General features: G+C 36.2%; 3 protein-coding genes across 7 annotated transcripts; 1 reads left to right on the plus strand and 2 right to left on the minus strand.

Annotated features, from left to right (window-relative positions):
* Positions 1-2,702: 2,702 nt before the first annotated feature.
* LOC107040090 (caltractin) lies at positions 2,703-64,308 on the minus strand (the record flags this gene model as incomplete). Of its 3 annotated transcripts, none has more annotated exon segments than XM_015260028.1 (5): positions 2,703-2,830; positions 17,816-17,959; positions 19,223-19,694; positions 52,322-52,724; positions 64,208-64,308. In XM_015260028.1, coding segments are annotated over 4 exon segments (747 nt in total), but the record flags the coding sequence as incomplete, so codon positions are not given.
* Positions 64,309-64,443: 135 nt separating this feature from the next.
* Positions 64,444-69,707, plus strand: LOC107040095 (troponin I). 3 transcript variants are annotated; one of them, XM_015260037.1, is made up of 9 exons: positions 64,444-64,550; positions 65,074-65,120; positions 66,600-66,617; positions 66,844-66,972; positions 67,052-67,175; positions 67,580-67,680; positions 68,085-68,128; positions 68,467-68,608; positions 69,556-69,707. In XM_015260037.1, the coding sequence occupies exons 2-9, from the start codon at positions 65,103-65,105 to the stop codon at positions 69,607-69,609; spliced, it is 630 nt and encodes a 209-aa protein (XP_015115523.1). In that variant the 5' UTR covers positions 64,444-64,550; positions 65,074-65,102; the 3' UTR covers positions 69,610-69,707. The 3 variants fall into 3 exon arrangements, with proteins under 3 accessions (XP_015115523.1, XP_015115526.1, XP_015115524.1); XM_015260038.1 differs by lacking the exon at positions 69,556-69,707 and adding an exon at positions 68,721-69,091 and having other exon boundaries at positions 64,445-64,550; XM_015260040.1 differs by lacking the exon at positions 66,600-66,617.
* Positions 69,708-83,929: 14,222 nt separating this feature from the next.
* On the minus strand, positions 83,930-112,673 carry LOC107040083 (potassium voltage-gated channel protein Shaker). The gene is made up of 10 exons (XM_015260019.1): positions 112,670-112,673; positions 112,438-112,570; positions 112,250-112,303; positions 93,163-93,286; positions 91,283-91,548; positions 90,295-90,938; positions 89,047-89,176; positions 86,935-87,125; positions 86,299-86,457; positions 83,930-85,480 (listed from the first exon to the last, which is right to left on the minus strand). The coding sequence occupies exons 1-9, from the start codon at positions 112,671-112,673 to the stop codon at positions 86,306-86,308; spliced, it is 1,698 nt and encodes a 565-aa protein (XP_015115505.1). The 3' UTR covers positions 83,930-85,480; positions 86,299-86,305.
* Positions 112,674-118,292: the final 5,619 nt, after the last annotated feature.

Genomic DNA, 118,292 nt, shown 5'->3' on the forward strand with positions numbered 1-118,292 from the left:
AGCGGAAATTTTTTCTCTCTAAAGTCTAATTCTCTTAGAATTTTTTTTTCGAAATTTCACCCTTTTGAGCAGCAGAAAAATGAGAATTCTATTCTATTCTATTTTATTCTCGTCCTGATTCTATCAATTGTAAGGGAATAATTGAAGTGAAATTCACAGTTTTCATTGGTTTCTCCACTAAATTTTGATTTCCCAATTACGAAATTTCCCAAAAAGTGAATTTCCAGTCACGAAAATTCTCAAAAAGTCCACTAGCCAGTTTTGTCCGTTAAATTCCTGTCAGTCTCGCATTGACGTCGATGAAAAATTATTCCCCTGTGACAAAAAAAAACATTCATTCAACACCGATTTCATTAATTTAATCATTCATGTGGTTTCCCCGAACACATCCAGAATTCATTCGTATCTCCATAATTCAGCCAATAAAATATCCCTCAGCGAAATAGAAATATGAAACATAAATTATTCCTTGATCCTCTCCCCACGTTTCCAATGCGTCGCCATCCCCCAGTTTTCTTCACGATCTTCAGATGCCAATTATTCGAATAACGACCTGATTTCATAACTCCGTTATCCCCGATGACGACGAAAATATCAGTAAATTGATGGTGGTAATGAGGGCGATTCCAGGCGACTCGGAAATTAATTGTCATCATCAATACCCAAGCCTGAGCTCCACAATGAAATTAAAAAACTTCCGAATGGCCCACAAATAGTTGAATTCACCGCTCTTGTGGCTCCCTGAATCCCACCCTTCTATTCGGCTTTTAGTATCAAAAACCGGCACTTTATATTCCCATCCCTCAGACTTCGCTTTATCGTTTAATTTGCACAGATTTAATTGTCCTTCCATAACAGATTGGACCCATTAAATCCCGCCTGATGATATTATTTTCCTTACAGCAGTCACGATGCCGGGAAACTCGAGAAAGTACATTGGGCTTAATTAATTTATTTTTAATGGCACAGAGTCTACGTCAAATTGATCTTCTTCACGAGAAGTATTTTTCAGAATTTTAGTTGGTCTTTCATTCAATTTTTCTTGTACTAATGCTACCAAAGCGGATTAACTTCCTGCGCAGCTGATTGTAGGGAAGATGAGGGTGGGTATTTATCTTTAATTATCGAGTACTTAACAATAGTTGTAATTGAAGTTAATTTTTGTGAAATTATTTTTTTTTCGGTTTGAGATATAATGAAAAATAAATGAAGTAAGAAAACACAACTATCTGTTATGGAGTCTAATATCTAATATAATTGTGAATTTATTATAAGGAATTTCAAATAATCAATGTTAAACCTTATAATTGCAGAAGTTTTGTTGCGTTTTAATTAAGGATATCCAAGTATCTTTCACAGTTTGGTACAGACCACAGTATAGATTGAACCATATTATATATTCAGCGTCGATCCAACTACTTGTTGTACAGAATTATGATTTTTTATACATTTGTTGTTTCACTGCTAGAAATTCTTTGATATTTAAGCAATAGTTGCACTTGAGTTTTCAATGACATCTAGAATTTTGAAATTCATTGCGGAAATCGAACATCACATCCACCTGAATTTTCAAAATACATGAAAATTTCGTGTGAATGGGTGATTGTTAAAAATGTCACGATTTTTTACTTGAAATATCAGGAGAAATATTCGTAATTTTCAAAAATTGCAATCTTCCTCCAAAAGTACACTTTATAATTTTTTTCCAGTGATTTATAATATTTTCTAACAGTTCAATATCGAGATTCAAATTCATACCCGCAAAGTTTAAACAATAAAATCATTGTAAAATGTCCGGAAAATTTGCGTCAAATGGAGCTTAAATAAAAGCTCTGAAGTTTGGCTACAAAAATAGAAAAACATTTCACTGGAGAAGAAATAGCCAAAGTACTTGGATATCCTTGAGCAAGTTTGACTGCCTTTTAATTAACAGTGTTGCATTGTTCAATTGAAGACTCACTAATGAATCGTCAAGAAAACTGTCGAGAGATTGATTATTTGCCTTCAACCAACCCCAAGATGATTTTGCGAAACCTCTATTAAGTTCCCTGCATAAATGCTGAGTAAATATTACTATCAATACACTAAATTATGTTTGAAAATTCTTATAAATCATGTAAATTAATTGATTTCAATCTTCTAATTGAATTTCCCCCCTTTCTGTTGCATGTCTCATTGCTAATATATTTCGAAATATTTTTTAGCAATCGTTAAATTAAATTACTAGAATCACCCTTTCTTTGTTTAATTCTTTGACAAGTAGTAGTTCATTCATTCCTAACATTAAAATTAATTACGCTACTGTCTCCCCTCGAAAAAAATCCCAGGATATGTTTCACTTGATTCCATATTTCGTCAAAAATCCCTGAAAAGACAATTCAACGTCTTGTCAAGTGTCACCGAGACTGAAACATCCCTCATATCCACTTTAATTGTCCAGAATAATTCTTTTCGCCACCATGCAAGCTGTCAAGGTTTTCAAAGCTCACCAGCCAGAGCCATTCGCATCAGTCAATGCATAAATCTTCGTTCGCACGCAGTGGACGGCTGTCCCTCATAATTTATAGTCTCAAATCCATCTCTGCGCGTGAGACTAATTGTTCGCTTTGCTCATATTCGTTCGCACTCTTTACAGTGATAAATAGTGAATTTCAGTACCGAAGAGGGGTAATTAAAAAATGTAAATGGGCTTATGCACATACCCGAAATGCATCGCGGAGCTCCTGCTCTTCTTGCTCCTCTTGGCTGAGGTTTGTCTGCTGTGCTGCACTGGCATTTCCAATATTGCTGACGATTTTTACGAATTCCACCAAACTGACGTTTCCATCACCTAGAGAAATTCAATTAAAGTTAGGGGAAGGCAGGTTAATTATTATTGATTATCGATGAAGTATTTGCGTGCACGGAGAAAAATATTCAATAGAAATTACGTATATTTTTCGTAATTCCGGAGCGAAATGAGGTTGTAGGAAATTTAATGAAACTGTCACGGAATTTTTCCAGAGCGTTCCGTAATTTTTATCTGACTCTCCTGTGAAAAATTATGATACCCTGACTTAAATTTTCTGAGTCGATTCCGTAATCGGTGAGTGAATTATGAGTTCCGTAATTTTTACTGAATATTTCTCTCCGTGTGGATTTTTCTTGTTTGTTTTTGGTCAAGAGATTTTTTCCGTGGAACGCTTGACCGAAAGGGTAAATTATCAGCTATGGAATTTATCTTGTAAGGGGTAAAAATTACAGTGGAATTCTGGGGAATTCAGGCGAGTCGTTTATAACTGGGGGATAATTTATGAGGCATTTGTTCATTATATTGCCCATGAATAGAAGAGGAATATTTTAGAGTTATATGTGCATATTCCTTTCATGAACTTCTGAACTTTCTAAAATGTCATATATTTTCAGATTTACGTCATGTGTTTTATGATAGGTTTTCTATATTTCGAAAAATAGAATAATTGCTGAGAATATAAAATACTAATTTTGACGAATTCCTCGAAACTGATATTCCAATTACCCCGAGAAATTCAATTAATTTTATCAAGAAATTAATCAATTTTGGGGGAGGCCAGTTAATTATTATTGATTATGGGTGAACTATTTAGGAGGGTTTTTCGCATTTATTTTTAATCAGGAGGCACATTGTCAGCTATGGAATTTGTCTTCCGGGTGAACAAAAACTCTAGTGGTATTCTGTGGAATTTAGTGGAGTAGTTTATAACGGGCGGATATCTATTCAACAAAGTTTGCAAAGTGTGGAAAATTTGGAGACCCGGGGTAATGGACGTGGGTTTATAAATAGGTGAGAATTCATGAGGCACTTGTTCAATATATTTTGCATACATGAATATGCAAAATTTTGCATAATTGATAGCATTGAAGAGAAATATGTACTAATATAGGGGAGGCTCGGGCAAAATGGGACATGTTGAGATCTTTTCCAGTAGTCAATATTTTCATTTATCAGTAAGATATTGACAACTAGAGAAGATCACGAAACGTCCCATTTTGCCCGACTCTCCCCTATGAATATTTGGTTTATATATTTTGGAAAATGTTCCTGGTCTATAGACATATGAAAATGAAAGAATTTGCGAAAAAATCTAGGCAAAATTGAGGTTTCATAACAAAAAAGCAGAACAGAATCTGTAATAACGTTTATAATTCTCGTTAAAAAAACGGAATAATAGATATGTACATTGCCAAAATTATCCGTAGTATAGTAGTATACACACAGTACGATTTTTCTAATAATGAGTTTCTTTCCGTGAAATGCTTGATCGAAATGGTAAATTGTCAGCTACGGAATTTGCCTTCCTTATTATTATTAACCAATTTATTATCATTAATTATTAAAAATTATAGTGCTAGTCTCTAGAATTTAGTGGTGCAGTTTATAACATGCGGATATCTGTGCAACAAAGTTTGCCAAGTGGGGAAAATTCGGGGACTCGCGGTAATGGATGTGGGTTCATAAATAGGTGAGAATTCATGAGGCACTTGTTTAATATATTTTGCATACATGAATATGCAAAAATCGTATAGTTGATAATATTGAAGAGAAATATGCGTTACTATATGACTATTTAATTTATTGACTTTGGAAAATCTTTCTGGTCTGTAGACACACGAAAATAATCCGATTTGCAAAAAAATCTGGGTGCAATTGAAGTTCCAACCCAAAAATACAGAACAGAATCCGTAGTAATATTTATAATTCTCATCATCAGGTATATTGACTGCAGTGTATGCACCATACGATTTTTCTAAATGCGATTTTCCTACGCTTGATCGAAATAGTAAGCTGTCAGCTATTGAACTTGTCTTCTGGGTGAATAAAAACTATAGTTGTATTGTGTAAAATTTAGTGGAGTAGTTTATATGAGAGTTTATAACATGTGGATATCTGTGATATCTGTGACGCATTTGTTTAGTATATATTGCAAATATGAATATGCAAAAATTGTATAGTTGACAACATTGATGAGAAATATGCGTTGTTATATGACTAGTTAATTTATAGACTTTGGAAAATCTTTCTGGTCTGTAGACACACGAAAATAATCCGATTTGCAAAAAAATCTGGGTGCAATTGAAGTTCCAACCCAAAAATACAGAACAAAATCCGTAATAACGTTTATAATTCTGATCATCAGGCCGAAATAATAGATGCGACGGTATATTGCCAAGATTCCCAGTAGTGTATACACAGCATGATTTTCCTAATTTACTCTCCCGAATGGATAACCCCAGTAACATTGCGAGTTTCATCTCAATGGCAGCTCTCACACTATCAACGAGTTAACTGAGCCGCGTTGAGTACCCAAATATCCTCTACAGTGAACCAAACATGTAATGTGTACATTTAACCTTCTAAATGCAAACCCCACCGAGATAATGTTTATGGAAATTCGTGACATATTCAAAAATCATAACGATCCAATTCTGTTGGCTCAGTGCAACGAACCACCGGTGGTATACGATGCATGGCGAATGAAATTTGATATCAGCACCTCCGTATCTATATTGTCATCCCCCTGAACTCGTCTGGGCGCCTCGCTTGTTCTTATAAAATATATTTGTGACTCGTGGACGTCATTCAAGCACCTCATAGCCGAGCGAATTCACCCCCTGGAATTGCGTTCCACAATTTATCGCCCTATAATCGAGTTCTAGTCTCGTCTCATTGTTTGAAATTTATAAGCTCGGGGGTTATTGAGAGTAGACAGTGCTTCCTTCGGAGGGACACAGGTTTATAGTATGGATCGGGTAGACCAATAACTTCATTTGACTCGACGTATTTGGAGTGAATAAAATTGACATTACACGACGGCGAGATAATACTGTGGAAAATTGCATTTTTGCATAAAATTTTTTCGTTGAAAAAAATATGAGAATTGGATGAAAATGTTGAATATGCATTTTTTTTATTTGAAAAAATCATGAATAAATGAGAATTTATATTGAGATTTTAAGCGATTGTCTGTCATATGACGTGACAATTCTCCAACATGTTTGAATTTTCAATCGGAATATGAATATTTGGTACAAAATTATGTAGAATTTTGTTGACTTCTATGAATTTTTATTCTAGAGAATTCAACTGAAATCATCTGATTCCAAATGAATGCAGTTTTTTATACTTTCTTAATGAAATTGCGAATTTTGCAATTCTGAAATTCCGTGGAGTTTCAGTGAAACCGTCACTTGATAAAAATGTTCAAAAAGTGCGGCTGAAATCTCATGAAAAAAAAACATTTAAAATTGTTGTGCAGATATTTTCAATTGCTTACAACCCATTGATTTTTATTTGCTTATAAAATGAAAAAAAATATATCATTGATATCGATTATTCAATTATCAATTTTGAATTGACTAAATCGTTGCACTTTTATTTTTATGCGTATTGTGTCCACTGCATTGAGAGATTGGTACCTCAGCAATGAAATTATTTCTCGAAATTTATGGTAGCATGAAACAGAGGACGATAAAAACTCTGCTGAACATTTTCCAGTTGTAGAGCACACAAAATGCAGCATGATGGCAGGGGATCAAAAACTGGAAACGAGTAAAGCCGAGAGTCGTCAAGACAAGAGATTATCCAGCAGTCAGAGCGATTTTATCATGTTCTAAATCCCGTTTACACCTACGTTTATCGTGGACTTGAATCCGCTTAGGTCACGAGTGTTTCTGAAGTGACTTCTATATTCCACCGTGGAGCGAAGGAACACGACTAGACACTTTGTACGCCTCTGTGTCTGCTGGATGACGAGTGGAGTTGGGGGAAATATGAGGAGATTTGAGTGCAGAAGGGGCAGTTTTGGGTTTCTCATTGTTATTCCTCTCTTTCGAGAGAGGATGCGGGTGCGGAGAGGTGACAACGCCATTTAGAAGATCAATTCAGTAGTGGTCAATCGGTTTAAGTCGACTTAGTTCCCAGTTGAATTTTTGTTGAATAACTCGGAATTTAAAAAAGATAGCGTAATTTTTGTGAAATCTTTTTCGATAGTCTTCACTTTTCTTCACATAAAAGATTTTCATGAAAATTTTGCTAACTCTTCTAGAATTTGAGATATTCATCGAAAACTGGCGCTAGAATGGAATTGACTTAAATCGTTTGACCACTTCACTACTGAATTATGGACGTTTCATCATCATTAATTTCTATTAATAATCAAAAATTAAATTTTTGTCTGAGAGAACTCCATAGGTTTATACCACAAAAAGAATACATTGACGAGAAGAGAATATTTTTTTTCCCAAAAAAAATTGTCCCCTCGCAATTATTTAGTTTTGCCAATAACACAGTTTTCGATAAGAAAATTGTAATTTCCTCTTGGAATTATCATTTGTTTCATGGAAATTATGTGTTTATTGGACAAAAACATACACTACTCAATAACATTCACTTGATAAAGCCGGAACCTCAAAAAAGTCTCTGGAGACTGAATGTATTTATCCGAAAGACATATAAATGTCTCACAAAAGCAATTACTACTGCGTAAATTATCATGTTTTGGTGGAAACTTTCTTTTTTGTACACAAGTAAATTGATTCAATGCGACAAAAGGTCTTTTCAGGGAAACATATAATATTTCAGCAGAACTAATTCAAGCGAAGTGGTTAAACGGTGTAAATCGATTTTGGTTATTGGCTAGTTTTCAATTCATATCCCGAAATCTAAAGGAGATAGCAAAATTTTTCTCATGACCTTTTTAGTAGCACTTAATTCGCTCTACAAAAAAGGTTATTATGAAAATTTCGCTATCTCCCTTAAATTCGGAAATATTTCTGGAAAACTCAACTAAAGACTAAATTGACTTAAACCGATTGACCACTTCGCTACTGAATTGTTTCTCTCAGTGTATTAGTACACACTGATAATTAATAATTCCATAGAAATGCATAAGGAATTCACTAGAAAATTTTATGGTGAATGGAAAATATTCTAAAGAAAAAATAAATAAAACTCGATATTCCCGTTCAATTAACTCTATTGAGTAATAATTCTATTTTTGTTCGATTTTTTTAATAAAAAAAGAAACATAGAGTGAATAAAACTCAGAAAATTAAAGTCGAGAAATTTCTACAGAAAATATCTCAATAGAAAAAGTTGGAATAGTTCTTATTGCATATCTTCTATAAAAATAAAGCTGCGGAATTCTCCAATAAAATCCGCTAAAAAATAATAGAATTCTCAATAGAAGTTAAATTTTGTCGTGCATCGTTTACGATCCATAATAGTTCGAAGTGACATTACAACTCTAATGAAGATACTTCGAGAACTGCGTCGGAAATTTAGCCGCAATAAACATCCAATTAGAAATATGCAAATTATATGAAACGAATGCAAATCCATTGGGGTGAAATGGGAGCGTCTTTGAGTGGAAATTGAGGGAACATTCCCAAACCAGTAGTTCCCCTTTAAGGGGATCAGCCCGGAGGTGTTGCGTCGGAGGGCGATCTTTTCGCTCCCACTTGAGTCAGCCGTTGGGCAACCCGAGGGTCGCAGTGCACTCGCAAACTTTTCCACCAAGGAGAATCACCTAACACGAGTACTCCGTGAGTCTGACGCTCTCGAGTGTGGTAATACAAGACCAAGTGGTATTTTAAGGTACAAAAGACGTTGGACACTCGACCCGCGTTACCCTCATCCCTGTCAATAGCGCTGGGGGTGAAGGAGAAGATGGCGGAAGGTGAATTGGGGGAAATTGAAAAGTCAATTATTGGAAATATTGGAGGACGGCTTCAGTTATTTTCTTTAAAACCGAGGGGCGAGGGTTTTAGCGGCTTGGGATTTTTATTGGGGTACACAGAGGATAGAAAGTTTGGGTTTTCAGGGACGTCACCGATTTTTAAGAATTTATCCCCAATTATTAGGGATTCGGAATTGTGCGATTCAGGGAGCGCAAAGTTCTGAAACTCAGTGATTTTCACAGCGAAAACGAATGTCTGAATTTCAGACACCTTTTGTAGACTTTTTTTAGACACTAAGACATGAATTGCAAACATGAAGTGAGATGGGCACCGGTTCATCTGAAATTCAGACAAATTTTCATTTTATTCGGACGTTTTTAGTGTCTGAAAAATAGTGTCTGAACGAACGGTGTGTGAAATTCAGACATTCGTTCTTGCTGTGTTGTCATTATTTTATAGCGAACATCGACAGACTCATAAATTTTACATAATGTTAAATTTGGAAGAAGTCAGTAGTTGATAGTCATCAATTGTAAATTATTAAATTAATCACCAATTAAATGTCCAAATTCCAAATGATTGTATCAATCAACAATTGAGTTCGGAGGATTAGAAATATTTGCCCCTTAACAGGTGCCCAAACATCTTAATTCATGTTTGAAATTCAGACCAATTTTCATTTTATTCAGGCGTTTTTTAGTGTCTGAAAAATATCTACAAAAGGTGTGTGAAATTCAGACATTCGTTTTTGCTGCGTTGTCATTATTTTATAGCGAACATCGACAGAATCATAAATTTTAAATAATGTTAAATTTGGAAGAAGTCAGTAGTTGATAGTACTCATCAATTTTTAATTATTGAATTAATCACCAATTACATGTCCAAATTCCAAATGATTGTATCAATCAACAATTGAGTTCGGAGGATTAGAAATATTTGCCCAATAACAGGTGCCCAAACATCTTAATTCATGTTTGAAATTCAGACCAATTTTCATTTTATTCAGGCGTTTTTTAGTGTCTGAAAAATATCTACAAAAGGTGTGTGAAATTCAGACATTCGTTTTTGCTGCGTTGTCATTATTTTATAGCGAACATCGACAGAATCATAAATTTTAAATAATGTTAAATTTGGAAGAAGTCAGTAGTTGATAGTACTCATCAATTTTTAATTATTGAATTAATCACCAATTACATGTCCAAATTCCAAATGATTGTATCAATCAACAATTGAGTTCGGAGGATTAGAAATATTTGCCCAATAACAGGTGCCCAAACATCTTAATTCATGTTTGAAATTCAGACCAATTTTCATTTTATTCAGGCGTTTTTTAGTGTCTGAAAAATATCTACAAAAGGTGTGTGAAATTCAGACATTCGTTTTTGCTGCATTGTCATTATTTTATAGCAGACATCGGCAGAATCATAAATTTGAAATAATGTTGAATTTTGAAGAAGTCAGTAGTTCACAGTACTCATCAATTTTAAATTATTGAATTAATCACCAATTAAATATCCAAATTCCGCCTTATTTTATCAATCAACAATTGAGTTCGGCTACTCGAAACCTGTTAAGAAATTTATAAATATTTGTCCAATAGTCAACTTACAATCCCATATTTTCTATTATTCTTTAGGAAATCATTAGGATAATTTTTGGGGATCTCCCACCCGATTTCAGTGATAAGAGTCGCTGATAATCGGGTTCATTCTAGTCAGCGTCCATTACCTTCAAAAATTGACGCTAGATTCCAGGGAATCAGTGACATACACGGAAAGAACATAAAATGATTTTTTATATTCGTTTCGTGGGTGAAAGAGGGTGAGGATGAGGAGGAGTGAGTGAGAATTTCATCCAGGGCGAGAGGATCCCGCGAAAATTCGTAGGAAAATTATCATTCGTGTGCAGCTGGATACGCGGAATGCTGCTGGTGGCTGTTTATGCGATAAATCCCTGGCACGCATCTTTGCTCAACCTACTCAGCTTCATTCCCGCATGGAAATTCTTCGGCGAAACATTCCAGGTTGTTTGCGGTTGTCCAAGCATCAACAATGTTATGTATTTGGAGGGGATATACAATGGTCCAAGTGGATGATGTAAAATTATGACAATGGGGAGGACAATGGCGAGTCCCACATGTAGAGTCTGGATTTTATGCATGAGTATTTCCAACATCTGAAAAATCTGGAGATTCAGACGTTTTTCCATTGCGGGTTTTTATTGGGGGGGAATAGGTTGGAGAGAAGTACTGTAAGGTTCAATTTTTTTGGTTCAGGGTATAATGACATTGAGAAACAAGCGAAATTTCTGTTTACATTAAAGTAAAAACGGTTATTATGACGCAATAGTTTATGAGATGAAACTGTAAAGATTATTATTCTGGGGAATTCATCCTTGGAGTATTCGCAATCTAGGCTTATATGGAGATAAAAGTCGGAGTGAAATTGTAATTTAAAATAATTACCACTGAAATTTCAATGAATTTCCTCATTGAAAATTCAGAATTTTGTGGAAAAATCTAAGAGAACTGGAAATTTCAGTTCGATTTATCCCTGAAAATGAATAGAAAACGAAAAAATTCCTGTAAATATATTCTTGAATTTTCAGGAGAGTGACACAGAATGCGATTTAGGGGGAAAATTCAATGCAATTTGGTACTGAATATTCATGTTAGCTTGGAAATTCAAATACATTGAGGAATCTCGTCTTTGTGCTGCTTAAAATTCTGAAATTCTAAAGAATTTTCAGTGAAACCTGAAATTTCATGATTTTTATTCTCCTAAATCCCATTCAGTGTCACTATCTTGAAAATTAGTGGTCAACTGTCCATGAAATTTCATTTTTTTTCTAACAGTCTGATTATGACCTTGAATGAACACCCTTCATTATTTTTCATTTTCCTCAAATTCACGAATTTCTGACGTAAAATAATTTCGAATAATTCTAAATGTTAATAATTGTCAATGGAGTTCATTCAAGGCCATACGTAGCATAATCATCCAATAATTCAAAATAATTGCAATATTTAGAGATGGACTTGGACATCTCTTGACAAATAATTCCGTGGAACAAGTAATTTTATACATATTCCGTTTGTTGTAAGACGGCTGACTATAACTGAATCAATCCACTCATTTGGACTAATTTTTGTTTAATGAAAAGAATACAACTTTGGAGTCTGTTTTTCATTTTAAAAAATTTAATTAAACCGTGAAGATGGAAACTCGCCCGGAAGTTCGAGAAGTCGAATTCACATGATTAGCATGCATTTCTCAAACCCGCACTAAACAAGATATGCACACCCCCGAAATTGCAAAACCAAATTACCAGTTTAGAACTCTGTCATCGCGTTAGAAACACCTTAACGTACGGTGAGTAGTGGAAGGTCCGTACATTAATAAATGCAAATTTCCGAATCCGCGAAAGATGAGAAAGTTTGAAAATTACATTCAAATTGTAACTTTTAATACTATGAGAGTGGATAGCGGAGAAGTGGCACTCGGATAGTTTTTTTACATCGCATTATGGCAACTCGCATTTCCATTCAAAATAGCCAAATGTGGGGGAAAATTCCTCAGCGAGCGTTCGTTTAGGAAAAAAATGAGACAGGAGCTTTCGGTCTTTCCATTATGGTATGCATGAGGCTGGAGGGATAATGCAATAATATAAAACTGAACAACTGTGAGAGCCGCAAATGTATGAACATTCAGATAAAAATCGTCCATTGCTTCATGTTGGGGAACAACTGTGGCCAATTTTTTTCATAATGAAGAATCATTCAATGTTAATTACGAGCCTGATTGCTCGTCACACCTCATGAATTTCTCGTTTGAACTGTTATTCGCTCGCCAAATGATCACCAGAGCATTGGGACACCATCAACAACCAATTATTGACGTAATTATCTCAAATTTCTCAGCGAGCATTCGTTCACGGCAAAATGAGGGTGAGGCTTCTAGACTGTAATATGTGCGAGAATTATTTCTGTCAACACTGGGAAAAAAATTGCTTTCGTCAAGTATATTTACTGACTGCAAGAAAATTTACTTGGCATTGACATGTCTTATCCAAATAGTTATATACATTCACTTGTGGTAAGTAAATATACTTGGCAAAAGCAATTTTTTTTCAGTGGAACTTCAATTGATTAGGATACGACATGGAAGAAAAAATCATAATAATTTTCAAGAATCTAGAATTTTTTAGAACTCCTTGAGGGATTTTTTTCGGAATTTTCCTTTTGGGAAATTTTACAGTTTCGGAAATGATTTGATAAAGTTTGAAAAATTGTACATCAAGATGAAAAATTAGTTCTTAATTCAAAACAGTAAAAATTATTGAATTTTCGAGAAATAAACGGCTTTAAAAATCGAACAAAAGTGTTTCAATTTTAGACACTGGTTTCTCCCATTAAAAAATATATTTAAAAAACATATAATATGGGCCAATTTCATATATTTCCCAAATTTATAAAGAATATTGAAAAAAAAAAAACATCTATTTTATGTATCTTTTTATATAAATTGGGACAATTTACGTTGTTTGTTAATGATATTTTTCAAAACATGAATTTTTCCGTGCGGGTTTTTTAGTGCAACCTTACGACCACGTTCGCATGAATTTATTTCTACGCGAAAAATTATTCCCAATATTAATTTTCAATAAAAAAATCACTAGAATTGCTAATCACGAGCTCAATTACGCGTCACATCATGATTTTCCCATTGGGATCTTTTGCCCGCCGAATGATCCATCCTCGGAACACTGGCACATCAACAATCAATTATTAACGTAATTATTTCGCCGTTGGTTTGGTGTCTGCCAATTCCGCAACCGGTCTTGTTTACCCGCGGAGGACGATTCGGATAACAGTCTTTGGCAATGGCGGGCCCCGTCGGGGCGCAATCGATCATACATGACGGCATAGTGATCGGTTAATCGTGAATATTGGGGAGGAAATTTCGCTCTGGACGAATTCGTCGCCTGTTACCATGTGCAAACTATGGGAGGGAAGCACATCATCATCTACAAACATTATTGATTTTCCGAGGGTAATTGGCCGGCGTGTTTCATTCCGTTGATCATGCCACTTTCGAAAACCAATTATCATCAAAGCTGCTGCTGCAAATATGAATGGGGTAAAAATTTACCAGTGTGATTGGCGGGAAGTGTGTGGGGAAAAATTCTAAAATTGTTGTTGGGGGTTGATCAACACCATTAAGACATAAAATCAGAAGCGAAACGGTAAAACGGTTCAAGTCAACTTGGCTCTCGTCTGAGTTTTCGAGCAATTACTGCGAATCTAAGGGACATAACGCAATTTTTGTAATAACCTTTTTTATAGGAAGGATTGAAAGCTACCGAAAAGGCTATATAAAAATTTTGCTATCGCCCTTAGATTCCGAGATATTCATTGACTTAAAGTAGTATATCAAAAATCCACGTAAATCGTTGAGTGTAGTGAGGGAAAATAAATTAAATATTCTCTCTGCAATTATTTTCTTAAGCAATAGCTGCTCGTTTGAGTAGAGTATCCTGAACATTCGGGATACTCAGAAATATAAATGATTTACCGCAAAAGTTTGGTCCTGAAGATAATTTTCGTATTAGGCATAAGATTTTTATTTATTCTTATCAAATTCTTCAAGATTTTTTTCTACATTTTAATCTCCTGTCTGATCTCGAAACATTCAGTTTCTCATGAGACTCTGTGTTATTTTGCTACTTCGGAATTAATTATTCTGAATAATACTAGATTGATAATTGAGCACGAGCTTAACCAAAAAGTTTTTATTCATATTAACTTCCGTTTAGTATTTATTTCAGATTTTTATTTTCAAAATTTAAGTCATGTTTATTATCCATTTTCTCTAAATTTATAGAAGACAACAAAATAGATGATTTATTGATCAATAGGACAACAACATGCCAACAGAATACCATGTGAATTAGTCTTTTCAAATTTTAAGATTTTTAACTTGAAGTTTTAAGAATAATTTTTAAACAACGAAAGGGAGCAACAATCTTCCGAAAATTCCCCCTTATATATTCTATAATCACATCAACCATAACAATTGAACCACAAACTGAGAGTCTCGCCTCTCCACGCCTCTGAATGAAAAAAAAAAATTATCTGACGAAATAAATCTCCCGAATAAACCAAAAAAGTTGGAATTGCAAATGAAGATTCCCCGCATCATTGAAATTTATTGTCCGCAAAGTATCCGATGGTTTATGCGTCTGGTTCCTGAGGTTTACACTGAGGGTGGCCCCGAGGTAAGAGATAACCATCCACCATCGATAACAGTTAGTGTTCGAACGAGCGTGCACTGGGTAATTTTCCAATAGGACGACAACGATGCAGCCGGGCGTCTTCCAGCCACTAGACCAGAAATGGAGACACTGAGCCAGGAATGCCGAGTGGCGAGGAACACATCCCCGGGTTTATTGACAAGTGGCCGATCGAGTCGCTCGTAAGACGGTGATAACCCACATTAAATACCTTTCGACAATTGTGAGAGTGGATTTGGGAGAATTAGGGGGATGTAACGATTGAACTGCGGGCGGTGGATTATGATCTCGGATCAGATGGCCCTTTGAGGGGGTTTTCTTATGGGGTAATTACCCATGAGCCTCGAGGGTATGGATAGGTTCCGAGAGTTACGCAAAATTCATGTCACCAGGAGCGCTCGTCATCGTTTAAAATGAGTGCAAAACATTCTAGGGGTCTTGGGTTGAAGTCCATTATGTCACATTTTTTTCAAGTGTATTTTCCTCAAAGGTTGACTACACACAAACAACATTCATGCATTTTGTCTCTTTAAATAGTACTAAATAATGTTTTTTTAAGAACTAAATAACAATTTTTTATCGAGGTTTTGTTTGAATTGAAAAAAATGTTTTTTTAATGTTAAGAAATCTTTATTTGATTCAAATAAATTCTTGATTTGTACCAAATAAAACCTTTCTTATATTAAGAATATTAAGTTAATGGCTTTGTTTGAATCAAACAAATTTGTTACGAAGGTCTTATATACTGGAGTGAAAACTGTAATCAAAAATTGGATCAGAATGATTCTAGAGAGATTAGATTCATACGAGCTTTTTCCACATAGTCCACGAATATTGTTGAAACAGACTTTTGAAATTCTATCGTAGAATACATGAAAATGCGACTTTCTAAAAATAAGGAAACTATTTATTTGAAGTGAACGAATTGATTATTCGCCTTAGCAAAATAATTCTTTTGAATAAGTAAATCGTTTGGTTAATATAATTAAATTCTATTTCGCGAAATAAATAAACAACGAATAAACTATTTTTATTTGATTCAAAACGACAATTTTTTTAGTGTAGAATAAATACTAGGATAACATATAAAACTTCGTGAATCATCTTGAATTAAAACAGAATAAATGTCCTTCCCATCAATCATTACCATTGAGACATATTTTTGTCCTTCAAGTCTTAAATTAAGACTTCAAGACACTATCATTCGGTATGTAAACAGTTTCCAACAATTTTCGTCCTCCATTTCCCTAAATATTCATCACCCCCTCGTTAATAAAAAAATCCTCCTCAAATGTTTTTTTACACCCGTATAAAATTATATCAATGTCTACAGTTCGCTCTTGAGACACCGATAAAAATGCATCGAGTGCAACGAAAATCCAACTCATGAAAGTCAAAATGTGCACGAGGTGTTATATAACGATCAGGGATTGTGAGAGAGGTTGGATTAAATGAGGAATAAAAAAGAAGCAGAAATGAAGGGGATAGGGATGTTTACCGATACACGAGGGCGTCTCCGTAAATCTCAACTTGTGTGAGATACCCCGTAAAATTTCCCGTCTCTATACATTGAGTCGCGCAGGCTGAGATGGTAAGAAAATGTTCTCGAGTTTGACACACTCAATGGTAAAAATAAAAATGTTATTGAGGTGCGCAATGTGAGAACGCTGGAGTAGAATATGTAATGGAAAATTCCGGGGATGTGTGGCACTCGGGAAAATGGAATAATTTTTCTCTAATGTCGTAAATCCATTCAGCCTTCTGGTTCAATAATTTTTCCCTTTGCGGGCTGTTGGAAAAAAAAAAGTTTCCACCGAGACATGATAATTTTCGTAGTGGTAATTGTTGTCGGGAAACATTTATGTCTTTCAGGTAAATATATTCATTCTACAGAGAATTATTGAGTAGTGTATATTTTTGTTTAATAAACACTTATAATTTCCATGGAACAAATTACAATTTCAAGAGGGAACTATAATTTTCTTGCCAAAAACTGTTATTGGCAAAACTAAATAATGTCAAGGGGACAATTTTTTTTGGGAAAAAAAAATTCTTTCCTCGTTAATGTATTCTTTCTGTGGTATAAACCTAAGGAGTTCTCCCGGATCAAATGATTGTTGTACAATAGATTACATTTTTCCTGCCAACGGTTCGCATTCTTCTAGGGATATTTCTGATTATCTCGACAAAAAATTAATTTTTGTGAAAGATATTAAATTTCCTTCTATCGAGTTGGTTAATTTTCCTCAATTAAATTTGTTCCACTCCATCAAATATTTTCACGTGGAACACATATTTTTTCAGCGGAGCTAATTTTTTCTCTCAGTGCAATGGTTATTTCTTCGCGAATTGCGATATCAAAAACAGTGTCTCAAATTAAGACATCAAAACATGAATTCGAATTATTCGGAGTGAAAAAATTGTATTTGAAAAACCGATTGCGCGATGGAGAACCGTTTCCCCGGAATTATATTAAAAATTTTGTCATTGAATTTCAACTTGACGGACCTAATGCAGACACTACAGTCTCTGTATTCGAATGAATCTGAGGGAGTCTGGCCTGTAATCATTCCCGAACAATGGTGGCCAGTATCATCCCCACGTGGTCTACATTCTGACATAAAGCAATCGTCAAGTACGTGAGAAATTACAGTCCGCAACAGGGATTCGCATTGGCAGTCATTGGAGCAGTCGCAGCCCCATCGACTCTAGCTCTGAAACTCCAGCTTTCGAAACGTAGATAATAAAAAAGAGTCTTCAGGACGTACAGCTATTAGTATCTGATATTTCTGAAACAATGACGAGGGATTCTCGAGGATTTACTCACCATCAGTGTCAATCTCTTCTAACATGGTGCGAAGTTCCTCTGTTCTTGCGAATTGTCCTAAACCACGCATTACTCTCCCAAGCTCTTCCTTCGTGATACTTCCGTCTCTGTCCTTGTCGAAGAGATTGAAAGCTTCTTCGAATTCTGGAAGATTGGAATGAAAAATCAATTCAAATGAAGTCAGTAATTGATGCAGAGAAAAATAATAGAAAAATCTAGTGGTTATAAAATCTTGATTGAAAACTATAAAAACTTGAGCCAAATCGAATTGATACTTGATTAAAATTCTAGTGATTCAAGTACATTTAAAAAAACTACTCTATTATAACTATTCGTCTCGCACTTTTTCCTCGATATAAAGTGAGAAAGTACTGAAAATCGAGTTCGTTTCACGATTACTTGAATTGTTCGGTAATTTTTGTCCAAATTAATTAATCGCTATTCAACTCAATTATAATTAAATTAAAAATCAACAAAATAGTGAACAAAATAAATACGTGAACTAACTAACGAATGAAAACTAATCTACAATGAAAAATTAAACGAAAACAAAGTTATAATAATGCAAATAATTCGTAAGATTCTTTTGTAATCATTATGTTATATTTTGGTTTTTGATTCTTGTATCTCAGGAAAATAAGAAATTGCTGCTAATCGAATCTAACTTCACACAGAAAAACCTAAACGTAATTTACGCTTAACGTCAATGTGACATCTGGTGACTTTTTCCTCATTACGTAATCTTAATTTTCAGTGATTTCGAGCGTCGTTTACGCTCCAACTTCAAGCGTAAAATGCGCTACAGACACGGAGAGAAATGTTCAGCAAAAATTACGGAATAATTCACGTAATCCGCAATGGGGAATCGTTTTCCGGCAATTTTTATAGGAATGGAAGAGAAGAAATCTGAAACGTTCAGTGAATTTTCAGGTTCACCACCGAACAAAGTACGAAATTGTCACGTAATTTTTCCCGAAGAAGTAAAATCTTACAGAAACTTGCCGACTTGTTATGCCTCCAAAATAAAAAATTATTGAATGTTCAACAATTTTTATGAAGCTGGTGACTTATTTCTACGTTTCGTTCCGTAAAATTTCTCAATCGTTGGGGAAAAATTACGTGTCCCCACAGCGGTGAGTTATCAGACGGGTGGTTAATTTTTACGGAACAAATCGTAGAATTTACGTGGCGATTCGTACAATTTCAGTTCCGACTCACACTTTTTATTGAATTTTACTTCGCTCACAGATAACGTTTCAAAGCGTAATTTTTCCTTTTTTTTCTGGTGATTTTTATTGAATTTTTCTCTCCGTGGAAAGCGCTAAAGACGACTTCTTAAGCGTAATTTGCGTTCACCTTTTTCTGTCTATCTTTTCTCGGTGTGCGTCACAAGAAAGCAGAAATTACCTTTCATTTGTGCTTTACTAATTGATGGCATTCTCTCGTCGAAACAAGTGGTGGAACCCCTGCGGGCATCCGGCAGTTCAAACAGCAAACTAGTAGTCAAGCGAGTTTGTCCACCAGAGGATGAGCCCGAAGCCATACCCCCTGATAACGCCGATGCATTACCCACAGCAATTGACGAATCGCATGCCGTTTCACACGTAACTTGAATAGTCTCACCAAAACTACACTCATCACCTCTTCTTCTCGCGCACAGCTGTTTATTACCCTCCGCCATATCACTCCCAATGTCACTCTGTCGTCTCTGATTGCTGGGCAAATGCTGCTGCCTTACCCCCGTCAACTTGTTCCCCTCATTCGTCACCGACGGCTTTCGGACATCCGGCCAAGGAACGTCGCTCACCGACGCCCTCGATGAACCACCATCCACCAACTCCTCCTCCCCCCCACTCCCACCCTCTGTGTCTTTACGTGTCTGAAATAATAATGGAGAAAGGGGAAAATGTTGGATTATCATTTGCAGTTGTGCCGGGGCTTTTGATTAAGTTCTATTGGTGATTGACGTTCATCCATTGGAGGAGGGAATTTTTATGAGTTCGATTCACTCGTCCGAGTTGTTATAACATGATTGAGTCATTTGTAAGCTCCCAATAGAGTTTTCATCGCGCCGGAAGGGCGGCGGAATATATTGTTTCGGAGAGAAAATGGAATTTTTTCTTGCTTGGGGAGTTAACTAGATGGAAATTTCGTACACCGAAGTGGTATAATTTTTTCTAGTGCGTGTACCTTTTTTTTGCTGTGAGGAATCGTCAATTTTGATCAATTATGGAAAAAAATGAAGCGGGGACAATATTAATTTAAACCGAGAACTTTGTGTAGAAAGATCTAATTATAGTTTTTTTCTATAAAATACACTCAGAAAAAAAACTGTTGCGAAAGAATTATTTTCTTGGGAAAAGAATTTATTTTTTTATGGGATTATTGGGTGACATATGACCTTGAATGAACTCCATTATTAACATTTATTAACATTTAGAATTATTCGAAATGATTTTACGTTAAGAAATTATTTTATTTTAAGAAAACCTCTAATTAGAAAAAATTAAAAAATAATGGTATTTATAACTCCTAAAAAAATTAATTCTTCCTGAAAATGAAAATGATTCCTTGACACACGTAATTCTTCTTCAGTAGTAGTGGAGTTTCAATGGAACATTTTCCATTGAAAAGAAAAATAAAGCCAGAAAAGTTGTTCGTTCTAGTAGGAAATTAATTTAAGTAATGAATCACTCACGACATTCCCTCACCGCGGTCTCTGTATTCCAATAAATTAACTGATCAAAATGTTCTTGTTATTGTTTATAATGCTACTGAGGCCGACTGATAAAGCTCCGGCTTTCAGAGTTCAAAGTTATCAGGAATGTACATCAGTAATAAACGGGTGAATGCGGGACACTGTTGGTGACGTAATACCCAGGTTTAAGATCCTCTGGAATGTTAACAACAGAATTATAGAGAGGATCTGTACTCCTACCTCATCTCTTGACTAGTCTGTTATGCAATTATAGAGTGAAGTAATTCATATGATTTTCGAGTCATTAGGTGTCGACAATTGATCTAATCATGTGCGTAGAAAGTTATCATTATGTTTTTTTAATGACAATTTAAACCCTCGTGACCCTCTAATTATCAATGAATTGATTGGGTCAAAGGCGTTTAAATGATAACTCATCTAATATAAAATCCATTGACTTTTTCTGCGAAATATTTTTTACTACACATTTCTGTGGATTAAATTATAAAGTTTATGATGAAGTAATTCATTCGGAGATTTACGATTCACTGGGCATTGACCATTATTTTAATCATCTGCGTATTTTTTCATAGAAAAAAAACAGTTTTAATTTTCAGAGACATGTCACTGATTTATTCGTAGGAATGTCTGAACTTCACACACATTTTGTAGACATTTTTCAGATACGAAAAAACGTCTGAATAAAATGAAAATTTGTCTGATTTTCAGACCAACCGGCGCCTAAACATTTTAATGCATGACGTCTGAATTTCTAGTCAGACGCTTTTTAGTGTCTGAAAAATGTCTACAAAGGCGTGTGAAATTCAGACATTAATTTTTGCTGTGTTGTCCACAATTATTACAGTGGAAATACTGTGATTTTACCACTAATTTTCAGAGTTGTATCGTTGATTTTCAGGAACCCATCTATGATTTCTGGAAATCTATCACCAAACTCCAGTGATAAAAATCGCTGATAATCAGGTTCATTCTATTCACAATAAATTTCCGAAAATCAATGACATGTTCCAAAAAATCAGAGACATGTCCTTAAAAATCAAAACATTTTTTCCTTCATGTTACTCCATTTATTATTCAATTCTTCCATTTATGTATATTGAATTTTGTGAGTTGAGTGATTCATTCAGTATTGACATGTAAACATCATAACGGAGGAATTCCGCAGGTTGAATTGCCTCCCCAACAAGACGGTAAATGGCCCGAGGATGAATTTATGCATGAATAAACCGAAGACGGCACGTTCCAATTCCCCTTTAAAAACGGCATCAAAGTGTTTACTGTTCAGAAAATTCATTTCATCTACCTCAAACCCATTCATACCGCATGGGCGTAATCCCTTCAACAGGTAAATTAATCTCTGTGACGTAAACACAAATGTTGACCCTCATGCGGCCGAGATGAGCACAAATCACGGTAACTATTATCGTTATCATCGCATACCACATGATCTCAGCATATTTCGTAGTTCCGTCCACTCACGGCTGAAATTCTGTTGAATTTCCGTTCGACAAATATACAGTTGTATCACTGAATGTCGATTTTTCTACAAAAATTATTCTGTTGGTTTTCTTTCTGCAAGAGTTGTTGAGCCCAAACTTTCCAATTTTGCTTCCCTAGAATTTTGTAATTGGAAAGAAGAATTATTACTAGAGGTAGTAGCATAATTATTTTATTTTGTGCAGTTGAAGAAACTTGAAGAATTTATACACAAGACTATCCATAGAAAAATTAAAATCTATTAATTTTTTCTACTGATCTGTTGAAAAATTGAATGGAAAAGTCAAATAATTTCAATAGAACTAGAGGTGAAGAACAAATAGAATTTTAAATGGATTTTTAACAGGAATTCAGTAAATTTCTTAGAGAATGCTCTAAGTTTTTGTGTAAGATGTTTTCGTTTCTAGGAATTTGTTTAAATTTAATCAAAGCCTGGTTCGTTCACTATGGAATGTTATTAACAATTTCGATTGATTTTTGCAGCATTATTAATTTCTATTAAAAATTCTGCAGCTTTGCCATTTATTTTCCGATATTTATATTCAACAAAAAAAATTGAATAAATGTTCAGTACACGTTATTCTGTTTTCATTTTGTTTGGGAATTTGTGCTCAAGATTTTGTCAGAAAGAATCTCAAGAGAATAATTCACGTGGAAAAACCAAAATCTATTGACTGTATAGAAATTTAATTAAATATTCTATTGAAGTTCCCGCACATCCGTGTAAATATAAAGAACTGGGACAGCGACTTAATGATATCCAAGTATTTTGATCAAACTTCTCATTGGATCCCCTTCGACTCTAAATTTCCGGCTATTTTACAATAATTTATTTTTATTATTTAAACTTTGCAGGTCGGAATTTGAATCTCGGTATTGAACCGTTAGAAATCATTTTAAAAATCGTAAAAAAAATTGGAAAGTCAACTTTTCACGAAAGATTGATGAAATAGTTTGAAAACTGAAAATTTTGAAAATCACGGGGAATTTCCTATAAATAAGTATTGACTCATATTCAAAATTTTACCAGAAATCCATTTCAAGGTTTCCGAAAGTTTAACAAATTCCAATTGTTTATTAATAATTCTGTCCAAAATGTAATTTTAATGATGCTGAAAATTTATGATTTTTTCAAATTTTCATCACGAAATTCAACTAATTTGGATATCCTTAAAGTCTTCAAAAAATGCTCCACGATATGTTCTCAAAACCCCAAGATTTCAAAGTTAAACCATAAATCAAAAATCAGTCACTTAGTCCCCGTGAATAATGGAATGAGCGGCAAGTTCTCTCTGGAGCGGGAACTTGTATGCTGGACCACCTGTTAATCTCTACTGTACGTATAGCGCATTGGTTGCACTATCCACGATAATGGCTGTTCCACAACACAAACAAAAAACATCACGTTTCGTTGCCAGTGGTTTTATCGGACTATCTGCAATAAATTGGACACTAGCAGCACTTGCTAGAGCTAAATTCGAAATATCCTTACAGGGAATTAGCAGAGTAATTACATTGGCTAATGGAAGTAGAGAATAAAGTGTAATAAAACATTTGATCTGTGCTTTTGCAAGGCTGTTTATTTTTAAATGCACGGGCTCTTCCAGTGACATTTTCCACCCTCGTGACCCTTTTGTTATCGACAAGTGGCAAAAATCAAAGGCAGCGGAAAGAAAACGCATAAAAAAAGTGCATCGAATTTTTCTATGAAATATTTTCGATTGAACATTTCTATTGATGTTTTTTTTTCAATAAATTCAAAGAAATGATTTATCTGCATGAAATGCATCGATTAATTTTGATGCGCATCAGATAAATAGTCTTTTAAATATAAATAATGCACTCACGAAAAAACTTTATAGAAAAACCTAGTGAATTAGATAGAAAATTCTATTAGGGTTCAATCGAACTTCTACTGAAATTCTATCAGTTTTTGAAAGACTCCATTGAAGGATTCCGCAGTCTAACTGCGGTTTTTTAAAATTTGAAATGGTCAATAGAATTTAGAATTTCTATAGGAAAAACTAGAATTCCATTATAAAATAGTAGATTTAGACATTTTTTAATTTTTTTTTCCACTCTACTTTTCTTCCCTTTTCATGAAAAAAAATCAAGCAAAAAACTTGGAAAATTTGAACCGAAGAGTTTCTGTAGAAAATATCTCAATAGAATAAATTGTGTGGGAACACCGAATGGTATTGCTTTTTTCATAGAGTAATTTCCATTGAACATTTCTATTGGCGAAAAATGCGCTGATATCCTGCCGACTGTTTTAAAAAATCGGCCAAAAACTAGTAAAAATGTCAAAATTTCTCAAGCTTTTTAATTATCAATGAAATTGTAAATAATCAGTGCCTAAATTTTCCCGATTTCTACTCATTTTCAGGGAATAATTGACCTGAAATTTACAGTTCCCATTGACATTTCCACGAAATTCTGAATTTTCAATGACGAAATGCCTTAAAATTGGATCCAAAATGACATAAAAATTTCCAAAAAGTGAACCCGAAATTTCAGCGAAAATTTTTTAACAGTGACTGCGATAGACTGAAATCTTGAGAGAATCATCATCTCCGTTGTTTCTCAAACAATTATAATTACTGATACACCGATAGGTATTGTGGCAACTCGTTACTGTCAGCATGTTCTCACACCCAAGCAATTCAGCCCAGCGACGCTGACATATCGGCATATTGCGACTCAATGCACAAGGGACACGACCCTAAGTGTCAATCTTCGACACTGATTAGTCGCCCTCCTCAATCGACTCACTCCTGAAAGTAATAAATTACATTCCCAGAGCCATTACACTCCCCTATAAAATATTTACATCGATTGCGGCATCAAAAGGGAGCATTTCGCACTGAATTTTCAGTGAATATTCCATATTAAATATTGCTCTCACCACCGCATTTAGTGGGTGGAACCCAAACTACTCAACGGCTTCAACTAAAATTCCATTTAAAAACGAGATTTCCTTTACACTCCCCCTTTTCATTTTTCTCCCCCCCAATTTTGTTGAACCATTTCATTCACAAAGAGGCAACAGAAATTACCATAGGAGCAACGCGATTAGCATTGAAATGCAGTGACAAGGTACAGGCCTCAAACCATCGAAAATGTTGTTTACATACGCATATTTTATACTAAAATGTAAATAGTGTTGGGGGCGATATATCTACCCCTCATACTTTTTACGGGGGAAACACGTTGACTATTTGGAATGAGCCAAAGGAATCCATTGTTTCAATTTAAAGTAATATACCTTTTCATTCTGGAAATCTATGGGAAATATTTATTTCGTTCATTCAACGAAAAAATCTCCGAAAAAACCATGGAAAATTCTGATAAATGTTGAAATTTACAATGATATACACTTGAGCGCTCAAAAACCATGATTTATATGTAAATTCGATAAAGTGTCCGCAAATCTAGTGACTCTCAGAATGAAAAGGTCTATTAACATTGAATATCGTTTCTAAAAATTATTAAAAAAGCAAAAAATCATAGTTTAATAATAGTAATTATTTAAAACATTTTGAATGTCAATGGAGATTGCAATCTAATTTTTCTAACTAGATTTTTTAAAGTCGAAGAATTTTTAGTCATTTAATAAAAATTACAAAAACAGTAACAATCCATAAAATGATTGAATACTGTAATTTTCGAAGATTACTACATTTTGCGTAAATAATTTATGAACAATCGAATTCTACCCTTGAACATAATTGTTTGAGAATCATAAAAAAGTTGTTCATAATAAAAAATTTACCAAAAATCGAATTATGCAATTGAAAATTTTTTTTTTTAAGTTTGAAAAATCTCCACTAATCACTGTTAGGGAGAGAATACTTCATAAAAAAACGAGAACGTCCATCAATTTTTTTCAAATTTCACTCGTGCTATTCAATTGATAAATTTGATAAAAATTGATAAAAATACACAGGGAAAAAAAGTTTTGATTTTCAGGGACATGTCACTGATTTTTAGGGATTCGCGATGTTGAAATTCAGGGGATGCGGAGAGTAATAACCCTGATTTTCAAATACCCATCTCTAGTTATTAGGAATCAATCCATGATTTCGTGAATTTATCGTTGGGAAATGCCTGAAAATCAGCTTTTTCCTCTCTACACTAGTATGATAAAGGAGACAAGTGCCTCAAAATCAATGAGGCAAATATATTCTCAGAACATCCCACATGACTCCACATTGGAGCAAGCTCTTCCTCAATTTTTTCAGAATAAAGAATGACGCGGTGAAACCCTTGAAAGCCGTTACGAAAAACTTTCCATCACTTTTGTGACAATATCACTCCTCTCACGTCTTCTGAATAGGTAAAGTCGTCCACTCTAAATGTTTCTACTCCAGGTGACAATCCGAGGGAAAATTGTTCTCAAGAGTCTCAAATTATTTAGAATCCCTGATAATTGATGACAAAATCACTGAATTTCACAGTTTTGCTATCAGTGAACTATTTTTAAATATTTTTTATACAAAAAAAACTATAAGGTCATTGGATATATTTTTATACCTTACACTTTTGAAAATTTTTCACTGAAATTTCCAGTAAGAGTCTTCAAAACTTCTAATAAGTAACATTTCTACTGAAATTTCAAGAAACTTTGTCATTAAGAATTCATAATTTCATGGAAAAATTTGTGGGAACTGTAAATTTCAGTTAAATTATTCCGGGAAAATTCACGGAAAATCAAGAAAATGATAAAAAACATAAATTCTAGAAAATTCAAGAAAAATCTCTCCTCCAGTTCCAGATTTCCCAGAATTTTCAGGCAATTTCTTCAACAATTCCGGGAATTCCAGGAAATTTGAAGGAATTCCTCGTAAATTCTAAATAAATTGGCAGTAAATATTCATGTTTACTTGAAAATTCATGTAAATTGTGGAATTTTCGTCTTCCTGCCGCTAAAACAATGGGACTTTACTTCAATTTTCAGAAACATTTTTCGGAAAAACTTGAAATTTCATTGACTTTTCCCCTTAAATCGAATTCAAGTCTTTTTTTCGGAAAATCCAGTCAAATTTTTTTAACAGTGTAGTCATTAGAAATTCCTCTCTATTCAGGAGGCAACCAGGAAGAACTAGAAGGAACGGCGTGAACTTTGAGGAAAGCGCAGGGCCGGAGGGGACGATTGAAGAGTTTCCAATGTTCGCATGGGGAGGAGAAAAAACTTTGAACCTAATGATAAGCAGAACCAGTTGAATCTTCCCCCCGAGAAACTTATTCTCTCCATCCAGTGCATTTCAGGGAACTCAGATGGTCTAGGGCACAGCGTGCTACTCTCGACTCACGAACAATCGAATTAACTTTAATTCTAGTCAAAGTGTGTCCGTCGATATCGGGTTTCTGTCTCCGGTGTGTAACAGTGGGGATACCTCTCAAGAACTTAGTTGTCCATACACTTTTCGTTCAGGGCCAAACCCTATCTCAACATGAATCTGCTACGTCCCATTTGCAAAGTCATTATTCGTACCTTCTACCATTGTGTCTTTGGATGCAATTGCACAGATGATTCAGTCCACAAAATTTAACACGGATTTTCAGATATGTGGGATATACGCATGAAATAATACGAGAAGAATTAAATGTGTTTATCCCAGAAGAAATTTACAGGAACTCAATCGTACATTTTTTAATTTCATAAAAAAATTGAAGTGGTTGAACATAATAGAACAAGTCGATTACTAATATTCGGTTGCTCGAGTGTCTAGAAAAAAATGGAAACATTTTTTTTGTAGAAAATACCGTCGTTAAATGAATAATTAATAAAGACATTATATTTGTCCTCACCAAAAATCATATAAAAAAAATTCCAAGAGAATTAGAATTTAGAGAGAAAAAATTTCCGCTTCACCCAGCCGGGAATCGAACCCGGGTCAAACTAAAGTCCAAGTGCATTGCAGTTACAAAAAATGTCATAGATAACATGAATTAAATTGCAAAGAAAAAAATCTATAATTAAGAGAATGGATTAGACTTCATTAAGCAGAAGAGAAGTCCAACGAGACACAAGCGGAAATGTCCTTCCGCCTGAAAGCGCATATGAATGCATAAAATATTACGAGAATAATTCAATGTGTTTTTTATCCCAGAATAAAATTATAGAAATTCAATCGCACATTTTCTGATTTCATTAAAAAATTTAAGTGGTTAACCGTAAATGAACAATTATTATTATTTACATTTTGTCGTTCGAGTGTTTTCAGAAAAAAAATGTCGAAAATGTTTTGTGGTAGAAAATTCTATCGTTAAATAAATAATTAACTAAGACATTACATTTGTCCTCATCAACAATCCTCTTTCAAAGTAAAGTCCAAGTCCACAAAAGTCCAGTTACAAAAAAAGTCATAAATCCGATGAATTAAATTGCACAGAAAAAAATCTGTAATTAAGAAGATGAATTAGACTTCATCAAACAGAAGAGAACTCTAATGAAACACAAGCGGAAATGTCCTTCCGCCTTAAAGACAGATTAATCCATAAAATAATACAAAAATCATTTTTTGTAGAAAATTCTATTATTAAATAAATTATTAACGCCGTCCTTCAAACTAAATTCAAATTGGCCCGCAGTTACAAAAAAAGCCACAAATAAAATGAATTAAATTGCAAAAAAATCTGCAATTAAGAAGATGAATTGGACTTCATCAAACAGAAGAGAACTCCAATGAGACACAACATAAAATAATCCGAGAATAATGAAATGTGTTTTTTTCCATAAATCTCCTTTATTCTTCATTTCTCTCGGGAAAATTGTGCAAACACTGAAGCTCTCCCCTGCAGAGAGCCGAGAAATCACACTAAAACAGTAAGATGAACTGCAGCAGATAAAACAAATGAAGGACCAGGTGGAGAGCTAAGAATGAGAGTCCACGAGTGAAGAAAGATGAAGAGGAATAGGAAGAATCAGAGCTGCAAGACACGAATCTTATTCCAGTGAGCCAATCACATCGAGGATCACCCCCTACTCTAGGCACCCACCTCCTCATTTTCCAGCTGTCCTACGTACAATTGCCTCTCGCCGTTTCCCACTAGTCACTCTAAATGGCGAATCAACTGTGCAATTAAATCCATCTTTAACTCCCACTATCGACAGGGGAATCCATCCTCAGTTTTATCTGGGCGGCTCTCGGGAGAGGTACTTAAACCCAGTCGGGGGTATCTCGATATCTCGACAATGGGCCAACCGCAAGTGTGGAACAATCGATTATCCCGAAAACGATACAATCTGCACTAGATATCACTCTCACTCCCGCTTTTTTTTCACTCTATTTCTCGTTCCGTCGATGTCCCCTGGGGTTGGTTAGTGCTGATTCTCTTGGGTACTCGTAAAAAAGAGCTTAGAACGATCTGGTCATTCAATCGACAGTAATCGAGCCGCTCTGGTTTTCGATAATCCTCGAGCTAAGTGAACATCGGTTTTTGGATGAGTTGACCGGTAGGAAAAAAAGGGGGTTGACCCACTCGGTCAGCAGTATTATGATTGCTTTCGAATTGATTGCGGTTTCTGGCTGCTGGGTTATTTGTGATTAGTTTGATCAAGCCAATATTTTGATTTTTGCTGATTGAACGATTTGATTGTTACTATTAATAATTGATGACGTCCGCACTTTTTAAATTGAAGAAAAATACGGGAGAAGTAATTTAGATAAAGGGGGGTGGAAATTGGGACTAAAACTTCATTAATGTTTGGAGAAATTTATCGAGGGAAATTTTATTTTTGGGACTAATTTTTGTAGTTTTTTTTATCAATTCAACATTTTACAACATTTTTAGGTATTTTCGTCTTCAATATTTTATCAAAAACCACAGCTATGGTGATTTTCCTCTGTTTTGTCACTGTACTTATTTTTGCTGATTAACCAATTTAATTATTATTGTTGATAATTTATGGAGGTCGTACTTTTTAAATTGAAGAAAAATACGTGAGAAGTAATTTAGATGAAGGGGTGGTGAAAATTGAGGCCAAAAGTTGATTAATATTTGGAGAAATTTATTGAGGAAAATTCTATTTTTGGGAATCAATTGTTTAGTTTTTTTTTATCAATTCACTATAACATTCTCAGGTGCATTTGAGGATATCAAAGTACATCCCCTTCAACATTTTATTTAAATGTAAAAATTTGCAGTTACTGTGATTTTTCAATATTTTGTCACTATTTCCATTTTTGCTAATTAAACAGTTTAATTATTTTTATTGATAATTGATGGAGTCTGTACTCTTTAAATTGAAGGAAAATGCGTGAGAAGTAATTTAGATGAAGCGGTGGTGAAAGATAAGACCAAAACTACATTAACATTTGGAGAAATTTATCGAGAGAAATTTTATTTTTCGGAATAAATTGTTTAGTTTTTTTTATCAATTCACTACAACAGTTTCAGGTACATCCCTTCCAATATTTTATTTAAACATCAAAATCCGCAGCTTTTGACATTATTTTTTATAGAAGTATATGTTGGAATACATCAAAGACAGATAAATTGATCGATTTCAATTTTTTAGACAATTTATTCTGTTGAGATAGTTTCAACAGAAATTCCTCCATTATTTGTTTGAATCCTTTAACGAGAAAAAAACACTGAAGCAAAATACAAAACATTTAATAAAAAAATTGTGATACCAAAATCAACATTAATAACTTTCTTGTATTAATTATTAAAATTCCATCCATTTAAAAAACAAAAAAATTTATTCATGGTTAAAATAAAAAATCATCCAAACTTTTCAATAAAACCGATAAAAGCATCCAAATATCCATCGACAGCCCCCAGACAAAGAACTCCCCGTGATCGAGTTTCGATGTAACAGGTGACTGAATACCATTCACATACAAGTGTTCTCATCTTCCCCTCATTACTTTCTCCCCGACGGAACTTGGCTTCAGTTCTCCGCATGAGTAGCTTGAAGTAGAAATCTGACAGACGCTGAAGAGGCCCAGGCTACTGAATTGGAACAATGACTTCCTGAATGTGAAACGTGGATGGAATTCTGGAGTCTGTTAATTTGCTCAAGTTGACCCCAATACGCTCCGCGTCGTCCTCATTCCACGCTCCTGCCCTTGGTCCCTCATTAACTTTTCAGGGAATCAATTTTCACATTATTGTTGAATTACAATACAGATGAGGGAGGGAAATTTGACCCAATTTAATAACCAATCAGTTTTGTTGGACTCTTTCGACTAACTTCTCACCGTAACTAACTTCTCAAGTAACTTCTCACCGAAATTTCAGTCCAAAACGGACTTTGAGTGGAGCGGAATAATCGTTGCAAATAGAAGAAAAAAATTCGGAAGAAAAAAATTCCTTTCAAAACGGAAAACGAGCCAATGTGGAAATCCATTTCGCCCCATGAAATCATGCTCTCTATCGCGGGAAAAGTGGTTATCGGAAATACTTCGGGATATGATTCAGTCAGTATTTGTCCGTGAAGGAGAAGTGAAGAATGTGCCAATGAGATGTTGATGGAAAAATGGGGTTGAAGGATGGAAAAACATACGGACAAGGGATTGGCCGGAGGTGAGGCCGAGGGAAGTAGTACAATAGATGCGGCGGGAGTGTGTGAAAGATAGAGAAATTACCCCAGAGGATATTGACTGGATCAAAGAGCACGGAGCTTTCACGAATGGACTGATGAAATTCGACAAGTAACAGCCGCATAACACGAATGACCACAATAGTTCCCATGAATCATCCCTTCTTGGGGTTATTTCCATACCGTGTCCATCGCCTCGTGATCCCCGGAATCACTGGTCACGTCGTTCCGATTTAAAACCTCGGTAAAAAGAATTTAATTAACGTCGAGAGAGGGAGTGACATTAATTGTATTGACAGCACTTTATCATCATCATCTCTTCCGAGGTCGTGGAGGAAATCAGAATTAGAGTGAAAAAGTTTGGTGAATTTTTTTTGAATATTTAACGGTAAGGATATCCAAGTATCTTTTATAGTTTGGTCCAGACCATTTTCAATCGTCAAATTTGTCGATTAAATTGCGTGAGAAAAATTTGAAAAAACAATCATCAATTTTCAGCGTCATTCAAATTACGTTTTGCACAGAATTATTATTTTCTAACACATTCGTGGTTTATAAATAAATAATTAGAATTGTTTCAACTTTCGAAAGTTTATTTTTTTAGGCATTAATTCAATTTCTGGTAAAATTCTGAATATGAATAAATGTTTTACGATTCCGAACCAATGATTTTTGTGATGAAAAATTGATTGTTTATAAATTATTTATAGAAAATGTCGGCAATTTTCAAAAACGGCAATGTCTCTATTAATTAAATCGTAATTTCTAAATTCAAAAATCCAAATATTGAAATTCTATCACATTCTTAAAATATTGGAATAACTCCTGTATTTTATTTCTACAATAATTGAACTTCAAATGAAACCCCGCCATCAAACAACTGAATTCTCCGCGGAAAATTCTCCAAAATTTTTACTAAACCATAAAAAAACGTAAAAAAATAACTGGAGTTGCGAGAACGCCCGTAAGATACGAGACTCATTGTATTATCGCGACGGTAACAGGTGGGGTCAATGTTTCCATCAAGCCCTCTCAGCGATCCACACGAGAGGCAAAAAAATCAGACGAGAATCATCTGGCCACAGCTCCCCAAGAATCTGTCCCTCTTGAGCATTCGAATCCTCAAGATACTCGAGAATGTTTACGACCCTCAGTATCTCTGCATTCACCCGCCCATTCATTCCCATCCAGAATCGCTCCGACGTACATAATCTCGCCTAAAACCTGACAGACGTACATTACTATTAACCACCGACACAGTGACGCTTGCTTACTGTCTAATAGCACGACGCCATCATCATTGTAGCACTCTTGGGACAACTGGCTCCGCCATCGCCCCTAGCTCGTGCATTTCTTGATGTCTTGGTAGTCACATACTCCGTACACTCTGTTTCCGGTGTAATCCGTGCGGGTGGCAATGTGAGTGATGGCTCCTGTTTGCGGAGACATTCAGTAGCGCAACGGCGGTAATGGCGGGCACCCTCAGTGCTCCATTTACCGACGTTTTCGCAACCGCTGGATGCTTTTGGGCAGCGAGATCAAGTTTACGAGATGATGAATTAATATTTGACGCTAGGGGCGCACGCCCCCGGCTCGCTTCACTCGCCAACCCACATACGATCCCCATGACCCTGATTTTGACCCTCATTACACCCCTCGTGATCCTCATTTTGACCCTTAATTTGGGAATCTTAATTTCGTGTACCAAATTTTCGTGACCAGAAGACGATTTGGATTTTTGTAATGTAGAAACTAAGGCTAAGGTCCTTAGTTTTTTACCCCCATGACCCTTATTTGAACCATTAATCTGACCTTTGTGATCCTTAATCTGACCGTTATTTGGGTCTTTAATTTGACCCACATTGTTACTCTTACTTGGATCCAGAAGGTGACCCTTAATCTGACTCTTTTGACCCTTATTTTACCCCTTATGACCCTTCATCTGTCCCCTGTAACCCTTAATGTGATCCTCGTGACCCTTATTCTGCCCTCGTGATCTTCCATTGTTCTCTGCTTGAAAGTACGGATAAGTTCCAGAATTTTTCTAGATTGTGTGAGAAAGTTAGTTGAGAAAATTATACGGGAAATGATGAGTTTCGGGTTAAGTTCTATTCATTGAGTGTTACGTGGAACTGAAAGAGACAAAAAACTCCGAAGGTTTACCAGGCACTGCCATGTCTAATAAATTTTAATATTGTTGCAGTAATTAGAAAAACATCAAATAAAAATAATTTGCAACTCGTAAGTCATGGAAAAAAGCAATCAATGCGATAAAAAAAATTATATTCAAGAAATTTTAAAACGGATAGAGAAATCTACTTAAAAATCGAAAATTTTCGTTTTCAGGGCTTGAATGGGGGTTCAGGACAATGTCTTCCCTTCCGTTTCCAATCCGAGGTAATCTTTACTGTTGAATACAACCATCACTCAACATAATCCAGGAACAATCAAGACTTTAAAACCAGCGATTCACCATCGCAGATAAAATTCTCATCTCGTCTGCGAAAAAATGCGAACAATAATAGTTATTCCACGATTAACGTCGGTCCCTTCACGAATTATCGTCCTCACAATCTTGTAATCCAACATTACGGTAGCATCGCCGGCCTTTTTCGGGGTAGCAAGGCGCAACGGGAGCTTCAGTGTATTGCAGTGCTACTGAAATTAAAATAATCCCCAAGATAAGTATTGCTTTAAAGTAACTCATACCGAGAGCTAAAGTCGTTGTGCATTTTAATCAAAAACCAATTATGGAAATTATCGTATACACTTCCAATGATTTATATTAAATGTGAAGGTCGTCAGCACGGAAATGAATATATTGTTATAGAATTCTTTATTTACATTTTGTATGATTCATTCTCTGAGAATTTTTTTCTGTAGGAATAAAAAAATTGTAGTAATTGTTTGCAATTGTTTTTTCTTTTTGTTATTTTGACTTTTCACAAATTACGACGAAATTTCAGGGGATAATTGACCTTAAATTTACAGTTCTCATTGATTTTTCCATGAAATTGTGAATTTTTAATGACGAAATTCCTTTCGGGAAATTTCAGTGGAACTAAAACGTAACAAAAATTTCCGAAAAACGTACCGGAAATTTCAGCCAAAATATTTCAACAGTACATAATTGATTATTCTGAAATAATTGATTTATCTATTTTCATGATTTCTGAAGAATATAAAATAATTATTAAACTCTCCTTATATATCTTTCTATGAATATTTATAACATTATTTTAAGAAGAAGTTGGGAGTTCAAAAGGCTTGTGAAGGTGTAAAACAAAGAAAACTTTTGTAACATCAATGAAAGTTAGAAATGAAAATGAAATTGAAAAAATATTAAACTCTCCTGAAGTACGAATCGCCCTTAAACCTCGTATAACTCTGAGCACTGGACAGCATTATGAGAGACTGCGAGACACTGAACAAGTTACACACGGAAATCAGAAGTTCACCTGAATATTTAAGTTACAAGAATGCTGAACACATTCTCCATGACGAAACAAAATTACAAACTCGGAGAATGACAAGAAAATGGGATTTTCAGTGCTTGAGGTGGAATTTGTAATTGCGATTCCTGCATTCACTGTTGAACTAGCTATTTATGTTGTAAATTCAACAGAGGACCTCGAGTGTGTTTGGAGCTGTAGATGGAGAGATTAATTGAATCACTAGGACAACTTGTAACCATTAATTGATGTGCAGCAAAAGCCCAGTGGATCAGTTCGTGGTTGCGTCAATGGGGTTTCTCTAATTCTAACTTACAAACATGTGGAATTCGGGAAGGGACAATGTTCGGGGGCATTTGATGGTCGGAATCGTTTGGCATTCGCAGAATGAGTTGATGAATGTCTAATTATTTAAGGATTTCGTTCGGACGTGCGGAAAAATTGAATGGAAAAATCCGCTTTCGCTAGGATATTTTGTTAAGAATGTTTAAGAATTCCATTGGAATTCTATCCGTTTCTGCCAATTTCCTCCTAAAACTTTTGCAAATTTTCTAGTTGTTTTTTGCAGACAAGTGATGGGAAAAAAGTTCTACAGAATATTTTTCATTGAACATTTCTAGTGAAAAAAAGCGCAGATGAGTTGCGGAAATTTTCAATAAAGTCGGCCGAAATGAAAGGAAAGTTGAATGGAAATCCAATAGAATTTTCTAGGTTTTTCTATGAAATTTTTTGTATCAGTGCAGATGTATCATTCACAAGTCAATGAAATTTATAAAAACTGAATGCAAGGTGAGAAGGGGAATTGAAGCGAGGAAATTGCTGCAGGTGTAGCCCTCCGGGCTGATTTAAAACGAAAAAAAGAGGCACTTCATGAGAAGATGCTTTGATAAAATACATAAGCCCGAGGGGCCTCTCGCCTTTCTTCAGAATATAATTCGCTGTTTCGATGATAGCTGGAGGCTTCATTTTTGTAAATACAGGAAAGTTCTGGAGGAGCTGGAGGGTTTTATCAAACAAAAACTTCTCAACGAGGGGATCAGGGAGGCAAAGTTGAGGATTTTTAGAATTACCTAACGCAGTCGTGGTGATTTGGATGGAAATTATCTGCGAGATGAAATATGGTGGGACTACACATCTAATAAATAAAATTTATCAATTAACGAAATGTGAAGGATTTGGAAAAACAAATAAAACATCATGAGTTTGGAGAAAAAAAGATTCTCGAGGAGAACATTTAGAATCTCTAGAATGCATGTCTTGATGTCTTAATTTGAGACACTAAAAATGATTGAAATTTGGTGAAAAAAAATTCTTAAAAAAAGGGGACAAAAACGTTTTCATTTTCTGCCTCGAATCTTCTGTTTAATTTCGTGATTCATGCACTAATGGATAATAGGTAAAGTATAAAGAGATGAAATCATGATAACAGAACACATGTGCCGGAATTTCCGGAATAAATTCCACTAATTTTTTTTAGATTAAAAATGTTTCAAAGTGTCACGGAAAAAAATACAACTCAATTGGGGAATGGGGTTTTCAATTCGAAGATGATTCTTTTGTACAAGACCGGGTTGTAGCAAGCCCTCTTCAGTGTAATATAAGGGTCAGACACTAATTGTCAGAATATAAGGGTCAAATAGTGGAGGTTCAAAATGAGGGTCAGAATATTATGGTCAAAACATTAGGGTCAGAATATAAAAGTAAAGACCCTCACCGCCTGACACCCACTTTTTTACTTTTACATTCTGACCCTAATTTTTTGACCCTAACATTCTGACCCTCATTCCTTCACCTTCACATTCAGGCGCGCAGTTTTTGACTCTAATATTCCGACCGTCATTTTTTAACCTCCACTTTTTGACCCTTACATTCTCACACTCAGTGTCTGACCCTTATATTACACTTGAGAGCGCTCGGTACAACCCGGGATGATACGAAATAATAATCCTCGAATTGAAACACCCATCCCCCATTCGAGTATAAAATATACTTGAATCAAGTGCATTTTTTCATGTAGAAATACGAAATTGTAGAGCATAAAAATATGATAATGCTATTGTCATTACCGCGAGATCCGCTGGATGATACAAAAGGTCTACACACTGAGCTCTCGGTGCTCCAGCTGATTCACCAGTACGTGCATTGAAATCTGAGCCCTTCATATATACCTGTAAACGGTGGAACAATGCGACTGGTCCATTGTCGACAAGTTGAACGAGTAAAAGTTTGAACGGTGGAAGGTAACTTCGAGTACACTCAACACTCGCAGTTGTCTAGTTGCGATGAGTAATGGTAACCTAGAGTTGGGCGCTGGTTGCCAGAAGGGGAAGGGAACGATTGACGTTCAGATCCAGCCGCAAATGCAACATTTACTCATTCAGAGAAGTTATTGGAGGGGTTCGAAATATCGGGAAATCAGTATGAAGGGACAGAGTGACAGAATTATGAATAATATTAAATGCTTTAGGAATTCTGCAGGGGTCGCAGCCAAAACGCTGGAAAGCCAGTGTCTTCAAGACGTTTTAATTTAAGACTTTGTGTCTTACGGACGGGCCCTCACGGACCGAGCCCTTCTGGTACCAACCGTAGTGTGTGCTCAACACGACTCGAATTCGATTATTTCTAATGAATGAAAAATTATGAAACCGGTATCTAATTGACGCTGCACTGTTAGAAATTTTTTTAAATTTAAGTAGCAGATCCATTTGAATTTTCAATATTCTGAACTTGAATTCAATTTTAGAGTAAATTGCTCATGGAATTCCTGATTCATCTTGGAAGTTCAATAAAATTAAGTTTTTCATTATGAATGATCATTGAATTTTCAATGACAATTTGGATATGCAAACCTATCGCGAAAATTAAGCAACAAATTGAAAATTTAGAAGAAAAGTTTCCGGAATTTCCATCATTTTGAGTAATTTTCAGTGTCGTATGAACCTGAGGGATCAAATTTCATTGAATATTCACGAACATTGACTGATTTATCAATAACAAGGTCAATGGGAATTTCATGTAAATAATTCGTTGTTGAAAATGTCAAGATTTTTTACTTGAAATTTCCAGAGTAATTTCCTAACACACAGTACACACAGTATTCCGGTTCCAAATTTGTTTGTCTGATTAAGTTATTCTTCATTGATTTGGAAATAATAAATTTTGAAAACAAGCGTTCACATTCGCATGGGTCGATGCAATGCATCATCCCATACGAATGCGAACCATCCTACTTGAATCATTATTTTTTTGGGTGCAAATGAATATAATTATTATTTTTGTTTCCGAGTGGATGCTTCGTAATCGTTCAAATTTCAATTTTGTTTTTTTTGTGTTGTTTCGATCCAGTATGATCCAACAAGTCCGAAAATGCGTTTTTTACACCTATAAACAATGAATTATACATAATAGAAGGAAATGAAATGCAAAATAACCATTCGGAAGCATATTGCTCATTTATTAGCAAACATAACTATACTGTATGCAATACAAGAGCAATTGCCCACTTGTTCCCATTAAAATGAATATAATTCATACTGGATTCACATTGCAATTTCTCTTATTATATTACTCCAAATTCCCTGAAACGTTCGTTAATTATTTAATGACTGTTAATGAATTGTATGCAATAAGAAATATAATAAATATGGTAATTTTTTATTTATGTTCTTTCGAATTTTTATAGACGGAAGTAAATAGATTGCCCTCAAAATGAGTGAGTTTTACCACGAAACCTTAGCAAATGAAAGATGAATAAATTAGTAATTTAATTTTGGAGTTTTAACATTTCCAAAAACCGTAATGATGGCCTGGAGCAATAAGAGAAATTGCACCATGAAGACGGTTGAAAAAATAATTCATTTCACTCTCCATTCATCACCTTTTCTAAATCCCTCATGATATATTCAATTGAATGAGATTAACGAAGAATGGAAAACGAAAAAAGTTACAACCAGTTGGCAAATATTTTAAATTCCATTTACAACGCATTATGTTAATTCCAAATAGATCCAATTCAACTTCCTCACCTGTACAGCTCAGCGATAATAATATTAATTCATAAGTGTCTGTAGTACCGCTCAACAGCGCCCGCAATTACTCTCCACGAACTTTCCCGTACATTTTACTTCACCATTTATTCCGATATTTCCGTCAAATGAACGCGTTCGTGGACTTTCGACTGATTAAGGTTATCAAATGGTGGAGTGAGTTTGGCTAAAATTTTGCATTATAAAAGTTTTCAATGTGCACTCGTGGACCGCTCTGTTTATGCCCGTTCAACGATGTCATTAAATAATAATGACGGGTTTCCTACAATAAAAGGCACTCATGTGACGGAGAGTTGCTTGTCCGGGGACATGAGAAAACACAGAAGGTGCGGGAACAATCCTCAAGTGCTGAACGGTCTCCTGTGAGCCTATTAGAACCACTTGTGGCTGAAATAACTGGCGGTGACCCACTTTAAATATCTAACGTAAGCAGAGGTTTTCTGTGGCCGTGCGAAAGGGTGACAGAGAGAAAAAAGTTTGATGTGAATCTATTATAAATTATTGGTGAGAATGAGGCTGATTATCAGTGAATTTGATCAATTTATACTATTCTATTTTATTTTAGTTTCTTTCCAGTTCCGTATTCACAATTAAATTGATTCAATTTTATCCATTCTTATTTTTATTATATATATAATTTTTTTTTCTTTAATTCACGTGTCACAACACTGAATGAAGACGAATCATGTTAAACATCAATAAAAAGTGTTTTTTTTTGTGATCAAAACAAACACACAAAACAAAAGTCATTCGAAACCTCATTTGGCTAATATTAAAATTTCTCCATGTATTCCTGAAAGTTGCTAAAATCGTTTTTATTTTCGAATAATGAAAGAATATAAATTCGATTAATATCCTTGTTTTTTCATAGAATGAATCGAATAAATGTCAGAAATGGAGAGTTGGAGACTAAAAATTTTATCTCATTATTGTTATGTAATTTGGTGATAGGTTCGTAACGATTAGAGATAAGTACCAGCAATTCAGTGACATTACTCTGAAAATTAGCGATGATGTCCTGAAAATGAGTAATAAAAACGCAAAATTTCAGAATTTTGCACTCCCGGGAATGTCACAATCGCGAATCCCTGAAAATTAAAGACATATCCCTGAAAATGAAAATTTTATTTCCTCTGTGTCTTCCGAAATTCGTTGGAATCGACACTGTAATCACACGAACAATCGGGTTAGTTTCGAATTCATGATGTCGCATATAAAACATTATTATTAAACAGTTGTCATATTTTAATCAACTTGTTACATAGTTCCATTATCGACATTATGATGAATCATAAAGGAAACTGTAGAGAAATACATTATTCGCCCTCGTCAAACTGCTGATTGATTTTCACAACTGGTACTAAGTTCCCTGAATTAACTTCACGTCGATATTACCATTATCCAACAAATTATATCTGAAAATTTGTTATAAACCCAGAACTTGAAATACGAAACTCAGAAATCTTCCAAAAAATTTCAAATTCAATAGAATTTAATGATTTCCTGAATTATGAAAAAAGTCACGTGCAATCTTACTTCTAAAACACGTTGAGCATGCCACATGTGCCCCAGAGGTGTTGGAATTCCTACTCGTGGCGCGTCGATAAGTTATAATACCGATGGAATGCAGTGCAATGGAATCTAAAAAATAATAGCATCATTGGTCACCGATAGTACCCCTGGGACGCAGCAACCGAGAGAGCCTCTGCATACGTGAGGTAATTCCCTGACTCATGGAATTAATTATGGATAGAAATAGACATGAGGGGGTTGTGAGAAAAGTAAATATCGCAAATTGGTTGTCTCGAGGGATATCCATTGAGATGTGAGTGAATTGCGGGAAAAATTGCCTCACTATTAAAACTGACGTCTTCAAGACGTATTAATTTGGGGCATTACACGCACGAAAAAACTCAATAGAAAAACTAGCGAATTCGCTAGAAAATTCTAGTGGAATTCTATGGGGTTTCTATGGGATTTCTATTGGAATTCTATTGAAAAATTCTATTTGTTTTTTGCGTTCATTCTATTGGATATGCGATGGGACAAAGTCAATAGATTTCGAACTTCTGTTTGAATTTTTCTCTTGAGATTTTTTCAAAAAAACGCTTGAGAATCAATTTTCTAAGTTGTTCCCCTCCGATTCTGTAACGCAAAACAAAACAAAATCCAGCGAAAAAAACTTGGAAAATTTGGGCTCAATAATTCTAACAAAAAAAATCTTAAGAGAACAATTCGAATAGAAATTCGACATCTATTGACTTTTTCAGCGCAAAAACCAAATAGAATTTTTTAGCGAATTCGCTAGGTCCTCTATTGAATTTTTTCATTCCTGTAGACATTCAAATGTGTCTTAGCGAAATTTCAGTTTAACTTTGTGATGATTAAAATTTCGAATGTCTTAAAATAGGACGTTTTTCTGTCTGAAAACAAATCGTTTAATGGACAAAATATTGCCATAACGTCTTGACATACAAATCACCAAATTTGATACATTTTTTGTCTCAATTCAAGACATTTGAAGTCTAATAAAACGTTATTTTTTAGTAAACAACATTAACTAAAAAACGAGATATCACTTCTTCGATAATTACGCTTCACATTAAATATTTCGATTAATTGACAAAACAGAACAGATTAAAACGTCCGAATACGAGTGACTTCAACTCAATCCCCGAAGAAAACTGGAAAAATTCCAAGAACTTCCATAAATTCATCCAACAAAAACCAGAAAACAAGGAGTTGCCCGAGAAAAAGGGTGAGAAGTTTCTCCGATTGTGTCTCCCCCCGGGATTTCTTTAACCAAAAATATCCCTCCCATGATTCCACACTCGAGCGCTTGTTTTTCCAATAGCCCAGGGCGGACCCAAGGGTATACGAGTGGAGATATGATCCCCAATCTCCTACCCAAACACTCCTTCGTCTTGTTTACGGCTCAACATCATCCGGTTAACCTTCGCGAGTGGGAAAAACCCGGTGTAAAAAAGATTGAGTGGCGACAATAGCCGAGACTAAACTTTAAACTGTAATACCTACGACGGTGAGTTAGCACTGCTGGTTTCCACGGGTTAGACCGTAGATTCTCATGTTCATTGTGTGTCTTCTCATTCTAGACCCACGAGTGATATTAATTACACTTTTTTTCGGATCCTTCGGATCTTTACGCGTCTTTGTTGGTCTTTCAGGGGTTTCATGGAGCTTTTAAGATTCTCAAACAATGGAGGGAGGAGAGTACCATATTTTGCGGAAGAAACGGGGGCAAATTGTTGCTATTTCGGAGTGGGGAGATGGAGCATTAATTTGGACAATCTTCGGAAGTTTTCAGACCATGGATAATTGGATGGGGCCAATGAGAGTTAACAGCGCTACGAAGACAAATTTCTCATGCTAAGTACGGAAATTTAACATTTTACATTTTCCGGATTTAATTAATTCATTGTTAATCTCGCCAGAAGATCCATGTACCCCCGTAAACTTTGGAAGAAGCCCGCGGGAAGTTTAGGGATTTGTCTGTTAAATTGCATAAATAATTTTGAAATCTTGAAAATTAAGAAATCGTGGATGAGTTATTCACTAGAAATTGAAACACTTTTCTCCCCTTTTTTAAGACGTTCGTGTAAAATTCAGGTCTTTTTTAGTCCTTTAGATTAAGACATTAGGACATTCATTCTAGACGGAAAGGATGTCTTAAATTCGGTGACATGTACTTTAAGACGTTATGAAAATGCCTTTTTGGAAACACTGAGAAAAAAAACAGTTTTACCAAAGAATTATTCTCTTGGGAGGAGAATTTATTTTTTTAGGAGCGTAATTCTCCATGCCATTTATTTCCAGGTGGTCCAAGACTATCTCCAAATATTACAATTATGTTGAATGCATATGCTATTGGAAAAATGTTGAAATTTTACAAACGCTAGTGATTTCTGGAAGAACAAGATTCAATTCGATTTAAGGAGAATAATTAATGAAGTTGCAAATTGAAGTGAAAATTCGAGAGAATTATAAATTTTTGGGCAACTTTAGGATGAGAATCCTTCAGATGACTCCAATTTCACGAATATATTCACCTGAATTATCTTGAATTTGCGAATCCAACCGATATTTTCATGCAAATTTGATTTTTCTGTATCGAAATTTCTTGAAATTTCAGTGGAACTTGAATTGGATAAAAAAATCAACATTATAGAGGAGAATTTTCCAGATAACTCTCCAGATAACAGTCTCTTTACCGTAATTTTCCTGATTTCCATTAATTCTTTCAATTAATTATCACTTAATATAATAATTGACATCTGGAATTTTGAGTAAATTATGACACTCGATTTTCTCCCAGCAAAAGAGAATCATTTTTCCCCTTTGTCCTCAAATATTTATATAATTAAAACTCGCCACATGATATCAAACATCCATTCAAACATGTAATTTATTCGCACCAATCTCGTTACATGAAAATTTAAGGATCAGCTAGTAATATCACAGGATTATCCCCCACGCCTCTCGTAAACTGTCGCAATCACCAGCTGTAACGACGCTAATACTTTGGACACAGTGCCCCAACATCCCTGATCAAGTTACATCGAGTTTACATATTCACGGATGATTAACCACGGTTAATAACATCACAGCGTTATGCAAGATTAGCGTCACACTCGAGCTGTCTTGGTAATTTTAAAAATTCAATAACCCCCAAGAGGGGATGAATCGCGGGTTCTTTCTCCTCTGTATGATCGTTGTCGACTACGCGGGGTTAGTCAACGTAGTTTATTAGTTCGACAACTCTGACTGCAGTACCGCGAGATCAAATGAAACTGCGAGTGGACCATCAAGTATTTAATTTGAATGGAATTCTTTGTCCTCTGCATCGTATTGCTCTCATCACTTCCACGTTGATCTGAATTTTGAAAGGAAGAGGAGACTATTGAGGTAGAAAAAACCTTTTTTAACAGATGAAAACGAATATTGTGCGCTGCGTATCAAATTTAAATTTTCAAGATAATAAAAATCAAGGATGAGAGAATCCTATTGTTCATAAGAAAATAATCACCTGATAGTAACAGACATCAGAAAAAATATAAATTATGTAAAACATTGATGGCTAACTATGTGACTTAAAATTTCCAAAATCTGAAAATAAAATAAATTTCCATCAAACCATTTCAAGTTATAATTGCACTGGATTTTCAAGCGATTTCACCACGGAAACCTCGCAATCGAACAGCAAAATCACTGGAACCTGTTCAAGTATTCAATTTCAAAGGAATTCCTCCTCTTTGACGTCTCATGTCTCTCATGACTTCCGCGTTAATCTGCATTGTGTGTGAAAAAGAGTACTCTCTACTGCCTCAGGTACTCAATCCAATTCCCCAATACTTTGAGACACGATTTCTCGCAGTGAATTATAAATATTCCCCCTCCCCTGCCCCTGCCACCCGACATATTCAACTCTCAGCAGCTTCCACCCCGACGTTGGCTCTCATATTCGGAAGAAATATTGCAACGCCTCCGAAACTCTCTCTTTGGCCACTATTTCTTCAGCCACTCGTGCTCTACACGATACACAAAAGCACCGCCCACGTTCCCCGAGTGCTGCAAAAAGAGAACTTGTGACGTGCACAATCGACATCACCAAACTCACCGCATTTCCCTTTCTCCCCTGTTTCCTTTTATTTATGATTAGGATGCTATTCTCGAAAACGAGAAACATCCCCAATGCCCCAAATCCCCGTGTTATGTGTATTCCCAGCTGAATTCCAGTCAAACATTCAACATCCGTGGATGTTCCTGGCGATGCTCAATGCCCCTTTTCGATCCCTCGAATATTTCCTATTAGCTGAATACCATAAACAGCAAAAGGGGGAAACTTGAGCTTCTGTCCTTTGTATCTGCATTCATGTGATGTTGCTATCAGTTCGCCGGCGATGGACGAAATTTCCGATGCAAAGGTCCACCAGTATCAAAGCATTCTAATCTCAAAAATTGTGAATACGTGTTTTCATTGACTATTCAAACCTGAATCAACGCTCGGGGAGTTGGAGATTGGCTGAAGTGTATTAGAGTGACTCCGGTGAGGGGCAGTGACGTGCACTCGAAAGGGGGAACAATCGGGGAAGGCAATGGGGCAGTGTTAGGGCGAAGGAAATGGAGAGACATTGGTCACGTATCGGTATCAGTTTTGGGTTTCTATTTTATCGAAACAATCCTATCAGCGGTTGGGTATTTTTCTGATTCTGTTTATTGTCATGGAATTGTTGGGGCGGCGGGGGGGAGTGGGAGCCAGGGGTGAGATCATTTTACTGTGAATATGGTTGGGAGAAATGGAAGAAAAGTTGTGTCATGAAAACCGTAAAGAAAATAAACGCCGCAATGTTTTCTTGACAGAACGCACAGTGTTAGGAAATTACTACTGAAATCTCAAGTAAAAAATTCATTCATACGAAATTTTCATTCACTTTGATGTTGAAAATTCATTTGAATTCTGGAATATTCAGTGGAATTTCAATTTTCAGATCCACATGATAATGAAAATTAGTAAATAATGTGAAAATTCAATCATTAATTTCCCCGAACTTTCAAAACATTAAACATTCAATTGAATGTGATGTTCAATTGTAGATGTCGTTGGATTATCAGTGATAATTTAATATGCAAAACCCAATTATCCTGAATTTCCCATCTGAATGCGAGATTCCCTGAACGATTTGATCTTAAATTGAATTCAAATTCACAACATTGAGAATTCGAGTGGAGCTATTCTTTTTTTTTTAATTTTGAGTGGAGCTATTGTTTAATTTACAAAAAGACATTTGCACTCCTCATGTTTTCACTCTTTCGTGTCGGACGTCTTAAACGGCGCCATCTTTGGATAAACTTCTCCCCAACAAATATTTAGACATCAATGTAGGAATCCCCCCCGCAGAATTCCACCGCAGGACTTCGGAAAGGAACGGAGGAACGCTAGTTCTCGTTTGTGGTGGAATAGCAGGCCCTTGTTGAAGATAAAGCCCATCAAAGTGCTATGCAGGAGGAAGTGCAAACATTACCACACGTAGGTCTGGCTTGACGCTGTCAGCTTTACCATGTGGCACGAACAATCCTGCAGAGACAATGGACCAGCGATCGTTGATTCCTGAGGGATCTCTGCGGCGCCAATGTGACACTACTTGTCACATCGGGGAGCAGCAGAGTCACATCGACTACACACGGATCGATGACTCTGTCGTATCGCCTGTCCTTGAATTTGAAGGGTGGAGTGGAAACACGACAAGTCAATTTTTCCTATTTTAAGATATTGAAATAGGAATTTACGCTAGTTACGCAGGAATATTTTCAAAAAGGGATTTTCTAAAAAAGATTTCGTGAAATTCTCGGTCATTTTCAGGCAAAATTAGAGAGTTATCAAAATTAATGACTGCAAGGCTTTAATTCGGCAGTAAAAATGTCAAGAGTCATTTCGATTTCAAATTTATTCAGCCTCAATCATTAATAAAATTACTCCAATAGAGTTTTTCGCCATAAAAAATCCACAGATATTTGATATACCGAATTTCCTGTGAAAAAAATTTTTTTTATGTTTTTTCTTTGAAAAACAAAATCTTTTGGACTTTAACCCCGAAGTTCTGAGAATGTTACGACTATATGATTTATGAAACCTCATATTCGCACAAAATTTTTATTATCTCCCGCCATAAACCTGTGATATATGAAAACTTGAACTTACCCTTCTTCTTCAATAAAAGTCCAAATAAAGTAAACCCCTTCCAGCTATGAAAAGGCGTCTTGATTTTGATCCTAATAAATCCCCGGAAATTCTCTCCATACGATTGACTACAATTCTCCCCTGGATTCCACTAAATGTTGCCCACAAATTATATTTTAGTACCTCACTACATTTTTTCTTGGTAAAAAAAATCCATAAGAATGTTCTCTCGTGAAAATTAATCAAAACTTTATATTTCAGTAAAAAAATCGGAATTGACCCCTAAATCCGAAGTTTCGAAAAATTATGGCAGTTTGATTTATGGAACCCCGTCTTCGAAAATCCCCTATTATTTCTCTCTGTTACAGAAAACATTATAAAAAGTGTCAAAGAACAGTTAAAGTTTCTCAAACAAACTGAACGAAAAAATTCCCTTAAGGTTTCCTCTTTCCTACCTCATTCGATGCACCTCATCTCGTGCTAAAATCGTTCATCCCCGACATGATCTTATAATAATGCAAAAAATAAAGAATATGATCATCTCCAAAATATTTCCCAACACAAATTACATTCTACTTTTTCCCCATGAAAAATCCATAAAAATTTCTCGTGAAAAAATAATCAAAACTTTCTATTTCACTAAAAAAATCGAAATTGGCCACGAGATCTGAAATGTCCAATCATTATGGCATTTTGATTTATGGATATTCACATTCGTAAATAATTCTGTATTATTTCTCCTTGTATCAAAAAATCCCGAAAAGTTCAAAAGAGTCTGAAATTTGCTAGGAAAAACTGAGAGCGGAAAAGTTCCCCCAAGTTTTCCATTTTCCTGTCCCATTCTATGCAAATCAATACAACAGGGAAATACCCTAGCCCGTGGCCTCGAAAAATCACGATGAAAACCTATCGAGGACTGTGACAGAGTGACTGACAACGAGCCTCGGAAAATATCCCCCGAATTAACGAGCCAACATCCCCGGGAATACAACCAACAATCATATTGCCCAGAGATCTGCTCCATTCACGAAACTAATTTCCAATACAGTGTTGATCACCCAATATTCAATTCCTTCCTTTTTCGGTGTTATACCAGTGGTTTATTGGATGTAAATCGTTGTTTGCAAGTTGTTATTTACATGAAACCGGTGAAAAATTGAAAAAAGCACTTACAACCAATCGATTCGGGGCCATTGAGTTTGTTGAGTCCAACTATTCCCTATCTGTTCACCTGTCCATCCACAAAGTGATCGCATGCAGCCAATTTTCTCCACTTTATTTCCCCCTTTTTTCCCTCAATTTATGAACTTCAACTCGTTATACAAATAACAGTTTATAAATTTTCCAATTTATCCCAGAAACTCTAACAGAAACATGTGCAATGTTCATTCTGGCGTGTAGCAAGTTAATTAAATAATTTATTTTTACATTCAGAACGAGACGAAATTAAACCTGAATTAAATCTCCATTACAACCCGACGACACACTGATTGTCAAAATCTAGGCCGAAAACATAAAAAATCTGGCAAATAAAGCAAATGAAATATGAAATGAATATTTTCAACTGCCTGAGGGGACATTTTTCAATAATCAACAAAATAAAAAATACGTATCTGATAGAGTTAATTTGATCGTAATATCATGGGTAGTACTATTCCCTATTTATTTATCTGTCTATGCATAAAGCGATCACATGCAGCCAATCCACTCCACGAGTGAATTCCTCCACTTCATTTCGCCCTTTTTCCCTCAATTTATGAACTCCAACTCGTTAACCAAATAACAGTTTATAAATTTTCCAATTTACCCTAGAAATTCTAGCAAAAAAATGTCCAATGTTCATTCTCGTGCATAACAAGTTAATCGGATAATTTATTTTCACATCCAAAACGAGACAAAATAAAATCGGCATTAAATCTCTATTAAAACCCGACGAAACACAAATTGTCAATTATCTAGGCCGATAACACAAACAATCTGGCAAATAAACAAATATTTTCAATTGCCGGAGGCTTTCAATTTTTCATTAGTCAACGGAAAAAAATACGTGCCTGATATTTTGAATTTATTGGATTGTCAACTATCTAGACCGAAAACATGAAAAATCTGGCCTGACTTCATGAAGCAAATATCTTCAATTGCCTGAGGCTATCAATTTTTCAATAATCAACAGAATAAAAAATACGCGCTTAGTATATTTAATCTAATTTTTATATCATGGAAAGTGTTATTGCCTGTCTATGCATAAACCAATCATATGCAGCCAATGTCCTCCACTTTTTTCCGCCCTCCGTTAAACAAATACCAGTTGACCCTAGAAATTCTAGCAAAAACATATCCAATGTTCATTCTGGCGCACAACAAGTTAATTGAATAATTTAACTTTGCATTCAAAATGAGACGAAATAAAACCTGAACTAAATCTCTATTAAAATCCGACAAAACACGGATTGTCAACTATCTAGACCGAAAATACAGAAAATCTGGCGTGACTTCATAACGCAAATATCTACAATCGTCTGAGGCTATCAAATTTTCATCAATCAACGAAATAAAAAATACGTTTCTAATATTTTTAATTCAATTTTTATATCACGGAAAGTGCTATTCTGTACCTGTTTACCTTTCTGCATAAACCGATCACATGCAGCTAATTTCCTCCACTATACTCCGCCCTTTTTCTCTTAATTTACAAACTCCAACTCGTTAAACAAATAACAGTTTATAAATTTTTCGATTCACGGCAGGAATTTCAGCAGCAACATTTCCAATGTTCCTTCTGGCTTACAACGAGTTAATTGAATAATTTATTTTCACGTTCAGAACGAGGCAAAATAAACAACCCAATTATCCTGATGATAATTTCCATTATGCACAAGGTTATAAAATCTCCCGGGAGGTTTCCGGTCAGTCACATCATGCTTTAGGGGGGAAAAAAATTGCATAAGTTTTCCCAAAAGAGTACGAATGGAATTCCCAGTGACAGGGGAAACCGATAAGTCACTCAAACTGACGGGACACATTCATAAATCGGGGCCCAGGGTCATTATTTTTTCAACAATCTATGAATTTTTTATAGGGAGTTGTTTTAATAGGCATCCCACCACGCATGCAACAATCAATCCATGTTCCGGGATTTATTCATATAAAATTGTTGAGGCAGCCCTCTACGTTATTTGCATTCAAGCTATTTGATTCATTAAGAGAAAAAAAAATGTGATTGAGCAGTACGAGAATGGGAATATTGATCTGCGCATGTTATTAATTGACAGATGAATTGTTGCATAATTTTATTTTATTGGACTAGGGGGCTAGGGCTCTTGCTCGTTCCGCTTGCCAACCTCCATATGATCCTTATTCTGACCCTTGTGGCCCTTAATCTGACCCTCGTGACCCTTATTTTGACCCTCGTGAACCTTAATTTTGAAATCCTAATAGAGAGATAAAATAATAGAATATGAATTTCAACACCACAAAAGATCCCTTCAAGGGACCATATAATTTTTCGGCTGCATTAATTTTTCTCTCAATGTACCGAGCCAAAAAATACGTGTCCAATATTATTAATTTAATTGTTATATGACACAGAAAATGCATGGAATACCCCAATTGATATGGAATTATCAAGTTGATGCAGTTGGTTAGAGGGTTTTAATGATAAAAAAATCATTATTTCTCAAAAATTGAATTTTTTTCGCTAGGCCAAGAATTAAGAGATGATTACTGTTAATGCTGAATCGCATTTACCAATTTTCCCTCTCAACCGAGGATTTCTCCCTCGTAATCTAGACACCCACACACTCCGTACCGACTCCCGAGAGCTATAACCGTATATACGAATCTCGTCTATACACCGCAAAGGAGAGCCGACCGAAAACTTTTTGCGCTCCAGTTTTTCTCTTTAAGCTTTTTTTTCGCTTAATGTGGGCACGAATGTACGTGCTACTCTTACGAACGTTTTCCGCAATAACTGCAGTGGTGATACGATAAACATGGGGGAATGAAAGAAATAAAAATTGATGGGATGTTTAGTCGACACTCGCCAGAAGTCTGCAGAGATAAATGTTGAAAATTTCGTGATGAAGTCGATGGAAAACGAAAGAGCATTCACTTGCGAATTCATTCACCAATATCGGTAATATAATGAGTCATAATATAAAAATACTATTGGATAATTTTTCATGGAACCGTTAATGACTCGTGAATGACGTTTAGATTGGAAAAATCCGATCAACTATTAATAACTCGATTGATAGGAAAATGACATTTTTATTCGATAACAAACATTCAGTATCGACGTAATGAAGGGTAACAACATTCCTATTGGACTTGTTGCCCTTGACTACTTCGACACTGAATGCGATTTCCATTGAAGCGATTTTTTTTTTACTAAAAAACTTCATAAAGCAAATTTTTAGCAAAAAATGACCCGAAATAACGTGGAAAATATGATTTTTTCTGCTGTGAACTATTCACAGCTCCATTGTAATTTGAAAATTTATAAAATACTTGACAATCAAAATGTTCAATTCACTATTGAATAAATAATTCTGAACTTTATAAAACTTGCAAACTCAATTATTAATTGACAAAATACTTCGACATTTGAATAATTAATTGATGATGAGTTTAATCATTTAAAAATTGTTGACTAATATTATCTAATTAACTATTGACTAATATTAACTAATTGACTATTCAAATGAATTTTATTTAAAATTCATGATTTACATGATTTAATGATTCCATGACCCCTATATTTTCCCCTGCACCAACTGAAATCTTACTCTATATAATTTTCGACGTCCGTTTCCCCAGAAATTCACTGAAGGTTCTAGAGAGAATCCTCTCACACGCCATTATTATTTTTTTATTATTTTATTGCTGAGAATTAACTATTATTATAAGGTTAAAAGAATTCAAGAAAGAAAAGATTTACGTTGAGCGAAGCGGGCTCGCGTTTAGCGAGAGTAGAAATGGAATAGTTGGTCAGACACGCCGGGAATCAATCATTTTAAATTTGAAGTTTCTTAAATTGCCGTGAGGTTACGCATGGTCGCGGGCCTCATCCACGCATCAAAATTTATTTTACTTTTAAAGTATTAAATGTCGGTAAACGATGAGACTGGACACGAAAAAAATCGTACGCTGGTTGTACGATAGCCCGATCATGTAAGCGATTACCAACTCAGGTACATCTTTTATAGTGAAAGAAAACTCTCATAGTAGCCGCAGAAATTAAAAGGAGACCGGAATACGAAAAAAACTTATAAAATTTGTGAAATCTATGAAATCTGTGAACTTCATGAAACTATTCTGTGCATTCCTTACGACTCATCCCACCTTCTACCGACATTTATAAAATTTATGAACTTTGTGAGAGACAGCACAGCTGACTCGTTAAAAGCATTGAATTATCGAAATTCATTTCTCTTCGGTAGAATCACGTGACAAGTGGAATACCATTTGAAAGAATACCAGAAATAAACGGCAATTTAGAAATTTTATGAAGAGGTTCATCACGATAAATTGAAAAAACTCACCATAAGTAGTTTAACCTTGTTAACCAAAGGGGATATTGTCAGAAATTTGTTGACGACTGTCAAGATTTTCCCTTCCAACGTGGCAGCACTTCCGACGTCTTGTCCTTGCGAGCATCCGGGCCCGATCTCGCTCCCTGCCTTTGTCCACAAACTCCGGTAATCACGGCCGAATTGCCTGACCTCTTCCTTCTTTTTCTCCTTCGCCTCCTCGGCCTCGTTCTCGCAGCGGTAACTAAACGCGACAGTAGTATCACCAGCGATTTGTGATCGTTGTGATGCTTCCGCCGCTGGTTCCGTTCCTCGCTTGTGCTTATCGCACGTGACTCACGTTGATTGCATCGATATATAAAGTCACTCTTGATGCTCTCTCTCTTCAAAATCACTGCACACGTGTCGATTATGCCTGCAATCGATCGCCTGTGATTTTAAATTCAAGGATATCCCGATGTCAACTGATGCCTGCTCAATTTTTCTCAATTTATTTCTCAAACTACGACACACGCTACTTCACTTTGCGCTGAGTTACTCCTCCCGGAGTGTCGTAAACCGTTGAAGCACGACTGGACGATGCGAATGCACGTCAGCCTTCGTGAAACACGCCTGTACCCGGAGATAAAAAATAAAATGACGAGTGATTTACTCAGTCGGACGTGTCTACGTGTTCAATAGTGTATACAAGAAATCGTATCGTGGGTGCGGGTAATTCATTAATGGCGCATTCGATTGAAAAGGAGCGTCATGCGAGATATGAACGGGATTTGGAATGCAAATGCGGTGTTTTATCGTTGCAGATAACTCGGAATGAAAATTGGCAACAATACGACAGTCAGATTTATTTTTAATGAATGACACGAGACTAAAAATTTCTGGTTTATTTTATTCAGGGGAGAATTATTTGTGAGTCCACGGGAAAATTCATTTTCTCAATGGAGTCATTTTTTGAAATATTTCAATATTTGGAGGATTGAGGGAATTTTGAATGCAATATTTTTTGACATTAAGAAAAATATGTTCGAAATTAATTCCTTCAATCGGTTTAAGAACATTTTTGTTGACAATTAATTAACTCATGTTTATTCAAATAAAAACGTTTTGATTGTACGAAATAAATAATTCTTTTTCTCAAATAATTCTTTATTAGAATTGAATAAACGATTCATTTGTTCAAATAACATTCAATTTCATGTTAATAAATTTGTTTTCTTCGACATTTGAACAATCAATTTGTTGAAAAAAAAATTTGTTTAATGGTGAAAAAAACCCAGAAAAAATCGAGATTGTTTAATTAATTAACCACTTTTCTGTTCCGATTATGGGCAATAATAACTGAAAAAACAAATATTGTTAATAATTAAAATTTTCTCAAATTTCAAGACATGAAGCTGTCACTCATCGCGAATAAAAATTCTCGCCTGCCATGAAAGGAAACAATAATTGAATTCCAATCCCCAAAATGAAGAGATTAGATTGCCCTGATTAACGCCGATAGCTCAGAAAATGTCATCATAAAACCCCAAAATAATTGACTCATGGTTACTGTTCAAAAGTGACAATACCACACTGATCAAGATGATCAAACGTATCCCATGCAGACTGTGCCAACGAGAATTCTGTGCGTGCCACTTAGCCGACATGACGTTGACTGAATTAATAAAATTAAGAGGGGAGTGCTGTCACGAGAATGGAGAGGCTTGATGAAATACCAGAATCCCTCGAATTTTTCACCCAAAAAATTCCCAGGATTTTCCGTGGAATTTAAACCAAAAGATGTTTACGCTCGTCTCAAATTTCCCAGACTTCTCCATTCTCTCTCAAAGCAAATGCCACATCGGGAATTATTTTTTTTTCACAATTAGTGCCCCTGTTTCTCAACAAATGTGGGAGGGGAGGAGAGGCGGGGGAGGGAGAGAAATCTCAGGGCATTGTTGGAGCATTTCCCTTTGTTTTCCACTCAGGGATAACAAAGAGGCTCTCGGTGTGTAAGGATCGAGCCCACTCTGAAGTGGCTGCGGTCACGGATATTTAACATTCTAGAACGTTTGAATTAAAACAAGCCCACGTTTCTCCTTCAACGTGCACGTTTGTGGCTTTTCGCCGCGATGAAGAGGCAACAATGGTGAACAACGCAATTCAGGGGGATAATACACGACTTAATTTACATTTGGAGGATAAGGAGAAAGGGGAGTTATGGGAGCACTGCTACTGAGGAAAAAAATTACGTTTGCCAAGGAATTTTTCTCGGAGGGAGAATTTTTCTTATGAGCGGATTTCCAGCTCCAAATATTCCGTAAGATAATATTAATATTCTGTTGACTAATATCAGATGATTATGCTGTATGTGAGCTCGAATGAACACTCTTCATTATTTTCCAATTGTTTCAATTCAGAGATTTTTTGCGTAAAATAATTTGGAATAATTTTAAAGTTTAATAATTGTCAATGGAGTTCATTATCATCCCATAATTCAACATAATGGTAAAACTTGGAGGGGGACTTGGACCACCCGTGGATGACTGGCCTGACATACGCTCCTAAAAACGCAAATTATTCTCCCAAGAAAATGATTCTTTGGCAACAGTATTTTTTTCTCAGTGTAGGGAAAATAATTTTCAAGCTGAAGGTGCCCGAGTGGGATATCCTTAACTTGGGCTATTTTTTCTGGGGGAAAATCCCTTTCAGAGTTTGTAGAAGAGACCAAGGGTATTTTTTACACGGAGAGAAATTATTTAGAAAAATTCTGGTGCTCTCAAGGATATCCAAGTATCTTTTGCAGTTTGGTATAGACAACACTATTGATTCAACCATTTTTAATCATCAAATTTGTTATTTAAATTGCATGTGGAAAATTAAAAAAAAACCATGAATATTCAGCGTCACTAACATTACATTTTGCACCGAATTATTATTATTTTTTCAACATTCGTTGTTGATAAATAAATTATTCATAATTTCCGTTTAAACAACGACTCGATAGTTTATTTATTCGTTGTTTATAAATAAATGATTTATAAACTTTTTTTTTAACATGAAATCGATTTCTGGAAAAATTCGAAATATGAATAAATTTGTTACGATTCCGAACAAATGATTTTTATGATGAAAAATTGATTTTTTATAGAAAATTATCGTAATTTTGAAAAATTGCAGCTGTTTAATTATTTCATCAATCTTCCTCCATAATTATTGCATCCATAGACGTGTTTTTTTTACCAAACAAATCGTAAAATATTCTCCCCAAACCGGCGTTTTTTCACTGAATTACATTTCGCTCCACAATTCTCCTCGAATTCCTTTCGTACTGCAAAAATTTTCCCGATTTTCTAACTAATTTTTATTCAACTTTTCGCCCGTGTAGTTAGCAAAAAATTTCAAGAATTCTCACTTAAAATTTCAGGAGTAATTATCCAACAGTCAAGTTCCCGATCAGGAAAAATTGCCCCCAACCCAAGAGAATGCTCATCGATCTAATATTTCAGATTCAAGCTTTTCCGTTTCCCCGCGCCACCGAGTCCTTTCGTTGCAACCCAACTGGAAATGAGATTCTCTTTACTCAGTCAAATTACGGTGGCTCGGGTGCAGACCTCTCCATTTTTTTCCTTCTGCTGATTCCTCTGTGGTCAAAAGTGAAATAAAAACAGAAACGTGCACAATCAGACTGCCCGATCAAAGTAAACATTATGATTGCAAAATAGACTGTGAGAGTCACGAGGAAAAGGACTGAATGAAGAGAGAGGAAGTCGACAAGTCCAGCTGGGGTGAGACAGCTGTTGGATTAAAGATGAAGTGCGGGAACTGTATATTTTCATTTCTCTGAACAAACACCCGGAATTTGTGGGGGATACCGGGTAGTTATTCCGTGTCATCGGTGATATAATATCTGTCCGGATATGAAAGCTCTGGAACGTACAGCGAGAAAACAGATATAAAATTGTCGTTTGAATTATGGAGAGGGACGTGGAAGCGGAAGAAAGTCATGTTTTCAAATGGATGAAAAACAAACACGAGAGGTGATTGATCAGGGATCAACTCTGTTTACTTTTCATGTATTTGACACCGATGTAATAACAAACGGAATCATTGAGGGAATGGGAATGCCAGACTACTCCACAAACGTTTTAATTCACATTTTTGAATTTCAAATGTTGAAATTCCAACTGCGAGAAAGACTCCGAGGGAAAAAATTGCGAAATCGTGGAAAAGAATTCAGGGAGTTGGAGAAGTTGAACAATTTGTCGGAGCACGGGGAGAATAGTTTTATTAAAAATGCCGGATATAGTTCTGGAATTGTTGGATAAGCAAAAATTTCCGAGTCAACTCGGTGCAGACAGCCTTTCAGTCTATTACAGGCTGAGCGGGGGGGAATTGTACGGAGGAGATATGGGATGGGATGACAATAAAAAGGTGTTTCGTAAACAGAATACTTGCCAGGAAATCCGTACAGACAGCTGAGGGAGAGAGAGAGAGAAATAGTGGTGGGTGGAGTGTGGGGATCGAGAGGTTGGAACTAACAATAAGTTATTTGGGTCGGTCTTTCATTCAAACATTTTTTTCCTTCGATAAATCGTTACATTTAGATGACGTAAAGTTACGCTTTGCTATAGGTGACGTTTTATGGGCGGGAAGACAGGGCGAACATTCGAAATGAATTAGAGGAAAGTTTAGGGGAATTACGTGACGGCAGGTTAACGGGTATTTAAATGCCTGTCTCAGAACTTGATTTGAAATCGAGAAGAGGGGGTGAGAAAAATTATTTTTGGTCGTCAGAAATTTTATGTGTTTAGAAGGGAATGTTAAGACACTCTTTTTTCTTCAGTAATAATTTTGAAACTGTTGTGGTAGTAGATACGAAAATTTCAGAATTTTTTCACAACAAACGCCTGAGGAAAAGGTCCTGAACATAAATAAAATTTCCACTTATTTTAAGATTTTTGGTAAAAAAATCCTCTAATTCTCAGTAATTTTTAGCTAAATCATGGCACATTTTTATTATTTTAAGGTCATATTCATGCTTGAATTCAAAATATTTGGTGTTTTGAACGAAGAAAATTCTCGTAATCACATGGAGAAAAAAGTTGGAGAAGAATTATCGAACGAATCAAGTAATCGTGGAGCGAACTCGATTTTCAGTACATTTTTACTCTACATCGGGGAAGCAGTGCGAAACGAATACTGAGTTTTTTTCCCTTGGCCCGGGAAAATTTACAGTTAAAAAATTACTCTTGAAATTTCAAGTGAAAAAACTTGAGAATTTTAACAACAATGAAGTTACATGAAAATTCTATATATTTCTTCACTGATAGATTAGTTAATTGCTTGAATATTCAAGTAATTCTTGATTTCCAGATCGATGCTGAATTTCTTCTGAACACTTCTCTGAATTCTCAATCTATTAAAAATTCAGTTCCATTTGATGTTCAATTTTTACAATGAGTTTGAAAATTCCAGCTTTTATAGAAACATGAATGATCGCTTAACACGAAAACCCCAATTTTCTCACTAATCAGCCAATAATTAATGACAGCTGTCCAAAAATCAGTGAAATGCCCCAGGAAATCCACATAAAAAATCCAGTGTAACAATTTTTGAAGTCTGTATTCCGCTTCTCACGTAATGTAATATAATTTCTATCTAAATTTTTTTTTGTACTGTAATCTTTTGTTTACAGTAATTGCAAAAAATAGAAATTCATTTCTTACTGCAATAAAAAAATACATCGACTGTAAAATAATTAATATAGTTCTGTAAAAAAATAAGAAAGTATATATGTATATAGTACATAATACATCCCTAAAATTGAACAAGGCTTCCGTTCGGAAGCAAAAAGACCGCAGACAGCAAAAGAGAAATCAAGAAGAAGATGATGATTGTAACGATTCCGAATAAATTATTCAACAATTAAATTCTCGTTGTGAAAAACATTGTTGCAACCGTTCATTTTGCCTGCACTGTTATTGAGATTTTTTTTTTTTTATCGTTATTTTACATCGCTTCGATCCGGTTAGGGTATACTGCGATGATGATCAAGACTTTAAATGGTTAGATGGCACCATTCTACCCGGCCGGGATTTGAACTCGGAACCTTTCGCATGTGAGGCATCGAACTTACCCACTGCGCCAAGCCACCGGGCGAGTGTTATTGAGATTGAGATAAAAATTAATAAAAGTGAGAAACGCTAAGGTTTTACTATTCTAACACCCATGGAGAATAATACGCGAAATGCTCTGCTCTAGTTGGCGACATGTTCCTGAAACTAAAATTTTTCGTTCACCGTGATCACAGAAATTTCTGGATTTCTTTCTGGACGAAGGGGAAGGATCAAATGCCCCTGCACTCTTGAGGAAACTGTCGCTGTGGGACACTCAAGTAAATCGTAGGAGTACGACAGGGAGTTTAAATGATCAACCGAGAAGATTACATACGAGCGATAAAACGTGAAAGATTCTTGGGGGAGAAGACAATGTGAACGTGATCGATAAAATGAAAATTGCGGGGCCGTTATCCATGTGTACCGAGGAAATTGAATAGAAATTGAACGGTGGAGATGGATTTTTGCGGGTGTCTTTCGTCTTCTGCACCGACTGTTTTGAGGTTTCCCTGCATTTCACCGAAAACTGCAACAGCGGGAGTGAGTATCGATTATTCCGCGGGATGATAACTATTTTGATGATTCATAACAGTTGGAGGTCAAGGGGAAGTATTTGAAATTCCGCGGGGACAAGTTTGCACAAGTTTTTGGGGGGCACTCGCGTTTTAACTCTGTTTATTGATTATGGAATTCTTGAAAAGTTGGTTGCAGTTGGTGAACAGGTCCGCGAGAGTTGGCCTATTATGCACTGGGAGACGATGGACTTGCGGAGATCTATCGAATATGGAAGAGAGAGGAATTTTTTATTCTGTTGAAGGGAAGTTTTACTCTTTGAAAATCGATCAGGGATTTTTTTTCGTGATGAGATATTTACGGATGTTAGGTGACATTTAAGAGACACTAAACCCCGCATTATGAATATTTTTTTACTGCTACTGGCACGACGATATACAACAGGGGAAATTTCCTCTTTAACGGGGGCATATAATGTACGTGAAGAAATAATTTATGCTGTACTAGAAATACAAAGTGTAATTTTACCGATTATTTTGCGCGATAATTCTCGTTGGCACTCCTCATTTTTGGATAAAGAATTTGGGAGGAGGGAAATAGAGCATTCGAATTAAGACGAATATTTAATTTAGAAATTTTTCTTTTAATAAACCGATTACAATAAAGAAACAAAAAAATGAAAGTGTTGACTTGAAAATAATGTTCCAGAGGATAAAATAGCGAAAGAGATTTTCTGAATAACTAAATAAAAATTTTGGATTCTTGTCGACGAAAAAATGGCAATAGGCATTCAAAAAAATTGACAAGAGAATATTGATGAAAAAAATGCGAGCTAGGCAGATATTATTTTGCCAAGTATTTTGTGGAATTATTCTCGTTGGCACTCGTAAGTTCTGGGTAATAAATTTGGGAGAATTGAAACCGAACATTCCGATCACATTAAATATTCAATTCAGGAAAATTCGTTTCTGAAAAATGAATACATATTTCAGGGAAAAAAACAAAAAAATGTAAAAGTGTTGACTTGAAAATAATTCTGCAGAGGATAAAATAGTGAATGAGATTTTTTGAATAGCTAAATAAAAATTTTGGATTCTTGTCGACGAAAACATTGCAATAGGATTTTTTTTTTAAATAGCGAACGGAATGTAGTTGAAAAAATGTGCGGATACAATTTTCCTAGCTATTTCTTGGAATAATTCTCATTCGCAACCATTTTTTTGGGTAAAAAAATTGGTAGAAATAGCCCGCTTCGATCACGATAAATATTTAATATGGGAAAATACATTTTCCGAAAGAAAACAATAACAATACAATACGTGATAAGACTCGAAAATAATTCTGCATGTAGATTAGAACAGGGAAAGAGATTTTGTGAATATCTAAATAAACATTTTGACTTTTTGTTGACGAAAAAATTGCAGTAAGAATTTGAAAAAAAAATAAAGAAAACAGAATGCATTTGAAAAATGCGGGAAATTCACGTGCAAAATACATTACTGTCAGAAGCCCCTTTATCACCAGCGAACTGCGGTGTGTGTAACAAAACTGAATCGTCGCAGATGACACAACAATTAAAATAAATCTCAATTGTTTTCCCCAAAAATGGAAATTGATATTTTTATTTTTTATTCGGGTATGAGGTGAACCGAATTTGATAACTCGTGATTTTCCGGGAATGATAGAGTGAACAGTCTGGGAGCACGCTTCGAACTCGGTGTGATGAGCGACCGGTTCGATGCCCGGCGTTGTCGCGGTCTGAACGGCGACTGAACTCGTCGGAGCCTGCGGGATGCTGTACGCTCGCTGGGAATCGCAGGAGACTGAGCGGGCGCGAGAAAATCGAGAGTTGGGTGATGATGAGGAACAGGAGAGTGAGTGTGTATAATAGTAAGGAGAAAAGATATATTGTGTTGCGTTAAAAAAGACAGCGGAAAATTGGGGCTACTTAATGATCCTAACATCCGTTTGATGATAGAAAGCAGCAATTTTTCCGAAATTACGAACATCTTTGTTGCCTCAGGATGAAACAGAAAAAATTAGTCATTATCATCGGATCAGGGAGAGGAAAATTTGGTGAAAGTTGCGGGAGAAGCTTTTGCCTCTGCGAAAACGAGCTGAAAATGATAGTGCACTCCATGTGTTTCAGCATCACTTGAAGAAAATAGTTGTCTGAAATTAAGGCACTTCTGTCATTTCTTTCCAGGGGGAAAGTCGACTTTCGCCAAAATCGAATTTTTTAGCCGGGTGAACGTTGATTCCAACTATTTAAGCGACGGGCTATTCAGAACTCTCAAAAGTATGTGGAAAAAGTGAAAAATGAAAAAATTGTTTTTTTCAGATTTTCAAAGGGAATTATTTTTATTATTTTCCGTTTTTGCAGGGGGAAAGTCGATTTTCGCCAAAATTGAATTTTTTAGCCGGGTGAACGTTGATTCCAACTATTTAAGCGACGGGCTATTCAGAACTCTCAAAAGTATGTGGAAAAAGTGAAAAATGAAAAAATTGTTTTTTTTTCAGATTTTCAAAGGGAATTATTTTCATTATTTTCCGTTTTTGCAGGGGGAAAGTCGATTTTCGCCAAAATTGAATTTTTTAGCCGGGTGAACGTTGATTCCAACTATTTAAGCGCCGGGCTTGTCAGAACTGTCAAAAGTATGTGGAAAAAGTGAAAACAGAAAAAGTTTTTTTTTTCAGATTTTCAAAGGGTCAGATTTTTCGTATTTCCAGGGGGAAAGTCGACTTTCGCCAAAATTGAATTTTTTAGCCGGATGAACGTTGATTCCAACTATTCAAGCGATGCGCTATTCAGAACTCTCAAAAGTATGTGGAAAAAGTGAAAAATGAAAAAAAAAATTTTTACCGGGAGGCAAAGCGTCAGATCTTGGATTTTTTCAAGGGCAAAGGCGGTCAAAGGGTCACGATGGCCAAAGTCTCAGATCTTGGATTTTTCCAGGGGGAAAGTCGACTTTCGCCAAAATGGAATTTTTTAGCCGGGTGAACGTTGATTCCAACTATTTAAGCGCCGGGCTTGTCAGAACTGTCAAAAGTATATGGAAAAAGTGAAAACAGAAAAAGTTTTTTTTTTCAGATTTTCAAAGGGTCAGATTTTTCGTATTTCCAGGGGGAAAGTCGACTTTCGCCAAAATTGAATTTTTTAGCCGGATGAACGTTGATTCCAACTATTCAAGCGATGCGCTATTCAGAACTCTCAAAAGTATGTGGAAAAAGTGAAAAATGAAAAAAAAAATTTTCACCGGGAGGCAAAGCGTCAGATCTTGGATTTTTTCAAGGGCAAAGGCGGTCAAAGGGTCACGATGGCCAAAGTCTCAGATCTTGGATTTTTCCAGGGGGAAAGTCGACTTTCGCCAAAATGGAATTTTTTAGCCGGGTGAACGTTGATTTTAACTATTTAAGCGACGGGCTATTCAGAACTCTCAAAAATATGTGGAAAAAGTGAAAACTGAAAAAGTTTTTTTTTCAGATTTTCAAAGGGTCAGATTTTCCGTTTTTCCGATTTTCCAACTATTTAAGCGACGGGCTGAACGTGTCCGTAATAATCTCTTTTTCCGACTCTACCGTCAATTCCCCATTTCCATTGTTGTGAATTAAATCCCTCCGCAGAGAATTCCGGAACACAACAAACCGTGAAATTAATCATTTTCATTGATTAATCATCCATTATGCATGTATAATCATTCATCATTCCGATTTTTATCAAACTCACAAACAGTTGATTACGAAATAATTATCGTTCCTCTATAATTGACGTTAAAATGAAAAAAAAAAGTTGCATTTCCCGATTTCATCGAATATTCCCCATTTCAACAGAACGTAAACGGCCTATGACCACGATGTTTATCCAATTTCGAAAGCCCCTCTAATCCCTCATTACACACTGTCAAGTGGACCGCACATGTAATCAATCAAGCACACCTGAATGGAATGTCAACGTAATCAGCCCGATGATAGTCGAGACCCCAGTACCGTAAAACAATTTCCCAAGTACCTTTATACAGGCGTGCAAATCCCCTGCGATGTTACGATTCTAAAACCACAACGGAGAATCAAAAGCCCGTCGGTATGTGGGTGGAGGAATAAAAGCGACATCTAACTCTGAATATTAAAGCCAGCGGTTGGATTTTTTCACGGCGTCGGTAACATGGATTCTCGCGAAGTTTCAGTGGCTTCTGACGTCATCGGAGTGGAATAAACAAGTGTTAAGAATTATAGTCCAAATATTTGAATGGATGAACTATTGACAATACTAATGACATGAACTTTGAAAGCAACTCATTGAAACTGATTGATTGAAGTAATAAATTATTTAATGGGAGAAGTGATAATTTTTTTCGGAAATTAAATGTTACTTTTTGATTTTTCAACATTGGAATACAAAAATAATCCAATTCTCCTGATTATTTTTATCTTTTCCGCGTAATATTCTATATGTTTCAACTGCGAGGGAAGAAATGTAGTCGTATTGTAAATGTGTTGGGTTAGATTCTTCATTCTTCGTCGATATGTTTGAAATTCTGTGAAATTTAAGTTACAGTTGTGTTTTAATCGCATAAAATTCTGTATCTAATCCAAATAAAGAATTATTATATGTTAATAAATTACTTCTCTTCGCCATCCAAACAATAATTTCATTCCTAACTAATGATGGATTCCGAACAAATGATGACCATTTGAATCAAGAGAATATTTGTTTATATTTAGAAATAAATTTGTAACACGTGAATTAAAACGCGAATGACCATCAAGTTTGAGTGTGAATGAAATCTTTATTACGAGTGACTCGAAGAAGCCCATTTATTTAAATAAATAAGCCATCTCTTTTGAGGAATTCAGCGATAATGACGCACGAATAAAGTTTAATAGAAAAACCTCGTGAATTCGCTAGACAATTCTATTGGATCTGAATTAAACTTTTCAAAAAAAAAGACTTGACTTTTCTTTTTTTTAAGAAAAACTCAATAGAATTTGATTTTTGTTCTACACTTACACAAATCTATTCTATTAATAAATTTTCTATAAAATTTCCTCGGCTAAAACTTTCTAAAGTATTTCCATTCTATTATTTTTTTAACAATCAAATAAATTGTGCAAAAAAATCGGATTCTATTGACTTTTCAATTAAAACTAATAGAAAAATCAAAAGAAATCCAACAGAATTGTCAAGCGAATTCGCTACGTTTGTCTATTAATTTTTTTTTTTATACGCAATCGTTCATGTTAACTACTTCTCAAAAATTTCAAAACTTTGTATCTGCAATTTACGAACCGATAGTCTACCATCGCAACTAAAGTCCACTAATTGGCCTGACTCTCCTTCCAAATCGATCAAACCTCCTCCCCACAAAACCAGAAAAAGACCTTCGCAAAAACTTGAAATCCCCCGAAACTAAACAAGACAAAAAAATCTGGTGTTTGGCGTCTCGGGTTTTCAGTTTCTCACCTTATTTTTAGAACGCCACTGTTTCTCCCCAAAATCGTTCCAGCCAATCATCTTGTCCTGCGCTGATGTTCCCAAGAGTAGAGTTGGAAATTCTCCCCAACGGAGTAGTCAGTCACGGGGATTCCACTCAGTTAAGCGGCAGGCTCGCATTCATCCCTTAGATCTCTAGGTAAGTTCATCAAACGTCTTGACCCAATCGTCAATATTTCGGATCGATCGAGCCTGTCATCAACGTGAATTGTGCAGTGCAACGGCAATTTGAAAAGATCAACCCGAGTAAATCAGAGTTCAGTCATTGAAGTGAACAATTCAGCAGCGAAGTGGTAAAACGGTTTAAGTCGACTTATCACCCACTTGAGTTTTTGAGGAATATTTCCGAATCTAAGGGAGATAGCGAAATTGTCGTCATGAAATTTATTGCAGCACTCAATCGGCTCTACAAAAAAGGTTACAACAAACATTTTGCTATCTCCCTTAGATTCCGGGATATTCATTGAAAACTGGTCAATAGTGAAAATTGACTTGTTTCGGTCTACCACTTCGCTATTGAATTCAACTCTCCAAATCTATAAACTCCGCCGATAAACTGAAATCCAAATGCATCGCGGGGAGTCTCTTCAGCCTCATATTGGCTGTTCCAACTAATTGCCCAATAAATTCGATAAAAACCCCAGAAACAATATATTTTCCAGATAGTCGAGCGTAGCATCCCGATACAATCATGGCCATCGACGACGAAGTACGGTATGTATCCCTGAAAATCCCGTAAACATGATGAAAAAAAATAAAATCTGCTGTGACACATCTGCAGCGTTAGCGCCCCGACTCCGTCACCTAATTTGAATATTTGTGTTCCATGCTCGGCTGCCTACCGGCGAAACCCGATATCCAAAACGAAAATCCGTGTGCAATCGACAACTCGACCAAAACCTCTCACCGCAGTATCTTCATCATCAAGTATAAGTAGATAATAAGTGTGCCTTTCGTGACTGTGCATGATGTTAACAATCAATCGCAGAATATTTTTCGTAATGATGAAAATGTCGGCTTCCGTGCCCAGAAACATTCGGAACATTTGAAATTATTTGAGGAATGGGGTGGAGCCTGCTGGATACACGTTGTGCCGCAGTGAGGACAGATATAGAATCTCGCCCACACTCGATTAAACCTACGGTACTAAACGTATCTTTAGCATCGTCCACTCCTATTCCAGCACCATACGTGCGCACTCCATAACTTTTTATAGGTCGCTAGAATTTTCCGTTGACATGATATGACAGGAAATTGGAAATTGTGCTTCTGAAACTGATAATGTGATCGTCAGTACGTGAACATTTTTTTCCACTTGAACATTTGACGAGATTGATATTTTGACGCTCACCTTGAATAAAATGAAAACGGAATTTATCTTGACATTTGTAACCTTCGTAAAGAAGAATAATCCTTGAGCCTAACAGAATTCATAACTTCTACGATAGTTTTTAATATGCATTTTTAGAAATTTTTTTCGCATTTTTAGAGAAGAAAAATTATGCAATCAATCACTGTTCGCATTTCGTAGAATTTCTCTAAATGTTATTATTACTTTAGTGTTGTTTTTAATCCAAAAGACAATATTGTTCATCGAAACGCTTATTATTGACTGCGAATGTTAGAACGTCGTGGTTCTAACATGGCTCCACTCTTTTCAATTTCCGAAAACTGCTTTCGCTTCCCTCAGTCCTCACAAATTCTCGCCTCAAGAAAAGCTCTCGAGCGAAAACCCGTATTTTCAATTATCTAAAATTCGTTTTCTGAATATAGTTTTCAAAGAAATACTTGCATAATATAATAAAACGGTTGTTACTGGGTAAATGTTGAATTTCTGCCAACAATTATGATATTCCTCAAAGGCTTCTCTCCCCCACTGCCGCCGAAAACTCATGACGCCTGTTTCAGGCATAGCACACAACGCCACTGCCTACGTGTGATAATTATAAAACGGAGCGACTGCTTCAACGTTTCACGTTACTGACAAAATAACAAACACCGTCTAGAAATATCATTTTTCAATACGACACATTCAGTGTTGAGAGATTTTATTCCTGCGACATGACGGAATAGTTCGATGCGCTGAGCTTTTTGACGCTAACTCGATGTTTTGGTACTCACACAACGAGAAACAGAAATGTAATGAATATCAACAGTCACACCTTACGAAATTCTCTTTCTTTTACAGAGAAAACGCATTGAAGATGTACGTAAGAAACACACACACTATCACACACACTTGTATTCGTAATCAAAGCAAATGTTATTGAGTACTTTATTTTTACTTTTTTTCTGCTGTAGTATTCTTAGCTTCAAGGTTTCTTGAAGGTATCTAGAAGTAGTGAAAACCACGTAAACTGGATTGTCAATTTTTTTTCTTTTTTTAAATCATGAAATGAATAATGTTATGTGGAAAATGCAAATGAAATTAGGAGAGGAAAAGGAAGCAGGCGGAGACCGACAGAAAGCGTGCGGAGGTACGCGCGCGTCTGGAGGAGGCCTCAAAGGCCAAGAAGGCCAAGAAGGGTTTCATGACCCCAGAGAGAAAGAAGAAGCTCAGGGTGAGTGATTTACCATTCCTTCGCAATTGCTCGTCAACAGGGAATGCATCTCTAATTGGGTGTCTAATTGGGTGTCTAGTTGTTGCTGCGTAAGAAAGCGGCTGAGGAGCTGAAGAAGGAGCAGGAGAGGAAAGCAGCGGAGAGGAGACGTATCATTGAACAGCGTTGTGGAAAGGCCAGGCCCGTGGATGACGCCAATGAAGGTAATAATGACTTTCGATGGTGAAGAGCCAGAATGCAATAAGTCGACTCGTCTATTTTTATCTGCTTTGTCGATTTTGTTACTTATTCTACGACGAATTGTCGGAACAGCTGTGAAAGAAGTCTTCTGACAGTTCGTCCCGACTAAAGGGCCATTGAAAGATTACGAAAGCATGTGTCAAACTTTAGCAATCCCTTCCCGCTCTAAATGTTGTCGAAAGTTGCACTTCATCGTTAAAGATGAAATTGAATGTGCACGCGGAGAGAAAAGTTGGATAAAAATTACCTGGAAAATCGGGGAGCGCAATCGAATTCAATGAAGAAATGGTTTTTCGTAGACTAACAATCGTGAAAATTGTCAGTAGATCCCTAAACCCTTGATTTTTTGTTCATAACAATTACACAGAAACACTCAAGCGTGTGCTACGCGAGTACCACCAGAGAATCTGCCAGTTGGAGGATCAGAAATTCGACATTGAATACATCGTCAAGAGGAAGGACTTCGAGGTACAGTGGCAAATAAAATATTCAACGATTGTTGTACAAGACCACGTGAATTCGAGACTTTTAACATCTCCCAGTTGACCAAAGTAGAAGCTTCGATTTCCGTCTCTGCGGACTTTTGAAAATCGTGACGTTACCACAAACTCCTCTCAACTAGGATTACAAAACTTTGTTGATCCTCACGTTGCTTCTTTTTTTTTCATACGATCTTTTATTTTTATCATGAGAATTCGAACGGGGTTGAGAGTCGGAGGCATATTGTGGGTCAACGGAACACGGTTTTCCAGTTCTCAGATTCAATTTCAATTCCGTTCTCCTTTTTTTACGAATCGCATTCGGGAAGTGGTGGTTTACAGAAAAGTAAGTTGAAGATTCAGTATCTAATATTCGGTTTTATTTCTGTTTAGATCAACGATTTGAATAGCCAAGTTAATGACCTCCGAGGTAAATTGTAAGTATCCAAAATTTCTGTAGAATTTGGAAACAAATTCCAGTAGCGAAGCGGTAAAACGGTTTCGGAGTTGACTATTGGTCAGTTTTCAATGAATATCTCAGGATCTGAGACAGCGAAATTTTCGCAATAACCTTTGTCGTAGAGCGGATTAAGGTATACCAAAAAGGTTTTTCCGAAATTTTCTCCATCTTTCTTAGATTAGGAGATATTCCTCTAAAACTCAGCCCAGCGTCAAGTCAACTTACATTGTTTTACCGCTTCGCTTCTTATTTTGCAAATGAAGAGAATGCATAAATAGATGAATGATCAATTGCAAACAATCATTTGCATTGCAGCATGAAACCAACCCTGAAAAAGGTCTCCAAATACGAGTCCAAATTCGCCAAGCTCCAAAAGAAGGCCGCCGAATTCAACTTCCGTAACCAACTCAAACAAGTAAAAAAGAAGGAGTTCACCCTCGAGGAAGAGGACAAAGAGGTAAGCCCAGAGAGTAAACCAATCGACCTTTTTGTATCTTTTTCTTCTCTATATAAAAATGACATACCCTCTACATATGTTGATGGAACTCGTCTGTAATTCTTTCCACTAGCCGAAGAAATCGGAGAAAGCAGAGTGGCAGACGAAGAAGTAGAACCCCTCCAATGTCAGAGTGGACATGAAGACTCGATATAATGATACCATAAATAATAAAATACATGATAATTTTGCCAAATACCTCTATTGTATTGCCAAGTAACTCTACTGTTAATAATCATTGGATCAAACCAGGCACCAAGCATCCCGAAAAACGAGAAAACCGACTCAAAATCAACAATTTTTTTTTTCCAGATCATTGACAATTGGCATGATACTTTATTTTTCAATTTTTTTAACCCAAAAACACTAGTACCAAAGTAAATATCACAGTGCTTACGCCTAGTTCTATGAATAATATAAATACATTATCTACTCTATCTAGTACTCTACATCTTTTTTTTCATCTCACATACCATTTAACTCACAGCTGTGCGCCGTAAACTTTTATCACTAGTCAAATGAATTGAATCAGTAGATAACGAGATTTATGTCACGAAGTAAAGTAATTACAATTTAGAGGTAAGGATTTCATTAAAGATTGATTAAATGTGTCACCGCTACTAACTGACATTCTGACTAATGACTGTAATTTACAAGTTAAATTGTTTAACAAATTCCCCATCATTCCACTAAAACTCGAACTTCCTCTGGGCTTTGAGTGTAAACTAATTGTTTGTGCATCATTCGTAAATAGTTATTTATTTTTATTATTTTTTAGCCGGCGAAAATGGTATTGAACCACTGCAGCCAACCCCGATTTACTTTAATTACTTTAATTATCATTCATAAGTCCTACATTCACAATCATAAATAAAACTCGAAATTACGAAACACTGGGTGTATTTCAGGAGAAACCTGAGTGGGTAGAGAAGAGGATCAAAGAAGAAGAGGTCGAGGCATGAAGAAGCGATTGAATCTTATCCTACCATCACCTCCCACCCATCGCCATTTAATTATTAAATTATAAATAAAATATATGATACCATTTCGCATATTTTAATTGTTAAGAGCCCTCACTTGTTTCAACAACTTCTATTCTCAATGTTGTAATTAATACAAAATAAATTCAGTTGAATGAAGCACCTTTTATTTATTTCGGTCGCCCTGATTTTACTTTGTAGCATCCGAAGCTCTGATATCTAGTTTAGAATAAATAGACGATCTAAAAATAGAACAAACAGCACCTGTTTATGAATTCTCCTTTGAACTGTTGGAAACGGAGGGTCTCGCAACTTTAAAAATCCTCACCTCTGCCGGCATGAAATTTCACATCGCGTTTTAACACACCCAGCGCCACCTAGTGATACTTTTGGGAAATAATGAGTCAAACTCACCTGTTGTAGTCGATAAAACAGGCGCTCATAACCTCAAAACACGCAAACGTCACAGTATAACCAAAAAATTAATAAAATCAATAAAACAAGAATAATGGATGCGCTAAAGCCAGCAAGACTGATAAATACCACCTGCCAAATAAATGAGCGCCTCTCATCCTCGCCACTGGACCCCAAAACATCGACCTGCCTCCTGCAAATGACAGTGAGTAACCACCCCGAAAAATCCATAAAACCTAGCTTTATTCACAAAAATTCTTGTTTTTTATTATCAGAATAAAAAATATGAGGAATTCATTACGACATCCGATTGTCCGGAGTTACACTGAAACTCCTGTACATTTCTTATCAAATAAGTTTCGGAGAGTTGCACGTAACAATGGCCTCCACATTCAACACTTGCAATTGTTCCCCTACAATTAAGAAACTTAAGCCTAAACATATTCCTACGAGAGCCTAATTTTTCCGGAGATCCGGAGTATTGTACATGAATGAATGTGATGAGCGATTGAACAAAAGCGAAATACAAAAAATAATCTTCTGAACATAGTCTCTTGTCTCCATTAGTGGAAAATTGTGGTTATGTGACCAGTGGTCACAATCCTGGTAGCACTCCAGGAGAAAAATAAAAATGATCAGAAGGAAATCAGTCCTCATAAATATCACCAGGTTTGAGTCCATGAATCTTCTTGAATCCCGCCAACCAGGCGTCATTGGCCTCGAACTTGAAGCGCGGATAAACAAATTTTTGAGCCGCCGCAATGGCCCACTCCCTGAGCATGGAATTAGACACCTCGAAGTTCTTCTCCCTCTCCTCGAGATACCTCGAGTAGACCCACCCATTGATGACATTGAGCTTATCAATGATAGTACTCTTGGAGAGTACCTGTTTCTCCCACTGTCGTAGTTGAATAATACTGGACAATCTCTCGGATCCAGAGCGCTCTTTCAGCCAAGCAAGTGTCCAATTTGGATTGGACCGCGCCAAATTGACAACCCTTATCTTCTCTTCGATGGGAATCCTCGCGTAAGGTCTTCTGCGTTTTCTCCCCCTCCCAAAGCGCACACGATGAATCTGGTGATCCGGAACCGCATCGTCCTCGTCGGACTCCGGCCTCTTAAGGTCAAAGTCATCGGAGTCCTCGAGTGTTTTGACATCTCTCACTGTTATCTTCTTCTCACCCTCGTCCTCGTACGACTCAGTCTCCTCAGTCTCGATGATCTCCGGTGGCTCCTCCTTGATATAATGTATCTGATTAACCGGATTAACAACGTGATTTCTCACAATGTGATCGCGCCCGTGTATATCAATAATTTGTAAACGCTCACTCTTGTCAATACTCGCGGGCTTAGCGACTGTTCTCGATCTGTCGCGAATTTTTTTTAGGCACTCATACATCTCCTGTCCAATCACTGCTGCTCTACGTGTTATCACATCACTGTTAATGTCCGTTATGTAATTATTGGCACGCAGTAAATCGATACAGTGATTAATAGCGTCTGTGAACTCTTGTTTGTCACGTTCAATTTCACGTGCGTTAACTTCCATCTTGTCTATTGCCGGGCAACGTTCCAGGCGTACTACTAACCGATCTGACAATACTTCAATGGCGCTCTCCGTGGTTTTTGTGTCTGTGCGGTTTCCCTGTGATGTGTGGGTATCGCGACGGCACTGGTGGGTTACTGTGTTCGATGTGTTAACTCTTTCTGTCGCGTATGGGTTGTGATACGGTGCCGGCCGGGACGGTGAAGGGAGCAGCGGAGGATTTCGGAGACGACGGCGCGCCGCGCGGACACTGGCAATTTCTTTGGAATTACTTGCCTCCATTTTCTCAGCTTTCGGAGGTCTTTTGCCATTTTATTGCCATTTTATTCAATTCCGATTAATTGATCAAGTCTTTGGATTGAGGGAAAATTAATGTGGGTTTTTCTCGGGGATATTTTTGGGATAATGTTGCGAGACGCTGGCACCGCGAATGGCGGGACGAAACTGGAAGAAAATAATTGAGACTGGAGAAGGGGGAGGAGATGGCACCTGATCAGGAGAGGGGCGAAAGGGTAATTTATGGTGGGAGTGCACACGCACGAAAAATTGTGCAGACATTTTCTGTGTTGACAGGACTTCTTGACTATTACCACGATTCGTTAACTGTTAACGTATCGTGGTAATAGGTAGGAAGCCTCGTTAACAGGTTCTAAATCCTTCTATCAGTGTATGTGATGGAATGGTTCTATATGAATTCTATAGGTTTTTAGTATATGATATTCGGGTGTTTCTATTCGAACATTTTTTGTACGAATTCTGATTGATAAGATCCTATACATGAATTTATGGCACGTCGTGCAATAAGTCGAGTTTATCGCACGCTGCGCTTCGCTCGCTTCGCTCGGTTTGATCGCGGTTTACGGGCCTTCTGACGAAAAATTGCATTCATCACACGGTCCAAAAGTATTTTCTGACGAATGTGATTATAGGCCTCGCCTTCGGCTCGGCCTACAAAGCCACATTCGGCAGAAAATACTTTGTGGACCTTGTGATGAAAATAACTATTTCAACGAATGTGAATACAGACCTCGCCTTCGGCTCGCCCTGTAAACTTTACATTCGTCGAAAACGAAATTTGTGCCCTTGTACTCTAATGTACTATTTGTTTCTATATGAAGAATCTAGAGAAATAGACATAAAAAAGCGGAAGCGGTAGGTTTAAGACCGATAGAAATTGGAGTATATGACGTGGAGTTATGAAATTGAGATTCCCTCCACGGAGAAAAATATTCAATAAAAATTACGCATCTTTTCCGTAATTCCGGAGCGCAATGTGGTTGTGGAAAATTTTACGGGGCTGTCACGTAATTTTTACCTAAAATCACGGAATTTTTCCAGAGCGTTCTGTAATTTTTACCTGAATCTCATGTGAAAAATTACGATATCGTCACTGAAATTTTCTAAGTCGATTCCGTAATCGGTGAGCGAATTGTGAATTTCGTATTTTTTACTGAACATTTCTCTCCGTGCAGTTAATTTCTTGAATATTGAAGGAATTCTCAATTTTCAGGTCCATACGCACTGAAAAACCTTGAAAATTTTGAAAATTCAAGCAACAACTTTTTTGAAATCTCAATCTATTGACAATTGAATTGTATGTGATGTTCAATTTTCACGATGAGTTTGGAAATTCAAGCTTTCATTGAAAAGTCAATTATTTTTTTACATGAAAAACTTGATTTTCGTGAATTTTCAAGATGAATGAGAAATTTAGTGAGAGCTTTCATTTGAAATTGAATTCAACCCCACAACATCGAAAATTCAAATGACGCTGTGACTGAAATTTCAAGAAATTTCTAACAGTGTGATATGCCTCCGAATTTGAGTTTTATTTCATTGAAAGGGGGTTTTAGTCGGAATGTTTAGGCTTTTATTTCTTGGGTTTTTGTTTAGATCGAGGAGCCCTCGGTTGACGATGCCGCGGATGCGAGGCGAAGGACGATCAGCATGGAACTGCCACCGAGTACTCTGAAAACATTGGTCGAGGATTTTTCGAGAATTCGTGATCAGCTGTCCAATGTTGCAAGAAAATAATTTTTCAATTTTGTCATATTTTTGGAATTATTGTGAGAGGTTGAAATGTGGTTTCAGGTGATTACAATGTAATTATTTCAGCAATAACAATTTTATTGTACGTAAGTTGCAAAATTAAATAAATAATGACAGTGGTACATGGCGAATTGGACGGAAGGGCCCAAAACACGTTATTATTATTTTTTGTTTTTTTTTAAATCTTCTTTTTTGCATAGGTGATAAATTAGGATAAGATTCGTCGAGGTGCGATTGTTATTTTTTTCTCTCATTTCACATCCTTCATTTGTTCTTTTCTTTTGGTTTTTCATCGAGTTTTAAAATTCGTTGCAAACAAATGTTTTATTTTCTTATCTGAAAAAATTATGAGAAAGAAATTTTCTTCACTTTTTTTTGGTTTTTTCATCTTGTCGAACGAACCTTGTTTATAAAAAATCTATTGAAGCATGCCCAGTAATACCAGACAAATAGTTTGATACGCTCCTACTTATTAATTTTTTTCTTGTTTATCTTACAATAATTAACATCGTCACATACAGACTTATGCTCTAACGATATGACTACAGCTCCAAACCAGCAGAGCGTTTTATGAGAATGACAATTTATTCATTTCATATCCTTTATTTTTTCCTTTGTTATTTTCTTTTCATTATTTTTTTCAGAGTGAAATTCTTCGTTTAAAAATTGATATGCCAATTTTATTTATAAAATATTACAAATCGTCGATGCTCTCGCGACAGTTATATTTTTCTTCACATTTACGTTTATTTTATTTTTTTCATTTCTTTATCGTTTAAATTAATTGTTTTCCGTTGGTGATTGCAGAAGAACGTCTATTTTATAATGATTATTTGTTTAAGCGCATGTCAACTCCTATTTTCACGTCATCTCTTGTATATTCCATTTGAAAATTTTATTAAATTGAATTAATACTTTGGTTCGGGCGACACTGAACAGGGGGGGGGGGGTAAGACTTTCACACGATACAATTGCTGCATTGGTTTTGTGCAATGTTGACAGGTTGAAAAATTCTTGACGTTAATTTCTCTTCAACTCAATCCTCATGTTTTTTTCCCGATATTGCTCGCGCTGGTACAGTTATGTTATTACATATATTGTCCTCGTATAGTATGAGATTACGAATTGCGACGCCCCATGTTAAATTGACCCTGAATGATAAACCTCAATTTTTAGAAATTACATCCTCTTTATGGATAAAAACATTGCAACCTGTACGAGCCACTTACTTAGATTTTCCACATGATCGGTAGGTACAAACATACGGAAAAATTTGACACTAAAAAAAGGGGGAGTAATTGAGATAATAAATTGAGAAAGGAAAAATAAGAACAATAGCTTTCGTTAAATTCGCACAGCATATCGTGTATTCGCACAGTATAAATATTTTTCATTTCGTGTTTTACAATAAAAATTGTTTAACCCTAGAATTATATAAATTCTTTTCATGACGTTGAAACGTCGTTGGGTGGTCGCTCGGTCAGTCAAATTTCACGATTTATGATTACTCATATTAAATTAATATAAATTTGTTGTTTCTTCTCCGATAATAGTCGTTGACAAGCGTAACGGCGATGTATTTTTCATAATAAAATCAGTTTTAATATTTCTTTTTTTACGAATTTAAATTTATCTTTTGGCGCAAACACGGCGCAGATTGCCAGCTTCGATTGTACGAAGGCATTAGATTTTGTTAAATATCTTTTATTGATTTTTTAGGGGTACGATTAATGAATTTATTGACCGATCAATTAATACAGTTTCTCCTCGTTTACGATTATCAGCTTAGACAGGTGGAGCATTTTTTTTGGGGGGTAAAGATTCTTCTATGTTCTCTTTTTAATGCGAGGGAGATTTGCCACAAACAAGGAATGTCGTCAATACATTATATCAACATTTAATAAAATATCTGAAACATTAACAAATAGACTATATGGTTTACCATTATGACTGACCCTTAAGGTATCTTGCTAATTAGTAATTAATAAGTAGTAATGATTTCCTCTTTTTAAACTGATATCTCAATTAGTCATAGAGAGTAGTGTTTTTGTTTTCCGAATTTTTTTTTTTCACTTTACGGGTGTTTAGTTGATAATGATAATACATGCTCACTATGTATGCAATGTTTTCTCTTCTCTTTGAATAACATTTAGTCAATTTTTTACGTTTAATTTTCTTCTTTAGGAGTATTTATTGGTGTTGGTATTATTGGAAATGCTCGATACTGCTTCATTAAATTCAGTTTTAAGCAGAATCTCTTGATCATTCGTTCAACTCTCTTTCTCTCTCTCGCTCTCGCTCCACACACTCACTTTCTCGCTCTCATTGGTTACTTTCAACGTCAAACGGGCTCCCATTTACTACAATAATTTTTTTTATTTTTAAATTCTTGGTTTGCCTTCTTTATTCATTCTATATACATTAACTCTAACACGCGGGTATGTCCCAACAGCTTCATTTATTGTTTATTTAAATCTATTTACAGCGACTTTGCGCCTTGAATAAAAAAAAAAATCAAAGCGGAATGAATGTTCTAGGTAATTAGGTAGTCGAAAGAATTGTTGGAAATTATTATTCGTCTCTTTCTTATTATTTTTTCGCACTCTTGGGTCATTCGAGGATGGGTTCGTACGATAATTGCAATCTTATAGATACAAACTACGTTCCGAAGTATTTTTTATCATTCTTTTACGATATTTACTCCTATATTGATTCCATACTTTTTTTTAATATGTGGATTTTCTTTTTAATACTGACAGGACATCCCCACGCACGAGGTACTCATGAATGGGAAAACAAGTACCTTATGAATTTATATAGGTATTTTTTTTATGTAGTTTATATGTATCACCTGAATAGGGATACATTTATTATACAGTAAGTTCTATTTCTGCACTTGAAAATATGCATTGAATTTTGGTAGTTTTGGTTGTTTCCTCTGTGTTTCATCGTTCCATCATTTTTCCTCGACGTTTTTCAACATAATTTAATGCTAGATTATTGGATAAATCAATTGCGTAATAATATCGTTGCCCTGAGTGCCTTGGTACCCGGTTCAAGTAAATATTTTCAGTAATTTATTCGAGTATTGAAAAAATAGTAAAAATAAGATGAGTAGATTTGGTTAATTAGCAGTGAACCCAAATTTTTAAGACACTTATCACATAATCGTCCATTTTTTTCGCATTTTTAAATAGATTTTTGGGTAATTTTCTTATAAGGGAGCCCGGGCTGGCCTCACGACGAGCCATCGTCCTATTGGCATTCGCTTCCATCAAAAGAACCCTCTCACCTCCTCTTCTATCATCGCAAATAGAAAATATGACTATGCGTTTGAAAATGAAAATGTGCAAATTCTCCTTTCTCACGTGGTACTGAAGAGACTTTATTTTTAATTGTTTACGTTTTTTTTTAATGAAAGGAAGCGAAGACCTTGGGCATGACTGCGGAATTATAAACAAGGGAGAACAGTGACTTGCTTATGGAATCGACAGACAAGTCGATGGAAGACCCAAGTGAGACTAATTAAGGTTAAATTGCAATGACTCCCTGCAAGGCACTGAATACCCAAATTTATTCCGCAAACGATGCTTAAAATTGATTCATTTTTCTCCCGTTAATTTATTCAATTTTCTCATCGTGGCTCGGTCGTGGGAATTACAATTATCAATATTCATTATCATAAAATTTTACTTCAAAATTCACGGAATATTAAAATTCGATCGGCCGACTTTTTTGTTTCTTTATTTTTTTTTTACTTTGTGGTTTTTTTATTCATTTTCTCGTGATGAAATCCTTCGTAATTCGGTAGCTTCGTTCTGGTGCCATTTTGTTTCATGAATATTTCCACCGTTTCTACCCTTTAAAATAGTTTATAATAATAACCAGGTATTTACAAAGCATTCATTGCTGCCAGAGATGAAAATTCAGTTTTAGCTTGATGTTCTTAAAAAATTAGCCTTTTTACATATAGATTATTATTATTTCGTCGGGCGAAAAAATAGAGCTATGTATTAATTATCGTATCCCATTTACTATAATGATGAGCGTGATGCTTAATGTAATTCTTCATTTCATTTTATTTTAATTATTCAATGGTGGTTTATTTTTTTTTTCATCATTTTGTTTAAAATAATGTATACGGGCCAGGTGGCGTTTAGCATAACCCGGGGCAACTCGGCAGGATGTTTATCTGAGCTAGTACCGTTATGTCAGAGTTACATAGTAGATCTGAAGTTATTCTCTTGCGTTTTTCACTTTTTTTTTATTAAATATTTTTCTTCTAAAATGCGTACAAACGGAGATGCGGAATAATTATAACATATTGAAGAAATTACAGCGCTGATATTCGTTTTGTTAAAATTTTTATTTACGTTATTTTTATCATCGAAATTTTTTAATTTCTCGTTCTCGATCACTTCACTACGAAGATTTTCTGGTAATTTATTGATTCCTTTAGTTTTAAAATACTTTTGTTCTAATACCGTTACCTAAAACACAACGTTTTGTTTCATTTATCTTCATTTTGCCTTATTTTTCGGAGAAATTTTGAGAATGGATTTTATGCAAAGCCAATAATAATTGATAATTTTTTTTGGATTTTTTTCTTTCATTTATGTTTTCATTTATTTATTTTGAAGCTTCACACAGCCAAAAAATGAAAAGCACTTAAAACAGTGCTCAACACTATATAAATAAGTTTGTTTTTTCTCGATGAATTAATTAATAATTAATGAAACGGATTCCGATTGGCTAGAGTAGCGCGAGAGTCCACACCACGTGCAGCCCTTATACAAATTTTCTTTTATTTTTTTTCATACTATTCATCTTCATCATTTTTGGTTTTCTAAGCCTACTGAGTAGCTTAATCGTAGTCAAATTCATTCATGTACATGGTAACAATAGTATTTTCCTTCCATTTACTCTGGTAATGAATGATTTTCATTTGTCATTATTAATTAATAATTAATTTTCCCCTTCATCATTTAGTGTGAGCGGATATTTAACGTTCATCATCTCCACCCCTCGACGTCGTTTTATACTATATACATATTTATATGTACATTACCATCATACAGATATATATATAGTATATCTATATGTTCTAGATATTTGTTTAAATTTACTTATTATTTATAAGTAATACTTATCATTCAATGTGGCTCAAATTATTGAAAACTTCAATAATAACAAACGTTAATTCTTTTTTTTGGTTAATGGTTACATTAAATTCAATATTTTTTGGTTTTTAGTTCTGAATCGTTTTTTTTATTCATTTAATATCTAAATATATCACTTGAAAGCGGTCAGCTCGATCCACGAGCGGTCGCACACGTTGTCACACACCCCTCGTGTCTCGTGAGGTGCCATTCGAACATTCCCTATTGCAAATTCACGCGATGAATTCGGATACAATTATTTCATATGTCTTGGACATGCTTCCTATGGAATTGTTTACAAAAATTCAGTGATATTGCTGCTAAAAGCTTTTTGCTGATATGCTTGTTGATGAGGAGAAATGAAGGTTCAGGTGGGTCAAATTTTTTTCTGGTTGTGGGAAATCATACGGAGAGGAAAGTTTTGTTGCCACACTGAGAGAAAAATTTGAAGTTCGATTTACAATAAGAAAATAGTTGAGGCAGTTTGGTGAACGATACGATTTTTTTTGTATGTGGCACATAAAATTATAGTAACTTCACAAGCGTAATTTTTGCAAATTAAAATGCAGTTAAACTAACCAAAGCTCAAAAGTAACCATGACAAATCTATCGCGAGTAGAACTATAAAATAGTTGCAATGACTACATTCCATTGTAGTAATTACTTCTCCGGCCATAGTTACCGTAACCCATGAAAAATTGTTGAGGATTTTTTTACTATAATTCGATGCTGATGGAATATAGTCAGAAGAATCATATTTTTCTCTCAGTGCAATAAGGGATGTGCAACGGCACCGGCACTAGTGTTTTTTTCTCGTTTTTAATCAATTTTTATTAATTTCTCGTTAGACTCTATGCCAGCCTGATTAAACTCTACTCTTCAGTGCATTTTTCCTCTTGTTTATGCTACGCGTCAGCAACGAATTTAATTTATTATTTCGGTTAAATTTATTTCTCTCGATAATTGATTTCTCTAATAGGATCTTCTCAGCATTTTTTTTAGCAAAATTAATTCGTCATTTTACGTCTCGGAATGCCTACTGGATTCATTTATTCACGATACAGCGATTCATTTTTCTCAGGGTGCAGTACCATTTTTTCACTCAGGATCACAATGCCATGAGTTTAATTCACTGAGCTCTGGACCAACTGAATCCGGATTTTACACTGTTTAAAAAAATTGACTGAATTTTCCGGAAAAAGTATTGAATTTGATTTAAGGGGAGGAAGTCAATGGAATTTCGGGTTTCTCTGAATATTCATGTGAAGTCCCATTTTTAGCGGCAGGAAGACGGAAATTTTACAATTTACATGAACTAGTGCGTTTAGTGGCCAATTTTTTTCATGTAGGTACATTTAGGCGATAAATACTAGAAAAGTCTAGGATATTCTGAAATATTGTCGTAAACTCTCAAATCAATCGAGAAATTTTTATAAATTTTTACGGTAACTTTACGCAAAATTACTGTAAAAATTTGTCCTATAACTTTCTAAAACCTATTATTTTCCGAAGCGTTAACTTCTGAATTAATCGCGAAAATTCCTAAAGATTTCACGAATATTCCAGACTCTTCTGGAACATTCTGCATCGGAAAATTGTAGTTTTCCAGACGTTTCGCGAACTTTCCAGAGGCTTCTGTACCTTTCTGGACCTTTCTTGTACTCACTAGAACTTTCCATGAATTTTCAGAGAAACGGACATATCAAATGATATGGAGTAGGATTTCTAAGTGAGAATTGATATTTACTGTCAAATTCCCTTAAATTTTCAGGAAATTCCTTTAAAATTATTCGAATTTTTGGAGGAATTTTCTTGGATTTTCATGAATTTCCTCGAAATAATTAAACTGAAATTTACAGTTCCCTGAAATTATGAATTTTCAATGACAAAATTCCTTGAAACTTCAGTGGAAATGTCACTTGTCAGAAAATTCCAGAACTCTTGCCGGAAATTTCAGAGCATTTAAAGAGTATCGAAACTCGAATCATTTAACAAATGAATTATTTAGTATAAATTTGAGGAATTCAATTCAAATTCGAGAGTTCAGGAGATGACATTTCCATAATAATTGCTAACATCACCTGGTTCACAGCTCAGTGAGGCAATTATTCCCCCAAAACGTTACCCCACATTGACATTTAACTTTTCGGCGTATTTCAGCGATTTCCATGTGTCATATTAAATTGTGTATTAATCATTAATCTCGAAATAAACAAATTGCGTGAAATTGAAATATTGCGTGTTATCGCGTGTTGTCTAGCAGTCGAGCGAATAAATAATGGAAGTCCAATGGATTCGCGGGCATTTTCTCGTCGAAAAATTAAACACATTTTGGCGTTTCTTTCATATTCAATTTACACTGAGAATTTCACTCATCGAAAAATCATACAATGAACCGTTCTATTATGAATTACTCTTTACAAATTATGAATGAACCGTATAAATGCAGGATAAACAATGAAAGATTAGAATTGCGGGGCGAAAATTAAGAGAATTTCCCTATTGTCGTACCTTCGTTATTAGAATGAAAATTTTTCATTGCTCTCGCTTCAATCGTCACAAAATGGTTTTAATATTTCATGTAATTACACGACTATTTAATTACTCGACTATTCTTCACGTGTTTGCGTATTCTAGTACCACACTGTCTACCAGAGTAGTTTGGTATGTATTGATTTTACCATAGTTATCACCTCGTTAGATGGTAATAGTTAATATTAATAAGTTTCGCAGTAGTATAATAGTATAGTAGCAGTAGTAAATTTTATCATTGTTATAGAATAGTTGGGTTCATCAATTTTTTTCATCATTAAATAAGCTAGTCTGTTTCTTGACGCATCGTACTTTCCACTAAATCAGCAAGGCGAGAAATTCAAATATTTTTCATCACTTGTATTAAAAGCATGGTAACGTAAATCGTGTAATTATTGCTCTCTCTCTCATAATCTCTAAAGTCATTATTTATTTAATTTTTTATCTCTCTCTTTACTATTAAAATTGAATGGTTTTGATAAAATTTACTCCTATGCTTAGGCGATGGGAAATGACGATTTCTTTGAGAGTGAAAAATTTATAAGGAATTGAATTTTCGTTTAAAATTTGATGGATAATTTTTAATAGAACAACGGTTCGTATGTTGATGTAATGTGTGTATGGTGTGTACGACTTTCTTGTTCCGTCTGACAGATCTGAATTCTCATCACGGCTCCAACGATATTTTCCCTCTGTGTCGTCGACATTTCAATTGCTCCTATTCACCGAAAAGTAGAATAATTTTGGCGCAAACTCCAATTTATCTAGCCCCGTTATCAATTCTCTATTATGTAATCGTTCCGATTGAAACGTAATTCATCAACAACAGTAAATTAAATAAAACAAGTCATGAAATTTTGCACCCTAATGATATTTAACCGTAATGATATAATGTCAACTTCGCGTCGTAATGATCATGTAGTCTCATTCTTAATAGTAATTTATTCCCAAGAATTGTTTCTATTATTCTAGCCTAACCATTACGGCTATTAATGCAAATTTACACCTAGGGCTTGTCTCAACGTATAACCTAGGAATTCGATCGGGACATTTTTGCCAGACTTTTTCATCAATAAAATGGTTTTTCTTAGCTCGCGGCTGAGCGGGTTTTTATTCCTCGGTTAAAAAATTTGAGGGAGATCAAGTGGGACGGTAAGAGGTCTTCTAAAATAATGATCGAGTGGTCGCTCCTTACTCCCATCACTTAGGTCAAATTCTCATGTAATTAACATAATTATTCTAATTTGGAAAAAATTTAAGCTAGTGCACTTTCACCCTGTTTATAAAATAATTTACGAGCTTTTTCTCATCGAAATTTGTCCATCGCAGGAGACAAATATAAATTCATAACAAAACTCTGAAACTGTGAGAAAAACTCAATTGCTTTTTTTACAATGAACACGTGTTCCAAATTTTAGACCTCTCAACCAGTGTGACGGTATATGGATGGATAATTTTTTTCTCTTTCACAATGGCGAATATCCCGTAAAAGCCGGGCCTCAAGAATCTTCGTGTCTAACCACTTTTTTTCTTCAATTAAATAACTATGAGAAGTAGGATAGGCAGTCACCAGATTCGCTGGAAGAAAAAAAAGCATACTGTACAATACGTTTGTTTACACAGACGGTGAAATATCATTTTTACGGCTAAGTAGAGTAATTACAGTTTTTCATCATTTTTGAAAAGTAGACGCTAGCTGGTACAATATGGAATCGGCAGGAAGGATTGGCTACGCTTTGCGTTTTAATTCCAAGCTCTCACTTGAACCCTTTCTTCGCCCAAAAGAATGAGTTTTTATAATGAAAATTAAGTGAAGATTTAACTATGATCACTCGCGCGGCAGTTCCGGCCACTACTCCTTTCGTTCACTCGCAAATTTTGGGAATCAAATTGCTTTTACTAACTGATGCAAAGTAGTATCTCATAATTGGGGGTACGAGAGGACAAGAAAAATATCCAACAAAGCTGTACGGAGGGAGCATTATTCCGGAACAATTCTCAAGATCTCAGAATAATTTCGAATTCGGAAACGGGAATCTTTTACAAGAATAAGGTGAAGCGCTGAAAAATTGAATCTTGCGAATGGTGCGATTAAAACGACAGGGAAGACGACCCCTTCAGCCCCAATACGTTTTGAGATAACAAGAAGATGATTCCCTTCAAATGAAAAGTAATTATTATTTTTCTTTTTGCAAATTGAGGTTGAACGGTTTGCCCGACGGCCTGGCGCGGTGGGTAAAGTCGAGTTCAAATCCCGGTCGGGTAGAATGACGAGATCTAGCCATTTTCAAGTCTCGATCATCACCGCGATATACTCAACCGAGTCGAAGCTATGTAAAAAAACAATAAGACAAAAAAAGGTTGAAAAGTTTCCTGACAACGCGAAAAAATTCAGCATTTCAAAAGTAATAGTTGCCGTCACCCCTATGTGACGTCCTCGAGTGTCACATAGGCTCGAAAACCTGAAACTGGAACGCGCGCAAGGGAACACCGGGACATACGGAATAGAGGATGGGACACAGTGCACAGTCACGTACACATCATACGACATTTTCCACTTTGTTTTTTCAAAACGATTCGTGTAACCTGCACGCCTATCTCACGTCAGTATCATCGCTCCTAACCCGACGTTTTCACCCTTGTACTTTAGTCCTACGGAGTGCTCTTCCTGCTCCCACGAACCAATCGTCACGTAATCAGATAACTCGAAGATATTTTGTTTAAAGCTTCCACCCTTGGTGCAACGTACGGCGACGCCCGCGGGAATGAGTTCGGGTGCTCTCGATGAAAAAAAAAAAATGACAAAATAAATGTAACGACAAGACCTCTTCACATGTTTTTTTAAGTATTTTTACATCGATTTGTGATTTTTTTTCGTCAACTTCCTATTTCCATTTTTTAATAAATTCTTATATGTATTACCACGGTACCATCCTCGAGCCGCGGCCCCACTGTCCATGGTTGTGCGCGCATGTACCCCACCTCAGTATCATCTGGATTATTCTTTCTTTTAAATTGAACAAAACATACATACACGCACATCCAATAAATTATACATAGATATATATATGAATATACCCTTTTTCACGTATATTTATATATATGCAGGACTTAATGCGACATTTAAGACGCGCCGAAGCGTCTATATTTTTTTCTCGTAAAAACGACCGATAAAAAAATTTTTTCATTTAATTTTAATCTTCTTTAGTATTCTTATAATTTTATATATTTCTTTCTTCTTCACCGCTGCAAGGCGCCGCCTTCCTTGCGTCTGTAGTCTTTTTGGTTTTGTTTAATATCGTTTCGTAAAACATTTTTTATTTCGTCCTTATATAATCGTTTTGTTTGTTTTTTTTTCATTAATTATTAATTATAATAATGAGTATTATCTTGTATGATCCTCGCGGCCCGCCGGGGCTCCCACCTGCCCCCTGTTTCCCCCTCTTTTCCACTCTTTTATTGACCTTATTATTAAATAATTCCTCTAGATTTCCCTCACTCTTCTCATCGTGGCTTCTTTACACGTCATTTCCTCATTACTTCATCCATCGTCTTCTCCTCATTTTCTCCTCGCACTTCTCTCAGTCCTGAACTCTTTAATTCGTCCATGGGAAATTTGTTTTTTTACGGCGCTAACGGAGATTAGATATTTTGAACACTGGAGTCGGTGGTGGTGGGGCGAGAAAACAGCAATTGGCATGCTTGTTGCACACTGTATAACAATGTGTATCCACACGGATTATTCCTCATTTGTTCTTTAGTTTCGTTCCCTACGTTGAATTGATTGCATTTTTGGTACCAAAAGTATGTTAATCATCGTTTATCGGTCCCTCAATGTCTCTCGATTATGCACAATTCGGCGTGCAAAATGGCGTCTACGAATTGCTTCCGGCAAATGCAAGATAACATCGAGCTGCATTCGAAGGCTGAAGATTGTACCACGACGTTTTGTTGTAACACAAACTGGCTATGTTTATGTGATCATTTGTGTGTTTGTTAATGCTGGACGTGTGGTTCTGGTTCTTATTATCTTTATCGTCGTAGTCACTCTCGCAGTGCCATTGGGACGAACCTTATGTCAGGTACCGGAGGGAGCTGATGCTCTTCATTATGTGTTTCTTCAATGGCCGCCACACTGCCACCGTCTCCTTCACTGTTTGATTGGAATGCATATAATAATGATTAGGATTGTGATCGTTTGGTGTAGACAAATCATTACATTTTTTCGAAAGCGATGGAGTTTTGATTCAATTTTTTTCATACGCAGTAAATCTTTCATAAAATATTCAGACAGAAAAACCTAAACATATATTACGGTTCAGAAGTCGTCTTTTACGCTTGAAGTTGAAAAAAATCCACCAGACATCATATTGGCGTTGAGCATAAATTACGTTTAGTAAACTGTCAATTACACTCGGCTAAACGGTGTTTACGTTTAGATTTTTCTGTGTGCACTATCATCACGGACGAAAAAATTTAATAGAAAAATCTATCGAATTCGTTAGAAAATTCGATTGAATTTCTATCACACTTTCCATTAGTTTTTGGCTGATTCTATTGACATGTTCAATAAAAAACATACAATAGAAAAAGTCAACAGAATTCGATTTTTCTATATAACTTATTCTATTGAGATATTTTCTATAGAATTTCCTCGGCTCAAATTTTCGCTCAAGTTTTTTCGTTTGATTGTCTTAATGAGAAGAAAAGAGAAATAGAATGAAAAAAACTTGGAAAATTTGAGTGGAGCAAATTCTATAGAAAATATATGAAAAGAATAAGTTATATAGAAAAATCGAATTCTGTTGACTTTATCTATTGTATGTTTTTTATTGAACATGTCAATAGAATCAGCCAAAAGCTAATAGAAAGTGTGATAGAAATTCAATCGAATTTTCTAACGAATTCAATAGGTTTTTCTATAAAATTTTTTCGTGCGTAATATTCTCCAAAAAGTTTGAAAAATATTACCTAGTAGTCAGACGTCAGTCTCAATGCTTGCAATGTTGTTATTGTAACGGGGATTATTGCAGTTTGGCTTTTTAGCAACATCCTGCTGGGTTAACAAAATACCATCCTCAAGCTCAATTATTGACGACGACTCCGACATCGAGCTCTTTTTGTGTTGACCTATGCGAAACAATTCTGCTTCAATGAAATTATTCAATAAACCAAATCTAAAGACCTGTTAACACACTTCAGCATTATGTACTGTCTCTCTTATTCCTCAATTGCCTTGAGATAAGTGGATGGAGAGAAAAAAAAACACGGTGGGAACAATTTATGGGATTTGCGGGTGTCAAATCAAACGTCTTGAGGCTTCCTGAGTAAAGGGATTTACAACGGCTGATTGGACCTTGACCATGTGACACTTCTTTTACCCTCGAGTTACTTTAACACGTATGAACATTAGAATAAGAATAAGAGCATTTTTTCCGTTAATTTGGAAACATGAAAAATTGTCTCGTCTTTTGAGAGCATTTCAATCATTTTGATCTTCAATACGAACTTTATAAGATTTTCCATCGTTAAATTGCATTCGAGGACCGCAGAATGGCTCAAGAAGGAGTAATTTGTTTTCAACTACCACTGCACCCTGATAATTACCTATTGTGCCAGGGAGATACGGACAGCTGGTCACATGATTGAAGTTCTGTGACTGCATCTCTTCCTGGTCAGTCTCACGGTGATAGAAGTAATTGAAATTTGAGACGATAACTGGCACTGGCAAGGCAATCGTCAGCACACCAGCAATCGCGCAAAGTGATCCAACGATTTTCCCCCAGACACCGACAGGCCTTTAACATTGTTGAAAAAAAAGAGAAAGAAAAATTACAAATGAGACCAGACATTGCACACTTCGGTATCTCTTACTTCATTTCAATGCAACATTTCTTCATTCTTGTAAAAACGAGCTATGTGCGAGGTGTGGTGTCTATTTGGTGTGCCGTGTCGAGTGTGGCTTTACTTGCGAGAGGCTCATCTAGTAAATTATTCTCTTCACAATGAAAATAATTCACGTGTCTCGACCGATTCTCAAAGGGCTCTACATTATCTCGAGCTTACAAATTTTTTCTCAAAGCTTTGGCCATTAATTTCTCAATCATTAGCTTCACTAGTTCGACTAATCGTACAACTGGTAGTTCACACAAATGCATAATTATAATGGGATCCATGAGTGAATCTGATTCAGTGAATCTTGCTATCTCAATTGTAGGACATACACAAACAGAAAAATAAAGAAAATAATTAAAAGAAAACCAACTACTGGGGGAATTCATTTGAATCATAATGAAGGAGATGAAAAATTCAGGTAAAACAAATTGGTTCACTGATGATATGAATTTTCAACGGGGGCGTGGGCGAAATTGCGGTTAATTAATCTGCTTTTTTTTCATAATAGATTTTTATCTTTGAAGATTATCGCGGAAATCTACATCAGACTCCGAGCAATGTGAAACAGCGAATCATAATTCAGCATCATGCCTCTCATTCCCTCGACATTCTTCGCAAATTGCAAGTTGGGCTTGAGGTGCATGCATTAAAATTCGGGGAATGATGATGGTGAATGAAAAAAACCTTGACACTTTGGAAAAATTCTTTGTTGGGATGCGAGAGAGCTCGAGTGGACGATCGTGACTCTCCCTTAATTCGGACAAAATTGTTAACAATCCAATTAAGAAGTGCACGTTTTCCTCAAACTTTTCAATATTTATCACGATAACCTCTCTCCACATTGTTCCCTTATTTATTATCGTTATTATAATATATTCATCAAGTTCTGGGTCCACTCAAATTTAATGCTCGTAACAATGACGTCGGACGTACTCCATTTTACATTAAAATCACGGGTTAAAAACTCAACTGAAAGTAAAGAATTAAAAAAAAAGAATAATCAAATTGATTACTTCATTCTGATTCACGGAAACGAAACAAAATAACGTAAATAATAATACCCGGATAGTCTGGATCAATGACGTACTTATACCGTCCACTTCCAGGCACTGGAATATGCCCAGTTTCACGAGGCACTTTGATATACAAACAAAACCTCCCGAATTTCTACGTATTACAATTGAATTCAATTCATGGAACTGTAACAAAGAATTTTCCCCGAATAAAATTATTCCCAAGAATTGCGTACAAATATTCAATACTATTTCACGTCAAAAAATTTGTGCTAACGTACAGTGCATTCCGGTGCGGATCAAATGCCTTCAAATCACAAACTGTGTATAACAAATGCTTCAAATAAATCCTCTATCTAAGCAAAATGTACTAATGCTCTCCGCTGAGAAAATAAATGCGACTCAAATATTCAATAATCACTCTATTGTATATGGCACCGTGTATCAGAAAATGTAAACAAAAGTCCTCAAAAACAGTCGTGAATCACTTTTTATTTCACAATAATTAAAACAAATAAATCAAAACAATGAGTGTAAATATAACCAACCCAATGAATCAAAATAATCAAAACTAACAGAATAAACGAGTTTAAGAAAACAATCTTTCGGGGGAAATGCGGATAAATGGCAATCAGTTACTTGATCAACAAACCATTTAGTGAAACTTTCAAATTAAATTAACAGTTAAAACTCCAAATGAAACTTTAAACGATAAAACTGAATGTAAACCAAGAAACTCAAAGATCCAAAAGAAAACAGGAGCATACTGTGGCAATAAACTAAAATGTTAATGAAAGTGAGTACATCATACGTCATGTCACCATAGCCCACGGTAGTCATCGTGACAACGGCCCACCAGAACGCGTCCGGAATGGACTTGAAGAACGAATTCTCGGAGCCGGCCTCCGCGAAGTATACTGCCGAGGAGAATAGCACCACACCTGCAATAGAACGAAAAAAAACGCGTTTCAGATGTAATATTAACAATTATATACCTCATGTCGCCGTAGCCAACGGTTGTCATTGTGACCACCGCCCACCAAAATGCATCCGGTATTGATTTGAAGAAGCTGTCTGTTGTTCCAGCCTCGGCGAAGTATACAACTGAGCTGAACAGGATCACCCCTGAAACACGAGCTTGTAACTACTACCAGATATCTCCATACTCATTCTCATCATCTTCCAATCATTCCTTTTCGTTGACACTCTCACCCAACTCATCATCAGATCATCAATTGCTAAAAGTAAAGTCATGAATTTCTTCTTTTTTACAAATGCGAAAGTCATCAGCTAGAAGTTTTACAGATTAGTTCAGTTGAGGCGAGTTACACTGTTCGAAAAAAAATGAAATTTCATGGGCAGTTGACTACTAATTTTCAGGACAATGACACTAAATGCGATTCAGGGGGAAAAAAATCATGAAATTTTGGGTTTCTCTGAAAATTCAGTAAAATTCCATAATTTTAAGCAGCATAAGAACAAGAATCCCTTAATTTATTTGAATTTCCAATCTAATATGAATATTCAGTGTCAAATTACATTGAATTTTCAGTGAAATCTGAAATTTCATGATTCCCCCCCCCCAACCGCATTCAGTGTCACTGGCCTGAAAATTAAAAAATATATTTACCGGAATTTTCTGGTTTTCTATTCATTTCCGGGAAAAATGGAATTGAAATTTACAGTTCTCTTAGATTCTTCCACGAAATTCTGAATTTTCAATGACGAAATTTCTTGTAATTTCAGTGGTAATTAAATTCGATAAAAATTTTCAAAAAGTTTTAACAATGCGTAGAGTGCCAGAGAGTTGATATAAACATAAACAATAACTCCATAAGGAGAAAGAACGACAAGTTCTTTGCCGCTAGTTGACGATATTCTTTTGGTCTCTGTGAGCGGTATTTAGTCTGCCAGAGTAATACGTAGAGTACAGACGTTTCAAAACTAAATTCCGTGGCCCATTTCCATTAATTAAGATAGATATGTCCAGATGATGACTTCCGTTTGATAACGATTGCAGTAATGTTTGAATAATTTATTAATTTTCCGATGAACTTACCGATGAAGAGGAAAAAGATGAGGAGACCGAGCTCACGCATGGAGGCCTTCAGCGTTCGACCAAGTATCTGAAGGCCTTTACTGTGCCTCGACAACTTAAATATTCGAAATACCCTCACAAGCCTTATGACCCTAAGTATCGCAAGGGACATTGCCTGATTGGTGCTTTTGTCCTGTGGACTGACTGGTGCCTTTGGCAAATTCATCTCATGCTCCTTTCCGGCAATAACCGTGCCAAGTGTGATGAAATAAGGAATGATCGCGATGATGTCGATGACATTCATAAGGTCACGGAAGAAATTAAGTTTATTTGGGCAGGCGAGGAAGCGCACCGATAACTCAAACGTGAACCAGATGATACAAATAGTCTCTATTAGGAAGAACGGATCCGTAATATCCGGCACTTCGTCCTCTTCAATTTTTGTGCCGTTAGTCGTAGTGTTGAATATTTTATAATGCTTAAACTCGGGTAGTGTTTCGAGACAGAATATTACGATTGATAATAGGATCACGAATACGGAGATAATAGCAACGACTCTTGCCCCTTGTGAGCTCTCCGGATACTCAAATAGTAACCAAACTTTTCGCTGAAGCTCGTGCGACGGCAGTGGCTTCTCCTCCTCTTTGATAAATCCCTCGTCCTCCCTGCAACACCAAACATCAAATAACCATTAATCCTGATGATCGTACCTACTTTTGGGTAAACTTTATCCCACTTCCACGTGACTGGAACCAAACTTTCCCCAAGTTCGGAAACTGGGAGGAAAACAAAGTATTTTCAATCAAATTTGGAGCAAACATCTCCATCTCGTTTCCCATCTTTGGGAGGTATTATTCAACTTTGGGTGCATGGAGAGAATTATTTGTTGAATCTTAGCAACTTGCTTGTAAAGCATAACAAACATTTTCTCAAAATTGAGCGCTTGGCTGCCTCCAAGTAGAAAGTTGCGATAGTTGCGCATGAAATATGCAAATGTGACATAATTCACCTGAATTTGTTGGTTGCCAATTCGCCCAGCTCGTAAAACTTGATCTCTTCGGAGAATACATCGAGGGGAACATTAACTGGTCGTCGCAGACGTCCACCACTCTGATAGTAATACAGAATTGCATCGAATGAGGGCCGATTCCTATCGAAGAAGTATTCGTTGCGTAACGGATCAAAGTAACGTATCCGTCTTGCCGGATCGCCAAGCAGCGTGTCCGGAAACTGGTTCAGCGTACGCAGCTGTGTCTCAAACCGTAACCCGCTCACCTGAAATCACCGAACATTCATTCAACGGTGTAACAATTTCAAGTAACAAAACACATTATTTCAACAACATTGAAACGTTCATCGAGGGATATAAATAGCCAAATGGATTGATTAGTTTTTATCAGGTTTCCAGAGACAAAGTGTCTACAATAATTGGCGCAATGCGGTCATGTCACCGGTTGAGAACGGATAATCCCCCTTTGCACACAATATACGACCTTGATACTATATTCCTTCAGATATTCCAAGATGAACTTGGGCAAATGCCAAATTATGTGGCTAGGTCACTTCACTTCTTTCTGACATTCTCGCAGAATCTTATTTGGACTGTAAAGCCACAATTTCTTTTCTTCTACGAGTGTCTGCGTTAATTTTTGTGCTGCCAAATTTTTGTGAACTCAAGTGTGAGATGCGATGTAGCAAGATAGTGGAATCACGGAAATTTATTGTAAAATGTAACATCATTTTTAATGAACAACATTGTCTCATATCCACAAATGTCATTCAGAAAGACGGAAAGTTTTTCTTCTACGAGGGTCTGCGTTAATTTTTGTGCTGCCAAATTTTTGTGAGCTCAAGTGTGAGATGCGATGTTACAAGCTAGTAAAATTACGGAAATTTATTGTGAAATGTAACATCATTTTCAATGAACAACATTGTCTCATATCCACAAATGACATTCAGAAAGACGGAAGATTGTTGCCGTGAAATTAGGCTCGCAAAACGTGAATACACTGGGGTGAGATATATCTTGAGGACAATTAGGGACAATTTTGTACACACAACTCTTGGTGGTAAAGGCAGAATAGATTTTGCGTGAGCTTTCACGATTAGCTTTACAATGGGAGCATGGAAATCACGACCCAGATTGAGAAGGGAGACGATCCCGCTGGTTTTTGTTATTTATGCATGAATTCTGGGGACGGTAGTTGTTTCAGAGCCACTGAATTTCATTCCTTTTTGGGATTATCATTTTTGACAGTTTTTACGATTTTCCGTTCTGCAGTATTTTGAATTCCGCTTTTTTTGCATTCATTTTTTTCATCCAATAATACTTTTGGGCTCTCGCGGGAGGGTGGGCGTACTGCTGAAGTTTCTTTCCACCAGCGAAATCCGTCACGCGATGCCCAATTGGCGACTGTGCCAAAATGCATCAGCCTCGGAAGTTAACCGGTGAGAATAAGAGAAAAAAATTAGTTTTGGAAGGACAAATATACAGATTGTTGCGAGAATTTATCGGTGGATTGAGTTGAGGGGATGTGAGTGTTTATCGTCAGTTTCCGCGTGGAAAAAATATGCGAATGGAAATATGTGTTGCAGCGGGAAGTAGATAAACTTTTAAAGGGTCTCCAACATTCATGCAGAGATCGCATATTGCAGATGTACCCTGAAAGCAAGAATTTTTTCTAAATTTTCATTTCAGCAATGGAAGTCATTTTTCAAAGACGCAATTCTACAGATCAATTTCATCCAAGTAGTCTCAGCTAGGTTATTCCTACTTGAATCTCAAGCTGAACTTCGAATTGTGTAAGCCTTTTTCGAAAATTACTGCTGTACTCTCCACGAAATTTTACGCTCCTTACAATAGCGATTAGAAATGGGTAGAATACTCACGTTGATGACGACCCTTTCACAGAAGTCATGATCGTGTGGTATTGGCTCGAACTGTGAGACGCCTGTGTATTGGGTGTGAGGGTTTGGCCCTTCCTCGTCTGGGCCAGTGAGTTTCGGCAGCGATCTGCAATTAAAAGACGAAATTAATGACAATCCACATAATGAAACATTAGAAATTCCTTCAATGTTGTTGATTTGAAGGCAATTTAAGATTAAATTATTTATCATGAAAATTTAAGAAGATTGAGCTTAGACAGTTCAATTCACAGTTCAACATTTCGTTTATTCGATTGTTTGGTGCGTTGAGAATTCAGAACAATAGTTGGCTGAATTTTTACAATTTTTATAAATTTTTATCATTTTAATCCTCATGTAGATCTGAAAGTTTGAATGTCATTGAATTTTCTAGAAATCAACTGTCTTATAAATAATACATATATGGAAATTTCAGGGATAATATTCTACGAGTCTGAGAGAACAATTACTTTGGCTACTTCATACGACGAATTATTCGAGTAATAGCCTTTTACAATTTTGGTAAAAGACAAAATTAATAACAATTCGCATAATGATGCAATTTAAAATGAAATCATTCATCACGAAAATTCAAGACTGAGCCTTAGATAATTCATGACCTCACAGTGCAAATTAAACATTCCATTTGATCGAATGTTCGAGACGTTGAGAATGCAGAACAACAGTTGTCTGAATTGTTGCAATTTTTATAATTTCTTATAATTTTAATTCTCGTATAGATCTGAAAGTGGGAATGTCATTGAATTTTCTAGAAATCAACTGTCTTGTCGATAATACATATATGGAAATTTCAGGGATAATATTCTACGAGTCTGAGAGAACAATTACTTGGGCTACTTCATACGCCAAATTATTCGATTGATAGCCTCTCGCAATATCGTTGCTCGGCGAAAAAGCTATTCTTGAAATATTCTGATGAAATTCCTCGCAGTATTCCTCACAACCGTCCAGTGAATGGAGTTCGACCAAAAATGAGGTATTTTTATTCCATCCCTGTGGCATCATTACAGAGAATTTTTTGGTGAATATTTGTGCCCGGCAACCGTAAAAGATAGCATGACGTGCTGCTGTAGCTCATTGAATGGATGACGTTCAACTACGACATTCGGCCCCCAGACGCGTTAAACTTTTACACGATGCAGTCACGGTGACCCACTTCCGGTAAAGGGCCTCGTGGTAACAGCTTTTGAAATGCACCGTACCAAGCCTAATGGATGACTAGTACACGATGTTTTCAGTACTTTATGATGAACTTATCGTATTTCCCATCTGCATTGTCAATTCATCGGGTGAATTTAGGTGATAGTGAGGGAGAGATGATTTATCTCCACAAAAGGAAAATTACGATTGAAGTAGTTTCGATTCGAGTAAATATGGTACGGATGCCATTAACTAAATACGATGATAACAACTGACTCAATCCCGATTTTTGACTTGGTGTGAATCGAAAATTGAATTATTTGAACCAGAAAGGTATCAAGTCGAATACTCCTAAATCAAGTAGATACTTGATTTAAAAAATCCAAGTTCTAGTGATACAAGTAAACGAAAGAAAAACTACTGTTTCATAAGGGTCAAGTATTTTCGCAACTTGAATCAAGTATCAATTCGACTTGAATCAAGTCATAGAATCTGAAATTCCATTGCTTCCAGTAAAGTGAGTATAATTGAATTAATTCAGATTTAGGACTAGCAGTGAATAAAAAATTGAATTATTTGAAGAAGAAAAGTTTCAAGTCGTCGCTTACTTGATTCAACAAGAAACAAATGGGCTCATTATGCCCAGACAATCTACTCGTTTTAGGTAGTACATACCGACTTTATTCAAGTCGAAATTCTTGAACCGAGTCGAATTAACACTTGATTCAAGTTTGGAAGATACTTGATTTAAAAAATTCAAGTTCTAGTGATACAAGTAAACGAAAGACGACTCTTTCATAAGGGTCAAGTATTTTCGCAACCCGGAAAATCTACTCATTTTAACTAGTATATAACGACTTCATTCAAGTCGAAATACTTGCTCCGAGTCGAATTGATAATTGATTCAAGTCTGGAAGATACTTGATTTAAAAAATCCGAGTTCTAGTGATACAAGTAAACGAAAGAAGAACTACTTTTTCTTTCTCTACATTTTCCCGACTTGAATCAAGTATCAATTTGACTTGAATCGAGTCACAAAATCTGTGAATTGAGTCGCAGAATCTGCTTTGAATTAACTCGCCAGGTTGCACATTTTCAAGGGCGACGCCATTCAAGCCGTTGAGGACGCCTTAAAATAAGTCGTTTCTCGACATGATTTATGAATTTTTCAAATCCTCATCAATTTGTCTCTTCTAGAGGAAGGGGCGAGAGGGAATTGAACCAGGCACTCAATTCTTCCTATTTTTCCAACGCACCTGACATGCGGGGTATTGCCATTTGGTGGAGTCTTAAAATATCCCCGATGAAACGCAAAAATAACATCAACTCGTGGTCTAATGGGAAACCTGTATCACTACGTGACTCAAAGTGCGTCAATGCCTCGGCCATCAAAACTTTCCTCCTGCAAGGTCGTTATTTTTTCCCTAGATTAATTTATGAATTGCTTCCCTGTGCAGTCGACGAAAAAACAAATGCATGAAAAACTGTTTTTCCTCTTCATGCGAAACACTATGAGAACATGAAACTGGTGAATTGAATTCAGTAAAAATAGAGTTGAGAGGGTTTTCCTCATTTTTTTAAAAATATTTTCGAACTCAACTCAGTGCGTCTGCACCGTGTTTCCATCAAGTTGGGTTGAGAAGACTCGGGGAAAAAAATCTGAGAGGAAATTGAAGCTGTCGTGTCGCTGTCGATACGTCGAGTCGACGATACCCAGTCCCAGATATTCGTTGAAAAATCGGAGGATCCTCGAGTGATGTCACAGAAATTCCAGTACGCTGGATGATATGAATGGGAAAACTCAGCTTTTGATCCATTTTCACTATCGTGAATTCTTTGTCACTAAATTCGTCAGCATTGTCAGATTCTTGGACAACGTAGTACTATTGTTATACGACGAATATGGTCATTAATTTAAAAACATTTTCGAGTATTGAAAACTTGTAGGGAAGGAATATTATTTATTTCTTGATATGATTTGAAAAAAATAAATAAAAGAAAAGAATATTGAAAACAATGAAGTTCTTCTTCTATTCCAAATGGCTTTATCCCCAAACACTCTTAGGGGCAAGTGCCAAATAACAATGAAATTAATGAGAACATTCTTTGAATTTGAAATCATATCATGAACCACATTATTCGGGACTTAAAAGTGACCCGTTGATTTTCATTATAATTGTTCAAATATTCAGGTCTTTTCCCATTCCAATTATTTATAAAATTATATGAGACATTTTTTGTATGAAATAAAAAAATTATTGCATCTCTTAAGTCAATAACAAAGTGCATATAAAGTTCATAAGATTTAGTAATTTGTTTCGATTTACAATTAGAATTACAATTTTTCTTCCCTGTAATTTCGAGCCTAGCTTTCCAACAGTGCATCGACGCCCTCAGAGTCACGCAATTAAGCTATTTCAGCTTGAAAAAATCCTCCAAAAGAATAAAAGGTGAAAAATAATCCAAAGAAAACTGAAAATGTTTCGCGGCAGTCTGTAAAATTTGGGTCGTTTGGCCTCATTCTGTTAAGGGTGTGAGAGAGAGTGACTGTTTGACGAAACCAACAAGGCGATGTGGCTCTGGTTCCTCACGATCGATAAGCCAGTAACTGCGGATGGTGGTTAGAATTGTGAACTGGAACTAGTGCAAATACACCTTGGGATCCCTCTCCCTCTCGCCCCTGGAGAACAAGACTTATCCATTCTGTTTTGATACAGTTGAAAGCATTCCAGACGGACTCGTACATTAATGCCAATAGCAATGCCCACTGCGATCAATCTAATGTAATTCCTAGGCTATACAATAGTTAATGAAGATGAATTTCCTATTTAAAGAAGTCATCCCCATCGGATGCGAGAATCGATGGATTCCCTACAAATGTCAGGTGCTTTTTTAGATGTTTTTAAAGTTCACGTGATTTCGATCAAGTCGACGAAAATAGTAAATGAGTCATGAATTATGATTGTTTCATTGTGTTGAATATCTGGGGTGGGGATTTTTGGGGGGATTTTGCATCTTGAACTGTACTAAAAATTTTAAAAATTATGTTAGAGGTTTTTTGATTATTTAATGCGTTATTTCTTACATTTCCCTTTTATGAATAAATGACAGAAATTACTTGACCTGTTGGGAACATTTATTTCTGTCATGAAATCGGTTGCTGAAAGCATTCTGGATATGAATGAAATTATAAAGAATTTTTGTAAAATTGTTTCAAGGCGATAAATTGATTGTTCATTAGATGATGAAAAATGTTTTATTTTGTGTTTTGAAATAATTTTAATGGGGAATTTTTATGAAATGACTGAACTAAAATTTACTGCTTTCATCAACTGTTCCATTTTTGAATTTATAATTACAAAATTTCTTGAAATTTCAGTTGAATTATAATTTGATAAAAATTTCCAAGAAGTGTACCGGAAAATTCAGCCAAAAATTTTGAACACAGTATGATAATTTACGGGAAGGTGGGGTCACGTTAGAAGAGGGGGGCGGTGCAATTATGAGAGAAGAAACAAATCAGTGAGGACTACCAGTGATATTCGATCTTAACTAATTGAAACAGAGTTAAAATAAAATTAAAAATTAATTTCGAAGAAATTTTATATAACTGACGCTATTCATTCATTAAGTATAAAAAAAAATTACGGGTATAAAACTAAAAAACCTTATTCACTGGTCGTCCAATTGTGCATCGCGGGGACCTCAAAACTTCGTTTTGTGTTTTTTGTTCGAGTGAAATTTTGCGGATAATTACATCGTGTCATCAAGCCAAATATCTTAAGAAGAAAAATTCAAAGCTCGTAATTGTGGAGAAACCCGGGTGAGCGGTATTGTCCGCCGAGAGGTACAGGCGCAGCCTCCCCCACACAACAGTGGGCGACGAATGGAAATTTTCCTCGATTTCCGGTTCGTCAATTGCCAATGGCTGTTTCCCCCCTTTTTACCTAGAATTTTTTTTATTTTCCGTGACGTGACGTGCGCGAATAGCCCAGCGAAATCAATTGGCCTTTGGTTCTATACATCATCAGCGCTTTAAAAAGCGCTGAATTATAGGAAGAAATTTTTCTCACGAATTGGGGTTATTGTTTTTGAAATTTATTTTCTAATAAATAGAAATAAATAAAAACCAACTTGATTTCGCAGAATACTCATATTTTCAAAACATATCCTTGTCATGAATGAATTACAGAAATTGTTTGAACTGCTGGAAATATTTTTTTCTGCCATGAAATCGATTTCTAAAAATATTCTGTATCTATGAATAAAATTATAAAGGATTTTACAGAATGATTTCAAGGTGAAAAATTTATTATTCATCCGTTCACAGAAAAATGTTTTGTTTCATGTTTTGAAATAATTTTCAAAGATTTATGAATGAATGAAAGAGTTTAAATAATGGATTGAAATCGGTTGTATTATTTTTCAATTTGGGCTGCAATTAATGTTTATGATTTATCATCATTTTAGTTCTAAATGAATGCAAAAAGTCAAACTAATCTGCAGAGTAGCATGAGCTTCGATTCACGTGAATTTAAAATGACTCGCCGTTCAAAAATTTTGGCAAAACCCCTGTGTATGCACCACCCGTTGGATATTAAGAGGTAATAACCCTGGTGGGGGCGGAATAGGGTACATAATACGTCTAAAAATACAAGAGTGATAAATTCAAGTGCATCCACATACTACGGTACGCGATGTACTATTTAAATAAACCATCAGTTGGTAGTAGACTAGTGTCTCACAGTTTTCGTACGTGACTGAGGAGTTGTGGCCATTCATCAGGGCAATAAAATTCGCTGTTTCCCATGAGAACTGCCAAAATTTCAATGACTTAAACGACTAAACCAACGTTAAATCATTAAAAACATTATACTAAATAACTCTGAATGTTCTGATTTGATAATAAAGCATGTTACATTCCTTTTCAATTACCACAAATGAGAATTGAACACGAGAAAGTGTCGAAAGCACTGAATTTGCAGGACAGCGACATTGAAGTCGATTGGGAGGAACAAATCACTGAAATTTCAATGGAATTACGATTTTTTAACAACAGAAAGACGAGAATTCTATAATTTACTTCAATTTTCAATCAAAACTTGAATATTCAGTGTCAAATTGCGCGCAATTCTTAATTAATTACTGTTTCAAAAATGTTTTCATTAAAATTTTTTTGATTTCCAGGGCTTGTCATGGAATAATTGAAGTGAAATTATCAGTTTCCATTCATCAGGGCAATAAAATTCGCGGTTTCACGTGAGTACTGCCAAGATTTTAATAACTTAAACGACTAAACCAACGTTAAATCTTTGAAAACATTATAATAAATAACTTTGAATGTTCTAATTTCATAATAAATCAAGTTAAATAGAACACAGAGAGGAAAGTATGGAAAAATTCAAGTGCTTCACACTAGAATATGAGGAAAACATATTAATTTCACACCCAGTTCAATAGTAAATTGCAGAACAACGACATTACATTCGATTGAGAGGGAAAACCACTGAAAATTTCCTGTAATTCCGACTGTCTTAACAACAAACCCCCGAGAATTCTCCTGCTTACTTGAATTTCCAGTCAAAACTTGAATATTCCTTACTAAATTGCTTGAAATGTTCAATTAACCACGACTTCCAGAATACAATTCCCACAATTTTTCTAATTTCTATGAATTTCAGAAAAAAATCAAAGTAAAAATCCGCGTTTCATTGATTTTTCCATCAAATTACGAATTCTCAATTACGAAATTCCTTCAAATTTCCCTAGACCTGTCACTCAACAAAAATTTCCGACAAGCGCCCCAGTAATTTCATAATGTCCGTCAACCCTGAGTACTCTCCCTCCTCTACCCAAAATCCCGAAAAACACAAACAGCACCCAAGACAATAAGACCCCCCCTGACTATCCCATAACCTAGTTAGTGGTGGAACGAGTCGAGTTCTCGAGGTCGTCCTCTGTCCTGATTTCGTAAAATCAAATTTCAGACAAGAGTAATCATCCCCAGACCAAGCAATATCCTGTCAACGACGTCTGTTTCCCAGTGTCTCGCACAAGTCCCTCGCCCCCTCCCACTCCCTCCCCCTCCCCCTCCCCCGCCGCAGCCGTCCTCACGCCCCGAAGAAAGGAAGGAAATTACTCTCTGAGCAAAAAACCTCTGAGTGTTACGACCCAGCATATATTTCGACGAGCTGAGTGATCCCTTTCAAGATGTCGCCCACGGTGTTCTTCGTGTCATCACTAATTCACTCTCTCATCATGTAGTTCAGCTTCTCCGGCCCTTGGTGACCTTCCGACCGCCCACAAAAACCGTTAAGAATTATGGAGAGACGATCCCTCTCTCCTGCGCCTGCCCCTATTTCGGGGCAATATATGACATTTCCCAAAGGCGTCGGTGAGAAGAACCTATTGAGCCCTTTACCATCTTTTTTCGTCCGACAAAGGGGTGAAGGATAGAAAGGGATTCATCCCCCAATTCCCCTTGAGGTATGATGAGGACGGGCGGCGGCAGGGCGAGGGGGAGGGAGTGGGGAGAGACTTGAGGGGAGACTTGAACGAGGGCGTTTAATGCGAGTGCCTCTCACATCGACGTATCGAGTGGTGAGCCAGTTCATTAGCATTCCCATCCCCTCCGGCTCTTTCCTCACTCTTAATGTGTATAGGTATGTTGGGAGGCTGATGGTTGGAGCGACGGGGGACAGAATGAGGGGGCGAGGGCGAGGGGGAGAGATTGGAGACTTGGGTTCGATTTAATGGCCGCCCAGAGTGTTTCCTCTTGAGAGCCTAGCCTCGTCTTAACAAGCCGGAAGACGCTGCTGTCTGGGGACAGCCGTGTGAAATATTTCGGGGGGAGTGATTTATTTTCGGGAGGGGACGGATTTGGGGACTTGGGAGGGGAATATGACGAGACATTAATACCATTGACATGCGGAAGCGTACGCACTGGTGAAAAAATTTGGCTGTTTTATGGAAAAAGAGTTTGGGGTGGGTTTAAGGGGAAAAAGTCAATTTTCAGGTTTCTCGGAAATTTCAGGGGGAGTCCCAAATTTTTGGATTTTTGGACTTTCAGGATTTTTGTAAGGAATTCTCTAAAAATTTCGAGAAATTTGTAATTAAAGGCGAGATTTCTCTGAATTTTCCTAATTTTTAATCAATTTTTCTGAAATAATTAAACTGACATTTACGGTTCCTATGGGTTTTCATGAAATTTTTAGGTGACTTATACATTTTTTCTAATTTTAGCTGCAGGAACAGGGAAATTTCGCAATTGACATGAATTTTCAGGGGAAAATAAATATTCATTGCCCAATTTTCTTGAATTTTCCGGAGGATCCTTTAAAAGTTTCGGAATTCCACAATTTTTGTAAGAAATTCTGTAATAATTTAGAGAAATTTGTCATTGAAGGAGAGGTTTCTCTGAATTTTCCTATTTTTTATTAATTTTTCTGAAATAATTAAACTGAAGTTTAGGTTTTTCCATGAAAAGTTTTCGGTGACTTATCCATTTTTGTCTAATTTGTTGAAATTTGGAATTATATTTATTTTTTTCTGATTCTATTCTTGTTTCCAGAAATCTTCAATTAAAAATATTTTAATTTTTCAAGTAAATTGACTCTGCATATTAAATCAGCATTTGGAAAATGTTTAAATTTCAGTTGACTTGATCGTCATTAACTTTTTCAACAATTTCCGTATGACATTTGCAACATATAGTGGTGATTGTGAGATTGGGGGAATATTTGGCGTCTAATGATGACGTTATTGACGAGTGGCAGTCAATTTATTACATTTCGTGAAGGGGTGGGGACGCGATAGTACATGTCAGTGGGTTTTTGGGGGCTGTTGTGACACTGACATTTTCAGTGTGATGGCGATAATTAGAATCACAGGGATTGTGAGTGACGTATCAGGGACGATGATTGTGATACATACGGTTTAGGGTGGATTCGTCTGATGACAGCTGGGACTATTCTACTGCGGCATTCAGGCTGACAGTTTTACATTTTTCTATGGAATCGAAATAATTTTATCTGCAGTTTAGTTTGGGTGCGCGAACTTTTTGCATTCCTGCGCCAAAATATCCAACATTTTGCAATTATTATTGCAAAAAAAAATTTAATTTAATTGTTTGGTGAAACATTTTTTTCAATCGATAAAAAATTAAAAATTTCGTTCTTGAAGGAAGAATGAAGGAATTTCTTTTTTATTTATAATTAACCAATTGTTCACTTCAGTTTGAACAATCTTCGTTGTTAATTTCTAACGAGAAATTGTTTAAAACATTTATTGTTTTTTAAAATGTCATTTAAGCTATTCCGCTGATTATTCATGTAATTTAAAAATTTCCGCTTCAACAATTTAATTTATAAATATGCTGCTTGAACAAATGCCTGTGAAAATTCAGTGAAAATGTCGCTCTACGACAGCACCACAATTCTCCATCCCCATGGATATTTTTTCACTCCAGGTGGGTGGTCTTGGTGGGTAAGTGACATGTGTTAGTCTTCGTGTATCGATTTTCGTATGCGTTGGTTCGCATGTTGAAATATCAATATGTTGAACATGGCTTGATGCATCACCGACTTGAGGATGACCATCGTGTCCTTGCATTACAGTGAACACGGTGTATCTCATGCCGACGTGGTTATACCGTATGTTGACTCCGTGTACATACCGTAATTACGGTAATTGAGATATTGGTTAAATAATAGTCGTCATTAAGGCGCTTGGGATTAAGCGAGTTTTTGGGTAATTGGGGCAATCGGGGGCTGAATAGCCGTTATTCTGGAGACTGAATAGCAGTCGTTCAAATAGCGCGCCACGATGGCGAGTGACTGATAAAATAACACACAATATAATAAATTAAAATCGAATATTTTTGTTTGATTCGAATTATTATTCACAGTGTGGAATAACGGATTAATGATGTGGGTTTAATGGTCAGGAAAAAGACATTATGTTTTATTCAATATATTTGTAACATTAAATGAATGATTATTATTTGATAAAACAGATCCAACAATGGAAACAAAAATCGAATATTCGATTCATTGATTTTTTCGTGTTCAAAATCATGTTCTCTTACGAAACAAAATACAAAATTTATTCGTATTGGACGAGTTGCGAGAGAGACTTAATAATTTCAAGTTTCGAGGTAAATTTGACGGAACATGGAATGAAGTTACAAACTTTTGAGCAGCAGAAGGACAAAAGTTCTTCAATTTACTTGAATTTTTAATCAAAACATGAATGTTGATTACCAAATTTATTTCTATTTGGTAAGTCAACTCTTCGTTCGGGTTATAGCCAATTGTTTCCATGAAGAATAGGTGTAGAATTATCATTTAAACCTTCTTAATTGAAAAATTACCGACTCCGAATTTTGAGATACTTCCAAAAACAGATGTTGAAGACTAGCTTTATTCTATTCCACATTATTAGAAAAAAAAATAAAATTAATGAACTGTTTCGTGAGTTATTTTCAGAACAGTGACATTGAATTCGATTTAAGCAAAAAAAACCAATGAAACTCAAGGTTCACTGAAAATTCAACGGAATTTAAAATTTTTAAGCCAAAATTTTGGCGAATTCTCTTCGCTTTTATAAAATAATTGAATTTTTTCCTCACATTGTGATGTTTCAATTACAGAATTCCTTGGAAATTCAAGGGGATTGTCACACGATAAAAATTTCTTTGACTATTCGTCAAAATAATATAATTATTTAACGATTTTTATTTTATTTTAATTATTTATTATTATTTTTATTATTTCTATATTTAATTTAATATTTTGAGAATCTTTGACAATGTACCACGCCATTACGTAAAGAATGGACATCATGTCAAAGTTCCTACAAATTATTATCAAGGCTCCGCTATAACTCTAAAAAAGTCCAATAATGAATTTAAAGAGCACCTGAAACATCTAATTGGGGGAGAGTAAAAAATTGATGAAAAATGAGGGCAATGAGAAACTGGGGAAATGGGTATACAGCGCAAGTTTTCTATTTCTCATCGAACTGATCATATAGGGTACCACTGGAGACCGAAAAGCCCCCTCGAGAGTATCTCAAACGTGAGAAGTGGGTAAGATGGCAGCCAATCAAAATTTCTACCCAACTACTAGTCGAGCTAAAAACTTTATCCTCAGAATTCTTGAGTGAAGAAGAAAAAAAATACAGGTCATCTCCCCATTCTTGGCAGAGGAAAAATTTATTCGTGGGGGGTGAAATTGTTGGAGAAAAAACATACGTGTGCACTTGGATTCTCTACTCAATGTTATTGAATTACCATACGATGAGATACCGACAGGATAATAAAAAAAATGGGGAAAGGGAGGAGAAAAGGAAACAGTAGTTCGATGTGTCTGCGAAACTGCGGCACTACGGCATTGGCTACATGCCATGGATGCCCGCCACCCCGCGCAATGCCCTACTGCCCTTCTCCGCAACTCTCCGCACCGCACACATGTCTCGGACAAGACCCTCTGGCCTACTGCCTGCTATTTCCCTTTTACGTTTATCCTAAATCCAGTACTTGTTCATTCCAGTCATTTCTCTTGGATTTTTTCTATGACGTCGTATGTCTTGACTATTGGAATGCCTGGAGAGAATATTTTTAGGAATTGAGAACAGTTTTTCGATGTTCGCGGGATGGAGAGATATCCGGCATCGATCCTTTTCCATCATTCTTCCCTTTTTCAAGAAATTTCCAATCATTAAATCTGTCAACTAAATTGCGTGAGAATTATTTTTAAAAATGCATAGATATCTCCCATTGATATACATTACATTTGGATTTTGCGAAGATATATACTTCCAACTCTTCCCTACTTATGAATGAATAATGAAAATTGCTTCGAATTGTTCATTCTAATCATTTTTCTTGGATTTTTTATACCGTCGTATGTCTTACCTATTGGACTATTTGGAGAGAATATTTTTAGGAATTGAGAACAGGTTTTTTTTATGGTCTTGGGATCGAGAGATACTTTAAATTAATCCTTTTACAGGTTATTCACCACGAGATTTTCAATCATCGCATTTTATTCAGATTCATTTGATTCGACTTTGTTGGAAAAAAAATTGACTTCAATGGGCAGTTTGTCAGTAATTTTTAGAAGAGTGACATCGAATCCGATTTAGGACACAAAATTGATGGAATTCAAATTTCACGAAAAGTTCAGTGGAATTCTAAATTTTTTAACCTGAATTTTGGCGAATTCTATCCGCTTTTACTTTTGGAGTCTAAATGCAGGGACTCCAATGAAAATTTCAGATATTGACTGATCTATCAACATGAATATTAGTCGTTGCTATAGACTTTGATATTGTTCGCTTGAACTTTCTTAAAATCTGCAACAAATTCAGCCCTTCGGAATAGATGAAGCTCCAATCAAAACTCTATTTCGCTACAAACACTAAAAAATTTTCGCAAATTCCAAAATTTAATCAAATAAATCCATGTGATCTTTCGAGAATAATTGGGGGAAAAAGGCAACTTTTTTCATTGAAAACCCAATCACAATCTATGCACTTCAACCCGGAACATATTTTCAATTGAAAAAAAAATATTTCGAATGCCCGAGGCCAAAAAATTAATTCTTTTATGATAAAAAACCCTTTTACTCCGTCATTCCCACAATCTCCTTGATGCACCGTCGATTGGCAACATTCCTAAAAATATTTTCAAACCGCGGGGAAGCACTTGTCGGGGATATTTTCATCGACAGTTTCTGGCATGGGCGAAAAAAAACGAGAGAGCAAAAACCCACTGAAAATGGGTGAAATCATGGAGCACCTCACTCGATCCTCGCAGAATGCTTTCGTTCTCTAAGGGGAAACCGCACGGAAATTTCAAAGTCACAGGAGCCTTTATTTATCGTGCAGATGAGTTCACCACTTCAGAGATAATAAAAAAAAATCGGCAATAATGAGGTTTTGAGTATTTTCATTCATAATGAAGGGAAACATTTTTTTTCTAATATTTTTTCATCAAACACTTGAACCCAGATTTGCAGTTTTTGGGTTTTTGGAATTTCTTTATTGAAAATGCTGAGGAGGCTGAATCAATCTGAAAAATTGTTTAAACTAAATAACAAATCAGTGGAGTATGAATTTTTTTTTTAAATTTCATAATTTTTCTTATGATATTCTGAGTAAATAACTCAAATATTCTGAAAGAATTCTTAATTCAGTGATTTATCACGTAGTTAAATATTACTAATTTCTCAATTTTTCCATCTCAGCTAATTGTGAGAAAGCAAATCAAAAACCTCAAAAATTTAAAATGAAAAAAAAGCCCATTTTTTCATTTTACAAATTAATTTTCCCCTCCATATTTTTTCAAATATTTTTGAATCTACTTTTAAAAATTTCAAAAACAGCATTTCGCATCACTTTTACATTTTCTCACGTAATATTTCGAGACCTTTTTTCTCCGTGTACCAGTGAAGGGAACCATTTTTTCTAATATTTTTTCATGAACCTCGATTAACACCCTGAATCCCCCGCCTCGCAATGCAACACCGGAGGACTGTAGCCATAAAATACCTTTGAATAAAAAAAACCCGAATTTTCACTCATTTGTGAGCCGACCGCACACTCATTGGACCCCGCATACCCAAATCCAAATCAACTTTGGGTATTCTGCCGCAATGCGACCGCCACACGGTGCACACAGTGTTGCCGAGGGACGGGGAAGGGTGTGGAGAGGAGGAATTATATTTTGTTTCCTTTACCTCAAAAATTCCCACATCCTTTGCCCTTTCGAAATTGTTTCACCCGGCAAAATATGCGCATAAAGCTTGAAACGAGATAACGTGTGACTAATGAAAATAGCGTGTTACGAAATGATATGAATTTTAAATTGATCACTTCATGGAGGGTAATTATCCCATTGTATTCCGAATATCTTGTGCCTCTCGGATGTCAAGAATTCCGTTGGACGCGGGGAGTCGACGAGGAATGCGACGCAGAGTCAAATTAAGTCGGTTTGTCTATTCCATTCGTAGATGGCTTGAAATTATGCAATTTGACGAGTAATTCTTTTAATTAGTTCGTGAGATTGGAGTATTTTTCACTTATTATCTGCACTGCGTTGGGCTAGAACAGCTGCATGCAACGAGTTAACAATAATTGAGCCATTAATCGATTTTTCAATTCATATTTTTCCAGTTTACTTTGTACCACGTGTTTGTTTTCTCAAGGCACGTTTAAATACGTGGTTGAATGGAATGAGTTGTTTCACATGCGAGTGGAATAGGTGGATTCGAATGCATAGGAAATTCATTGCAATATTTGGGAATATCCAAGTGTCTCTCATTACTCCGAATGGGCGAAGCCAATTTTTTTATTGAATGCGGTTGATTTTGTGAAGAAGCATTTTTTCAACATTTTGTTGTGATAATTTGGTGATTGATAATCAATTAATTTTTATATCTGATGAATAATCAATGCAAAGTGTATCATGACCCCTAGAAACCATTTGATAACGTTTAATATGTTGAAATGAATTTAGATAAAAGTGTTGAAAAGCATTTGAAGGAAAATAATTGACGAAATATTTTCGGCGATCCACTTAACGACCAGTTAGATAAAAATTCTGCATTTTGTGGGATTGTAACATATTCTATGTTTAATCTATTGTCCAAGACAGGGTAACGGGTGGGAAGTTAAGGATCGACTGATTCACGCCGCATACCGAGAGGCCAGGAGTCTCTCATCGCCGAGCGTAAATATTGATTCGCCTACGATTAGATTCAGTGAGTTGATTTTCCTCGGCACTTTTCATCATAAACACAAATCACACCTTCGTGATCAGTAATAATCAGTCTTAATTTAGCATTAATGGGTTCGGGAGGAATTATTAACCGGAGGGAGGTCTAGAAATTTCTTATGACGTTTTTGAAGGAACGAGTATGTGACCAAAATTGTGGTCAATGATTTTACTATAAAAATAATGGGAGTAATATGTAAAAATGAATTTAAGTGCACGGAGAGAAATATTCAGCAAAAATTACGGAACTCTCACTTCACTCACCGATTACGGAATCGACTCAGAAAATTTAAGTGACGGTATCGTAATTTTTCACAAGACGTTCAGATAAAAATTACGGAACGCTTCGTAAAATTTCCTGCAACCACATTTCCCTCCGGAATTACGGAAAAGATATGTAATTTTTATTGAATATTTCTCTCCGTGTGGAAGTGTTGAAAAGCATTTGAAGGAAAATGATGAAATATTTTCTTCGATCCACTTAACGATCAGTTAGATAAAAATTCTGCATGTCATGGGATTGTAACATATTCCATTTTCAATGTTTTATCGTCCAAGAAAGGGTAATGGGTGGGAAGTTAAGGATCGACTGATTCACGCTACATACCGAGAGGCCAGGAGTCTCTCATCGCCGAGTGTAAATATTGATTCGCTTGCGATTAGATTCAGTGGGTTGATTTTTCTTGGCACTTTTCATCGTAAACACGAATCGCAACTTCGTGATCCGTAATAATAATCAGTCTTAATTGATCATCAATGATTCCGGGAGGAGTTATCAACCGAAGGGAGGACTAGAAACTTCTTATAATATTTTTGAAAGAACAAGTATGTGACTAAAATTGTGATCAACGATTCTATTATAAAACGAATGAAATTATTAAGTTAAAATGAATTTAATTCAATTCGTACAGTTGTAAAATACAGAAATTATGCTTTAGGTTAAATTGATCAGAATTACTCTGCACTATCTTGTATTACTTTTACGCTTGCGATGGGGCAATGTATCCTCCATGCAATAAAATTTATTATTACTATTATTATAATAAAATGAATTAAAGTGGAAGTGTTGAAAAGCATTTGAAGGAAAATGATGAAATATTTTCTTCGATCCACTTAACGATCAGTTAGATAAAAATTCTGCATGTCATGGGATTGTAACATATTCCATTTTCAATGTTTTATCGTCCCAGAAAGGGTAACGGGTGGGAAGTTAAGGATCAACTGATTCACGCTGCATACCGAGAGGCCAAGAGCCTCTCATCCCCGAGTGTAAATATTGATTCGCTAGCGATTAGATACAGTGGGTTGATTTTCCTTGGCACTTTTCATCGTAAACACGAATCACAACTTCGTGATCAGTAATAATAATCAGTCTTAATTTATCATTAATGATTTCGGGAGGTTTATTATATCAGAAGCGTGATTAATGTGAGTGATTACTCAGTAGTTAGTTTTCGGCGAGGGGGAGGCACGAGGGAATAGCGGAGTAGGGGTGATTTATTTTTGATAAAAATAGAAAATAGTTTTTGTTCCAGGGTCAGTGAATATCAGGGGGGGAAATATGATATTCGAAATTGGAAGTATTACGTGAGCGTCACGCAACTGAAATGAGAGTCGACTGCGTAATTTGGAGGGATTCATGTAATTGGAATGTTCGTCAAAGGTCGAATGATTGGGGTTAGTTAGGATGAACTGTTGAATAAATGTTAATTGCATTTCTGAATTAATTGACTGTTTGAGGTGTATTTCAGATTGAATTGTGGATTCATTTTTTTTTCGTTGACAAATGTGAGAAAATCCAGTTTTATTCGATTTTTAATCGAAAATAATTTGAAGTTCCATCGAATTTCTCAGTATTTTCATTTTTATAGTGATTAAAATTAAGATATTCTTTTCAAAAAATTCATTGAAACCTCGGAGAAATCCGTTGTTACAGAATACTCCCTCAATTTTAAATAAAATTCGCGTTAACGTTCTGCGTCAGTATATCCTACGAAGCTATCCCCCAAAGCCCTCGAATATCCAATTGCAACAAAAAAAATGCCACCCCAACAATCGCATACACCTCCAGTTTTCCAATGCAACAATTCATTCCCTCACAATGCCATACATCCACTAGTCAGTGGGAAGTAATTTAGCCAAATTTGACACATGCAAGTGCGATCGATCCTGCGGTATGAATTATAGACGATACGTGACCCACAGCACGGAAAAGGGTGTCTCTAAACAGTGTGACTCAGTGTGAATAATGAATGACGACAAATGGTAAATAAGAAAATAACTCAATTCAAGTCGTCTTAATTAATCTATTTTCCCTCACACCTCACGCGGAAAATCGAAACTTCAACTTCATGTGCTGTAGCAATGATCAATGAAGCGTATTCACGTGCTGTGTCACGAGATGTGTCTGGAAGGATAATTTTCCCTATTATGGAGATCACTGTGCTGAATTTAAAGTTAGACCAGCGAAATTTTATTTGAGAATTTTGTTATTTCGTGAAATTACATTTAAAAATCTAGGATAAAATTCTAGAATAGATTGGACTTGTTTTAAGTAGGATGACAATAGCTGAATCAATCGGGATTTTGGACTTGGCGTGAATAGAAAATTGGATTGTTCAAAGAAGAAACGTCTTAAAATTCAGAGTTGAATCTAGCTGAAGAATGATTGATTCAAGTTGACAAATACTTGATCCAAGTCAAATTGATACTTGATTCAAGTCAAAGTGATGCTTGACTTAAAAAATCCACATTTTAGTGATCAAGTACACAAAAAAATAACTCTCTCATAAGGATTATTCCCTGACTTGAATCAAGTATCAATTCAACTCGAATCGAGACGCAGTATCTGCAATAATAGCTCCATAATTCAAGTAGTTTTAGGCTTGAGTCTAGTTTATATTCTACTTGCTTCAAGCAGGATGACTACAACTTGCTGTGAGTAGAAAATTGGATTATTTTAAGAAAAATACCCCAAGTCGTCGTCTACTTAATTCAAGTAAAATCTAACGGATTGATTCATTCCGAGAAATCTACCTGTTTCAAGCAATATCTAACGACTTCATTCAAGTCGAAAATGTTTGACTCAAGCCGACAAATACTTGATCCAAGTTGAATTGATACTTGATTCCAAAAAATCAGATTCAGATACAACTAAAATAAAAAACTACCCTTTCATAAGGGTCACGTATCCCCCCGACTTGAATCAAATATCATTCAACTTGAGTCAAGTAGAACGGAACTTACCTCTAGTCGCTGAATCTACTTGAATTAAGCCACATTTGACACGAATTAAGTTGCTATGCCGGCACATAGATCCCGACTTAATTTATGTATTTTTTCTACTCGATTCCAGTAGTAAGACCATAATTCAATCCCTCCGCGTTTTGAATTAATTTCGTGCATAAAAAAAATTGTTTTATGGACACTGGTGTGAATCCACAATCTGTTTAATTCAACTAGGAAAGATACTTGATTTAAGTATCTCTCTACTTGATTAAAGTCGAGCTTTACTTGAATCTAGTCGTCAACAACTCGATGAAATCTACTTGAAACGACTTGATTTAATCCTACTGAGATCAAGTAGAGGGTTTGGATTGAATCCAGCATTTCTTTGCAACTTTTGTGATACCTCAGAAACTGCGAAAGGTATCACAAAAGCTACCTACCAAGCGCCAGAGAAAATGACTTATAAATCGTCAGGGACTGAAATAATTCTCGCAACAAAATCCAATCAATTTTTCCTAAAACCGGACAACGAGATAATTCAGAGAATCCTTCTGATTCCTCACAACCAATCCTTGATCATTTCCCTAGTACTTCCATAACGAGAAGAAATACTATACCCCACATATCAATTTTTTCCCGCAAACATACCAACAAAAAATATCATTGACAAAAACCATTTCCTCAATTCCGTCCGAGCGAAAAAAAAAATTCTCCGCGTGCCTTCAACACTCATAAATTGCGACTAATTGGATCAACATCGAGTCTAATAATCCTCAAAAACCCGGAATTCCCACGTCACCTAAAAATTCAAGGTCGCACGGCGTTCCCACTTGAATAATCCGCAGACGCCTGAGTGCATCTAGGTCACTATCATGAAAAAAAAAAAAAAGTCAAATAATTCATTACCTCCCGTCGCCTTCGTCCGCACCATGCCGGTGGGGGCATGGGTCCTGCCTCGGTCTGAGGACAGGGGTCAGCCCCCATTTCTCGATGAACTCGATGCGGGAAATCTTGGCGTTTCGCGGCGGTTACGAGAGGGGGCGACTCCCCCTCCCGAGCCCCATGCCCCCGTGCGCCGCACCCCCGCAACCCACTGCAATCGGCTGACCGCCCTTGCCCCACCGACACCCGCACCAGCACCAGGAGCCCACAGCCACCAAAATGGCTGCTTCTTCCAGGGGCCTAGTAATTCCAAATATCCTTGCGTCAACTTGTTATCACTTTTTCCTACCAAAAACACCCACAATTGACAATTTTCTCCATTAATAATCTTACTTCTCAAATTGAGTTATCTCTCACGATAAATTCATGGTAAATCCGTATCACCCATCGGCACGCCTCGATCACGCTGTCCGCGCGACACCATCACCACTATCACCAAAATTTATCACTAAAGCCCCCCCCAATTTCAACTACAACACAACGATAAAAAAAGGGTTAAAAAACGCATACGAAAACACGACGAACGACTGTGGCGACAACGAGAAACGAGGATACAAACTACCACCAGAGGCGCCCAATGACAATGATTCCTCTCGTTGTCGTCCAACCCGTTGGAGAGGGGGGCTGGAGAGGGTAGGGATAGAGAGAGAGAGAGAGAGAGAAATTTTTGAGACCCCAACGACTTCACCTTGCCTTTCTACCACCCCACACCGGATTATGGATCGACGAGGCTTTTTCGGGGGGGTTGCAGAGAGATAGACCGGGAGAGAGAGAAGGAAGGAATGAAGAAGGAATGGTACGACGTCGAGCGGCGATGTATTAAACTACCCCGAAACGGCCACTTTCACCGGATACCTCTGCACTACCACCACCAGCCCCAAAAATCCCCCCTCCCCCCGGAATCTGGCGTTATGCACGGATGCGCCTTGCGAGCCCTCCAGATAACCGCGATAACGTCCTGGCTCCTGCCGAACTCCCGTAGAAAAGCCGCCCGGAATTAAAAATCTTTGGTATCAAACGAACGAAAAAAGAAAACAACAACAACAAAACTAGTGTCACTGTGTCACGCCGCGGGTCGTGACGACGACTCCCAACGTCCCTCTAGGTGTATCCATCTCACCACTGTAGTACCATACGCCCTCTTCTCCCTCTCTGTCTCTTGCGCACTGTCGATCACTTTTCGTGAAAATTCTGGTGTTTTAATTGGGCTCACATCACCATCGAGACATTCCCGATGAACGTGTCTGTCAAGTTTTTCTGTCACCTCATTACGCAGATCACCATCCCTAACACCCGGTAGCAACGAGTGTCTTCGCTAGTTCGTACCTTCACTCGGAAAAGTGGATGATAAACAGAGCGATGGGATTTCAGGGATGCGAAAACACACGATTGTCGCGCCGTAACAGCAGCCACTGCAACATTCGTGTGCCTCTTATCGTCAACCAGTTGTACAATAGTCTCACGCATAGACCGTTATCATCACGAGTTATTGATTCGCTGCACTTTGATGTGACGAATTAGTTTCGTTCGCGATTTATCGCGAGGGAGATGTGAACGAATGCCAATGCACGACGGTTAAACGGAGTGAGTGTAAGCTCCGAAGCTTTGGATGGAGCTTTGCAAGGCCGCGGTGCGGTACGGTGCGCTGGCCGCCTGCGTGCCTGCCAGCCTGCCTGCCTGTCAGCCTGAGCTGCGCGCAATCCACTCTACGACACCCCTTTGCCCCTCCTTCGATACCGCCACCTGCCTCTACCCGCCGCTCTATCATCCTCATGGCTCCCTCTTCCGTCTCTTCTGCTCCCCACCGCCGACGCTCACCCACTCGTGTTGTGCTCGCGTTCTCTTTCTCCGTCGGGGCTTCTCTTTTCAATGGTTCTCTCCAATACACACGCTCCTGGCTCACTGCTCCGCTGAGGTCCTAACCTCTTCATGCCATTTTTACACTCTCAAAACTCTTACGTGACCGCTTATTCGGCTATTTCCGAGCGTTTCGATATTTTTTGGAGGATATTTTTGATTTCTTGAGGCGGTGGGGGGCGGTATGGGAGTCTATGGGGGCTTCACGTGACGACCTGAGTGGTCGCGTTGTTCAGTGATTGAATTTTAGAGGTGACGACGACATTTTAGATTATTTTACTTATTCGAGGGTGTCTTGAGGTAATTTGGTAGAGTCGTTGCGCGAATGCTCGCTGTAGGATAAATTAATGGGCAATTTTTTTAGCGAAATGATAAGTTGTGATAGGAGACACAAGAGGAACTGTGAGTAGTCAAATTACCCCTTGATAAGGGGCGGATTTATCAGTCAAAATGTTGGGAATTGCAATTCTTTTTGGAATGTAATTGAAATCGCATTGAATTGTATAATGGCGAATAAAAGTGGAAGATTTGCTGACTTCGGAGGGGATTTAGGAGGAAATGAGTCATGAAATAGGAAATTTTCAGTTGAAGGTGAATATTTAGCATTGAATGGAGCTGAATTTTCAAATAATTAAAAATTTAAGAATGCAGTCATCTAAATTTCTCTAATTTTCACGACTGTTTCACTGAAAGTTATATATTTTTCTATTTTCTTTCACAGTATACATAACATTAATCCATAAATCTATGAAATAATTCATCTATAACAACATGTGAAAACAGAAACTTACAATGTAACAAAAATCAGAAAATTAAGGCAGGAGTTTCATTTACTCCAATTGAATATCTGAATTAGAAAGAATTTTTGGAAATTAGACTGACGATAACTCTGTAGATAGAGCTATCTTCTTTCCAATTTTGAAGATTAAATTCACAGAATATGTGAATTTTCGGAGACAAGATCGCCTTAAATTGTGAAAATATAATTTACTGAAAATTCTTAAAACCGAAAATAATTGAGGTCTTAATCTCCATCTGAATCGAGTCGAATTTGACTTCCCCCCGAACAATTTCAGTCGTCACATGAGCGATAAGGGGAAAAGGTAAGTCGTTGTCAGACTCTGGCGATTACGTAAAAACGAATTATGCAGAATGATGTGCCTCGGGGAGATGTAAAAAGATGATCTCGTAGTGATCTTCAGAAAAGTGGCATTGAATACAATAAGTTTCAGAATATACTTGAATTTTCAATTAAATATGAATATCCATTAGCCAAATTCAAAATTAAAGATTTCAGTAAAGAAAAATCACTTGAATTGTTTTTATTTTTTTCTGATTTTTAAATGAATAATTGATCCAGAATTGATAAATTTTCCAAATTCTCTGACTCGCTTGTATTTTATTCCGATTTTTCAATAAATAATTGATTTGGAATTCAAAAATTTTCAAAATTCTCCGATATTTGGACGATAAAATCAATAAAATATGTGAATTGTCCATCTCAAGATCTCCCGAACTTGTGAAAATATCATTCGCTGAAAATTCTCAAAACCAAAACTTCTTCAATAATCAAAATCTCGATTCTTCCTTTGAATCGAGACGAATTTCACTGGTCCCAAGAGACACAAGGGGAAGAGGTAAGTCATTGTCAGACCCTGGCGATTACGTAAGAAACGAATAATGCGGAATGATGTGCCTCGGGGAGATGCGAAAAGCTGGGAAGACGTGAGGTATGTGACGCTGGAAGCTTCACTATTCAAGTGAGACGGAGACCGGAGGAAAAATCACGAAATCTGGAGGGGGTAAATCTTAATAGGCACTCATCTTTTTGAAGTGTAATGCGCCGAAGCGCACAAGGGTGGAGTCGTTTCTCGTCGTTCGACGGGAAAAACGTGACGATCGCTCTCAGAGCTCATGTGTGTGGGTGTGTGACGTTTGAAAAATGAGGGGGGGGGTGTAGCCGGAAGAGAAACAGGGTGTGAAAGCACAAAGAGGTGCACACACAGGTAGAGACGATGACGCTGGTCATGCTGTGGATCGATGGTGATTTTTTTTTTCGTGGAGTAATGATTTTCCCGCCCGCACTTTTGACACGGGGTTACGCTAATTAATCCTGGGGAGAGTGCAGTCATCCAATTAGGATCCGGAGAATGAATGAAAAATAATTCCAAGGTGAGGAGACGACGGGGAGGATAAATGAAATGCTGGGATTTTTTTTTTGTTTTTGTCTCATTTGCTCGGGTAACACCGGGCCTCACGGTGTTACGGCACAACGCTGGCGGTTCAGGCGGCTCATGACGTCGTGCATTTTCGTGAACGCTCGGTGTCATGCGCCACTCGTGCGCACTCGCGCATTCTACGGGGGGAGGGGGAGGGGTGGGAGCTTTTTGGGGAGCGCGCGCAGCAACGTGCTTTTAATGTTATATATGGGAGTGATGCAAGAGGAGAGGAAGTATAAGTGACTGAGGGATGGAATTAAAATTATGTATACGGTGGTAGAAATTTTCGACAGAATTTTCTGTGTCACATCCCGGCAATTTTTATCGTGTTTTATTTTCAGGGGAATCTCAGGACATCTCGTCATCGAAAAATTGAACGTTCTATTGGTTTTTTGTTCAATTACTCCGGGAAAATTGGGAAAATGAGGAAAATTCAGGGGAAAAGGGAAAATTCATGGCGTTTTGTTTCGGAATTTTCGTGTTCCATTGAAAATTCAATCGAGGTGTGAAATTTCCGTCACATTTTCACTGTAATCTCATGAATTTCTTCGAGTTCTAACTGAAACTTGAAATTTCATAACCATTTCATGACGAAATTCCACATTTTTGAACTGCCGACTGATGAGAATTCTTCAACTTATTTATGATTTCACCGAAAATTTAAATAAATTGAAGAATTCTCATTTCAATACCATTGAAAATTTTTAATTTCATTATTTTTTCTCCTTAAATTATATTCAATAACTCCTGCACTGTTAAAAATTTTCGTCTAAATTTTCTATGTCAAATCCTAAAAATTTATATCATGTTTAATTTCTACTGAAATTTCGGGAAATCTTGTCATTGAAAAACCTAATATTCCATCGATTTTCTGTTCGAATGATCCGAAAATGAATAAAATACTTGATTTTTCAGTTAAATTATTCTCTGAAAATTCGGAAAAATCAAGAAAATTCAGGGAAAAATTTAAAATTTCAATTAAGTTGACATCACAACTCAATCAACCCCCTCCCTCGCCGTTACAAATCGTCACAAATTACAGAACCTCCGCCCCTTCTCAATCGCGTGACGCAATATATGAATACCCAAAGGTTCTTATTTCAAGAAAAAACCAGTACACTGTTAGAAATTTCTTGACATTTTAGTCACAGAATCACCTGAATTTCCGATGTTGTGAGATTGAATTCAATTTCAAAAGGAAGCGTTCACAAAATTTTTCATTTACCTTAAAAATTCTAGAAAGTTGGGTTTTTCATGTTGAGTAATCATTGATTTTTAAATGAAAAAGCTTGAATTTACAAGCTCATCGTGAAAATTGAACATGATATACAATTCAATTTCCAATAGATTGAGAATTCAGAAAAGTTGTTGCCTGAATTTTCAAAATTTTCACGGTTTTTCAGTGCCGTATGAACCTGAAAATCGAGAATTACTTGAATATTCACGAAATTAACTAATTCATGAAATTGACAGAAATTTCATGTAACTTAGTCGTTGTTAAAAATTTCAAGAGTAATTTTCCACCGGTGTATTCTTGATTCCAGTACCCAACGGTTTTTAATTCCAGCACCTTTTTCCCCACCTAACTAACCATAATTCAACGAAAGAAACAAACACGGAAATTTCATTGGCATATTAGCGTCAGAATGCCGCGGCATTGATTCCAGGAAGGGTCGGGAGCACGCGGCGTGGCCAGCGAGTAACACAGAAGCCGGAGTGAACTTGTGGTGGGGGCAACACGAGGAGGGAAAGAGACAAGGCCGTGCGGCGCTGATGCTCATCTCCCTCCGAGTTCTCCTCTCCTCTCTCTACTCATGTGCTGCTAACCCAGTGTCCTCTCCTCTCCTCTCTCACTTCCACACAACCGACCACGCGCACAATCAATACACCCTCCCTCGCGCCTCCTCTATCCTCTACCGCCGCACTCCTCC

This window comes from Diachasma alloeum, unplaced genomic scaffold (genome assembly GCF_001412515.2).
Source record: "Diachasma alloeum isolate Michigan unplaced genomic scaffold, Dall2.0 Dall_scaffold_00316, whole genome shotgun sequence".
NCBI classification, from domain to species: domain Eukaryota; kingdom Metazoa; phylum Arthropoda; class Insecta; order Hymenoptera; family Braconidae; genus Diachasma; species Diachasma alloeum.

Coding starts and splice junctions, on each gene's coding strand:
- LOC107040095 (XM_015260037.1), top strand. Junction 67,176..67,579: donor CGTGGATGACGCCAATGAAG/GTAATAATGACT, acceptor ACAATTACACAG/AAACACTCAAGCGTGTGCTA. Junction 67,681..68,084: donor TCAAGAGGAAGGACTTCGAG/GTACAGTGGCAA, acceptor ATTTCTGTTTAG/ATCAACGATTTGAATAGCCA.
- LOC107040083 (XM_015260019.1), bottom strand. Junction 93,287..112,249: donor GCGGACGAAGGCGACGGGAG/GTAATGAATTAT, acceptor TTTTAATTGCAG/ATCGCTGCCGAAACTCACTG. Junction 89,177..90,294: donor CATCTTTTTCCTCTTCATCG/GTAAGTTCATCG, acceptor GTTCTATTGCAG/GTGTGGTGCTATTCTCCTCG.